We start from the raw sequence: 120,010 nt of genomic DNA, 5'->3' as shown, positions 1-120,010 counted from the left end.
TGGCAGTAAGTCCCATTAGTCTCAACGGAGCTGGCTTCTGCATTGACAAGTTGTGCTACAAGCGATCTTGGAAAGGTGTGCCTTTTTACTTTACTAGCTTCCAACTGCAATGGTATTTTGAAAAGAAATTTGTAGACCTATGATAGTTCAAAATAAGTGGAGGAAAGCACATATGGTGTTTAATCTTTTCTGTTGGGAACAGACCGCCCAAAAGGAGCAGCATCTGACATGGGCTTTATTAGGCAGAGTTAAGTCCACAGCCTAAGTGTTGCTGTGAAGCAAGCTAGGGAAGCAGCGTTAATGGACATGCAGCTTTACTTATTCCAGTCTCACAAGGAATTCTCAAAATCTGACAGACAACTTTTAGGAAGTAGAGGCTATTTAGCAACTTGTTCTTGCTATTGCTTTTTTTGTTTCGTTTTGAGAAAAGTATCTGTTCAGAAGATCTGTTTGTGCCTTATAAGGTGTCTGTGCACTTTTTATCCTTTTTAATGCTACTTTTAAAAATGGAGAGAGAAAAAGACCCTAATCGATGGTTGGTAGTTTTTATAGAATTTTATGTGTTCACCAAGAACTTTGCTCTTTTTTTATATTGGAGTGAAAATTTTATGTTTTAATTGAAACTTTGCTGCCGTCCTCCTCCCCATCTCCTCTTTGTATAAAAGCTTTTTAAAAAGTTTTGAGATTTCTGAAACTTCTTGATATTTTTCTGGTTCATGACAGTGATCTGTATATCACATTCTCAAACAAGCCAGATTTTAATCTCTCTGTAATAGAACTTTCAATGCAGATTCTTTGGGGAGGGAAGTTTGCACTTCTCTACATGTTAATACTCTCTAGCATTGTGATCTGTAGTGTGTGTGTATGTTTTTTATTTTGTTCTGTTTTACATTAATATAAAATTTTACCTGTTTTATGAAACAAATAAAATGTTGGCTTGTAAAATATTCCCACTGGCCTGAAGTGGAAAAAATGGTAAAAGCAGAGAGCATGTCTGTTATAGGCTTTAGAAGCAGCTCCTTGCAACCTGAAACTTCTTTGATGGCTCTTGCCCAGACCTTCAATAAACAGGGATTTGCTGCTTAAGTTTGCCTGCACCTGTAGTACCCTTTGTTGCCTGTGGTAAAAATCCAATCTATATGCAGGACTACCACTGGTTCTGTTGTTAAGGTGACTTGTTAAAAGTTGGGGTGAAAATGAGAACAAATCAAAAGATCAATGGATCCAGGCCAGCATTCAGATGACCATGCCTCATGACTTTTGCCTGTTCATGTGAGCTGTGGTTAAACCAGGAAGCCACAAATGAAACAGTTTACCATTTTTGTCCAAACTGGAACAATATGGTTACCTGCTTTAGACCAACCCAGCATCTGGGTTGAAGCTGATTTGAGATCCTTGATGTTTAGGAGACTTCCTAGTTTAACTACAGCTCGCACAAAGGGACCCCATACAGATTCAGTGGGCTCATTCATATCAGATCACTGTGTAAATTTTGCAAAGAAGTCAATGATCAACTTGTCACGTGGTGTTCATAGTTTGAATTACATTCTGTTAAAGGGCCTCTCTCTGCACACTAAGGTAATTTTGACCATGAATTACATACCAACTATAGAAACTAACCATAAGTATAAGAGTGACAGGTTTCCTTATGTCTTTACAAGCCTATGTTACTAGGCTAAGCCTTGCAAAGAAACGCTTTTTTTTTTTTGGATGAGAATTATCAGAATGAGGGATTGTTGTGGATCTGCCTACACAACCATCTGTTTTTGAACGAAATGGGATATGAATGACACACAGTAGCCTGCTAATAAACTGACTACTGGGAAATGTACACAGGCTGTACCTGAGAAGGTTGATAAGCAAAATGTTGGCTAGTGTTTAATATCTGAAATTTGTGAAGCAACCCATACTGCTTAGTGTTGCCAATGCAGAGTGAACCTCTTTTTCACTCTCCTCTCACACAAAAAGGTGTTATGTGCAAAGCCAGTATGGAAAATTAGCAGAGGTTAGCCCCAAAAGTGGATCAACTTAATCCAACACATCCTCCACAAACTCAATGTTTATTTACCATGTCCACTACGAGAGCTGAAAAGGCTATTCTGGTTCCACCACGGCAAAGTACACTAACAAGAGTAACTTTACCACTTGTATCACTACACTCTGCTCCTGCGCAAGAGTCCTAACTCCTCTACATATGACACAGACAGTGGGGCCACTGACACTAACAATATCAGAATGCAGGACAGCTAAATGGATAGTTCAGGGGTTTCCAAGACAGCTTCTCTTTTTTAAAAAAAGAAAAAAAGGCAAGCTATCAATTCAGCATCTTTGAACTCTAAAAGGAGTCATGGTCCCTTCCCTACCTGTAGCTGTTGGCAAATCCTCCCAGGCTTACGTTAAGCTAGGTTGTCACATCATTTTCCATTTCACTGTAGATAATTTGACAGATTCTGATGCTTGTGACATGGAAGGAAGGCAAGAGGCCCTGGAAGGTTACAAAAAGCATACAGTAGAGACAACTCCCAAACCTTTTTTGCTTGACATTCAGTCACTCCAATAACTGGGCACCGTCTCTTTGCATTAGCATATTTCTTGCAAAGAGTGAAGATACCAAGACTTAACTGTAACACCTTAGGCTAACTAATTACCTGAAGGTGCAAAAGGTTTTTAATTGATATTACTTTTCTGTCCTTCAGTTAATAAGTAATATTTATTTATTTAATAAAATTATATACCACTTGGTTGTAATAAAACCTCTAGGCAGTTTCCAAGAAACACTAAAGTTATCAATAAAAAGCAGTTAAAAACAACTGAAAAATCAGCAGACAAAAAACATCAACATTTAAGCAACCCTACCAGGACACGTAAACAATGTTTTAATCAGGCCCTGAAAGCAGGATACCATCTTAGATGCTAATGTCAGAGGAGATTGCTCATAAGAATGTAACACGAGTTCTGTGTACATTTGTGCTGCCTTATATCCCATTAACTGAAGCATAGAATTGCGACTCACATGGTCACCTCTGCCAAAATGAATTTTCACAAATTCGCCATGCTATCTATTACTGGGTTTATACACTTTTCAGACTTTAAGCTAATCATGGAAGGCTTCCACTTTAAGAGCAGCTATGTGTGGAAACAAGTAAGACGTGCGACTTGGACTTCCTGAACATATTTCAACAACTCTTGGGAGCAAATAAAAGACCAATGATGGGCAAGCAACCAGAAAAATTGTGTCTCTCTGCCACAACTAATGTAACTGAGAACACGGCTTGAAAAGCACAATACTTCCATCATTTCCATCCCACTGTGCTGTTGCTCATTCAGGTGGCCCTTCCAGGTCTTATTTTCTTAGAGAAACAAATAAACAATGGTAGTAAATCATCTAAAACCACTTCTAATGCAACCTGCTGGGTTATTTGGATACAAGCATGGCAGTTAATGCTGTCTGGAAATGGTGGATGCATTTGAATTTCAGTTTAATCATTATAACAGGTCAAAGTCCCAAGTTGCTGCCAAGAACCTTCTCTTTATCAGGGCTCCAGGGAATTCTGGGTGTGGTGTAATCTGCTCCATGTGCCTCTCCATTGGGAAGGAAGCCAGTGTTGAGACTTGATGGGTTTTTGGGTTATTAAAACTGTAAGGTTGGCTGCCACCCACAGTGCAGCTTGGACTACAGTGAACAGAACACAATGGCTCCCCATCAGTCAATTCAAGCCCAAGATACTTCCTTGCCATGTGCTTTGCTGTCTGTCAAGCCTAAGCACAATTTAGGAACAAGGCAAAAGTGAGAGACATTCAACCAAGTAAAATTTGCAACTGAAGTGCTAGGACAACTGAAGGTGGGGGTTGGTATGGGAAGCCATCCTGCAGTCAGTTGATAATACTAGCCCTCTGGTTTTCACCGTGACTTTCACCCCATATACTGCAATAAGCAGCTTTATCTCCTACAATATAAGATGGGTCTGGGCTGCCAAATGCCAAGTAGCACTGCCATTCCTTTGGCTCCTAACAGCACAAGGGCAGGATTGTTGAGAGTCAGGCACTCAATACGTAATTATAACCAAGCCTTAAGGCACATGCAAAACTACTCAGCTTTCTGCATTTCCATTTCTGCTACGTTGCTCCTGAGTAATTTATCAGGGACTAACTGAAGAGATCAAAGGCAGCAGCTGAAGACCAGAAATTCACTTCCACCGCTGCCTCTAGCTAACAGGTGCTACTCAACAGTTACAAGGCTTAATGCAATGGGGGAAACAAGATTTGGGTAATTGCATTAATAGCACCACATAGTGGTCATTTGAAGCTCAGAACTGCACTAAAGAAGGCTAGAAGCAGGTCATATCATAAACACAAAAGGGGCTCCTTATCTTTCCCTCCTGGAACTCAAAACAGTTGCTCCTTTCTTACTGCTGGTAAGTCCAGAACGTTAGGTCCTGGAGTGATGTACAACACAAAGTTATTCCCACTAAATGACTTAACTTCTCTTGGAAGCCGCACAAGCTTTTGATCTGTGCACAAATTTCTAAAGTAGTATATGAGAGACTTAGGTTTTCTTTCAAACAAGCATGTAATTTAATAGCTCAGCAACAACAGGTGGACTACTCCATGGGATTGCAAATATAGCTAGCAATATAGCTAGGAGGATGACTATGAGGAGCTGGGTGAATAGGCCCCTGAATTCAGCTCCCTGTTCTTGAGGTTGGCCTGGAGCAAAGATACTGGATGCCACTGTTGCAGGAACATCTAGACTCCAGCTATAGGCCTTATGACAACCCTCCCTACTGCTTGCCTTCCTGCAAAATGATATTAAGTGGCACAACATTCTTTTTCTGTTCTACACTGCATTGTTTATTGGGCAAATAAACTGGAAAATCTATCTACATACATACACAGGTGCAAGTGAGAAATGCAGCAAAATGTTGCAGTGTAAAGATGCTCCATTCTCCTTTTCTCCCTGCCCATACCCAAAAGCAGCACATCAACACTCCAGGCCCAGTTAGATGCCCCGTCTTTATTGGGTGATTCTGAGTTCTACCCCCTCCCACACACAATGGATGGGATTCGGCTAATAAGTACTGTCAGCTCAAGTCTTGCATGAGGGATTCTGTTGGCACACACTGGCTCAGAAGGGACGTTTGCCATAGCACAACATTGAATTCTACCCTATAGCAATCCCCCCCCCCAGAAAGGGGTGGGGTATTTTGGCAAACCTTCATATGATCACAGCACTGGCACAATAGATTGACTTGCCATCTCCACCTAGCTGTAGAAACATCCTTGCCCCTCACTGCTGCGCTCTGAGGAAGGGGCCCGGAGTGAGACCTTGAAGCTGAGAAATGGCCTCCACTGCTTTGACCATGACAATGCCTCACGCTAAGGAAGGACCCTTGCCTCAGAATAAGGAGTGGTGTGCCCATAGTGGCGTATGGCAGGCCACTGATGCTCCAAGAAACTGCTGGAGCACCACCTGCTGCTTCCCTGCAGCAGCTGCACTCCATGCCTGGGTGTGGGGGAGCAGCCCAGGATAAGCTGGGGACAGCAGCAGGAGCGGGGGACCATTGCAGCTGAGCAGCAGCTGCAGACAGGCCAGCAGCTGCCCAGCCACTATACGCATGGCAGGCAGAGGTGGACGGTGCGGTTTGCTACCCCTGATGCTGTACACTGACCCCACATTCTCACTGAACTTCCCAGCAGTGTCACCACCCATGGATAATCCCATCCACGTGTATTACGAAGTTAGGAATGTTGTTGCATACTCACCCAGTTTGGACAAACACTTTTGGAGCTCTTTGCAGTCCAGTTGGGATCCTTTGACGCCATCCACGCATGTGACCGCTTCACAATTCCTCGCTGCAGGTAATTTATGAACAAAGAGGACCTTATGGGACACCACAGCTTACTACCTTTCATTGTGAAAACTTTTGGTGAAGGACTTTTTATTTTCGAACAAGCTTTATAGAAGGTTTAGCAAACCACTTGTATCCCCATTGCTGCTTGAGCATTCAAACTACTCCCAAATGTTAAAAGGTTACTGCAACAGGTCTAGCCTTGGCAGAAGCCCCCCCCCCCCACTCTGTGTGTGTTTAATAAATTCACGCTTGAAATAATGCATTATTCCCATTTCTCTAGCAGGTATGGCAGAGAAGGAAACAGTACAACCTTGGTAAAAACTTAGCTCCGGCAAGATTACACCAAGAGCAAGCAATACTCTTGCTTCTTTTGAGAGACAGATAGAGGCGACTTTCTAGGACTGTGAGGCATTTGTTCTGTTAAAACAGCATTTGACACGTCGGATAGACAGAAGGAAAAAAGCAAAAGTGTTGTAACAATTCTGCTTGAAACCAGTCAAGCTCATTTTTTTATTTCTTTTCCTAAAAAAAAACCCCAACAGCCGCCACCCTTTAATGTTGGAAGTATACATGATATTTTACACAGGCTACATCTATCATCCTCAGAAACCCTTCCCCCCCCACCCCAAATCCCACCCACGGTAAAGTACAGATTGATACAAGTTTACATAATACGAGACATTAAAACAGGCGTCTAATGTTTGCACAGGAAGGCAAGGCCATTTAGGCAGCCTCCCTCTGCCTCCAACATCCCAGTCAGAGGGCTGCAAAGCTGGCTTTGGTAAGCAAAAGGCTGAATATCCTTTATCCCCATAGTAAAGTTAGTTACCCTGGGATGTGATTTAGTGAGCTTGGTGGAAGGAAAACACAGTATGTGACTGTGGGCAAGTTTTACCTATGTGTCACAGGCAATAATTAGAATGATTCCCCCCCCCCCCAATTCAGCATAGACAGCTTTCCGCAGCCTGTGCCATTCCAGATGTTGTTGGATTACAACTCTCAACTTCCCTGACCAGTGACCTTGTTTGCTGGCTCTAATGGGAATTGGAGTCGTCCAAGCATTGGTTGTGGGAGGCTGGCCTAGGACAAAGTACTGAGGGAAGGCTTAGCTCACCAATGCTTCTCATGCCCAGCAAGTCAGGTCAGTATCATTGTCTGCATCCTGTGCAATAATAAAAAATGAGGCACAGAGGTGTGTGTGTCATGGGCTGCTTTCAGACACAGCACTATCAGTCCAGGGCCCCTTCTGTGAAGGTTTTGCCAAGGATAGAGAGGGGTGTGGAAGGAGAGCCCTGGGACTCGTGAGGAGGAAGCACCTCAAGATCTAGCAAAATGGGAACAAGAAAGGCCCTTGGGACGGAGACTGGGGTGGGTGGGGGAATGAGTCAAGTTGCTTCTCTTCATAGTAATTTTTTTTGGTATAAAGCAGTGTATTTTGGCATCGTGTTGTAGTGTTTACTACCACACATATAATCGAACAGAGAAGAGGGAAAAAGCAAATTCTTTACCTATCTGATGACATCACTAGAGCAGTTATCATAGGTTCAGAGCTGGGAGATGCAAGCACAAAAAGTGAATAATAAAATTTCATCTCCCATATGGCACAAAGGATACCTTGCTTACTGGCCATGCAAAGATGAGTGAGACCTATCTAACATAGAGATAACAAACGTGGTATCTTCCAGACATTGTCAGACTACAACTCCCATCAACCCTGATCATTGGTTTAGCCGATTTATTAATTAATTTTGGAATATTGATAACTTCTAAATGTTACAAAATACCATAACAGTATACAACAACAACAACAACAAAACAACAACAACAAAAGTAAAAATACAGTTAAAAAAATAAAATACTGCAGTGAACATACAGGTACATAGAGGATAAGGTGATGTCTCAGATACCCTGGTACCAAGTTGTTTAGGGCTTTATACTCTTAACAGTAAAATCTTAAATTTGGTCCTGTAAAGCATTTTGCCATCCAGTGCAGTTCTCTCCAGAAGGCAACCTGGCCATAAGCTGTGACTCCACATTCTGCATTCGTTGCAGCTTCCCAACCAAACACAAGCTCTACACAGAGCACACTGCAGCAATTCCATTGCAAGGGGACCACTGCATGGGCCACTGGAGCTAAGCTATCCCTGTCCAGAAACAGCCATAGCTGGCACACCAGCCAAAACTACCAAGCATTCCAAGGTACTGGAGCCCCCCGTGACAACAATGGATCAAGCAGCACTCTCAGACTACATACCTGTCCCTTCAGAGGAAGTGCAACCCCACCCACAGCAGGTAACTGACCTCTATCCTGGACAGTAGGTGCACACACACACACAGGGCCCTGAGTCTTACCAGGATTCAGCTCCAGTTTATCAACCCACCACTAAGTCCAGACACTGGCTCTGGGCTTGCGCACCATACCTGACTCAAATGCCAAAGAGAAAGAGTTGGGTGACATCAGTTTATCAATGGCAGTTAGCTCCAAATATTCTAATGGCCTCACCCAAAGGCTTCATATAGGCATTAAACAGAACTGGGGACAAGATGGGACCTCTTAACATAACTGCCGGGAAGCCAAAAGGCAATCTTCCAGTGCTAGTCTCTGAAACAGGCTCTGAAGTAGGAACGGACCACCGAAGAACATGCCCCCAGGTTCCATCTCTAAGAGGCAGTCCAAGAACACCATAGCGGATGGTATCAAAAGTCACAGAGATCAAGAAAGAGTAACATAGTCACACTCCCCCTATCCTTCTCTAGACAATGGTAGTTTATCAGGGCAACCAAGGCTGATCTGTCTCCAAACCAAGCCAGAATCCAGACTAGAATGGATCTAGATAATCTGCATCCTCAAAGGATGCTTGAAGCTGGTGATGGGAGTTGTAGCCCAACAACATTTAGGGTACCATGTTGGCTACTGCTGATCTAAGGGATGGACAGAAGAAACACTACAGCACTAAAAGGACAGTGCCTGTATCTAAGCTGGGACCAAAGCAACATGTCTTTAGGGAAAATGACATGTGAACTTCAAGTGCTGATTTTCAGAAAGCAAAGTTAGGAGATGGACTCCTTAATCCTCAATTTTTTTAAAAATAACCATTATATAGGAAGATTTATGACAGTATGCAGATTTAACTTAAGCCAGCCTTCCTCGAACTGGTATCCTCCAGGTGTCGAGTTGCATGTTCTCACCACCCCTAACTATTAGCCCTACTGGCTGGGGCTCATGTGATGGGGATTGTGGTTCAACATCTGGAAGGCACTAGATTGGGGAAGGTTGGCTTAAATTAAATCTGTATACTACCTGATTAAAGCAGGTAAGTGATGTTCAGCCCATGGGAGACTGAACTAGGCAGACTCACACCAATAATACACACATGGGAAATCATTGACCCTCTCTTGGTCAATGCAAACATGGTTTGTTTGTTTTTTACTGTTAGATCAGCAGTGAATCTATCCAGGTTTATATTTCTGAAAATAAAACCACTGATCCATTGCAGCAATGGTAAGATTGAGAGCAGGAGGCATTGCTCACTTGGCTTTTTCACACCCTGGAGATGAATACACATACACATGTATTAAATGAAAGGGGGGCAACGTATGTGAAGACATATATATTTCTAAACGCACATTTTATATTTCTTTCTCTGATGCCTCATGACCACTGCTCCAAAATATACATATGTCGTATTAAGCACATTGTGCTCTGAACCCAGCCCTCCTCCCATGGCATCACAGAAAATTGCCATGGTCCATAGTTAAAGAGGCCAGAATCAGACACATGCCTTCCCACTCAGATAAGTTAGAACAGCCCCAAGAACTATTGTTTTAGCCTCGCTGCATAACATCCACATTCCCCCTCTCCACCCTACAAATCAACACGGGTGAGAAACATGCTTTTTGGAAAGGGTAAGGAATAGAAATGGGTAAGGAATAGATAAAGTGGGGAGGGGTACAGCAAAACCTCCGCCCCTTGTGAAATCTAGATGCTACTTCCAGGTTGGGAAGCCTTGCAGTATAAATTATTAGCACCTACTGGAGGGCTACCATCCTGGCAGCTGTCATCTACCAGACCTGAGGAATCATGATAGGACAGCACTAGAGATCTACTTGCGTACAGGCGTGAATGCAGCTGTGCAATCTGTCCCTGAAGAGGCAGCACTTTGTTCTGCTAGCAGTCCTCCTGCCAGGAGGTCTTGGGAGTTATTTGAAACCTTACAGCGGAACAGTATGGATAACCTAATATAATATCTGCTTTATTTACTAAAAGGAGACTATAATACTGGGAGGGGAGCCTATACAAAGAGGTCAGCACAACAGACATCAAAAGAGGCATTAATGTGGGACCTACAGTGGCAGAAGGATTGCTCAAATATGGGGCAAAAGATACTTATACAAGGCTAGAAAGAATCTCTTAGCAGCTACTTGGACAGGCCTTTCCACCTAGGCATATCCTAGAACATCAAATTACTTATTCAGAGGCATATTAGCATCTGAATAACAGCAAAATGTGGCACGTGGTATTTAACAAGGGAACTCAGCACAAACAGTGGCTTTTCAATTTCTCATTTCCATTCATTGGTTAGCGGGACTCACTTCCATTTCCTCACCAAGCTGAAAACAAATCATCTCCCAGGTTTTTACATTCTAACGTGTGTGCGGGCCTTTTGTTTGCTACTGTGTGTTCCAGAACTTGAGAGACAATTTTAAAGAACACTTTTTTTAATCAGCCAGCCCTGTGAGGGGCAGGTGGACCTAAGCCACATGGAGGGTGGGGAAGGGATTAATTGTGTGTGTCTCTGTGAATTAACCTATTAAAAAGTATTTAGGGAATGAGCTGCCAAGAGTAGCAACAGTAGCAAAGCTACACTAATAGGAAGGCCTGTTTCCCTTGCTATTCTTTCTTGGAAATGACACAAGTTGGAATGTATGGTATCCCAGATACTTAAAAAAATAATAATAGAGCCAGCCTTATGAAAAACTATAAATAAACTAATTAAATATTTTGATACTAAAATGGGGAATGTTGAGCTGCTGCTTAATCTGAAGACAAATGGAGGGGCTTATGGCTTTTTTCTGAGATAATTGGAAGGAATCCAGCCTTCCCAACATGGCGCTCCAGCAAGGACCTTGCAGAACCACCAGCCGCTGCTGTTCTTCTCTCGGACTTCAAACAAGGTCCCTTCTTTAAAGCTGCTGGTTTCTTCATCGCCATCAAAATCTGCCACAGCCACATAGAGGGCTTCTCTGGAGACGTCTGAACTGGTGATGGGGACGGATCCTCTCTCCCTCTCCACAGGCTTGGGGATTCCTTTTGGGCCTAGGCCGCTTTTCGCTTTGGTATCATCTTGGCACGGAGCTGGCAGGAAACCTTTGGCTTTTGGTGGAACCAGCATCGGCCTGCCAGGCACAGAGGCAGCTCTCAGTTCAGGCACTTCCCTCTGTGGAGCTTTATTTTCTGGAGAGGGGGCAAACAAAGATGCAGGCGACGGTGTGGAGGCTTTCTTGGGAGGCGGCGGCCTCCTGGGTGGTACCACAGGCCGCTGAGGTGGTTCCCTGGAAGCTGGAAAGCTACCCTTGGAATCAGCCTCACTCAGCTTTGCGGAGCCAAAAGGAACTTTGGATGAAGCAGCCTCCTTGAAGACTTGGCTGTCTGGTCTGGATGGAGGCCTCATCTCCACAGCTGGCCTTTCCTGAGACCGGACAGAAGATTCCACAGGAAGTGCGTTGTTACTGAAGGCACTCTCGCCAGCCGTGGGGTCCTGATCAGAAGGCTTCTCTTGCGCTTTGGCAGGCCTGAGTTTGCTCCTCAGGTTGCAAATGTCTAGTTTGTCATCTCCCTGAGGGGGATCTGTCCTAGGGGCTGCTGCTGGCTTGGGTCTGACCTGAGGCTTTGATTTCAGGAAAGGGTTCGGGGTCCCGAGCTCAGGCTTGTCCTCCGGGGGCTCAACTTTTGGCTTGGCAGGCTTAACAGTGGGCCGAAGGTTCGGCTTCTTCACCTCTTTGGGAGACACCTTGTGCCCACACTCTAGCCCCATTTCGTTTTTCAGCTGGAACAGTTTCCCCTTCTCTGTTTTGAGCTCTTGCTTCCTGTTGTCCCTTGGAGGAACAGCCTGCTTGGGAGGAATCGCAGGCAAAATCATGCCAGGAGGCTTTGGAGGTGGCCTCTGTTCCAACCGCTGCCTTTCTATCAACTCCTCTTCAGATTTAATTATGGATTCCTTCCTTGGAGGGAGGCTCGGCTTCTCTTCGGCATCCCGATCACAAATCTCCTCGTACCCCATGGAGAGAGATGCATCGCTGCTCTCTGGCAGGGCACCCTTGGAAACCTCCTTCGCTTTCCATTTCCCTGCACTGTCTATGTCATTGGGTGGTGCTTCAGGCAGAGGCCTGGATGGCCCAAAGGCTTCTCCATTAGAGCTGCTCTCTGCCACACTGTCACCAAGCCGGAGCTGCACCATTTCATTCGGCAGTGGTGCCAAGAAGTTAGGTCTAGATGCGTTGCTAGTTTTCTTGTACTTGTCAATGAAAGTAGCTGGTGCCCAGCCTTCCTTCTCCTCTATCTGGATGTACCACCAACCACTCAGGTTCTTCTCAATGACCTGCGGAAGGAAAGAGAAACACCATGCCTTAGGTCTCTTGCCGCACCAGTAGCTTCAACTGCTCACACCAAAGCTGAGGGGGTTACTTAAGAACAGAGGTGGCTAACCCCCAGCCCAAGGGTGAAGCCATGCCCCAGCAATTTCTTTTCTGCCTCCCTCCCAATTCTAGGAGCAAAGGTGGTGGTGGAAATTAAGGAAGAGCTTCCACTTTCAAAACCATTTTTTTAAATTGCCATGGAGTCTCATTTCAGCCTTGAATCTTTTGGCATTTCCTCTCATAGTTAAGGAACTGCAGAAAGCTGTAGCTTCCTTATATTGCTCTTTAAACTTCTTATATTGTCCTAACCTTGGCCCTTCACTCTGCTTAACAGAATCTTCTGTTATTGAATTTATCTAACTGTCTGAAGGCGAGAATCATTTCACAAAGGACATTTCGTAGGTGTACAAGTTATTTTGTGTTTGTGCACACCTACAAATGTAATATGTGGATGCCATGCATGCATCTGTTGCAAGGGGAGTCATAGATTGGCTGCAACTCCTTGTTGAGTTAACACTCAGTAACACAACTGGGCTTGTCTCAGTGTAATGTATGAAATGGCTGAGGCCCTTGTGCAATACAAAATATAATCATGTACTTCTAGCTAGTTTGCACTATTAAATGGGAATCACTCTCTTGTACCGGTGCATCCACCCATGCATATGTATTCAGAGCATCAAAAGTAGCAGACCACATTTCAAGTCAGCTCTCTTCTCCAAGCAAACGTGGACACACACAGCACAAGAATCCAATTGGCCAAGAAAACTACTTGGCCACTAGGTGTCAGCAATGAGCCATAGATGAGGTACCACCAGCAAGATACTAAACTCCAAATTTTTAAAGGCTGATACAGCTAATTAACATCCCCATTTCTAAATGCGTGCGCGCACACACACACATAGTGTAGTTGTGTGTGTGTGTTTTATGGAGCAAATCACTTCAAGAATCTTTTTTCTTGTTGTATCAATAAAAATCTTTTTTTTAAAAAAGATTCTTGAATATAGTGGTTGCATATATAAAATAAATAAAAATATTTTTAAAATGTAATTTTAATTGGGGATAGGAAAAGAAAAAGTGGGAGATAAATGCAATATATAAATAAATAGTAAGCAGTATGCAAATATTTAAAGCTGATAAGGCAAAAATCTGACGAAGGAAAAAGTGAAAGTTCAGGGTGAGCAGGCAGCTGGAGGAGATCAGTGCCTGCATTACCAGAAGTTGAAAGATGGTTGCAGTTTCAGCACACATTCCATTCATGGTGGAGAAACAGAGAATACCTCCTTTTTATACTTCTACCTTCTCCCAGTGAAAGGGGCTGCTATGCATGTGTGGAGGGAGGATGGAAAGGTGAGCTGTTCCACACACCTTTTAAAACGGAATACGAACATACCAGTCAGACTAGAAGACAGCACACCAGGGAGGATTATCCTTCCTTACTCACCGATAGAAGGACAGAAAGTTGACCCTCATCCCCAGTGCTTTTTTCTCGGGCGGATGCAGGAGCACGCATACCCCTAAACATTTTGTGAATCTTTGTACTTTTGTCCATTTACTGTATTTATTTTCCCCGATTTGAACTATAAAATGGTGATTTTCTTGAGTCAAAATGGGAGTACTCCTAAACTTTTTTTTTTTTAGGGAAAATAGCACTGCTCATCCCTGTCAACCATCAGCATAAAGCAACTGTATCAGACAACTACTGCAAACACAAAGGATTTAGCATGCGGACCCGTGGAAAGCCCCAAAGGGCATGGAGAAGAGCAGGGCGGATGCAGCCTCACCTCTACTTTCATTCCTGCTTGGAAGCTGATGCCGTCCGGGATAGTAGTCTGGAAGTCAGCAATAGTGTAATACTCCTCTTCCACTTGCGGGGGCACAGGGGGCTTAGGCAGGTTGAGGCCACGGGGCTGTTGCAGAAACAACACACATCAGCCTACTTCTGTCCGAAGACGACAAGGGACAATATACCCCACTGCCCTCCAAATTAGCCCACAAGGAAGGTAGCATTTGGCTGGCAGGTTCATGTGGCTTCACTGATTTTACAGTTACTGCAGACAAGCTCATCTTTCAAGAGAGGCCACACGGGATTAAAGATGCTGGAGATGTTTAGCAGGTCTGGGCCTGGAAACGAACTTCCAGACGTCATACTGCTTGCCTCAAAGGGGAGGAGAGCCTTAGAAGCTCATGAATTCTTGTGCAGCTCAGATTAAAATTCAGCTCTGCAGAGAAGTATTCCCAGCTTCAGCCCTGCTTTGAATGGCTGCTCCTGGGAAAACTATCGCTGAAGAAGCAAAACCCCCTCACTTTCCCCCAAGGGATCTTCTTACCCTAAGAGTTCCCTCTGTGGGGTTTTATTTTCAACTCTCTGTAGACTCTTTTATCAGTGAATATAGTCACTTTCTAATACTATGTTATAAAAGGAATGACTTGGAAAATGGGCCAAGTTTGCTTTAAAAAACAAAATCTATTTCAGGAACATCTATACAGACATATCTCAACTGCTGACCCTGCTAGCTTTGTGTGCTCCAGGGCCTCATGGGGAAGGCAACGTTTCCTCGGTCAATCCCTGAACTTGAGGGGAAAGTTATATGCATAGAGAAACAAATGCATAAAGCTTATAAGCAAAGCTTTCCTTAGTCCATGCTCCCATGATGGATTAAGAATATATACTCTATATGCATGCAGTGTACAGTAGTACCTTGGGTTACATATGCTACAGGTTACAGATTCCATTAACCCAGAAATATTACCTCGGGTTAAGAACTTTGCTTCAGGATGAGAACAGAAATTGTGCTCTGGTGGCACGGCAGCAGCGGGAGGCCCCATTAGCTAAAGCACTGCTTCAGGTTAAGAACAGTTTCAGGTTAAGAACAGACCTCCGGAACGAGTTAAGTACTTAACCTGAGGTAACACTGTACATTGTCACATATGGTAGGTAAGTAGTCTTATTTCCAGAGCACCTGTGCTATGGAAACTGCCACAACTGAAGTATATTTTGTGGGTGGCTGCTGGCCATAAACACAACAGAAAAGGCCTGTGCAGCTACTTCAAAACAGAATGGTATATACTCATTCGTAAGGCAAGAGTCCCTTGACAGAAGAAAGCAGATCTGGGGGGGGGGGGTTAAGCCTCACTCCTGCACCAGCTATATAAGGTAGAACCACTGCACATGTGGATCACAAGGATGAATATTTGGGAAGCTTCTCATGCAATGAATTTTGTGCCTGGGTTCAGTTGCACAAGGCATGCATGTAGAAAGAACTATTTCCCCCTTTATATATTGCGGCAATGGCCTGATCCTTACCAGAGCATTATTTTATCACTTCCATATTCATCCATTCATTAAGAAGCAAGTTACATACACGGACATGTTTGCACATGGGAATCTCTGCCAAAATGCAAAATGCAGCAAGACAAGCTGTGTCCCTTTCTACCACCACCGGTCTAGCTTATTTTTGTTCTGTGTATTTAATAATGCACCAGAACTCCCCAGCTTAAAGCAACTGTGGCCAATACTTACTATTGTGAGATCTCGACGAGGAGGGGGTCTCTGTCTCATCTTTGGTGATTCTGCCAAGAAAATATTTCATTGTGATTAAAGGATATCAAAACATGCTTCAAAAAGTGATACTTAAGAAGAACTAACAAGACCCCACCAGTCCAGTCTGAGGGGGAAAAGAGCAAGAGGGAAAGAGAGACTGTGTGGGTACATGTATTATAGAGATGGGGTGGGGGGTGGGTAGGTTCTTCACACCCAAACCTACACTAAAATCCTGAACAGCATTCCCCCCTAGATGCATAATGTCCAAACAACTGCCACCAAGTTTGAGATATGCTTCATTGGAATAGCAGCAGAAGTAGAATGCAATACAAACATACACTAGAAAGGATTCCAAAATTTACCGTCAGATTTGCTGAACTGACCTAAATAACCCCAGTTCTACCAATTATAATTCTCAAGAAGCCACAAAACTCAAGAGCCATGAAGACCTTCCTGCACCACACCAGGCTAGCATGTCCTACAAAGAACCCAAAACTATTGTTCATTCTTCCCAACTTACTTCGCCTAAGGTCCACATTTGGCAATGGGCGACCATCAAACCTTCCATCTCTTTGGTTGTTCGGCCCATCCTTGTCTCGGCCTGCCGAGTTCTGCTGCCGGGAGATTCCATCCAGGTCTAGTGCATAGGAGTGGGCGGAAGTGGCAGATCCCAGTTTTGGAGCAAGCATGTCACCACTCCCCTTTTTCAGGTATGATGCTGGGGCCCAGCCCTCCTGACCCTGATACCTGCAGCAATATGAATAGTCAAATTATTTAGACTTCTGTCTCGTTCTTATCACGGCTACAGCCAGCCTGATTCATAGCAGTTCTTGAGAGGCACAAAAAGGGTTCTGAATCAACATTCTGAGAAATCAGACTGATCAATCCAGATCCCCCCCCCCCCATTTCATTCTTCCGTTATCTGAGAGATACACTCTTGAGTATCTTTCAAGACCCCATACCTTCACAATTATGAATGTTTGCTTATTGTTGATTAAACTAATTTATCTCCCATTTTTCCATAGATGCCCAAGGTGGCTGTACCTCATTGGGGGGAAAGGCTATATACTGGCAGTATGCTGTGCTGTAATAACCAGTCTCCAGATGTGGAATGGATTATGGCATACAGGGACAGCAAGACTAATCTGGAACACAGGAGTCTCCAACCCATTATGGGTGCATCACGGGCACAGAGAAAGACCCTCTGATCATTTGTTACCTGAAATGCACTGGACTATTCTAATGTAGTGAGTCCAGAATCCTTTCTGCTTATTTTGAAGCAGCATGACAAATGTCACAGAGTCTAGTGGGCCTGACTAAGGGCCACATCGCATATTGAAAAATTGACAGGTACATGTTTGTAGACCATACATATCAGCTGTGTCCTTCAAATGCAAGGATGAGGGAACCTGTGGTCCTCCAGATGTTGCTAGCCTGCAATTCCCATAATCCTTGACCACTGGCCATGAGGCTGGTGAGAGATGGATGTTAAGAGCATCTGGAGGGGCCAAAGACTGCCCCACCTCTGCTATATTGTGTAGAGGCAAACTGTGTACTCTCACCATGTGGACACCTGGGGCTGGGCGGAATTTTTCAGCCTACACCCCCTTCTGGGAAACCACAGAGCAGCAAATGCGAAATTTGCTGTTTGTACACTAGATTAGTTTTTACACATTCACACATCCCTCTCCATCCAGGCACATTCTAGCCAGGCAAAAAACACACTCAAGGAGGGCACAAAGCAGGACTGGTGAGGGCTGTGTGACCTTGGAAAAACCCTGAGGGCCTCATTTGGCCCCTGGACCTGAGGTTCCCCATCCCTAATGCATACACTGCATATACATAGAGATCTAGGGCCAATCACATTTCTCTGTGGCACATAAACACAATGTAAAAAAGAAGTTATAACAGGAAACAACACTGGGGCATGTGGTAATAACAGGTGCATCTACTTTTCTGTCACATGCAAAGCAGTCTAACTCTTGGTGTTTCCAGTTCTTATACAAAGGTCGCTACTTTTCCAGTGTGCCATTTGTCTTCTTTTCTTACATCAAAACCATTAAAAGAAGAGAAACCCAAAACAAAACAATAGCCCTAAACCTTTACCGTGACTCAGAAACCACATCCACCAAGGACATCTGCCAGAGAGGAGGGACTGGTGCCAGCCACAGGAAAATGCCACCTTAGTGGCCAGAGGCAAAGATGCTAGGATCAGATGACGCCAGCTGCTGCGCCTTTAATAGACTAGAGATTCTTTGAAGCAAATTTCCTCAGTTTAAAATGTCAACACACATTCTTTTTTCCTGGTGTAGTGGTTGCCAATGCTGCAGGTTCATTGGAAGGTTACGGAAATCAAAGCCTGCTTTCTGCTTTACCTCGACACACACTTTGTCAGTGGCAGCCCAGTGTCAAGACTTACAACTAATGTAGCCAGAAGAGACCTCTAGTTGACCAACCAAGGGTTAGAGCATAGTCATCAAGACGTTCTTTTTTTGTGCTTAGTTTGCCCATTATTTCTGCTTTAGTTCTGTTATGGCCCTGATCAATATGGCTGTAGTTGCCTTGTAAACAGGGTGTTGTATTTTTGCCCCATCTGATTAACACATACATTTTCAACCATTTTCTATTGCAAATGTGAACCATATTTTAGCTGTCCCGTTACAAGGCTGGTGGATACAGCAGATTCTCAAGTGGTGAACAAAGCTGTACTAAACACTTCAAAAATCTATAGCCAGAATTTTTTTTTATTAAAGAAAACAAACCAAAAACAAACAGCAGCCTCTTTAGGCAATACAGATGCAAAAATCTGATGGATGGTTGACTTGTTCAACAGCAAACAGAGTGGACAGTTGAGAGAGATGCTTTGATTGAGGAGCAAGAAATATACCAGGCAAAAAGAACAGAAAGATGGGAGACCTCCCCCCTTAATTTAAGGATGCTGGAGGATTTCACTCATCAGTCTGCAGTTTCATTATGTTGGAGTCAGAAATGTAGAAATGGGTCTCTTACGAAAAGTAGGTACTAAAATAACACACTTTTTTTGCATCTAATGAACCAACCTGTGCACCATCCAGCACTTTCAGTTGCAGTCATTGTGACAATCCTGTGTGTGTTGGTTTGGTTTAAAGCAGAGACTGTGTGATAAACACATTTTACCACTAAAAGGAAGTAAGTGCCCTTAACTGTAACAACAACTGCAGCAGCATGCAGTTTAAGCCAATAAAGGAGCATGGTTCAGGGCATTCTCTACAACCTCTTTCCCCAACTCAACCGTTCGAGTACCTTTCCCCCTATGCATTACAGCATCTTTAAAGGCTTTTTTGATAGCTAAAGAACCCACCTCTTTGCACCCACCATTTTGTGATATGAAAATGTAGCTTCAGTGGCACATCATGCCTCGTTACCTTTTGGATAGTTTCCTTCACATGTTTCCGAAACCCACAAATGTGTTGGTGGGACCACCTTATATACCAAAATGTGCCAATGAGATTTTCAGGGTATCTCATTGTCCCGAGGCAATATGCCATCTGTTCATAATGCAAGAAGCAATTCCTTTCAACATTAAAGTATTGCCTCTGTGTCTCCACTCCTCTTCCTCAAAGAGCTTGTGTTATCTAATTTTTATCTCCTAGAAAGAGAGCAGAATGCCACAAAATGCATTCCTCTACATCAGTCATTGCTGGAGCTTTGTGTGTCTTAACCTGATCTCTCCTTCTGTCCCTTCCTGGATGGAAGCTACCCTCTCCTAAGGGTGCTTTGCAAGAGACAGAGATAAGCATCATTGGGTTTTAGTACACAAGACTGCAGTAATAAATAAATAAATAAAAGTAGCTTGCCCCTTATATTCAGGCATGCCTGCCTCCCACTGGTTCGTCTTCATTAACCCCGAATGAAAGGTACCTGATCTTCCACCATCCTTCCAGGTTTTTCTGGATCACCTCCACAACAGCCCCTTTGTCCAGGTTCATTTCATCTTGGTCCCGAGCAGTGTAGGGGTAAATGACCATATACTTCTCCTCTGTTGGGAGCAAAATAGAAGAGAAGAAAACAAAACTTGTTAGAAGTCCGTGTTTGTTTAAGTCTTGCACTCTGAACTGGATTACATGGCTTGGGAAGTTTGGCAATCGGGTGCATCACACACCAGGGTCGAGAGCCTATCCACCTGACACAAGCTTCCAAAAATCTACTCACATAACTTGTAATACCCTCCTGCAAGTCTAATGAACCCTATCAGCCCCTGCCTGGTGCGTGACAACCTCTCTGTTTTTCCAATTGAAGACAGGCAGCTGTAATAGGTGGTCAGTGGAAATGAGGTGGGCTGCGTACACCAGGCTTGTCAGGGGTGGGGTGCTGCACAGGCCTGTTCTAAAAAGAATCTGCTTCTCCATTTGCCCTAAGTGTCCGATACCAAACACCTTAAGCATCAGTTCCGATGTTGTTTCAGCAGCTTTATCTGGGTGCACAAGTGTTCATTTGAGTGCTCCACTCACATGAGCGCTATAACACCAGAGACTCACAGATAGCTTCTCCTGTGCAATTAAAGAGACCATGCTCCTCCCGTGTTATAGCACTCAAGGAACCACACCACTCCAATAAGCAGCTATTTCACAGCTCTTGCAATAACTCCACTGGTTCCAAGATTGTATCCCATTCGTTTCCTCTGTTTCTCCTCGCCTGGGGTCATGCTGCCACTGTCGAGCTCTCTTGTAAAAACAGTGTGCTTACTTGACCTCTGCCCCTGTTATCATGACAACCATTCCCTATCTCTTACATCACAGATAGACAAGGTGGTAGCTTCCAAATGTTGTCGGACTGCAGCAACTCTCCTAATCCCTGACCATTGGATACGCTGGCTAAGCCTGACGGGAGTTGGGAGGCCAAGCACATCGGAAAGGCTACAGGTTAGCTGCCACTGCCTTCCATCCTCCCTAGTACCAGACTGTGGGTAAAGTTATGGGGGAATGCGCATTATGCCAACACCAGAGCCATAAGGCTTGTAACCAATTTCCAGTGACGATCCAAAGGAAAAGGAAGTAACAGCTAGCTAAGACTAGGCGGAAGAACTTGGTATCACTAAAAACATAATCACGACAACTCTACAGAAAGAGAAGCAAGAAATCCAAGCACACACACACCACCTGCATTACTGACAAGTAACAAACAATGCTTTTGTGGCCTGCTTTCCCTATGCACAGCTGCCAAAGTGATGCCAGCTAGTCTGCCTCAGCAAGACTGCCATTGGCATTCAATACTCATCTGCAGCCTCCATTTCTAGAAATGCCTCATGCAGAGCCAGGAATCAGTTTCACAGCTAGTTTAATGATATCTCTGGCAGGAAGAGCTGAAACAACATGCACAGTCCTTTCCACTTACAGAACTGCAGTATATGAGCTCATCCACACTTCAGTTTGAGTTGCCACATTCTCCAGGAAAAGCCACTCTTTACTGCTGATTCGGAGCAGGTTTTTCGTGGACTTATATTTCCTTCCATTCAGTTGCAAAGTGCAGGTTTTCCCGGGGAAGTGGTGGGGCAAGCAGAAAACCACTCAGACCCATGCTTTCTGGGCATGGGACAAGCAAAGTGTGGACAAGCACTTGGTTAGACTAACATAACCTTGAACTGCCAACTTCACGATGAGGTACTTCAGTAGATGTATGTGTCCACTTGAAATGTTTAGCCATAAAATGTGTTCCAAGTGCCTGAGCACACAACCAACATGCTCCACACTGTACTTCCTGACAAATCAGAAGCACATCAGCAGAGCATCAAACAGATGTCATGGCATCAGGATGCAACAGGAATTATAAGGAACACAGCCAAAGCATGAAAATTCTGAGATGTGGCCAATTACATCCAGCAGGTCTGTGCCAGTCTTTGTTTTCCTTCTAGATTTAAGATAAGCTAGAAACACTGTGCAAGAAGCAAATATCTGAGTCAACTAAGGGCAACCAGACAAGACATTAAATGTATCTTCATATTTAACATGCTAGTGTGTGCTTATTAATTGCATCAGCCAGACGTGTTTGTGTGTGTGTGTGTGTGTGTGTGTGTGTGTGTGTGTGTGTGATAATTTATAGGCTCACAGCAGTTATGGAGGGAGAATTTAAACTTTGCACGCACATATCCTTGCAGTCTTGAGGAAATTCCTCTTTTGAAAGGTGGTATTTGCTTTGGGAGAGAAATGTCTCCTAGAACAAATACTGGCTTCTGAGATTTTCCTTAAGACCATAACAGGGGAAACAAAGAAAAAAATTCTCTCACCATGCCAGCTGTGAGCCCAGTAATTATCAGCCCACCCAATGCAATTTGCATTTTTTAGCACTTGCAAGTTGAATGTAAAGGAGCATTTAACATCCTCTCTAGTCTGGCACAGAAGAGCAGAACTCCTAAATCATGAGGCATTGACACAGTAAGTACCAGAAGCAGGAGAAAGAGGGGTGGGTGGGGGTTTAACATATATGACCAGCAATGCACACAAGGAAATACAAAGGGTGGATTCCCAGTGAATAAGTAATATATTACATGCAACAACGCATGCAAACACCACAATGGGCAGCACATGCAGAAACGGGAAGTAGACAAATGTCCAAAGCACAAATGGAGGTCAATAAAAGCAATCTCCACAGCATCCACCTTGACCCCATCCACTGGTGTACAAGTCCCCAAGAGTCCGACGGCGGCCCACGTGCCTGGGAAGAGACCAGTATCTCCATGGGACTGGGAGGAGCATGTTGGGGAAGCAGGAGAGGGACAAAACAGGGTGTAAGGAGGCAGCTCTTCACTCCTTGGAAGTATCAGCCTTGTTTAATAGAGCAGACAATTCCACAACCAGACAATGCACCTTGATCCCTCCATAGCTCATATGAAAGACTTGGATGCTTTGCTTAACAAAGGCGTCATATTAAAAATGAGAAGTATCTGCACCTTCTAAAAAAGGAAGGAACGAAGAAATCACAACAAACTCAAGAAGTTTCTCAAAAAGCGTTGTGCACTTTTGACACTTTAGACCTGTTTTGTTGATGTCTGTCTCTGCATTTCCCATTCCATCACAAGAAGCCACCATGGGGAGGACCTAGTAAAAATGTCCCAGGAGCACCTGCTGTTGCCGCATTGTTGAAAATAAGTGCATGTGAACTTGAGCAGAAAGGGGAAGAGAAACCACCGTGGAGTCCATGTAAACCACTTGGGACTTTCCAGTGTGGACAGCCATAGCAAATATTACTCATGTGCAATGCAATAGGATAACAGCAGCTGTCATAAAAAAAAATAACCCAACAAAGCACCCATTTAGGGGTCTTAATTCAGAATGTGTGCTCTTCATATCAAAGGCTGGTGTGGCTTGTGGCTCAAAGCTGGAGGAAAAGTTGGATACTGAAGGCTGGGAAAGGCTCAAGTGAGCTCATTAGCACCACCTTCTCTGTCAGTGATATCCAGTTCATGGGAGCTTGCTAGAGAGGAGAGATACTAGGACTTTTTAAAATGCAAACCAAACTGGAGTTTTTGCTCCCTGGACAACAGCCTGAAAAATTTAGCTGGACTAGAGCAGTCCAAATAAAAAACCCAGGAATTATTGGGGACCTTCTCTTAAGCCATTTTCTCACCTTCTTCAGGTTGCATTGAAAATTCATCCTGGGCTCCATCCTGAACTTCTAAGCACGTAGCTGGGACCCATCCTTGTTCATCTGATGTGCTCACAAACCACCAGCCTAAAGGGAAAGGAAAATAGCATTAGCTGAAAAGCCACATTAAGTTCTCACTTTGGAACTGAATCCATTCCATCCATTCCAGCTGTGGAGAAACAGCTGGGTGGGACAAGAGAAGGAGAACACTTTCTCAGTGGCTGGACCAAGATAATGTATTACCTTACACTGTGAAGTGCAATTGTCTCCCTCCTTCATGGCTTTCCACTAGTTACTGAATATCTTTTTAATCTGTCAACGTTCTATTTCACGAAGCAATGATTTTTTTTTTAAAAAAGAACTTACTATTTTGGAAATGTTTTCATAAAATTGTACTTTCATCTGTTGTAAGATCCTGGAATTCTGTGTTTACACTAAAATACATGTTCTAACCCACAAATAAATAAAACCAACCTCCAAGGAATTGGCTCTTCTTTTATTTTAGGCTATGGGAGAAAACGTTCTCAGAGTTATCACATCTCAGCTGCTCCCACACTACAGACACTTAATTTTTAGAAGGTCACACAGTGTTTGAATATTTTTTTATTAAAATGATCACATATTTTAAAATCATTGACATAATCATAGCTATACCCTATACTGCTTCCCAATCGCAAACGTTACATCAAATTGGCAGGATGTCCTTAAACGCGAAATCACTTGGTCTATATAAAAAGAGCTCAGTTCTTCTGGAAAGTCTCCAATAAGCTTATAAAGTTTTATGTCACCTGCTAGAAAGTAGATCAGCACTGGAAGAGCCTTCAGAAAGGGGAGAAGGGATATTCTTTAGCCTGTCAGGAGCAGGGGAGATTGGCATTATTTTGCCTCCTCCACAATATTGTCTTCAGGTAGTAGTTTTTGTTATATGAAAATGGAAGCCATTTGTTTTCAGGGGTGAAGAGACACCATCTTAACCTGCTGCTGATTCTGGAGAGTAAAACAGTCAACAACCCTCTCAACTAGGTCCTAGACAGCAGCCCATAATGTTCCACAGAACCCAATGGAAGCTGCAGAGAAACAAGCAAGACTGTGTTTGCATAGCTCTGCCTTAAGACTTTCTTAGTCGCACTAAGCATAAGACAATGTTTGGGGAGAATGACAGAACGTTGGGAGTTGACTTTTACACATAGATAATTTTATTTCTTTATCATTCTCTTTATGTTGTTGAGCTCGGACAATAAACCCAGCTTAATTAATACAGTAATTCAATTTATTGTGCACTTGTCTTTTTATGTGAATTCAGAATTCATTAAAAAAACCCTATTCTGAATGGTAACACAAGGTATTCAGGGAATAACTATGAAATGATTTGACCTCTATATGACATTGAAGCAAATCAAGATGGTAATTTATAGAAAGCTATTCAATAAGAGAATAATGTGAAGTTTAAAATTATCCATAAAAATTCAGCACAGTGTGCTTTGAAACAGCAACAACGTTGGTGTCACTGCTTCACAATGGATGGCTGGTGGATAGAAATTGAGCAGCAAGTAATTTGCTTCATTGTGCTGAAAAAAACAAATCGCCTACTAGTATAATCCTGTAGTAGAAGTTTCTCTGTTGTCAAAATGCAAGTCCAAAGCTATTTTTCAAGGCGACTTCTTATTTTACTTAAATAAGGAAGGCAAAAGTATTGTATATATTATTTCCTTGGGTGGGGAAAGAAAGACATTAATTTAATTCTAAGCATAGCTCCTTCTACAATGGGTCATGTTACTAAATAAACTAAGATAATTGTAAGAAGGTGAGCACATTACTTTCCCATCAAAAAAGCTGGACTGGCAACTAAGAATGGCATGGTCCTTTTATTAATGTAATATGGCGACTCTGAAATGGGAGCTTTGTGCCTGTGTAACTTGTTGCCAAGGACAATACCACCTAAAGCATATAGCTGAGTGATTTGTGTATCAGAGGCTGCAATAGAAGCCCTTAAACCTTGGCATTTATTGCATGTAGATGTTAGTCATCACAAGCTGATACATGCATGACCCTCCTATATAGATAGATGCCAGCCTGCTTAAATGTCCCATCCACCTCCACAAAACAGGCACTGGGCTTCAGATCTCATTTGAAACCTACAAGGAACAGGAGATCCTGTTTACAAGCTCTTTTCATAGAATCATTGAATTGTAGATTTGGAACCCCGAGGGTCATCTAGTCCAACCCCTTGCAAAGCAGGAATCTCAGCTAGATTGCATATGACGGGTAAAGGTAAAAGGAAGGATGCAGGTGGCGCTGTGGTCTAAACCACTGAGCCTCTTGGGCTTGCTGATTGGAAGGTCGGCATTTCAAATATGCACGACGGGGTGAGCTCCCGTTGCTCTGTCCCAGCTTCTGCTAACTTAGCAGTTTGAAAGCACACCAGTGCAAGTAGATAAATAGGTACCACTGCAGCGGGAAGGTAAACAGCGTTTCCACCTAACAATTATTTTGTCCAGTACACTTTTTACCAGTTTCTCTGCAAGAATATAAAGGGGGGCTTTGTCAAAAGCTTTACTGAAATCTCAAGGCATGTATCTAATTTAAAGCTTCCACTGAGCTCTCCTTACCAGATTCATTCTTCTCAATTATGTCCACCACTTGGCCAGCACACAAGCTAATCTCAGAGCTTTCTTGCTTCTGGTAATCTGCCACCACCACATACTGCTCCAGGACCATGGGATCTGCAGATGCCAAATCTCCACCTGTGTCATAGGGAACAAGACAAACACTTGGTCTCCACATGTGCCACAGACTATAATGTGCTTTTCTCGTGACAACACCTTAAGAGCCCAATGTGAGCTTTAAGAGGCTAGGTCAGGGGTCTGCAACCTTTAAGACAAAAAGAGCCACTTGGACCCGTTTCCAAAGAAAAAAACAACTGGGAGCCGCAAAACTAACGCACGCACCGCCCCCATGCGACGTCACAGCCAGTACAGCGCCCACCACAGTGCGCCTCCTCCCCTCGCTAGTATCCGCCCCGGAGCCGTGGCAAAGGTGTAAAAGAGCCACATGTGGCTCTGGAGCCGCGGGTTGCAGACCCCTGGGCAAGGTGATGGAGAGATGGAAACAGGTGACAACTGAGATTGGTGCGGATAGGTCCTTCTTGATACTTGATACCATTGTCGCATACTCTGAGCTATAGAAGCAATTACTTTACCAAAGATACCATCCCCCCCCCCCACCCTATGAATGTCTAGTAAACTTAAAATGTGATGGCACCAGGCATCTCTGGGGAAAGCATTCCATAAACAGGGAGCTGCCACTGAGAAGACTCATTCTCATGCCACCACCCTCCACATCCTCCCTCAGAGGAGAGCATAGAGATGGGTATCAGATGCCCATGTTGATTCATATGAGAAGTGGTCCTTGCGATATTTGGGTACAAACAGCACAATACTTTATAGACCAAAACCAGCACTTTGAATTGGAAACTAATTGGTAGCCAATGTAGTCACATCAGGGCATGCAAGGAAAGTGACTGGGTATTGTAGTCAAAATAAGATGTAGGAAGAATTACTTTGAGAGCAGAGTCCTGAGCAAAGTCTTCGGCAAAAATTCCACTAACTCAAAACTTTGTAGGATTAGGCTACAGTATATGGTTTTTGGGGCAAAAATCTGATTACGCTAATAAACTTGCAAGACCTCACTCTTAACTTGGTTGTTAAAAAATGATGAAATGTTTAAGAAGGAGGGTGGTAATTCAAAAGCCTTTTTCAAATCTATGTTGCAATTAGGATATTTCCAATTAAGCACAGCTAGCCTATCTAGAGAGCTTAATTTCAACTGGTGGTGGTGGTGGTGGTGAAATCTATATTCATTGGAAGGGAGAATAACTCTCCCCTTACATTAGGGTATTGCATGGCTCTTTGCCAAAGATGACTATCTGGAGTCATTTCCTGTGGTCACTCCATCTGGCCCAGCAAGAACTCAAGCTTTGTACTTCCGGAGGATGTGGTTTTGGGCTACAAGGACCACAGACCTCAAGAATTCAGCTGCTCTTTGCAGTTTAACACATGGCTCTTCCTTTGTATTCCAGATCATCATCCTGGCTGCTGTTTATAGGGCAGATGCAGAGGAGATAAAGGAAAGGAAAAGAAACGAAAAAAGGAAAACCTGTAAGGCCCAGAAAATGTTTTCAGCTTATCCATGCAAAGAAAGAAGCTACGGGAAAATAAACTCTTTAAGAAATCTGTGGTTTGCTTAAAAATAAAACAAATAAATTCAGAGCCACTAAGGGGCAGCAGTGTTTACTCACAAAGATAAATGTATCCGAAACCGAATGTTAGAGAGAGAGAGAGAGAGAGAGAGAGAGAGAGAGAGAGAGAGAGAAGTGCAACGAAACATGCTCCCTTAGAGGACCATTTCTTATGGCCATCAAACCCTTCTGTTTCTGTGCAATGTCACATGCACCAAGGAGGAACTTTAATCCCATACACTCTAAGTAACAGCCCAATTTTATGCATGTTTCCTTAGAAGTAAATCCCACTGAGTTCAAGGGGACTTGCTCTCTCATAAAAGTACCCAAGACTGCAGTCTCAGGGGCAATGCTATTCTTGACTGCAAAGACCATAAGTCACTTTTGCTTTTAACATGTTCCAGCGCCATTCCTTTCACCTATGAAATATTTCTGTTCAGAAGACACGAAGTAAACTGATCACACACTGATTCTTGTTCTTATGTGTTTTATTTTACACCACATTTACTATCTGGTTAACCTACATGCACGCAAATTCTTTTTTAAGTTTGACGCCCCATCTTAACAGCAAAGGGGGAAAACATTTAATTAGATGGTGCTTGATGGTGGGAGAGTTAGAAATCACTTTTTCTTCTAAACCTTTGATCTCTTTTCATAGTTTGGGTGCATTTCCTATATAACTTGTCCACTTGTCCTCTTAACAAATAATGTTTTGCTGATAAAGGGGAGCTGCAAAAGTTTCTTCCCCCCTCTATACTTTAGGCCAGTGATGGCCAAACTTGGCCCTCCAGCTGTTTTGGGACTACAACTCCCATCATCCCTAGCTAACAGGACCAGTGGTCAGGGATGATGGGAATTGTAGTCCCAAAACAGCTGGAGGGCCAAGTTTGGCCATTACTGCTTTAGGCAAAAGAACCAAGCTCACATGTCCTTTCACACAAAAATCCTTTCCTGACCCCCCCCCCAAGCAACCAAGGTGAAAGGGACGTGGGTGGCGCTGTGGGTTAAACCACAGAGCCTAGGACCGGCTGATCAGAAGGTCGGTGGTTCGAATCCCCGCGATGGGGTGAGCTCCCATTGCTCGGTCCCAGCTCCTGCCAACCTAGCAGTTCGAAGGCACATCAAAGTGCAAGTAGATAAATAGGTACCACTCTGGTGGGAAGGTGAATGGCATTTCCGTGCGCTGTTCTGGTTCACCAGAAGCGGCTTAGTCATGCTGGCCACATGACCTGGAAGCTGTACGCCGGCTCCCTCAGTCAATAAAGCGAGATGAGCGCCGCAACCCCAGAGACGACCACAACTGGACCTAATGGTCAGGGGTCCCTTTACTCTTTACCTTTAATCTAGGTGAAAGTTTCTCAGTTGTTACTACTGTAAAGCAACTGGGAGTGTGAAACCTTGCAGTTCTACAGTAAGTCACTCAAAGACCTGCATGCAAATCCCAATCAAGTTCTGGACTTATGACCCAGAACCCTGATACTTCTTTGGCTTGTAGATTTAAAGGCAACACTTAAAAGGTATCATTTAGAAAGCCAAGACTTCCATAATTAGTTCCCACTTGCACCTTCATCACAGAGGAAATTTGAGGCGAGTATTTAAAAACCCACGTTGATTGAAGCAGAGCTTTCCCATGGAACACTTTTTATTGGTTCTCTGGGCTCCTGAAGATAGCTAAGCACTCTCATGTAATAAAAGCCGGACAATCAGAAAAACCAGAGAGCCCAAAGCCCTCAGAAGTTTCTGAAATGACCTAAAGGGGGCCTCAACCATTTCAAGGGTTAAAGAAAACTGAGCAACAGGAATCCTGGAGGGCAGTGAAAATAGTCAATACTCAAATGAGGGCAACAAAGCTAGTTTTAGCAAAATGGACTGGTTTGACTGGAGAAAACAGACGGGAAACTCCACAATGAAAACTGCAGCAGAGAAAGACATGGCAGCCTTGCACAGCCAAAGGATCAAAGGATTTTGGCAAGGTTGTAGCAGCTTTTAGTTTATTGGATTCTAAGCTTGCCAAACAATTCAATTTCTAGGAAAGTCAGTTTTGTATGAGACTTGAAAAAAGAACAGGCCCACTGTAAGGAATAAAAGGGCATTTTCTACTATGTTAGATCCAAACCAACTTCCCTCAACATTCCAGGTGAGCAATGCAAAGCCCTACTTAGTACTAATTAAAGCTCCCAAAACAGTGAAGTGTATTGGAATATGTTGTCATGAAGAAACAAATATAACTTTGAGAAAATAATGCACTGTAGGACTGTAGGTCCCATCTCCTGTCTGAGGCGAACTACCCTCTGACTAGACCCAAGCACAGAGTGACTTGGCCATAGTAGGAAAACAACCACAGGATGAAGAGAAAGGAACCCTTTTCCGGACCCCAACCCCCCTATATAATTACTCATAGTGTTCTTGGGCTATTTGCAGCTTCAACAGGCACCTCTGGCACCTCCAAACTACCTATTAAAACAGCAACACAATGCAGTAAACAGCACTGAGCGGAAAAAGTGAGGATTATTTTCAGCAGTTCCCTCTCAGGACAATTATTCTCAACCACTAAGCTGTGAGGCTGCGTTAACAGAAAAAGTGGCCATCTTGGGGCAAACATGAGCTCTTAAAAGTAGCACTCCTTTTTTTAACCTCCTGAGAGAAGGTAACAGGAGCCAGGATTGCCGTTTGATCACAATTCACAACAGATGGGACTTTCATATCACCCAACAACCTCAGTGATGACAGATCACACTTATGGTTGGAAATCACCAAAGGATTAGATACCAAGCAATGAACATGCCTGTGTGAAGTAGACTCAATGTGACCAAGAAACAAATGGATTCTATGAACAAATATTGGACTTGAGAATGCTATATAGATCTGTGAATTGGTGACCTGTCACCAGAAGAGACATACATACAACATATTTTGCTCTGCAAGAACCTCATGACTGAGGCATGATTACAGCTAGAGAATGGATCTACTTAAAATTGCAAATCTAGGTTTTGAGCTTCCTCACATTAGCCTTGTTTGTAAGATTGCCTGTTAAGTCATGGATCCAGACCAATTTCTCATCTACTCCAAAGACAACAACAAAGTTATAGGCCACTTAAGATTCCTTAATATGCTCAGTTATTTGATCTCATGCTCCGCAGAAGGCCGAGCTGTAGGCTGGGCAAAAATTTATGCCCTCTTTTGACTTCTGAAACCAGCTTTGATCCCCCCTCACACAAACACTCACACATCCTTTCATACCCAAAGAATGAGACAAGTTATGAATGATCATAGAATCCTATGAGGCTTCCACTGCAGCTCATATTTATTGATAAGCTTTGCCAGACTGTGGAGATGTACTTTAACTCCTGTTGATCAATACATAATCACCTGACACGTCCATTTAGGCCAAGTGGGCTGCCAAGAACAACTACCCAGCAGAACAAGATTTTAAAAACAGCCTTCCAATTACTTACAAAGAGCTTTAAAAAATAAAAATAAATTAATAGCCACCCTAGTACATGCATACTAGCTAAATTAAGGACAAGTATATATGCACAATGAGCTGGATGGGTGAGTGTGGAATTGTCACTTAAAATTTAGATGCCAACACAACCTTTCACAACTAAGCACCTAAACTTTCCCTTCAAAGCGGCAAATCTAGACAGAATTTTGCAAGATTCCAGATTCCATTAAAAAGAGGGCAAAGGGTAGGATTGACACATCTTTTAAATATCAGTATTTGCATCTAAATGTTGATCAATGGCAATTTGCATATATTTAAATGAACATGGAAATGTGCAAAAGCTGTTCATTTGTGTCAGATGCGGCAATGCTGCCAATCACTCAACAATTCCAGTTTCCCCCTGCCATTAAAGCCACAGTGTAATTTATTCCCATCTATCACCCAAACCTTGAAACCACCACCAGCAAAGCAGTAGAGTTGCCACGTAGCGGGCTGCAAACCATCCTAGTTGGGTTTCATTTGCTTATCCTCAGTGCTATTCAATGGAGATTTTTTTAATGAACATCCCCTACCCACCCCAGCACTCCCCTACCCAACGGGAAGCAGCAACCTGACAAAGCAGTGGCAAGAGAGAGGAGCCTAGACTGCCCAAGAGGAACAGCACGTGTTGCCCAGCAGGGAGGAAACGTGAAAGCAAGGCCCAAGCAACAAGCTGCTGTTACTACCTCTCAGAAGGAAAGAAGCCGTTCTCTGGATAAGTCCTGATGGAGGAACAAAAATGGTGGAGAAAGGCAATGAGGACACAAAAAAGAATATAAATATACAGATGCAAAAGTAATGAAAGATTAACAACCGTGTGTTGTCTCCATTTGTCAAGATGAGGCAAGATAATCATAATAATGAACTCCTACTGCAAGTGCAGATCTTCATGTGGTCAAAAGGCACCACACAGATACAGATACAGATACAGATACAGACACACGCACACAGCAATCTGGGGAGAACTCGAAGTAAAAACCAAGAACAAACTTGAGCAAGCAGTAATCCTTTGGCAGATCACAGCAACATAGAATATGTGCCCAATCTTCTTGAGCGACATGTGACTACCTGAATAGGCTCCAATATAGGCTCCAATATCTCTACCTTCCTTTAATGTTGTGTGTGGGTGTATTTATAAACTAGAATATGCTCCATGGGATTAAGTTACTCAGGTTTGCAGAAACAAACTGACCGGTATTTCTGCACTGGGAATAAATAAACTTATTATAAAGTTCATTGTGTTTTCATGCCGGCAAAATTCAAAAGTACATAGTACTCCACTAAGGAAGCTGAAAGAAGCAGGCAGGTGTTTAGTTGCCCTGCAGGGTGGGGTTCCTGGTTTGGTGGTGTTTGGGAGTGCAATCAGCTAGCACTGAGTTTCAGAGCCAATGCAGAAGGATTTACATGTTCAAGCACAAACTGCTACTGGCAAGCAGGTGTGTGTGTGATTGTTACGCTCTTTTGACTAAAACGGAAGGATGAAGGATGAATCCATCGTAGATTATTGTTGGGAATACTGCCCTTGGAGGTCCTCTGTTTGCCGCAATCAGCTCCAGGCACCAAACAGCAAGCAGAAAAGGAAATTGGTCTTCTTTGACAAATGCAATAATGAATACAAAAGAAAACAGAACAGCTCAGAACAAAGCCTCCTGCTGATGTTTACAACGATGCCTGCCCAAGTTTCGGCTCAAAGCATTTTCTGAGCTCAAAGGAAGAGCCTTCTAAGAACACGTTTCATACATCTTGCTTCTAAACAGGTTACTATTTTTCCCTTTCTTTCATTTCTACTGTGCAAACTCTGTAGCCTCTCCTATTATTCACTGCCTACCTCAACCATCATTCAGCATACAGGCAAACTATATGTAGTGTAAACTGCAACTAGACTAGGTGTTGCAGTGAAAGATGGCAGACATGCACAGACAGGAGTCATAATCAGCTGTGCTGGGGAACAAGGTGGGAGTGACACAGCAGCACAGAATATAGCTGCTCCAAATGCCAAGTTAGTAAACAAGACTACTGATCACTCCTACTGACAGCTATTAGCATATAATTGTTCATCACATGTGCACTACACTTCAAGTGCCATGTTTAACCTGCCTTCATTGACCAAAGCCAACCGCAAAAATGGACAACGACATTTTGGCTAAACTGCAATCCTAGCTATAAACAGAACAGATGGTTACTGTGCCAATCTGCTCTCATACACTGCTACCCTGTAGAACAGGGTGGGGAACCTTTTAGGCTTCCTGGACCAGATCTGTAATGGGATCACCCTCACAGAAGTAGAAACAAAAGAGAGGGTGACAGAAGGACAAAAGTCAAAGAGAAACAGCACTTCCGTGACAGATTCGTCCAATCTCTTCCACCTCATCAAAGAGAAGTAGTATAATACAGGTGGCCTGTGGAAGCACGTGGTTCAGTCCAGCTGTCAATTGGTCACTGGGTGTGGTCAATTCCATTAGCTTTATAAAAGATCAAGAAAGGGAATAAAACAAGTATTTGCCTTACCAGATCTCTTTTTTCCAATTGGTTCCCTGAGAAAGAGAAAATAAACTTGATTAACAAGACAACGTAACAAACCCCGTCTATATGGCTGTACATAAGTTGTTGGCATAAAGAAGAGTCCAAACTTTGGATAGTTCTTGGTCCAGAATCTGCAACTGTATTTATTTTTCTTTTATACCACTTTACATTTTGAGAAATCCATAAGCTGTTTACACATCTCAACTATACATGATATAAATTGCACGTTAAAGTTGCTGCTAATGGTTTATTTATTTTTTATAAATTGTTTCATAAAATAAACACACCACTTGTTTGTAAATAGAAACCTCAAAACAGTTCCTGCAAATACAGTGTCTGTCCCTGAATCACCCCTTTGTTCCAAGAAATGAAAGCTGTGACAAAGATACCAGCCTTTTACCCAGCCAACATGTGCTTTTAATTTGACAAACGTGCAGCACTGACCCAATGCAGGGTTTGAAGGCAGACTCACAACACCAGCTAAAATGATAGCTGTCAACTAAGCTTTTCCCTCCTTTTAACATAAACTTCTCAGTAAAAGCCTAACTGCATACACTTGATAGAGAGGCCTCATATTGATCTGGCCGATCTAGCCATGACAGCTATTTCACACCAGCTGCTATGTAGTGGTTGCAATTCCCATACAAGATTCTTGGGACCACAAAAACAGCTCTAAGAACATGTAGCGCATTAAGATCAATCTTTCATTTTGTTACTATAGGGAGATTTACCTCCTGGTAAAAACCACCTGAAAGCGAGCCATGTAAGATGGTTTATTATATACCTGGTATCAACAGAACTGTGTCTAATGAAAAGTTTCCTTTCATTAGACTCATTTCATAGACTAGGCACCCCCAATCTTCGGCCTTCCAGATGTTTTGGACTACAATTCCCATCATCCCTGAACACTAGTCCTGCTAGCTAGGGATCATGGGAGTTGTAGGCCAAAACATCTGGAGGGCTGCAGGTTGGGGGTGCCTGTCATAAACTCATAGAATGGTAGAGGTGGAAGAGACCCAACACATCATCTAGTCCAACCACATGCAATGCAGGAATCACATTTGTGTAGTGCTAAACCAGGTTTAGCATTAAATTTAAACACGGGCAATGCATCTGCACCAAATCACAGAAAACATTTTTCTTATGCAAAATTATGTTAAGAGCACTGAAAACTGTGACCGTTCACAGGATGTGCTGCAGACTGCATTCCTCTTTCCAGGGATGCCAGCAACAGACTCTGGCGAGAAACAGCTGGCGCTCTCATAGCCTTAGAAACCAGACATAGGGGCCAAAGAGCAACTCAATAAAACATATGGATTCAAGTAAATTTCCTGGGTCTGAGGATTCTCCAATACAGACAGCAGCTCAGACAAGATGTAATAATGCTCAACCACAGCTTGATCAGCAAACATGATAGGAAAGGCAGAAGCCTAAAGGATAACTAGCCAATCATATGGAATCCACAGTATTACATACACAAGCAGGCATGAGCCTGGTTCCTAGGCATGTGAGCAAACTAAGGTTTACACAGTTTGTCATTTCGCCAGAATCTGGCCATGTACGTTTGCTGAGAACCAGAAAAGTAGGGGTGGTGGTAGTATGGGGTGTAGACGTCAGAGGCTCAGGCTTGCTTGTACACATAACACCAAATCAGTTTGGCATTACATCTAAACCCCATCAGAATCTCATGAAGCAGACAATCAGCAGAGGGGCAATAATAATCAAGACAGTATCAGCCTTAAGCATTTTCTTTACTTCTTGGGCACCAGGGGAGACAGAGATTCCAATGGGGACCCAACTGGGTTCTTCCTGTCTAGCATACAACTGCAGTGCCTTGAAAACGGTTGCTTTTCTTTCTTGTCTGCTAAATGTATTAACACATCACTTCCCATCTCTTTTCTGCTATGCTTCATGTCTGGATGAGGAGGGGGAAGGGAGCCTGCACTTTTATTTTCTTGCCAGGACCTTCTCAGGTTGACCAGATACACCTCTGAGAGCAGTAACTCAAGACAAGACAGGAAACTGCAGTCAGCTTGCAGCAACCTGCAGCTTCCTCCCCTCTGCCTATCACCCCACTCTGCAACAGGAGAAAACAATGTGGCATTGGCCCATAAACATACCTCTTAGAAAGGCTAACAAGTGAAAGAACATGGGGATGTTACATGTTTTAGGTCACAGTTCTGTTTTCCCAGTGGCGGAGGGGGATACTAATCAATCGGCCCTAAAATAATTACAGAACCCAGTCATTACCAAAAATGAGGACAATCTTGAAACAAAACCAGTGTTTGTCTTTGCATCTCATTCTAAGAAAAACAAGATCAACAAAGTGAATGCTCAAAACAGAAGGCAAGTCTTCATTTTTTCTCACCAAGCATGAGTACTAATGGGAGACTTTCAACACTTGCTCTGTACAGAAATCCTGGTACCATCTTTGGGCCTCTAGGAACAAACCCTAGGATGTTTAGAGAACAATTCTCATTAAAAAGGTGATGTCTTCCATAACAGGACACAAAACATCTGCAATCAAATTGAGCACTCAGAAACAATCTCTAGCACAATCTGTCTCATGAAGTTATTTCTGTGCAAAATATATACAGCCTGAGAAATAGGCTTAAAATTTTAATATAAAATATAAATTGTAGTCCATATTGTACCACTTCCAAAATGACGGAAGGTATTTGATATTGCTCATCACCAGCTTCAAATGTAGCACATGGAAGGGTCAATTTAAATTTGATGGCTGGGGATTACACAGAGGCCACTTAAAAATGGGTGCTTCAAGTTTCTGGAGTAGTATTTAGAAGTCTCTTATCCTGTGCCAAGATGTAGCTATGGCGCCCTGAAGAGAGGCTGCATATGCATGGGTGAGTGTGTGGTCATAATCTTTTACAGTTACACAAAGCACCGTAGAGAGAAAAATGAGTTTTGGCAACTTTCACACCAGCACCATCACATTTAAAACTGATCCTAAGTAAAATCCTCTTAATTGAAACTGATGCAAAAAATAGAGTTTGACCAGAAAGCTCACATCAGCTGAACTCTTTTTCTGACCCATCTTTCCTCCTGGCTCCCTTGCTTTGATTTACTGACAGTGCTGCAGGATGGCTGCAGGAAGCAATCAGTTACTACAAATACCGTTTCAGCCTTCACCTAGCTATGTGTCTCTAAGTATGCTATACAATAGCAAATTCATTCTATGAAATATGGCTCTTTTTATAGTCAAAATGACACCATTTGTGCACAAGAGGAAGCATTAGACTCAGCAGACTTTTCTTTGAGGAAGGAGGGAGCTTACAAAAAATCTGAAGGGGGGACCCTGCAAAACAGCCACCAGTAAGGACTGAGCCTGGCTCAGCAGGCAAATAAGGTCAGCTGACTCTGTGTATGTGTTTGTGTGTTTATTATTTATTTTAAAAATCTATACTCCCACTTTTCACCATCTAGGGCTCAAAATGTCTTATAATTATAAAAATAAACAAGCACAGGTGTAAACATTGGTATTCCACAGAATCAGGGAAGGCAAGCACAAAAGCCACGCTGGAGTGGTTCAAACATACACATAGAGGCAGCCTTGAAGAAAGATGGCAGAAAGAGGATTTTAAAACTGTATTGCTGACCTTCAAGGAATAGTCCAAAGGATTAGGCCAAAGGAATCTGAGAGTTTTAGATTGCTACCTTAATCAAAGCGTGGCTACTACTACATCCAGTTTTTCTAGGGCAGAAACTAAATAAAGATTACGTCAAGGAAAGTGGTTAAAGAACAAGCTAAGGCTTAAATCAGGTATGAAGGAGAATAACTCAGTCCTTTGAAGAGAGTTCATGAAAGATGTTGACAGTGTGAAGCAGCTGTGAAAAAGGCAAATTCCATGTTGGAACACTATGTCCCATTCTGGTCGCCTTGCCTCAAAAAGGATATTGTACAGCTGGAGAGGTTGAGAAAAGGGCAACCAAAAATGTTCAAGGAGATGGAGCAACTCCCCTATGTGAAAACACTGTAGAATTTGAGGCTTTTTAGTTTAGAGAAAAGGTGAGTAAAAGGAAACATGACAGAAATGTACACAACTATGTACAGTGTGAAGAAAATGGATAGGGAGAAGTTTTGCTCCCTCTTTCGTAATATTAGAATGCAAGGCCATCCAACGCAGCTGAATGCTGGAAGATTCAGGACATACAAAAGAAGGCACTTCTTCACGCAGTGCAGAGTTAACTATGGAATTCGCTCTTCCCACAAGACTTAGTGATGGCCACCAGCTTGGATAGCTTTAACAAAGGGACGAGACAAATTAATTCACTGTGTATCTTTTGAGTTTAAATTCTGTGGATGTTTGAAATTCTGAACATCCATTCCAGAGGTAAGGCTCTGATGCTGTATAATCAAAGTGCAGGCTTCACACACAGTCCCCAGAGGCCTCCTATTGAGTGATCCTGCAGATCTATAGATAAGGCACCAAAAATTAGATAAGCCACTAGAAATGTTTGTCAAGCACATTCCACCACAGATCTGTAGCTGCAGACAAAAACCTTGCATCTCCTTCTCCCTGCCATGGTGTAACTCACAGTGTATTATATTTATAGTGTTCCTTTTAAGAGGAATGGCTCTGCCCTCGTTAACATTACTGGAACACAGATGACAAGGATGTACACAGGTCTCTAAGACAAGTTACTGGAAAGAACAAGAAGCTAGCAAAGAGCGTAATCTGTCCTGTCTGTTGCTTCTCTCTGGTAGAGTACAGCAGATTGTTCTTAATAGCCACTTAGGAGTCTGTGCATGGAAAGCTCAAGGCTCTCAGCATGAGAACTGTTAGCAGCTAAATCCCTTGACTCAGCAATGGCTTTTTTGTCGCACACATCAGACTTTCACAGCTTCACTGCTGCGCTCCTTTATGCCACTAGTGGGGAGAAGGGGAAGGCTATTTCAACTTGAGAAAAGGAAAGAATACAAAGAGGCTTTCAGTTCCTGCATGTCCTGGGACTTTCACAGATCCATCCAAGCAGCCTTACTGCATTCCTAAACCAGTAAGTTTCAACGGTGGTTACTAGATGCCCAGTCTTGCCTTCCCACTTTGTCCATGCAACCTTGGACCCAATTAGATGAGACCAGTCCTAAGCAACATGGCTAATGGCAAAGGATGATGAGAGCTGGAGTCCACTGTCATCAGGAGTCCCGTGGGTTCCCCATCCATGCTCTAGCCCACAAAGGCTTACACAACTATAAATATGTTTGCCTAAAGTACTAACTGGAGCCTTTTTTTACTTTTCTTTTTTTGAACAACAGTCTTTGACTAGGTTCACAGGTTATACCAAGCCAAACCATGGTTTGGCACTAATGCACAAGCATATAAGTTCTTGGAGAGAAGAGGTCTGTTCTTGATTTACAGCCCATGGTTTGTCTAGAGAAGACAAACCATGGTTTAGCTCCAAGTAGGACAGCAGCAGCACACACAGTGCAGAACTGCAGGGCCAGCTGTGATCTTCTGTCCAGGAACATGTGCATTCCTGCTAAGCAATGGTTTTGACTTAGTGATATGTGAACACTGAGCCTGTACATGTAATCCTCTGGAACTAATGTAATTGGAAACTTTAATGAAATCAGGCTACAATCCTGAATGCATAAATGAAGCAGGAAGAATAATCTGTTAGGTGGAGGAGTTTTTAATATGAACAAACCATTATCAGAAAGATTGCTATATTTGGCTTTCAACATGATAATGTGTGCTTCACCTCACCACATATTTGCTACTTTATGATAAGGCATCTTCCTTTTACTGCAAGACCTGGCTCCAATTCAAGGTCCCATAGAAAGTGTTTATCTCGCCCATGAGTTATGACATCCGACCAAGCCCCAGATGCAGCACTACAATTCACCTAATTGTGGGTTTCATCGTGTGATTGGTAGGTTTGCAGCATATCAAGTGGTGCAGCACTGGGAGAACTGTTCATACCAGTCCCTCCAGAGGAGAGAGTCAAGGACTTTTATTAATTAACATTTTGAATTGTAGCTAATAAATATCCACCGAGTATTCCAGCTGGGCCATGAAACACAACAGAGATGTCCTTGAGACACAACAGCAGCTTGCTGCTGGCAGCCGAGAGGAATCTATTAAGCCACTCAGAACGGCAAGTCCTCTCTTTCTTATTATCCTTCTAGCAAAAGGCCAAAGGAAACAGCAAAGGGCTCACTCCATTCAGAGAATCACTACACAAGGATGCATAAATTAAGCCTCACTCTGATTTAATTATCAGGCACAAGAACACAAATATTGTTGTTTATTATATTTATCCATCCTAGCTGCTCAGATGTATAAAAGATTTATCTGTGAATGTGTGACAAGAGGTTTCTGTGAGTACCAATTAGCTTATCTTAAATTTAAGATTATTATTACAGCAAGAGGATAAGAAGACAAAGAAGGAAGTACAATTACCTCTCCCCCCCCCCCCGCAAAAAAAAATGTGCCTAAGTTTGTAATTCAGGCAACATTTTCCATTCCATCTATAAAGGTGAACAGCTTTTCTCCAAATAAGCAAAAAGGACATTTTCTTTTAAAAATCGACTTATTCAAACTACCACAAGTGCCCCCCCCCCGCAACTTTTGCAAAAGAACTATTCAATTTCTACTTCATTGTAATTCAGCTTCCTGGTCAATTTCAGAAGAAATTCCACATAGGAGACATTGAATGGGCTTTGAAGTGTTTCAATAAGGAGGACTATTTGGAGGGTTTTCTGTTGAAGGGAGAGGTGGTCTTGGTTTCCCCCACACAAGGACATTCGGAGTTGCAGCAGCACCTCTGAATATTGGACTTGTAGATTTTTTGCATATTATTAGTATTAAAATGGAATGAATAAAACAGCATATAGTAAGGCAGGTCATATGGAATCAAAGAGAAGGTTAATGCAGGAAGGTTCAAAGATCCAGTCCCCAAATATGAGTAGGTAGACAGATGTCAGAAAACTGTAAAGGAAGGAACAACTTGGGCTAGTGCAAGTATTTATCTGCATGTGGGATCTAAAAGAAATTGCACATACAGTAGAGAAATCTAGCACATACAAACTCCATGGTCAGAAGCAAGACTGCATACACTCGAGACTTGGTCTTGTTCGTGCAGTAAAAATGAAGTCTGGGCAGGCTCTGAACAAATGCCTCTTCAAAATCTAACCCCTTCTGTCTACAGTATAGAGCACTGAGGTTCTATAAAGGTCTTAACAAAAGCCCCCAGCATACATCCACTTTCAGAATGATGAAGAAGCTATGCATGATGCAGGCCTGTCTTCAACTTACGTCTTTCATTGCATTAGTTGATGAATTAGCAAAGGGACATAGGGTTAATGGGCAAAGACATCTTAAATGCAGGAAGGATGGAAACACAGGCTGACAGCATGTTATTAGTTAATGGGTACTTGCACCAATCTAATCAACTAACTGGCAGTCATAAAAGAAACTATGACAAGCCAAGATGTCAAGAGAAATCAAAGAGGAAAAGCAATAACAATATGCGCCCAAAGGCAAATGGAAACATAAAGCCTGCCTGTATTGAAAGAGAACAACCCTTTGCCACCAACTTGGGTGCTGAAAGACTCCATGTTCTAACACAGATAAGGACAGAACTCTCTCTTCTCATTCCTCCGAAATACACATTTCTCCATGTCAACTTGCACAATCTATATCTTTGCATAATTAAGTGCTCTAGTGTCATACAAAGACAGAAATGAGATAGTGGTTGGTGTCTTATGCTCTGAATCCTCAACAAAAGTGCTTCTGGCCTCAAGCAGCTCATAGTCACAAGACCATGTTGCATCATGCAGGGAAAAAAGAGAGAGATTGCTGATGTTCCTTGTTTTGGGTGGAAAACAAACATGTGGTTACTGTTTGTCAGAATAAATTGCTCAAGAAACTGGCAACAGGAAAACAGATTTTGCTTGGGGTTGCTCCTAAATTTTAGAAAACCACTACAGGCTGTTAGGCAACCTCCATTGCTCTGGGTGGAGAAAGGCATCTCTGACAGCTTACTGTGCATTTCTGTAAAGTTACAGTATATGGTTGTGTGTAATTAAGTCCTATCAGGTGAAATAAGTCACATCAGCCATATGGCTCTACTCTGAGTATGACTCAGATGGATATATCCTATGATGTTTACTATCCGACTATGAAAGTTCAAAGGCCGGTGATACTGAACAGAACAGATACGGATAATCCTTTGTATGCCTGTAAAAATCAGTTTTCTTTATTCTTAGCAGCTAAAATTATCTAGTGTATGATGTATGATGTATTCTATTCTGTATTTTATTTTGTTGTAAACCAGTTGAATCTAGGATTATAGGTGATTCACAAATATTTTACATAAATAATAAATAATTAGGATGATGAAACTGACACACATGATTACGGTGAGGGAAGGCAGGCAGCAAGATAATCACTTACTGAATAAGGGAGTCTGCCCTTTATTGGGCTGTAGTACAGGACTCAATTAAATGCATTTTGGTACGGGGGAATATAGAAGGAATGCATCTTGGCTCACACAACTTTGTTAATAGCTATAACAGAATTTCTAGCACACAGCAGTTTCACTATCATATTATGTGTCAAAAGTTTCCAGTTACACTTAGAAAATTTCTAGGCAAGCTCTTAAAAGTTCCAGCTATGCTTTAAATTGTATTTAATCATGATAGTTACAATCCATATATATTGGTTGTATGCACATAACCACATCTTATGATTTTGTATTTATATTTCATAGTAAAAGTTCAATTTTAAAAATGTGGGCAAGTAAATGAAGGGAGCGAAACCAGCGGGGATCAGCGTTGGGGAACTGGATCTCGCCAGCAAGTCAGTATACCTGAAGGAGCGTCTCCACCCCCATCGTTCTGCCCGGACACTGAGGTCCAGCGCCGAGGGCCTTCTGGCGGTTCCCTCATTACGAGAAGCAAAGCTACAGGGAACCAGGCAGAGGGCCTTCTCGGTAGTGGCACCCGCCTTGTGGAACGCCCTCCCATCAGATGTCAAAGCGATAAATAACTACCTGACATTCAGAAGACATCTTAAGGCAGCCCTGTTCAGGGAAGTTTTTAATCTGTGATATTTTAGTGTATTTCTGGTTTTTATGGAAGCCGCCCAGAGTGGCTGGGGAAACCCAGCCAGATGGGCGGGGTACAAATAATAAATTATTATTATATTATTATTATTATTATTATTTTTACCTCCCCCACCTCTCACAGGCCAAGTATGACAGGGGGTTGGAGCTACATGTCAATCACCTGATCTCACCATTATGCCAGGTGGTACTTTTTGCTTGCATGGATCTTGTGGATCACTTCTCAATGGGATCATACTCAATGGGCTCAGCAGGACTGGCAATCAGCTGACCATTGGGTCCTGCAAAGCCTTACGCACAGTGTTTTGCATACAGCTTTGCAAGTGACCCTGATTGGCAGATGGCCAGTACCAATAAACCCCTGTTCAGCTCAGCCAGGTCTTAACCTGCCCTATACATGACATCATATATTATGTAAGGTGTACTTCAGGTTTCCATGGCTTGGCTGAAATGGCCTGGAAGGCCAAATGGGGAGTCCTGGCAAGTCTAGGCTCACATGTTGGAGGTTCCCCACCCCTGAATTTGGTTAGAGTTGGATGCTGATAATGCCAAGGTTGCAAGTTTGATACCCATATGGAACAGCTGCATATTCCTGTATTGCAGGGGCTGGACTAGATGATCCTCAAGGTCCCTTCCAACTCAGTATGCAACATAGGCTGCATGTTTCTTTGACCTTCTAGTTTTCCCATTTTTTTTCATTATTAACTTATCTTCGAGCTGCTTCATTCATTCTTTAATAGTGTTTTTTTAAAAAATCTGATATCCGTACTATATGTTCACTGATGTCATGTGACCGCATACCTGATGTGTGAGGTTTCTGTACTCTGGAAAATATGAAACACAAATGCTGCTGTCTTTTTTTCATTGGCTGCATATGTCTCTCTCTCTCTCTAACATTTCTGAAATGCAGCTGTGTAAGCTACTTATAACAAACTTACTCTTTGGGGGGATTTAAGTCTTCTGGTCTTGTCTCAAAGAACTGAAGAACTTCATCGCACTGAGAGATATATGGTGGCAGCTGAATCAGAGCCTGAAAAACAAAACAAGACACGCATTTGGAAAATGAAGAGCTGGTTTGCCAATTGTTAAGTGTGTGAACATGAGACAATTTGTGCCTAGCCCAGCTAGAAAATCCAGGCACATTCTCTATCCACTGTGATACTCCATTGCAAAAGTTTTCCTGGAACTTTAATTTCCAAGTACAGATTCTGATTTTATTATTATTATTAAATAAGTAAATCAGTACAATCCCTGCTTAGAGCCATTCAACAGATATAAAAAAGAAAAGAAAAGCCAGCAGCAGTGTCCTAGCACTTTTTGCAACTAAAGCACTGGATTTTATGCATAATGTTATTTAGCACAATAAATCTACATTAATTTCTCATGCATTGCTTAGAGCTTGCATTTCTATTTCTATGGAGACACTGCATTTTCCAAGTAAAGTTCTTTGTGATCACAATTACTATTGCACATACTGTGAAGAGCCTTGTGATGTAAGTTTTATGGACCACTGCTGGATATTTTTGTGATGGGATGAAAGAGAACTGGCATAACTCTAATATTTCCCATTCCTGAACAATGAAAAATTATTTAGAGATTGCATGCTTTTTAATACCGCAACTGATACTCAGCAATTGTACGGGGCTTAAGAATGTTTAAAGCATTTTGCAGCCACGATCTTGTAGCCATCCTTACTGACCTGCTTTACGGGATTCTTGTGTTGTGTCCCTGTTTCTGAGATGAGGGGCAGGGGCTGAGGATGGCCCACCTAAGCCCCCAGCAGAGGCGAGATTCAAACTTTCTGAGTTTGATCCAGAGCTCAGTCAATTCCTGAACTAAGCTGCTTAATTTATTTTAACACTGTTTGGAGATTGTGGCCTTTCTACCATCCCACTGTTCTTGAGTGCAAAGCCAACCAGTTCGATGGGGAACTGATCACACTGTTGTTTACCCTACCTTAAACACCACCACCTATCACTTGGCATCTGATGGCATGAAGAGACCTTGAGTGGTCCATAATGTTGGTTTCCGTGCTATAGCAACTGATCAGTTTCTATCAGCCTTCGTACATCTGGTGCCCTCCAGATGCTGTTGGACTGCAAGCTCCATCCTCCTTGACCACTAGCCATGCTGGTTGGGACTGATAGGAGTTGGGGGCCCCACCATTTCTGGAGGGCTACAGGTTGCAGAAGTCTGGTTTATATTATCTGCAATGCCATTAACTGCTTGCTAAAAATCAGAAGACCATTTACAGAGCATCTCTCCAACAAACAAACAAAACATCAAACAGTATATCAGTGCCTCAAAATTAATTCCAATGCTTTGGAAGGAAGCTAGTGTTTCATCTTAATGTTCTTAAATATCCCAAGGGTCCACCACCAAGCCACTGTCACATCCAACTGAAATCCGGACCTCTTCAGAACTTCCATAAACAGCATGTCAATCCTGCTAAATGACATTAGCCTCTCACTCTCTGCCATTTCCCCACCTTCCAAAAAGTAGGTCTGGTTTTCAAAACTGGATGTTAACAGCATAGTTCCAGGGTTTATATGGTCACTTTCAACAATTCTTTTTCCTAACCAAATTTTGAAAATATAGGTAGGGGGAGTAGCTTTAATAAAACACACTATGAGAATATGATTCTTGTTAGAGACACATGCAAGTCACAGCAGAAGTGGCCCTGTTCATTTACTACTCAGGACAGCATATTGCTTCCATAACAGAAGAGGGGCTTCATATTCAGAAAAACCTTTCCCAATTTTTGTGTGGCGTAAGACACAATTTGGAAAGCCGTTGTTACCTAGATGCACCTTGTATTTTCCCCTCACTCAGAAAAGGCTCCTGCAGCCTAATGGATTCTGGAGGTGAGATTTCGGCTAACAGGCAATAACTTAATTGTCTCTGCAGGAACTTGAGGGGACAGTACTTGGAATATCAGTGTTTCTTTTGGACCAGAGCCCAGAACACTTACTTTCCCCTTCTGTCTACAGGTGTTGGATAAATCAGGGAAATGATGCAGAGCAAGATCTGCAAAATGTTTAAGTATTCAACCTAAGAGTTTGCAGACTGAAATTAGAGAACTGAAGGTTTTACTATAGACAACATGATCTCTGATTTATTTTTATTTTTGTCAAAATGAAGTTCCTCAGCATTTCACCATTCTTCATCAACAACAGGTGACCAAATGATCCTCTGCTTATTATTCACCACAAGTTGTTATTTCTGCTTTGACACAAATTATTCCCATGTCTGGTGGTCTATCAACAAACTGATCCATTTTTTGTGCCTTGATATACTATCCTCAATACTTCATCTCTCATTCTTCAATCTATGCTCCCCAAGAAAAAGTGACCTACTAAGTACCAAGGGTTCGTAAGAATCCTGACAAACAGCAACTACTTTTTATATTGTGATCATTTGGGCTGCACAGTATTTTCATATTCACATAATATTGTATTCTCTTCCTCTTAACGGCTCAAGGGACTTGCATGATATTCACATTTAAAGTGTTTCACATTTAACATGCTTACATAACCACGCTGCAAACCATTGTTAAAATTACTTTTTACAAATCCAACCTGCCTCTCTTATCAATAAATGTGATATGAAGCAGTGAGTAAGATAATTTAAAATAAAACATTTTGCTTAATCTTCACCAGGATACACAAATACTTGTAATTTTAAAACTCTGAAATCAGTTCTTTGATCTCAAGAAATACCTGCTCTCCCAAATTTATCAACAACTCCTCATGTAAGGAGGGGTTCAGTTCATGTAAAACTTTGGGAAATATGAAATGGCTGCTCTCTTCTTGCTTTGCAAAGTTATAGAGCAAGAGTCCAATCCAAGATGGTTACCTCATAAGGAGCAGGCTAATTAAACATCTTCCCAAAGTTGTGATGTATCTAAAACTGCTGTGGCCTTTTGGGGGTGGTATACACCCCTCCTTGGGCTTCAACATTTACCACGTAAGAAATACTGATGAAACTGGGGGCAGTTTGTAAAAATATCCATAATTTATTGTTTGGGCAGAACTCCAAAACCACAGTACCTAATGTGATCAGTATTATAGCAGTTTTATTTTGTCAGTTTGTAGTAGCTTCTGTTCACTGCAGAATGTAATGAACAGTTTGCATTCATATCATAGCTACTATGACTATTTGTACTTTTTTGTTAGCTTTAACCAAAAGGTTAGAATGGATCAGTACCCCTTGGTTATGGAGCTGACAAATTTAGACAAGGCTATTATGGTGTCTATTTCCTTTTCTCCTATGAGATCATACAATATCTGGCAAAGTAAAGGAAGGGGCATACAATGCTGGGAAAGATGAAGAACAGACAGGTGTTGGGATACATATCTATTCCTCTTCTAAGTTTGATGACAGCGTTCCGAGGCATGAATTTTGTACAATGAACAGAAACAACGGTAGGCGTTCATGTTACTGATGTGGGAGTTAGGCTGCCGCTCCCTAAATTCCTCAGCACCCGCTCAGAAGATTGATGGTTTGGGAAGTGCCACGGCCTTTGTGATGTGTGTGGTAAGATAGCCAAATGTTTTGTTCCTTATGAGGTAATTACCTAAGCAAAGAATCCTGGACTATGATCCTGTGGCCCAAATGGAAGAGAGTCTTTTACTTGTCTTCCTGCCCCACACTTGCCTTTTTAAGGATTTTATTGGGTTGGTGTATATCACCAACATTTTATCTGTATGCTGCTATACTGTAGTTAAAACCATGCTCCTGGCAGCTTGCAATATTAAAAGGTTTACAAAATTTATTTATTGTCATGAATAAATAAAACACATCAAAAGGTACACAACCAAACTGAACAACTGCCACATAAATCATGAAGAATAATAAGATCTAAAAATGAAGATACAAAATAACAACAACAACAATAGCAACAAAATCCCACCAGCAAAAACTGTTAAACAATACAGTGGTATACCAGGTTAATAACTTAATTCGTTCTGGAGGTCCATTCTTAACCTTCAACTGTTCTTAGCCTGAGGTACCATTTTAGCTAATGGGGCCTCCCGCTGTTGCTGCCGCTCGATTTCCGTTCTCATCCTGAAGCAAAGTTCTTAACCCGAGGTACTATTTCTGGGTTAGCGGAGTCTGTAACCCAAGGTACCACTGTATGCAGCTTTAGTCACCGGATTTCATTCTTACTGGGACGAATGTTGTTTGCAGTTAGCGATACTGCTAGTTCTCTTTGTTTAAAGGTAAAGGTACCCCTGCCCGTACGGGCCAGTCGTGTCCGACTCTAGGGTTGCGCGCTCATCTCGCATAAGAGGCCGGGAGCCGGCGCTGTCCGAAGACTGCTCTGGTGAGCCAGCACCAGCACCGCACACGGAAACGCTGTTTACCTTCCCGCTAGAAGGCGGTACCTATTTATCTACTTGCACTTAGGGGTGCTTTCGAACTGCTAGGTGGGCAGCAGCTGGGACCGAACGACGGGAGCTCACCCCGCCGCGGGGATTCGAACCGCCGACCTTACGATCAGCAAGTCCTAGGCATTGAGGTTTTACCCACAGCGCCACCCGCGTCCCTTCTCTTTGTTTAGTGAAGTTATTTTTGTGTGTTTTATGGTTTTCAATTTAGTACTCATTATATACTGTGGATCCACATGTTAGAAGTCATCTTGAGGGGGCTGACCTTAAAACGTAGCCTGCAAATATTTCAGATAGATCAATAATTGTAGCAGCCAGTGTTTCCACGCTGGCCACAGAGGAGGGAAATCTTCCTCACAGCCAGCATGGAAGTGCAGTGGACTAGTGTCTTAACAGGTGGGAATTGCTTTCTGTCAAATAGGCTGGTGTAGCAGGCAAAGGACTGAGGAGTGAGCTTCCCTTTTTCTGCAGCCAGCATGCAAAACAAACAGGCTGGTGGAGGAGAAAGAAAGAAACAAAGAACCATACAGTCTCAACCAGCGCACTCACACATACCTCCATAGAACTCCTGGTAACAGCTGACCTGTGTAAGAGGTGTGTGCCACCCATATATATGAGAGTGATTTTGTGTGTATTAAAAAACCAAAGCAAGTGCCCTGATCACCTGAACCCACCCATGTTTTCTCCTGCTCCAGAGGCTAGGACACAAACCAATGGATTCAAGTTACAAGAAAGGAGATTCCAACTAAACATCAGGAATAACTTTTTGACAATGAGTTGTTCAACTGACTCCCAAGAGAGCTGCTGAACTCTTCTCCTTTTGAGGTTTGTAAGCAGAGGTTGAATGGCTATCTGTCATGTATAATCTAACTGAGATTCCTGCACTGCAGGGGCTGGACTAGATGACCCTCAGGGTCCCGCGCAACTCTACATTTCTATGATTCTGAAAGATTGTACTGGGAAATGATGCTTTCCCCTCCTTTCCCAAGCAAGCAAAGAAGAGAAGTGGAGTGATTGTTGCTTATGCAGCTTCTGAAAAGGATGTGGTCGCAATTAATTCTTGTAACGCTCAGCATTTGCTGTATATCCACAAACCACAGTCATCTCTGTGATTTATTTATCTGTGCTCAGTTGGAATACAATTTTCCTCCCCGTGGTGGTTTCCCTTACGAAAAGCATGGAAAAACAGCAGCAGATAAGTTGTACTGCTAGAGTGGTGTCCATATCATGGCAAGCCAGGCTTCCTTGTGTGAACCTACTCCACACCCATCCTTCCCTGTTAGCAAATACAGAGTTAAATGTCAGCTGTTGGAAGGCCAAGAGTGCAGTCTTGGTTACCTGGTTATCATTTACTAAAAGAAAGAAATACTAAGGCGGTTAGATCACATCTACAACATTATAGATGATAGAAAGTCAAACGGATTTGTTAAATTTAATGTCATCAATAGCATTGTTTTGTAGGAGCCAGCGGCTGCCTCATCACTTATGGACTTCCTTCCTCTTTAAAAGCAAATGTGTGTGTACACAGGTGTGCCTATTTGGACATATTTTAACCTATTCCGTGACAAGAGGAACAAGCATATCAGAAGCTGAATGAATGAAAATTGTATATACACATACATGTATTTCACACACATTTTACTACAGATTATAAGAGCAACCCCAACACAAAAAACACACATATTATAAAACAAAACAAGCACACACACACAATTTCAAAGAGACTTGCCCAGATTGTAGGAAGATAATATCGTAATTATTTAATGCATTTCTAACTTCAAAAGGTTAAAAACCTAGAGAATTCAATATAAAAAACAGTTGCAATATAATTTTGATTAGTGATATCATATAAATTGAATGACCACTGGGGTATCTTCCCCAGAAATATGGGGCAATGCACACTGTGCTTTTTTCTGGCTTAAGCATCCCTATGACCAACACCACCACTCCCCTTCTGCCGAATCCAATGCAGACTTTTGACTTTTCCATCCCATCAGCCCCTAGTATCAAAAACAAATTGCTTTTTATACATGGCAAGTCCTACCAATTCCATCCCTGCAGAACTGTGCCATTTCTTTATGTTTTTAATTGAAAATATTTATATGTGTTCCTGAACTAGCATGCACATGTGTACAGTGGTGCCCCGCAAGACGAATGCCTCGCAAGACGAAAAACTCGCTAGACGAAAGAGTTTTCCGTTTTTTGAGTCGTTCCGCAAGACGAATTTCCCTATGGGCTTGCTTCGCAAGACGAAACGTCTTGTGAGTTCTTGCGAGTTTGTTTCCTTTTTCTTAAAGCCGCTAAGCCGTTAATAGCCGCTAAGCCGTTAATAGCCGCTAAGCCGCTAATAGCCGTGCTTCGCAAGACGAAAAAACCGCAAGACGACGAGACTCGCAGAACGGATTAATTTCGTCTTGCGAGGCACCACTGTACACCCCTGTTCCATAGGTCCTTCTTACTTCCTTCCATACTAAACTGAGAAGCATCTCTTTTCTAATGACTAGTACACGGGTAGGCAAACTAAGGCCTGGCGGTCGGATCCGGCCCAATCGCCTTCTAAATTCAGCCCAAGGATGGTCCAGGAATCAGCGTGCTTTTACCTGAATAGAAAGTGTCCTTTTATTTAAAATGCATGCCTGGGTTATTTATGGGGCATAAGAAGGAATTCGTTTGTTTGTTCATTCTTCCCCCCCCCCCTTCAAAATACAGTCCAGCCCCCCACAAGGTCTGAGGGACAGTGGACTGGTCCCCTGCTGAAAAAAGTTTGCTGACCCCCAGACTAGTATAATGGGACTGAAGGAGGCAGTCTGAATAATATTCAAGTGAGATTCCATTTGAACTAAGCTATTTCAAAAGGGGAGTAGGATAACCTAACACACTTTGAAACCATTAAAGGCAGTTGCTTTCATTTGACCAACAAAGCCATCATCTTCAAGCTACAATGAGAGCAGTTGTCACTTGGCATGAAAAGGAATTTTTCCAAATAACAAACAACAACAACATTTATTATTTATCTTAATGAGAGCTGCTTTTTTCTGATGGGACTCAATGGTACGCTGGAAGGCAGGCCACTGGGTGGATGTGAAGAGTAGACAGGGCAAGGTGGGGGGAGAGACTGAAGAAGTGAGAGGGGGGCACAAAGTGGGGCTTCAATTAATTGAGGGGGGACAGGAAAGAGAAAGGGGGGGTCATGGTGAGTACCAGCACCTTCTTTTCCTAGACAAAAGCACTGTTATTAAGCATTTATGTAGTGCATTGTAAATGTCCAAAGTGCTTCCTTATGTCAGCAAAACTACTCTGTGGGTAAGTCTGCAGAGTAAGAAACATTCAAGGTCATCGTTGATGAGTTCTTACTCAAGTGAAAATGCATTAAGACAAACTATGGTAGCATATAATAAGACAAAACAGAAAAGGTGACTTACTGTGTATCCTGGTGCCCTCCGGATGTTTGGGACTACAGCACCCCAACAGCCCCTGCCAGCATGACCATGAGTATGATGGGAATTGTAGTCCAAAACACCTGGAGGTCACTAGAGCAGGGAAGGCTGCTGTACTGGAACCAGCTGCAAGCAATGTATCTCAACAATCAGCACAAAACTTGGAAGAAAACACCGCTCACCTTGCAGTACTCATCAATGGGTATAAGACGCTTGATAGCAACATCGCGAATGTGGCTTCGGCGGAAGAGGATCTTGCCTACGGAAGGAGAGACAAGAACAATGCAAGTTACTGCTTGTTTGGGTAATCCTCTGGTTCATTAGAACCTCACTTCTCAAAGAACTCCTTGATTGCTATCTTTATTCAGCGGCTCAAGCACAGACATATCCCATAAGGGCATTCAGACACATGGCAAAGCAAATGTTACACTGGAGGAAGCAAATCACGTTAACATAATCCCATGGAAATAATTTCATTCATAGCTGTGATTTTAGATTGTTGGCCATTCATTCCATCAGGGACTGTGGAAACTCTAAAAATATAAATTAGTTCTTTTTTCAAGTTCACAGTGTTATTTGTTGAATGCTTCTTCCCTGTTGGAACATTGCCCAGTTGATTTCAACAGAAATTAGTTATGACTAAGGAACAGGGTGTGTGTGTCTATCAGACAGGATAGAAATGCAAACCGATGAATTTTTATTTATTTATTAAAAAAAAACCTTTTCAACTACACCTTTCTTAAAAAAAATAATACTATTAATGTTGCTCAAAAACTAACAATTTATTTTAAAAAACCAATAAGAAATAAAACAGCAGTTAGCAGCAATCAAGATAAACAAACAAAAGAGAGAGAAGGGAAGGAAGCCTAATCTGTTGACTCATACTACAGAGCAAACCTGTTTGCAGCAGGTACAGCAGAGTTATATTGGAGTTTCCTGCAGCAAACCCAAGGTGAAAACCACAGCTATGTATTCCTTAAAATACCCCTGTAGATATGTGTGTAAGCCTTGATTGTATGTGTATCAGTGATTTACAGTTTTTGCCACAGATATACCAAGATGCTCCCTGCAACAAGTGCACCTGTCCCTTATAACAAGTAAAACTGCTTTGTCTGGACGTTCCTGCTGGAACAAAAAGGCAATGGTGATTCCAGTCCATAAAAGCTTGCTCAATTTTCTTTTCTGCCTTTTTGGATAGGTGACCACAAAACTGTCATGCTTGTAAGGTGAGAATGTACCGTATTTTTCTCTCTATAACACTCACATTTTTTCTCCTAAAAAGTAAGGGGAAATGTCTGTGCGTGTTATTGAGCGAATGTGTGGTCCTTGGAGCTGACTGGCCCGAGTGCAGGGGCAAAAATCAGATCGAGAGTCACGGAGGAGAGGAGGCTGCTGCTTTCCTGCATTCTGCCTCAGGGTCTTACTGCCCACCCTCTTTTGTTTTCGGTTGCTGTGTTTGCTCAAACGCAACAAAGAGGAGGGAAACCCCCTGTCCTCCTGGCAAGCAGAGGGGAAAGGAAAGGATCGCGTCCTTCCTTCTAATTCCTTCCTAGTCACACTGCGCGCAGGCTCCAGCCCACCCGGCTCAGCATTCTAGGGACTCACAGGCAGCCAGAAAACATGCAGGTGGGGGAGAGAGGGGGGGTGGGGGGGTGGGGGGAAACTTTTGCCTTCCTTTCCTCCCTTCCGTTAAACCCCTCTCTTGCATTGTTAGCCAGCTGCTTCTCTGTACACCCCTCTCGTGCTCCTTGTCCCTTCTGTGTTTTTCCTTCCCTCCCCACTTAAAACGTGGTTACAAAGCATGGATCCACATGGATCCTCAGGATCTTTGCATTGGGTCACCCCAAATTCACCATCAGATCACATAGCATGTCCATGGCTACAGCCTGAACCAAAAAAACCACGCCCCACTGTTTCCTGGGGCCACAATGGTGCCAAAACGTGGTTACAAAGCAACAGATCCACATGGATTCTCAGGATTTTTGCACTGGGCTACCCCAAACTCACCGTCAAATCACATGTCTGCGGCCACAGCATGAAGCACAAAAATGATACATCCACTGTTTCATTCAGAATTTTTTTTTCTTGTTTTCCTCCTCTAAAAACTATGTGCGTGTTATGGTCAGGTGCGTGTTATAGAGCGAAACATACGGGATATCCTTTTTTTTTTTTTAATGATATTTATTGAAGTTTCACATAATATACAAAAAACCAAAAACAACTTTCCAGAGAAAATATAAAGAGAAAAAAAGAAAAGACAGAAGAAAAAAGACAAAAATTAGAAAAGAAAAAAGAACATTCCTCATTTACAATCCTAATTTTCAGTAACTTTTTTCCGCGACTTCCCCTCGCCTCCCTTTCTTGTATTCCATGTCCAAGTATTAGTTCAACAAGTTCTTATCCCTAATTTTTTAACCCTGATTTATTAATTATACTTAATACAATTTATGTATCAAATTTTAACTTATAGACATTGGTCATTATGCTTAAAGACTTTTTCTAAGATCGACCCAGTTTCCCTTCCACGGATTCCCCATCTTTGTATTGATAACAAAGCAAAAAAGAAGAAACATTAGAAAAAATCAAAATATATTTGTACACCCTTCGGATTCCCAGACCCCACCCTCCCTTTCCCGGTTTCAATCCCTAAACCATTGTCCATTAGTCCATCTGGTATCAGCCTGGATTCCTCACATCAGAGGCTCTTAATTCTCTCTCAGTTCCTATCTGCCGGTTTTTTTGATAGTCCTTTGTATTAACCACCAAATCTCAGAAGGGCTCTGTCCCAAAAATGTCCATGTTCCTTCCAGCGGGGCCTCCATTTTTAAAGGAGGGACTCAGAACTTGTTTCTTAATCCTTTTAGGTCCAAATGTCCCAAAATCTTCAGATCTCCACAAAAGGAGGTCTTTCCATTCCTCCTTCCTCAATTCAAACCAAATTTTCATCACCCAGTCCTTTTTTTCTTTTATATCCATCTTGTCAGGCCTCCGGCTCTCCTTTGCCTTCTGTAGCATTTCAGCCCCTCCTTCCTGCTGCTCCTGTTCAACCAATATCTCTTTCTCCACTTCCTCAAGTTTCTGAAGTTTCCTTTCTTGTTCAGCTGGCTGGACTGTAGACAAAACATGACTTTGCTCTACCAATTTTCTCACGAGAAAGGCAACCTCATCCAGATCAGCTAGTATTTTCCGGCCTATTTCCATTCTTGTAGTGTCCCTGAACCCCCTCTAGAGGGATTCTGGTTATTAAGTATTCCTTACACTTCCAGCCCAACAGTCCAGTTAACTTGTTTCAATTTCTTCTTTATTTTCAACAATTTATCACTATATTGTAGCGAATATAACCAGCAAAGACATCAGAAACAAAGTTCTCTGTTTTTCCCCACTTTGACAGCTAATTTGACAGCTGTCAAAGTCTTCTATGTCCCCTCAGCAGGCTCCTCTCGCGGATCACTCCCGGGTCTCAGGGGCGGGCACTTTGGCTCTCAAAGTTAGCTCTTATCCTCCAGCACGATTACTTATACTGTCAATCCGTGTAGTTAATAGTTTAGTCCAATAAAAAGGAGATATTCTCTCGACCTTAATTATTTAGTCCTTGCTTCAGATTGTTTACAAGGCAGGGAAGACAGACTTCCTTTTTGCGTTTTCCCCGATCGTGCCAGATTCAATAAAATTTTTCCTTTTAGAAGTCCCATTTCCGTATTACTCACGGGTTGTTGCTTTTAGTCCGAATGTTCCCAGGAAAAAGTCAGCGCTCTCCGTCCAGGCATGCGGCTTCACTCAGCAGGGGAAGCAGAGGACTCTCAGCACCATGCTGCTCCCCGTCCCCCGTTCCGGAACCTTTAAAAAGGCTCCTTCGCAGGTCGGGGGGGCGCAAATGGTGCCCGCCGAGTCACCAGGTCCACAGGCTTCCGCGCCTGTGGTTTTTTAGGGTCCCCGCGTCGCCGCCGCGGCAGGACCCGACCCCTGCTAAGCCGATTCCCTCCGGAGCTTGGAGGGAATCCGCCATTCGGCGATGGCGCTAACCCGGAAGTCTCCATACGGGATATACTTTGAGATGGAAGTAAAATGGGAGCTGTTCCTCCAGTGTGAGTGGCATTGAACTAAGAAAGCCAACACTCCTTTTCATGTACACATGCACTGTTTGTACTCCAAGAGAGAGGACCAACGGAAACATTCAAAGATGCTTACTATAGACAGGTCCTGCCCTAAGTGGGACAGCTGCCTCAGGAGGACAGAGCTCGGAGTGCCATGTGGCCTGCTACACTAGCCTGCTGTCTTCAGCTGCAGTAGAAGAAACTGTCCTTTCATCAGTATTGGAATTCCACCAGTCCAGCTGGCTTCTGTATGTGCCTTGGGGAAGGGTGCCATATTGTCCTCCATCTCAGGCAGCAAAGTATCTTGAGCCAGCCCTGGCTGAAATAACTCTGTCCTTATCCATTTGAGCTCATGTTTATGTCAAACTCTTGACTAGTAAGAGTTATCACAGGTGGAGGGGCAGATAGCTAGCCTAGAATCTATTTGCCCAATGAGCTAGCTTTGCAAATTCAAAGAAGAAATTATGATAGTCAAGTGTTTTCAAATTAATGATGGTCTGTTTGCCTACTGAAGTTGCATAGCACCATGCACGACTGTACCCCAATTGGATCTGATGACTCCTGAATGTTTGACCCACCCCAGGGAGGGAAGAATCTGTGTACAGAGCCTGAATGACAACTGCACAGTAGTTCAGCAAACGAGTAACTTTTCAAAAAATATGATGTAGTAGAAAAGGCGTTCACAACTTTTTCTTCCAAGTTCAACAGCCCATATGAAGTTTCCCACCATCATAGCTGCAGTTCTGAAGCAAGGAACATGGAAATTTGAATCAATCTGTCAGCAAGTCAAGCAAGATTGTGAAGAAGTCCTTCATGGAAAAGTTTAAGATGCTGGCTCCTTTTTTATATCCACAATGGAACAAATTTCATTATCTTGGGGGTGGGGCCCTTGTTTTATTGACAATAATTTTGGTCCAAATTCTCTGTGGCCACAAATTATAAAATGTAATGTGCCACTACATCAACTAAAATCATCATGGAATTTTCATTATATTTTTCCAGTTGGTAGAAACTGGATATTCCAGTAACTAGGGTCAGCAGTGCTTCTTTCTATATTTAGAACTCAGACAGCAATTGGGTTGGCGTCTCTCCAAGATTCACTCAGTCACCAGAGTTGAAAGAAAAATTGTAACTCACATTTTCTTATTGATGTGCACATAAAACATGCAAGCAATCAGAGTAAATGGCCAGTTAATCTCTCTAGCCATTTGCACAAGCAATCACAGTAATGCATGTTCATTTCTTCAACACATCCATGAACATTATGGCTTTTCTATTTGATCCAGAGATATTGCATTCTTTTAAACTTTTGTGGGGTTTTTTAAGGCAGCAGACAATAGAGTAGGAAAAGCACAAGTGCTCTATGAGGACTCACAGAAAGCAGAACACAGCTCTCACATTTTCAGCTGGTGAAAGACACACCGCTATGCTTCCTGTACCAATTAATCTGGTCTGATACAGTTTAAACAACATTAGTGCCACATTTTTATTACTGTATGTGGGGCTAATTAATGAGAATGGATCGTGACAAGACAAAGATCTTGTGGTTGAGTGGTCCCCAGGTACAGGACCTGGGTTATTTATCTTTTCTGTATGGAGTTCCACTCTCTCTGTAGAAAAAGGCATGCACTTTGGGTGTGCTCCTGGAACCATCTCAGCCATCAAGAGGTCCAGGTGATGATTTCTGTGGCTCATAACGCCTACTACCAACTTCGGCTGGCACAACAAATATTCCCTTTCCCATATAGTACCAGGTGCACAACCTGCGGCCCTCCAGATGTTTCTGGACTACAACTTCCATCAGCCCCAGCCAGCATAGCCAGTGATCAGGGATGGTGGGAGGTGTGGTCCAACAACATCTGGAGGGCCACAGGTTGTGCACCCCTGCTGTACAGGAATAGTTTGTCTATTGTGGCCTACGCATTGGCAACCTCGCAATTAGGCTACGGCACTGCATTATATGTGGGACGATCCTTGCACCTGCTCCAGAGGTTGCAGCCTGTGCAAAATTCAGCACTAGAGTGCTGAGTGAGGTAACTTACTGTAAACATGTGTCATTTGCGTTAAAGAAAGAGAAAAGTACCAGCTGCCAGTTAGTCATTTGTTACTGACTTTTAAAGCCAAAACAATTTAGGACCACTTTCCCTTGTACAGACCCAGACAAACTGTACACCCTTTAGAGAAGGCTCTGATGGCCAGACTATTATATAGTGTCACAATGTGATAGAACAAAAGCAGGTTCTTTCAGAATCTAGAACACTACAGTGGTACCTTGGGTTACAGACACTTCAGGTTACAGACTCCGCTAACCCAGAAGTAGTACCTTGGGTTAAGAATTTTGCTTCAGGAGAACAGAAATTGTACTCTAGCGGCGCGGCAGCAGCAGGAAGCCCCATAGGCTAAAGTGGTGCTTAAGGTTAAGAACAGTTCCAGGTTAAGAACAGACCTCCAGAACGAATTAAGTTCTTAACCAGAAGTACCACTGTATTTGGGATGCTTCCACTGTGGTAGGTTTTAAATGCCTGTGAAAAACATACGGTACTCATTTCTTCAGGCTTTCTTTGTCTCTATTTTCTGATCACACAGCTAGAACATTTCTGTAGTAATTTTCCACGAAATATTTTACCGGGTTACTAATGCATTTTGATATTATGTATTTATTTATTGCTCGTGATACCATACTTTATGCAAACAGTTTAGAGATTTTGTTGTATTAAGTGGCATACGTCAAACAAACAAGGGATTTCCAGTAACGTCAAGATTTGTTTATAGTCTAGTTATAAGCAAGCCTTTAATATAGCCTTGCAAATATGAATATTACTAATTTCCTAGAAATATTTAAAAACATTCTAATCAATTTATGTATATAGAGAGCAGTTGTGTGTTTTAACCTGATAAATTAAATAAAGGTATATAGCTGAGTTAGTAAGAAGCCAGCTAGTCATAAATATACACAAAATTTCTCCTCTACTTGACTGCTAGGGGAAGTGACAGATACAGGAACTCTGCCAGCATCTTAAGATGTAGAAATGCTACTGCTCCTTCTCCCTCCACTCCAAGGAGCAGACATTTTATTTATATACAATGCCCTGCCCTATTCTGAAGTCTCAGGGCAGTTACACTTTAAAAAAATCACCACAGTAGCCTTCTCCCCTTTGCAGCAGTTTCCTTTGCAAAGGGAAACCATTAATGTCCCACACACAAAACCTTCCAAGAGACATAAATATTAAAGAAGCAATCTTGAAAGAGGCAGGCACCCTCCAATTATTCAGGCCACATTTTTATGACATGAACTGACCCCATACTTTTTTTTAAAAAAAAGAATGTATTTCTGCACAATTTAGCCATTTACTTTCAGCACAACTCTGCAAGAAAGAAAACCATGAAACAGAAACATCAGCACTGTGTTTAGGAAAGAGTTCAAAGCCAAGTCCTTTAAAAGATACTCATACAAATATGCTTCCTTATTCCTTATGAGATTTGACTTGTTCTCGATTTTACATTAGACATCTGCAAGTATAATAGCTTCAGGTATAAAATGTTGTCTTTATTTCTAAAGTGGGCCATGCCAATGTGTGGAAATGTTGCTATTTAGGTTTGTGCTGTTCTGAAAATGGATTATAAGCACTTGCATTCCCACAACAGAGGATTTCCAAGGCAGCAATCCTGGTCAGTTGAAAAGAGCTGGACTAAGCATCCAAGCTTTGAACTAGGAGTGAAGGAGAGCACAGCAATGGCGAGGTTTGTAAATCTACCACAAATTGCATCATATGCCATATGTGAAGAACTTCTACATTAGAACAAACAACTTCAGTTTCTAGAGACAGACAAGGCAGATTGCAATCGCAACTCCTTTAATCATTTAGCCATTTATATTCCCTTCCTTGGACAGTTCCATGTATCAAAATGCCTGCTCAAGAGGCTTCTTATCTGAGCATTCAAAGGGCAGGGATAGAAAAGGTCTGTTTATTTGCTTTTTAAAACCTCTCTCTCAATCACAAAATAATGTATAGCTGTTTTAAAAGCCCGCTCCTTACAAACTCAACTATTAAATAATTTCAAGTTTGTCACCTTAAGAAACTGCAAGTTAGCCGCTTCCCAAAAGGCAATCATTTCAATTAGCTAAGTTGATTCGGTAGCCAATATGGCAAGCCCCAAATGTTGTTGAACCGGTGGCCCTCCATGTCACTGGAATACAGCTTCCATCAACCCTAATCACTGCTCATGTTGGCTAATGGGACTAATGGGAGATAGAATCAAACAATATCTGCAAGGTCCCCCAATCAGTACCGTGATTTAAAGGGTAGCCAAAGTACCACCACTCACATTTTTTTAATATTTAAAGCTCAAAGTATACATGGGTCGGAATGCAAACTATTTCCGGCGACTATAACAAAAATATCTGGGGTCATTTTAGACATTAGATAAATAGGTTGCATGCTACATAAAGGAAACCAGCAAAGCTATGTATGGGTACAATCCCCAATGAAGAGGTAAGGCTTCACATCCCAAGCGGGGAATGTCAAAGACACCAGAAAAATCTGCACAGGAATATCCAATTACATTAACTTCCTCAATCTCCTTGCTTACATCAATTCATTTGGTTATTGCTTTTTCAACATCTGAGAGTATTAGGGAAAATCCTACATGGCAACAATATAAGGCTAAACTCTAGAAGCAGAGAAAGAAGTTCAGCTGAAAAGAGTCAAGGCAGACTTTCTGCTAGGTAATTTCCACCCCACATCACTGGGGTTTCTGTCAGATGTTGGATGGTGAGTCCCATCCCTCTTTGTACCTGTACAGCACTCAGGGTGGGCAGGATTCAGTTGGCTACACCTTTTTTTAGGAAGCAATGTTATCTTTTGGCAGAACCTGCATTCTTTGCAGAAAGTGCACCCGCCATACCTTTGAATGTAATTACGTACTGTGACTATATTTCCTCACCATTCTCTTCCCATCCCACTTTTACTCTTTTGAAAGAAATACACTTTTCATCACCTCTCAAATTACACCCTGCCTGGTTTGGCCTCCAGTTCACTTTTAAACATATGGACATCATCTATTTCCAGGAGGAAAAATTAGAACCCTGGAATAGGCAGATATGCAATGCGGCTACAGCTTCAAAGAGTGCTTGCCACAAGAGTGGCACAGCAGCCTACTGTCAACATCAAATTAAATGGCCTTGTGAGCGCTGGTTACAGGGACACATCCTTCCGAGAGAATGCAATACAATTTTAAATGTATGCCAGGGGCTGCATGGTTGTGACACAGCATAAGGTGGATTGGCAAACAAAATCAAAGTTAATTGGGTCCAGACAGTCCAGGCAGCAAACGAAAGGCTGTACTAATAATTCTACTCACTATTCTATTATGCTGAGGTGATGTACTGCAGTGGCTAAGAGACAGCACTATGAACCAAGAAGTCCAAAGATTGAAACTTATCACGTCATGCACATGAGAGTTAAGTGCCTCACTCTGACAGTAATGGCTCAGATTCAACTTTTCACTGGTCTTGGGGAGGGGGGTGCATCTGAACTCTACTTGAAGCTATGCCTAAGCAAAATAAGAACACAAGTACATGCCCCCCCCCAAATTGCCATGATTCTACAGGGAGTGTTCAAGAAATCTGATGGAAAAAAGGCTAACAGGATCTCAAGCAGCGCAGCATGGGAGGGAGGCAGAAAGCAGATAACAATCTAACTTCAACATTTTTATCCTGTTAAATCTTCTCCTTTGGAAGTCCGCCATGGTCTTCAGCTTAAGCTTCCACAAAAGCAATTTCACAGCCAAAGTTAAAAACTTTGGCTTTGGGCAAAGTTTTGTTTCCATACAGTTCTATCCAGCCCCTTCAAGGAAACACTGGTGGGAACAGCCTCTAGATCACCATGGATATAGGGAGTTTGGAAAACTTAGTTCTGCTTATAAAAGCTGCTTCCTGAAAGATTTGGCAGACACTACACATAGCTAATCTAGAGGAGCTCATTTGTTGTTTCAGCTCTCTTTCTTTCTTGGGGTCTCCCTCTTTCAATTTCCCCGCCAACCCACCTTTCATCTGTAGAGCATTCTGCACAGTTGCTTGGACATTCAAAAGAGGGCATAGCCTCTTGTTCCACCACAGCTTGTGAGCAGAGTTCTGTATTTTGCAAGTTCATGACGTAAAAATAAACTATACATACCTACGACCATTTTAGGCTGAAGTAGGTTTGAGGTCCTGGTTAGGAAACAGATGTTAAACTACAACAGTTGTTTAATTAAACCAGGATGTAAGTACCAAGAATGGGAAGAATCACAGGGAGAGGCGAGGAGGGAGTACATGGTCTCATCACTCATCTCCAGCTACTGAACTAAGGTTCAGAAAGCCAGAAATTGAGCATCTGAATCAGGACAGACACTATTAAAAATAAATAAATCTACAGCTTGATATAATTTGTCCTTCCTGTGTGGGCACCTTGCAAAGCCCTTTAGGAGCCACTTCACACTGCTCCTTTAAACCTCTGAAATCAGGGCACCTTAGAAAGTCTGCTCACTTTGGTTGCATGTGCCTTCCAGGGAGAGAGAAGAAATAAGCCTTTTTCAAACCCCTGAATGGAGCTTTGCAGAACACCACATAAGGGATTTTGACAAATGCGTGAGACAATCTACCTGTCAATCATGTGATGTCATGAAAGTATCATGAGACTGATGAGGTCAAACCTGATAAAGGTTCCCACCCCTGCCTTACATGATCAATATCCTATCATCATAATTTATTGGTCTGTGAAGTTTCCTGGTACTGTTAGGATGGATGTTAGCTTATTGTGTGACCTCCAGGTCTGCTGGAAATGTCAAATGATACTAAATCATCTCACCATCATTTCAAAAGGCTTGTCTACTATTTATTTGAACTTTGCTTAGCCCTAAAGCAGAGTGTAAATGGAGTGAGAATAATGATGCAAAAACTTCAGAGTATTTTACCTTGATTCATGTTTCCATGGATTTTTCAAGTAGTTTGCAGTTTTTTATTCTGGGCATCTGAGAGCTCCGAGCAAGAAATGGCATTAGATTGGTCAAAGGCTTGAAATACTACCTTCTGCATTTCCAAACAATGCCAGAGCCATCTGGGTATTAAAAGCAAACAAATAAACAAACACCTGTGGCATTAGAAAACATAACCCTCAACTAAAACCAACACATCAGGACTCTGCAGGTCTGAGCTGTTATGCACATGAACAGTTTTCATGATTCATGGAGAGAATTTTCCAATATTCCTAAAGAACTAAATATTGTTGAATGCCAACTGCGCAAGATACAATATTTCATTCCAAGTATTTCCAACTTTCCTCTAATCAAAGGAGGCTGTCTTGGATCTACATACTACAGAACCACCTCTGGAAGTAGCTAGAGGAAAACTCTATACAGTGGTACCTGGGTTTACAGACTTAATCCGTTCTGGAAGTCCGTTCTCAAACTGAAACCATTCTTAAACAGAAGCGCGCTTTCCCTAATGAGATCTCCTGCCGCCGGTGCCCTTCCACCATTCGGATTCTGTTCTTAGACCGAGGTAAAGTTCACAAACAGGACACTACTTTCGGTTTTGTGGAGTTCATAAACCAAATTGTTTGTAAACATGACTGTTCTTAAACTGAGGTACCACTGAACTCTTGCAACTTCAAGAAGATTTTGTAGCGCACATCTGAACAAGGTCAAACCCACTCTCTGATAAACTTCATTCTTATAGAAATGGTGAAACACCACACAAGAGAAGCCCCTTTTTATATCAGTGTTTAAGGCACAGCCCCCTACTATGTGTTGCTGGCTAAATAATAGTAGTGTCCTCATTCTCATAATGGTTGCTCAGTCTTTTAAAAATGCACATCTATAACATGAGCAGTGAGGAAAGGAACAGGGAATGATTTCCATTACAGAAACAGTTTTATGGTAGCATTTAGAGAACTTTTTCAAATCTGAATACCAGAGTCTTTCCTAATGGTTTCAGAGGTAATCCCACACAAAAAACTAAATATTCACTTTATAAAAAATAGAGGGAGAGAACTGATTGGGTGTTGCTATAAGAAACAAAACTAGAACCAATGGCATTTGTTCCCCACAGAAAAATATTTTGCATGCTGAATCAAAGATGCTTCCTTGGTTCCTATCAAAGGCCTCAAGTCTGAATGTGTTATAGTTTTGTGAAGAATGCTAGAGGCAGCTGGATGGGGAGGATCACTGGAAACATTTTTTTTCAGGCGACAGAAACCACAATGTATAATGTTACCAATCAGGGCTTCCCAGAAAGCAGCATATTTGAAACAGAAAGCAGGAGCCAAATACCCACACTGGTAATGAAATTCAAGCGCTAGTATGCTATTGTGAGTGGGATGCAGAAAAAGCAAATTATAAGGGTGTGGGCGTGTGTGTGTGTGACCATTTTAAAAAAGGCGGAACACAGATAGGACTAATTTCTCCGTAATATTAACCATTGGGCTACATGCTTAATATGCTACTCCTCTGGGCCAGAAGTCTCCCACCCCGTTCCCAAGCTTCTTCTTTGGGGAGAGTTGGAAGGGCATCCAACATAAACATTTCTGCTGTTCTGTTTCTCCTCTCTTGAATTTCCAAACCATTTGGTCTTGGAAACACAGGAGGGTTGCTCCAATGGCTTGAATAAGGAGAGATTTAGAATGCTGCAGGGACATGGCCATTGACAGGGGCCTGGATTTTGCTGCACCTCAGGGTTTGCTGCTGCCAGAGGAGCCAGGACAATCTTGGAGAGTTGTGCAGAGTCTGCAAGCCTGAGTTGGGCTTACTGATTTGGTAGGCGCAGATCTGGGAGCTTGATCTTCCCATGCCAAAGGTCCCCTGGCCCCTGGCTGACAAAGGCTGTGCTTGGCCAGGAAAGATCTGCATCCCGGTGGCGCAAAGCATTTGTGAGCCCGGGAAGCTGGTAAAACCTATGCAGCTGGGATTAAAATCCAAGCTAGAGAGTGATTCAGGATCTTGTTGTACAGCTTCCATTCCCTTTGGAACAGACTTTTAAAAGCTCCTCTGAGTTCAGCTTCAGATAACTTTACCATCTTCCCTGCTTTCCAGTGTAAAAATATTTCATAAAAAGAAAGGAACGGAAAGACATTCAGCAGGCAAAACACACCAGTCAGGACAACCTTTCTGGAAGCGAGCCTTCCTCTGCTTTCCAAAAATAGGTTGCAATGCTTCAGAAACAGAATGAAGCCGAAATGTAATTCCTGTTTTTCCAAGTCTCGGCTGCTGTCAGTTGGGCCTGGTACTATGCTCCCTGTCCCCCACCCCACCCCCCATCCCACTCTGCTGGCATGAAAAATTGCACAGCAAACTTTTTCTTCTTTGCATCCAAGCCAGAGTTAGGCTTGTTTTGCTGATACCACAATTTATGGAACAGCTGGAACCAGAATGCACCTCCTGGAAGAAGCCATGGTGGTTGCTAAATTGCAATTATACCCACATATACAAAAGGCACTCAGGTGCAAAATCAAATCTTTTAAAGGGCTTTACTAGACGTATGAGCCCAAAAGACTCCCTCCACCTTCAGCAGCAGAAAAATGGTTGAAATTTGTGGTGCTATAATGAAATCATGAAGTAGCAATTTTGGGGTTCCCATTCACTTGCTCTCTCCTAAACCTAAACACCTCACTGTGACCATCTCTTTAAAAGCTTCTGTGTTTTCAGTGCCAGATGTAGCAAAATTTCCTTTGCTGACCTCCTGCTAAATCATCTCCAGTATCAGCAAGGAAGAGGACAAGGGGAATTGGAGGATATAGGTATTGCAAAAAAGGAGTTAGGAAACTACAATTGGGAATGCAGAAAATATATTTAAGGAATTTTTTACACTGCTTTTCAGAGCAAAGGCTTCCAAAAGGCAACTTACAAAAGTGACTGTAAGCATAATGAAATTTAAACACATAAGTAAGAACACACCAATGTTAAACTCAAAACAACAATTTCAAAAACACAGCATGCAACATCTCAGTAACAGGTGAACTAAAACATCCATTTAAAAAAACAGAGCTATGCATACCATTTCCAGGGGAAAGCTCCAAATATGTGGGGCCACTACTCAGAAGACCCTCACCATGACAATGAACCTGAGAGCAGGTCCTCTGGCACTGATCTAACGTGCCAAACATTTAGGATTTTAAAAGGTCAGTGCTGTAAACTGAGTCCAGAAATGAATATGCCACTATTGTTACTAATATTGCATCAGCATAAGCAGATGCATTCTGTACTAGTTTAAGATGTGCATCAGAATAAAGGCTGTGAAGCAAAGAGGGGTTTACACCAAAACAGCCTCCCTTCGCTAAGCTTATCAGCAGTCACTTAAAGACACACACAACTCCCTCTGTGAATTAACGGGAAGGCTTCCTTTTGAACGACAGATGCAGAACAGCATCCATCCACCAGCCTGCTAAAATGTGCACTTTTTCTGGGTAAAAAAAAAGTGTGCTATTCTTCTGCATGTTTCAAGAGTGAAAAAAATGAGGAGGCAGCTGTGCTACTGGGTGTAGCCATGCCTGGCTTTGGGATGACTTTTTATCCTGTAGGTTAAACACATGGCTGTGTGATTCGTGTGCTAGCTGCTTCAGATTTATGCTCCTGCTGCCCATGTACAAGCCTTGGGTGACACTCTAGTGGTTACACACAGATGTTAAAAGCATATGGGGGATAAGATGGTACCTCTGCAGCATCTTAAAGGCCATGAGATGGAAGTCCCACAACACCACCTTCTGAACTGGTCCCTCAAGAAAGAATCAAAGCCACCATAACACTGAGTCTCCAAGTCTCAAGCAAGAGAGATGGACCAAAGTGATATAATGGTCATGAAAGTTGCTGAAAACTCCAGGAAAACCAACAAGGGTTAACGCCCCATCTACTATTCCCTGATTCAAGTCACCCACCAGTATGACCAAAGTTGTTTCAACCCCAAGGCCACACCAGAGACAAGACTGAAGCAGATGCAATCAATCAGTATCATCCAATACTTTTAAAGATCTGTAAGGCACAAGCGCTGCCCTGGAAAAGAGCTGTTAATCTCCAAAGGGAAAAAGCCAGAATTAGTCTCCTTCTCTCCCCCCCCCCCAGCATACATATTTAAAAAAGCTTGTCAAAGTGATTCCACTGAATGAAATACAGTGGGAAGCCTTTAGCTAAAGGAGTAGCATGGAGGAGCTATTGCTGTTTTTAAAAATAAAAATGGTATGGACATGAGGAGTGTGTATCTCTCAGAAGTTGAGCCAGTAGCAGGCACTAGGCAAATATGTCCTTCACACACTCACAATTACATTCCAGGCTGAACTTAGAACAGTTGGCTAAATTGGCAGGGGCAGGAGGGGTAAGCAACAGCAAACTGCAATTTGGATTGAGGGGAAAGAAACAGATCCACAACAGAAGTGACATATTGATAAAATATCTGAATCCTCAGCAAAAAGTCCTAATGATACAAAAACCACTGCGTATAACCTACACACAAAATGAAACAAATAAATTGCAGGAGAGGTCCAAAAGGAAAAGCTATCCTTCCAACAGTAAACACCTCGGGTGATTTTAAAACTGCAGCAATCAGCTATTCGAACATATCCTCAGTTCCTTTGCCAGCAATTGGCTATAGCATTTGGCATGTCAGCTCTAGGGCTCCCCTCCGTACTTCTCCAGGCATTTTCAGAGACCACATTAGTGTTCAGATTCCACAAAGCAGTAGAACAAGGTATTAAAGAAAAGTCCACATGTGTGCCACTATTCCTTTAAGATGATTATGGTGGTGATAATGATGATGATCATCATCATCAACCTCATCCACCCATCTGAGTGGATTGCCCCAGCCACTCTGGGCAGCTTCCAACAAAATATTAAAAACACAATAAAACACCAACCATTAAAAACTTCCCTGAACAACTGTGGGTACTGAACCCATAAGTTTATGTTTGAAGTATATTGTTAGTGTCTTGAGGTGTCCTGTTATAGAAAGGGGAGAAGGGGCAGCAAAGGAGAGGCAACATCTCAATGGATAGATCTGTATTGTTCACCTTACAAACCTGGCAGAAAGGGTATGATTCTTTGCTTAGGGTCCTTCTGTCCTCCTTCCATTGGGAATTTGTCCAACATTTGCATCTTTAAAAAAAAGGGGAGAGAGAAAATTAAAAGAACAGCAAAAGGAACACCTAACAAATGCAAAAAAAATCCCACATTTTTTAAAAAAGAGAGAGTGAGAGAGAGAGAGAAATTAGGGAAAGTACACACAATATAATTTAACATTAACTGTCATTATTTGACAATGACAGCCAAGGAAGAAAGCCAAGCATGAGATTGGGGAGGGAGGGGATTCCACAAGAGGGCAGAATAATGTTGCTGTTTTGGAAAAGTTTTGGAGTTGATAACAAGCTCCCCCATGATGTTGGTAATGTGGGTTACGTTTCTTTGATTTCACAAAGGGTTCAACAAAAAGGCTCCCTTGAGTAGCCATAATGACTAGTTAGGTGGCCTCTAGAGAGTAAGACTAGCCCAAGGCTTCCTCATCACAGTAACACTAGAGAGTGGGAGGGATAGTTCTCCTACCCCTGCTTTAAAGATGACCAGAAACCTGTTATTTGTTTAAGCTCTGCACTTGATGGGTGCCAGAAGAGCATCAAAACAAACCTTCACCTGTCCTCTTCAGCTCCAAGGTGAAGAAAGAAAGCAGATACGGTAACTATTTGTCATGCCTGCTGGGTGGCAGCAGTGGGGTTCAGGCTGATCAAGAGGGGGCAGAGACACAGCAAGGTGGGCATGCCTCTACTTCTGACTGTTTCAGCAATGCTTCAGCTTGTCTCTTGACTTCAAGAGGCAAGTGTTTAATGGGTATGACACAAGGTTTGAGACCCCACCTACTGCGTTGAGGGTATGTCCTGGAGACAACACATTTCTGGCTGGCCACCAAGATTACCCAAAATTTATCAACCCCTGATCTCACACAACGATGAATTCAAATTTGCAAGATTCTTATTTGCACCTTCTGATGCTCATGCCAACAGAATCAAATCCTTCAAAACTTTTCAGAGGAGTTATACATCCCAGGAGATTCAAGTTTTCAACATGAGGGTGGGGTGGGGGTGGGCATGGCTCAATGGCAAAGTGTATGTTCTGTGTGCAAAAGGTCCCAGGCTCAGTCCCCCAGTATTTCTGCATAGCAGGACTGGGAGAGGCAGAAATGCTGGAGCGTCTGTGTCAGTGGACCACACTTCGCTAGATGGACTAGTGATCAGATTCAATTATTAAGCAAGTTTATTTCCAAACTGTTATGAGATGGCACCACAGTGAATCATCAAGCAAACTTGTAGTACAGTCAATACATCATGTTCTGAGAGGAGTAGAAGCAGAACACTAAACAAACGTAATAAGAATACGGCTTGTCAGGAGTTCACTTTGAACCTTTTGGGGGACAGCCAGACACATCCAAAGAACTCTGACCAAGACAAGACTCCTCTCATCTCAGACCCTGCCCTCCAATATTACTTGACATACTTGGCAGGGTCTATGTTTGACAGATGCCAAATTTTCAGGATCTCTGTTCAAAAGCATCATTACTGAAATGTCAACTGCCTATGTATTCATATTGCTCCACAGGATAGGTTTCTAAGCATTTCACAAAAACAACAGAACTTCAATAAAATCATGATGCATCACAGGAAAAGCAAGAATTGGGGGGGGGGGGACGACACACCTCAAATTAAGAAAGTTTCCAATTTCTGCCAAATCAATGAAACAACGATCACTACTTGCGTTCTAGAGCTCATTAGGGAAGATACTAGGTCAACCTCCCAGGGCAGGGAGTCCACAAGAAGTGCATCATCATTGTTCTTTAAGTCTCCACAATTTTCAGCATGGCACCACTTCGTCTACAATGCATATTCACATATGTGCATCAAAAATACGGTGAACAATAGAACACAGGTATGTTTTGTATGTAATATATGTAATGTAATATTAAGTATATATTGTTTTGTAATGTATTGATATTTATAATAAAATGATAAAAAAACCACAGGTAGCCAAGAAGTTGGATTCCAATGGCCATCAGTCCCAGCCACTATGGGTAATGGTCAGGGATGTTCCAGTTGTGGCCCAGCAATATCTGGGGGGGACGGGCACCATTTTTACTATCCTTGCCCAAGAGCCATCGCTCAAGTTGTTTGGGACTATCATACAAATCTGGTCAGGCTCCTTTCCTTCCTCCAGTGCTGGGGTGGTAAACAAATCCTTCAATGGGTTAATCCAAAAACTTTAATTCATTGCAGAACTGTAGCTTTCTTTCATCCACAGTACACTGAAGCAAGCAGTGATTACCTCATTAATATCATTCTCTTCCTGGAAATCACCCAGACTGGTGACTTAACAGATGCTTGCCTCTGTCAATGATAAAATATGAATCACTGGCTGGACACTGAGGGAACTGCTGTCACCAGAAAGTGGCAGTGCCACAAGTCCACCCTTGCCAGCTCAGGGGGAAGAGCCCCTACTTGCAAAAAAAACAAACAACAACAACACCCCCCCACCTTCATCTAAGGTGTAAACACATTCAACAATTCTACAATTAATACCTTTTGGCAATGGTATCAGGCCAACACAGATCAAAACAAACTAGACTAAAAATGTGTAACAAGTGGAAAGTATGAAATGTACAATTAATACAGAGCAGAGAAAGGATATGAACTGCCCCCCCAACTCCAAATATTTGCTGACCCTCCATTCACTGTTCCAATAGTATGCACACTTTACAAAAAGCAAATTCCACCAATTCCCCTTAAAGTCATTCCTACATCCACTATTCCTCTGCTTCCCCTTCCTAAAGAAAGAAACCCTCGTTTCCAACTCTTTACACTTGGTAAACAACCCAGGCAGGTCAGCTCCTTCTACCTCTGCCCCTTCAGCCCCATTCTCATTAAAGTTGCATCGGGATGAATCAAGAAAACTGAAGTTGGGTTTCCAGTTTTTAAACTACTATGCTAGTCAAAAGCCTAGTGCTTGCTGATCAGAAGGTCAGCGGTTCGAATCCCCGTGACGGGGTGAGCTCCCGTTGTTCGGACCCAGCTCCTGCCCACCTAGCAGTTTGAAAGCACGTCAAGTGCAAGTAGATAAATAGGTACCACTCCGGCAGGAAGGTAAACGGCGTTTCCGTGCACTGCTCTGGTTCGCTAGAAGCGGCTTAGTCATGCTGGCTACATGACCCAGAAGCTGTCTGCGGACAAACGCTGGTTCCCTCAGCCTATAGAGCGAGATGAGCACCGCAACCCCAAAGTCTTCCGCGACTGGACCTAATGGTCAGGGGTTTACCTTTACTAGTCAAAAGCCAGCTATCCAACAGCACCTCAGAAAATGAGCCAGATTCTCTCACTCATTCATCCTCCATGATCTAGGGGCAGCAGCAAAGTGTAAAGCCCATCAGGTGCTTCAGAAGGAACATGCAGAGAATAATCCAGCATCTCATAGCCTTAAATTACAGCTGCCATCTTGAGGGCAAATGTCCAAAAAACAGAATCCACACTTATTTTTAGTATGTTTTCCCTCCTGCCCTCAAGGTGGAAGTGCAACGTGCCATGTAAACTGATGCATCTAACAGGTTACACTGGCCATGCCTGGATTATTCTGAAGCACTGCAAAACAGGATGCATGAAATGCTGAATGAGACATTCAGTTTTATGTAGAAGACACCATAGGGCTCCAAACAAAGACACTGATAGCATAACAAAAGTGGAAGGGCTCTAGTGCATTTTCCACAGGAATATATTTGAAACAGACATGCAAAGTATTTGTTTGCTTGCTTTTCTGATTAAAGAAGCCACCACCTAAACATTAAACATGCCATTTTCTAAAGACAATATACTCTCCCTGCTAGCTGTAGTTACTGCACGGGTTTTGGTGCTTGTAGCAAGCCCCTGTTGCTCAATTTTGCTGTAGAATTAAAGGATTATGCAACATTATCATCTGCTCACATTAAAATCGTGCTGGGCCATTTTATGGAGAAAGGATGTAAATGACTAACACACTTCCTGTATGGGAAGGCCATTAACATTTACAGCAGACACTGGGTGAGTGATGAACTATCGCTCATCACCACACTGCTCCTTTGCGTAGGGCAGAAAGGAGACATTAACATATCTCTTTAACTGAAGGGGCGACAATGATTTTGGGACGGGAAGTTCATGATTACATAACCACCACCAAGCTTTTCACCCTATATGACAATTTTCCTTCTTTCTGAACTGTGTTCCTTGCAACAGAAGATGGATAACAGACATTGGCTGCTGTGAATGACAGACCATCAACATGTAGCAGCACAGAGCTGGCTTTCTAAATTGGTGGTCCTGACATTTGGTCCTTACAAGGGAACAGGCTGAGGAATGGATTTTGGCCATTTTGATTCATCAGCACTCAGGAATTCCAATGCAGAAACAATCACATACTTGGTGATGGGTTGCACTGACTCTTTGCCTATGTAGACCATGACCACATGCCCATCACATGAAACAGGTAACCGTTAACAACAAGCAACAGGCATAAAAACATAGGGATAAGACAACCCAGGTTTATATATGCTGAAGAATAAGATCAGGGATCTTTAAAACTGGAGAACATTTCAATCCCTTTGCAGCAAAACAAAATGCCCCTACATTTCCACAAGAAGCTAAGAAATAATTTTGACTCAAGAGGCGTTTTCCAATTTCTAGTCTACTAACATCTGACCTAGTAACCGAGGGAAAACAAAATCCGCTCTTGCCAGCAGTTCATTTAGTTGTTTCTTTTCCCTTAACATAATTTCAAATCCTCCATTCCAGTTTCAGAGCTGCAAGACTGTGTCATCAAGGACAACCAAACAATCTGTGACCAAAAGCCTGGAAACCTCCAGACATCCAGCCTTGTTTCTTTATAACACAAAACACCTGTGGCGGCTATAGACAGCTGAGATACTGTTTTGCTTGGAGTGGATTATTAGCTTTTCTTCAGCCACAAGCTTATGTTTTAAACTGCTGAATGGGAAGAATGCTGCTCTCCCCACCCCCACCCACCTATCCGGTCCTGTGTGATGTGGCAGCCCACTGCTGGGACGCAGGCAGAGTTGACTCCATGTGGTCTGTCTGATTTACTCGCTTGCTCACTCATTCTTCAAATGAAGGGCGGGGGGAGGTCAGGGACCTTTTAAAGTCCTCTGCCGATTATTCTTATGTCCTTGGATTACTTAATGCACATAAGACTATTCACTAAATAAAAGCCCACAAGCTTGTTATAATGATACCATAAGGTGTAAGGTGATGTACTTGCTATCGAAGTGGCAACTCTTTAGTTGGCAACGATCACTCCCAAGGTTTTGCAACACGTTGCTCCCTGATTGTGCATTCACACGGCAAAATTTGCCTGAGTTTGAGCACTGAGAGCATGTGTGGACGTAGGAAATTGAAGAAATAATTTTAAAACTAGGGCTTCAGGTGTCAGTTAGCGACAAGCTGCGATAAGCACTGAAGAAGAGTGTGCTGGGATGAGACTGAATTTTATGAAAACCTATTTTCAATGTTCCTCTTCTATCAAAACTTTAGGACAAAGAAAGCTTAGAGCCAGCATTACACAGCTTTAGAAATTTACAGTAGTTCCTTCAGCAGACCAAGTGCAAGTGTGGAACCAAGTTCAAAGATAAAAGAAAGTCCTACCCACTGGTCATAACACAACAGGGAATGTGCCAGAGTCATAAATCAGAGTGATCACCATTTGAAAGGGTGCGTGGTCAGGCTTTGTAAGTAGCAGTAAAATGACAGGAAACCCTTTGTACAACAATCTATACCTTTCAGAGAATCAGAAAGCGGAAATGTGGTGTTAAGTATGAGTGTGGGATGCAAGCAAGTTTTCTTCAACCTTTTCCAAAATTTGTTGCTTAGATCCCTCAAAGAAGGAATGATAGGAGTTAGAGATCAACATCAGCTGCAGGGCAAAGTGTTCCCTGTTCCTGCTTTATAAATGCTGGTCACACGCAAACCTGTTTATTGAATTTTCATCCCTGTTTGCTTGCAGGAAGGTTATTTGACATTGAATCAACCAACTGCTAGCCCACACTTTTCTGTGCATTGCCTCATCACTTTCCTAAAATAATAATAATAATAATCAAAAAAATCAACAAGACTTTTTGCATAAGTCCAATTTATTTCTGGAGGCAAGTGTTGCCCCCAACAGTTCTTTACACTAGGCGAAGACACAGTATACAAAAGGGAAAGGCACCACAAAACACCAACCCATAAAAATTATGCAAAATTGATCACCAGCTCTTCCCATTTTGCTGGAAAGACTGTGAAAATAGGGGTAGATGCCACCCCATGTTGTGGGTTTGATCACAAATGCAAACTTTCTGGTTGCTTGTCTTTTAGGAAATACAAAACATGTACACAAGCTAGCCAGCCAGAAATGGTCCATCAGCTGGGAGTTACTGTACATATTTTCTAAAAATAAGATGGATCTGAGTATTACATGATTTATTGGCAACTTATTAGCATCAGCTCTTTTAACAACTACAAAGTTTTGGAGGAAACTGAAAGGGGTCACAAAGGAATGACAATAGGAAGTTCTGGAGAATTACATGGGTGGAAAAGTTAATGTACAAATCAGAATCACCAGTGAACAAAAGAAGATTGGCAGAGTCATATCAGATTGGTATGACTATTGCCTGTATTATATACTTTAATCTGGAATTCTTGATTTAAGATTGGAATGATATACAGTCGTACCTCAGCTCCTAAACGCCGTGGAAGTCAAATGTTCCAGATCCCAAACGACTGAAAACCAGAAGTGACTGTTCTAGTTTTCGAACATTCTTTTGGAAGCCAAACATCTGATGGGGCTTTCGCGGCTTCTGCTTGGCTGCAGGAGCTTCCTGCAGCCAATCAGAAGCCGCACTTTGGAAGTTGAATGTTTTGAATGTTGAATGGACTTCCGGAACAGATTCTGTTCGACTTCCAAGGTACGACAATATAGGAAAGCCTTTGTAGATCTAAAAGGCAACATGGAGGAAAGGCATAAGAATATACTGGACAGACAATTTTGCAACTAACTACATGCTCCATGTTTCTGAAGTTACATGTCTGTTATATTCTATGTATTTGTCTATATACATTTATTTATTTATTTATTTATTTATTTATTTATTTATTTATGCAAAAAGTATTCAGAATTTTCCAAAACTGCTTCTGGGGGGAGTATCATTAAAAAAAATAAAAAAAATAAAAACCAGAACCAGAAATCAAATGCTAGCTGGAGTCTTAAAGAATAGAAAATCAATTCACTAGTTCAAATAAAATGTAGGTTTTTTTTCTCCCCAGGTTCATTTTTATACATAAATAATACACATAAAAAGGATTGTTAAAGCCATGCACAAGGATATTGCTAATTGCTTCCGCCACCTAAAAGGCAATTGAAAACCCTATGCACTTACTTGGGAGTATAAGCACTACTTAACCAGTAGGACTTACGTTTAAGTAAATATGCATAGGATTGCACTGTTAATGACTAGACTGGTAGGAGCCTATAGGAGAACACGGAGCATCTCATACATCGATGAACAGTAGGTAAGGCAAGTCAAAAATAGAAGCTATAAAGGATGGCAACAGCATGAACACCGTAAGGAATTTCCTATGAAGTCACTGGAAACCTTATACATATAGCTATAAACTGCTCTAACTAGCTTAAGCATAAGAAAAATGTACAAAGACTGCAGCTGGAAACAGCAAAAAATAAATAGCATAAAGGCTGCCCCCAGAAATGCACTGGCAACACATTAAAGCCAACTTCAACTACTATACTGCACTGACCTCAGCTCTGACACCCACCCAATTAAATCTAATGAAAAGAGAAGTAAATCAGCCTGAAGCTGTTACAGTCCACAGTGGGGGTGGATGAGCAGTTGTGGTACAGCTTGGGTGAGGCTGCCTACTCCAACATGCAGAAAGCAAATGGCCTTGCAATGTCTCCTCTTCAGCACTCTCCTGCTCAAAAAAGGCCTTTCGTCTTTTGGCACTGCTTGCCGTTGCTCCCCTTGTCGTGCCTGCCGTGCATTCACCAACAGCAAGAAGTTGGGGCTCATCTACAACTTTGCCCCGAGCTTTTTAGGCACAGGTCTGTGCTTTAAAGCGCCGTGTCCAAGCACTTTTCCTACTTACTTGCTTTTTGCCCTGCCACTTTCCCTGCAAAAATCCGCTCTTTAGCACTGAATCGGAACAAAAGGCAATTATGGTTTTCTGCGAGTTCCCCAACCATGTCACTAGTTGAAACCACACAAAGACAATGAAGCCTGTCTGGTGAACAGTGAAGGAGTAGCCACCATTGCAGTCTCAGGAAACTAGTTTGAAAGTATATGTATATAAAATTTATATTGTAAATCCACGCTGCAAAGTTCTAACAGAAGTGGAAGAAAATAAGCTGGGAAGAGAGTTTCATCCTAATGAATGAAACCTCTAGTGTGCTGATAAAACAGTTCCGCTTTCTGTCATCTTTACTATTCTAACAGGTTCTTGGGAATTCATTTGAAACCCAGTTTATAGTTGCTTTGTGCTCTGAATGGGCTTATGATCCTTCTGCAGACTGCTACGGACCCCTCTCTCCCCTGGCTCTTACCATTCCCTGCCTTTGTTATCTGGGCTGAGAATGAGAATGCCAGGAGGGGGACTGCATAAAGTAGACCACAGGCACTACTCCCAGGAATGCTGAAGTCACTGGCTTGGGAAGCCCTGCCGGTTTAAAGAAAAAGGGTGGTGGGGTGGGTGGGTGGGGAGGAAGCTGTTCCCTTTGCCAACTATGTACGTGCAAAAAGAATGAAGAAAGGGCTTGTTTTGAGGGGGGTGGAGAGTAGACTGTTAACACGTCTCACCTACTCCTACCCCTACCATGAAGAGAATTGATGACTAGAAATTAAGCTGCCTTCGGGGGTTTTTTAGCAGGTTTTTTATACTATATTAGTAAAATAAACTCCCCAGTTAAGCTAACTGGGGAAAAGAGGAAAGAGAAGATTGAGGATGTAATCCTATAAACATCTATCTACAAGTAAGTCCCCCTGAGTTCAGAAGGACAGACAGATTATAAACCATGACAGATTATAAGCCCGGGGGCTGGATCCGGCCCAATCGCCTTCTCAATCCTGCCCGCAGACAGTCCAGGAATCAGAATGTTTTTACATGAGTAGAATGCATGCTTTTATTTAAAGTGCATCTCTGGATTATTTGTGGGGCAATACATAGTCCAGCCCCCCCCCCCAAGGTTGGAGGGACAGTGGACTGGCCCCCTGCCGAAAAAGTTTGCTGACCCCTGTATTTTTCAGACATAATGTATAGTAAATAATTTCTAGAATATAGGATTGTATCCAATTAAGTTGTCTTGCTAGTGTGTAAGGACTCCTGCCTGTACAATGGGGCATCTTCTCCCTGCACTGTCCCAAATTTATTCTGGGGCCTCCCCAACCCTCCATAGCAGATTGGGGGGGTCATAAGAAGAGGAAGTCCCATTGAGCCGATGGAAGTCCTTGTGCTAATGCAGTGACTTCATTGGTCATATATAGTTTTCACCACTTAGAATTACAATTAAGTGGCGTACAAATCTGTAACATAAAAGGAAAAAGTTACTAAAACTTTTAGAAGTTTTAGAATATTAATTTGTCATTTATTTATCAACAATAGCAAATGTTGGCTTATAAGTATAATTTAAATTTTATCAGTTTTTAAATGAGTGGCTTTGTCACATCAACTGAAATGTAAACTGCAAGAGGAAATTCTGTAGCCCTGTTCAGTACTAGCTTCATACCTGAAAGACTAAAGCTGAAACAGGAAAAAAGTTAGACATGCCTCTCTCCCCATCCCCCTCAGCAAATTGAGACTTTTTTCTTTATGGCCAAGAGCAGACATGCAGTTAGCTTCTGTTTTATGGAACTGGAGAGGAGACAGACAGGGTTTTTTAAAAAAACAATTTCTTTAGCAGAATCATCAAAAATGTCTGACTCCTTCAACTATACACCAGTACAGTATATAAAAGCCAGAGATAAAAGAACATTGTACAGACGGCAATTGCCAGAAGTATCCCAGACTTGCCACAAAAGGATATTAGGAACAGTTCAACTGAGGCAGGATGCCATTATTAGCAGACTGAAGTCTTGTAAGAAGGCAGGAATACCTCAAGTTATTTCTGAATGGGGACCCAAACTGCCAGATGCACACAAAGAATCATTGCAACCATTTTTTTTTTGTTGACCAACTAAACTCAAAACATGGATGGGCCGACAAAAAAATGGCAATAACTATTCTTTATAACAAAATGAAAGCTCCCATACCTTTTAGGCAAACATTACATAGCTGATAATGAGCTTTGCCTTTCCCTGTAGCTGGGCAATAAGAGACACAGCTGGGAACCAATTTAATGTAAGTAATAATTATATCTGAAAACACAAAATAACATGCTACTTGTTTCTAATTGGTACCCACCCCAATATAGTACTCTACTTCCTGAACAAAAAAAGCCCCTGAATCCAGGGAGAGAGCACATGCACTGTGTTAGGGTCCAAGCAAATTAAATAAAACCCAATTATAACCCTTGGTACTCACCTCCTATTCTACCTGTTGCAGTTCATAACTCACTCATGTTATCCAACTCTAATAGCAGGCTCATGAAAAGCAGCTAAAACCGCCAGAAAACACTTCTGTGCAGTTCCTTCTTGTGGAGCTATCTAACATGGTTAGAACAATTCCTATGTTGGTGCAGTGATCATGGAAGTGACCAGCAAGGTAAGAAGAGCCCTGCTGGATCAGGTCAAAGCCCAGCAGCGACCAGCCAGATGCCTCTGGAAAGCCCACAAGTAGGACATGAAAGCAGATCCAAGGTGGATCTTGTTCCCAGATTGGTCTGCTGACTAGAATAGACCTATGTACCTGAAGCTACCATTCCACAAATACCATTCATTCTACAAATACCCAACTGGCAACTGATGTCATCCAGATAGTACGTATGACAAAGTTTGAAGGGAGTTTGAAGGATATGATGCTATACTAATAATGCCTAAATCAGTGATCCCCAAACCTTCCCCCTTCCCACTGGCCACTTGAAGAATGCTAAGGCTAAGGTATTGGTGAATACTTAATGATTTATTTATTTTTTGCAATTGTAATGCACTATGCTGAGATGTTTTTAAATTGTATTTTTACAGACGTGCCACAGACCACCTGAGTGAACATGGAAAGCCCTTAAAATAACATGTTAAACCAAAAGGAATGTGTATGTATATATATATTTGTGGCTTTGTCCCAGTATCTCAAGTTGTTACAATTTTTTCTCCAGAAAGAAACATGAATTTCAATTAAAACAAGTGTGAGGATTGGTGGACAAACAAGATCCATGAGGACAGGTCAACGCTAAGAGCCTGGATATAGAGCAGGGGTCGGCAAGGTTTACCTCGCCTGGGCTGGTTCACTCCAGCGGAGATCCCTCTGTGGGCCAGAGCGCGTGCGCCCACAATTTCTACGTTTGCGCAGACACGATTTCCAGCGTCTGCACAGATGCGATTTTCGGAACCGCAGAAGCGAGTCCCCACGCCACGCTGTGCCGGTTTAGCGCAGTGCGCAGGGACTCGCCGAGTGAGCGACTCAGTTCCAGGGCGGCTCATGGGCCGGTTAAACAACCCCTGTGGGCTGCTTGTGGCCCATGGGCCTTAGGTTGCCAACCCCTGATACAGAGATCTGATTTCAGCTGTGCACGACATGTCCCCTTCTATACCTGGAAAAAGTGAAGCTCTTCTAATCAACATGCAGTGTCTGGAACACCTTCCAGCTGCAAATGAGCATGCGAGTTGAAATCTATAGAATAGGTAACAAATGCAAACACAAAACGGGGTAGTTACCAGGCATTAAAAACATCATACACAGGAAACATAATCAATATGCCCTGCATAATTAATCAAAGCAGACTACCATGGGTAAACTACTCTCTCTGGAAGAAAAAAATAGTGACAGAACGACAATGAAAGAAGATAAATAGTCTTCCAGTCTCACATGCTTCCTTTCCACAATCCTACTATAATCAATGAACCTTTTCTCACAAGGCTGAGCCCTATAGTCACGAATACCTAAACTATAAAATTCTGCACTTCTTCAACTGTGTCCCTGTTCAGTTGAGCAGAACCCAAATGAATGAGATTTCCAGAACTAGTCAACTTCTTAGGCATGTAGACTCCTTTTATCCTGGAAGTTTCTTCCTCAACACTAGCTGCTCCCAATAAATTGGGGGGGGGGGGCGCTTCACACATGCATGTTATATTATGTGATTGTTCAATAACATATGACTCACAGCTGAATTTGTAAACAGACCCCAATATAAAACACTGTGCGACTACTGTGGTATTTGATCTGTGATGTATCTGTGAATGAGCCAAGTTCTCATTGCAGTCCTCAAAGTGAACCAACTTTTTATTGTCTCACCACTCCACCTCTGTCAAATTACCATTCCTTCCTCATTTTCTAATTATTACACTGGTTCTTAGAGGCTCAATTACAACAGGGATGGAGGACCTCTGGTCTTCAGATGTTTGACTTCTAACTCCCATCCTCCCCAGCTAGCAATGCCAATTCTCAGATTAGGCTAATCTGTTACATCTAGGATTTCCTAATTATCTTATATTACAGTATCTCACTAAATATTCTTTAAATTTCTTCCAGTCTTCTTGTGTTTCTGGTCATGAATTCTTCCAGTCAGGTCAGCCAGCTCTGAAAAGTCAATCATCTTCATCTGCCATTCTTCTATTGTCGGTATTTCTTGCAATTTCCATTTTTTGGCTAATAAAAGTCTTGCTGCTGTAGTGGCATACAAAAACAGTCTAACATCCTTCTTGGGCAATTCCGGTCCTGTTATTCCAAGTAGAAAGGCTTCTGGTTTCTTAATAAATGTATTTTTCAACATTTTTTTTAATTCATTATAATTTTTCCCCCAGAAGTCTTTCACCTTGGGACACGTCCACCACATATGAAAAAAGTGCCTTCTTTCTCTTTACATTTCCAACATAAGTTATCATTAGTGTGGTAGATTTTTGCTAGTTTCACTGGGGTTAGGTACCATCTATACATCATTTTCATAATATTTTCTTTTAATACAGTACATGCTGTGAACTTAATCCCTTTCTTCCATAACCTCTCTCAATCTTCCATCATTATATTGTGACCCACATCTCTTGCCCAATCAACCATAACATATTTAATTTGTTCATCCTTTGTATGCCATTCCAACAATAAATAATACATTTTAGAGAGATTTTTAACATTTGTATCTATCAATTCCGTTTCCAATTTGGATTTTTCAGTTGCAAAACTATTTTTCTTATCAAGTTTATACAATTCATTAATCTGATGATATTGTAGCCATCCCCCCCAGTTTATCTGTAATTTGATCAAATGGTCTCAGTTTTAATCTATCCTTATTTTCCAACAGTAAATTCCCCCATTCTTGGACTGATCAAAACCATCAGGAAGAATCTTGGGTGCTGCTTATTTTCAATATTTTGCTCAATGGGTATTTGAGCTTTGACAGTTAAATTAGTCATCCAGGAAGAGACAGAGAACATAATCTCTAGAGCAAATTGTTACTTCCCACTCCCCCCCCCAGCAAAAGATAATAAGTACTTCTGTACTTTTACAGAAGTAACATCTTTTTCATCAGTCTAGCACCCACCTGGGTGGGTGGTCAGAACTGTCACAATCTGAACTTTGTTTTGCCGAAAAGGTGGGTTAAGAAAAAAGGAAAGGAAAAAGTACCTAGCTAAGCAGGCCAACAGTTCAGCCATTCTCTCAGCTTAAACCACAAAGACTCAGCTCTGTCACACATCTTTAGTTCCTCATGGAGGCTCTCTGCCAAAATGCTTAACTAGCCAAGCAGGCAGATGCTGGATTGAAGACTACTCCATGCAGCAGCAAATCTTTTGAACATGCAAGGGTCATGGGAAACAAATCACGGTATGAATCCAAAAATTGTAGGAAAGCTAAAATAAAAGGGATAGTTGAAAAACAGTAAGCTGTCTGTTCTTCCTAACTGATAATGGCCATGGATTCAGCTAGCACACTTAATCATGTAATTTTTAAATTTATATCCCGTTCTACCATTTACATGCTCAAGATGTCCAACAAAATTACACTTATACCACGAAAAGTTATTATATCATATGAAAAACAAAAACGGATCACATCTTGACATGCCATGTTAACCCAACGTAAAAACTGATCATGGATGTTCTGCTAAGGCCAAAAGTATCATAGCTTTGCCCCTCACATCATAGCCGCCACCTTGCAAGCTTCATTTTATCGTCAGGAAGCTTAACAACTTTCGAATACAACAGCAAGAAGAAGATAAACGTGCTGAAGTTTAGGAACAAACAGGGGAGAGTCAGTATGTATATTGTAGTCAGTAGCACCCTTTACATTCATCAGTGCTACCCTCTCATTTCATGGAGCCTAGTGTCCTAAGCAAACTCCACATTTTACCCAGGAATTGGGGTCAGAAGTGGAATTAGATGCTGAACCTGGGCCCTTTAAACCAGTGCTGCCACTGCTTCATTTCAACTAACTCCTGAAGAAGCAGAAGGCACCTGGCAACCCAGTGTTTACTCTGGGACAAAAGAGGACCATTTCTCCCTTTGGCAACTATCTCTCCCCATTCCTCTTTAATTATCTTCATTCTACAGTAGTTTAAATAAAGTGGAATGGCAACTACAGGATCAGCAACGTATTTGAAAATGATCCAGAGCAGATACCTATGAAAACATTTCAAAGTGTGTAATAAGCCACAGGAATTCAAACTGAGCCTGTGGAGAGGAACAAAGCTCTGTGTTTTCTCTAATTTCTTTCCCCTTGATCTATGGCCTCAGTAAAAGACAGTTATTACCTTTGGCATCACCAGGTAGCACAAAAAGTATCATGCTCTGTTACTAACGGTAGAATACAAACACTATTACCGGTAGTTGTCAAATAAGCATCCCATATATCACAGTATTACAGCCACTGCCATTAACTGCTAGTGATGAAAAGGATTTCCAAGTTACAGAGCTTTAAAAACGCTGTGCACATATAAATCTTCTAATTCAAGCCTAGTAAATTAGCAGCATTTAACTTGTATATATTTCAAGCAATTCCAATATGCAGATTATTAATATGCTCTCATGCATCTTCCTAAGAACCACAGCATTCTTGTGCCTGAGAATTAAATTTGTACACTTAAGCAATACTGTAAAAGACTTGATGCGGTTCTAGAAATGGGAAGGGAAGATTGCTGGAACCAATTTGATGGAAACTCATCATGTTTTCCTTTCTCCAACATGTTTATTTAGCTGCCCCCATACTACCAAGTCACTGGAACGCATGAATCAGAAGCATCATGTACAATACGGTGTCCCCATATTTCTTAAAAGATTCTCAGTCAATGCAAGGCTGTATCTCAGAGGCGGCCATCATTCGCACAAACTTGAATAAACCAAAGAAAAGCAGGCAAGCCTGCACTGCTGGCGGGTTGAAGTACCCAAGGAAGAGATATGATTAAGCAAGCATGTGCACGGACCATATTCTGCAACCTAAGGCTCATCAGTGGTAAGCCCATGAGAAGGATGCAAAAGGAAGGCTACTGGAATAATACACAACTCCCCAGATAAGGCAAAATGGGATCTAGTTTCCAGTTTTAAATGGACTGGGTTTCCCTGGAATCAAGGTGAAGACCAAATGTTAAAAGTGCTGTTCTAGATTTAGCACAGGCTTAGAAAGCACTGTATATTACAGTATTGCATGCTACTTGGAAAATGGTGATACAACTATGCATGTGTGTGTTTGTTCATCAAATCAAACTTGAAGTAAAATTTCAGGTTTGCTGTTCTGCCACAGGATAGAGAGAGAGTGAGAGTGAGAGTGAGAGTGAGAGTGAGAGTGAGAGTGAGTGAGTGTGTGTGAGAGAGAGGGGGGGGTTTCCCCTCTGCATCCCCTTCATGAGCTTAGTGGAGATCAATCTACAACATTATAGGAGCTTGTTAGCAAAAGGTATTCTCTGTTACAGTCTATTTCTTTTAGATTATCCGCTTTGTAAAGGAACTGTATTCAGAAACAAAAAACACCTTTCTGTGTAAGGTCTCACAACATCCCCTGGCTCTCAGGCCATAGCAGCTACTCACACTTCACAGAGAAAAGACAGGAGCTTTGTTGTGTTACCCTAGCATTCAGTCAACCACAGGTTCTTTTCACTTGCAAACATCAGAGTGTACACATGCATGCATGTGCACAAACACACCCCTTCACAGGGAAGTCTTAGTTTGATTTTAGACCTCCAATGGTCTGCCATGCTAAGAAAAAATACAGGGAGAATATTGCTCATCTCAAATATTTTGTAATATTTGTGTAAATATAATAGTATTATCTTCCACTGTGCATATTTCACACATTTCTAGTGATCTTCACGCATTCAGAGTAATTCCCTTAGGTGCACCAAACAGACAACTTTAAACTTTTACAAAGAAAAAGGTCCATTAATTGGTTAAAGATTCCCGTTTGGGTATGGTATAACGGATTTCACTAACAGTAAGTCCTTGGCTAACAAAAGCTGTGTGTCTTTTTCCTTCTTTCAAGTTCTTGGCACAGCACTGTACCCACATGACACACCACACAAAACTTCAGTTCTGGCATCAGTGCACAGAATAAATGGGTTGCTAGGATCAGCAAAAAATGAGCACTGCAGAGTGCATAAGGCAATTAATAATTTCCCTGAAAGCCTCACATTTTTCACTCCATATAGATCCAGTCATCAGACATGTCATGGGAGCTACAGAGAGATATTTATACTCCTTTTATTTAGACACTGAATCATAGAATTGTAGAGTTGGAAGGGACCCTGCGGATCATCTAGTCCAACCCTCTGCAATGTAGTAATCTCAACTACATTGTACATGACAGATGGCCATCCAACCTCTGCTTAAAAACCTCCAAAAAAGAGGGTGTTTTTTTTATGAAGCCACACTGATTCTTTAGAGTCCTCCCATACTCTTCCTGTTGGAATAGTCTGCATTTCGCCTTCAATATGTCACCTTTAAAAAACTCCCATCTACCTTGGATTCCCTTCTCTTTGAATATTTCTGACCATGTGATCTCACCCAGCACCTCCTTAAGCTTTTTGAAATCAGCCTTCTTAAAGTCCAGAGTGCGTGTCCAACTACACTCAGATTTCCCTTGCCTCTGAATCATTAAACCAAGAAGGACATGATCACTTCCTTCCAAGGTTCCCATGCTTAGTATACCCACTGAGATCAGTAAAAAAGTTTTTTATTGCACATTCCCTTGAAACAAATGTAATAAGTATCTCTGTGCCATTTACTCTCACAGAACAGGTGAGCTAAGAAAATGAAATGCAGCAGCTACTTCTATTGTCCTTCCTCACTGTGCACACAAAGGAATTGAGCTTGCTACTAAAATAGGTGCTGTAGAATAACTCCTATGCGATTTTATTACTTAGATTTAATGGTACTTGTTTCAACAGGTCACAATTCACACATGTGCACAGGGCCAAAAACAAATCAAACTTTTCATCTGACAGCTGATAAAGATAAGGAATAAAAGAAGAAGAAATTAATTCCCAGTAATGTTAATGTTTAATGTAACTCACTGTGTTTTGGAACTGAACAAAATTGACAAATATAAAAGACCATTATATCAAACAAAACAATAAACATGGCTGGTGCTACATTTTTAAAAAGAGTGTGAATAACTTGGCACCTTTTAAAAACTTAAGCAAATCTTTTTAGCTTGCCATTGCTATTTCTGTAATTTGTGTTTAAGATTATTGACCATTTTCTTCTTTGACACGTTATTCTGAAAATATTTGCTTAAGAGAATGCAAAGTTACATATAACAAAAAGTAGTTTCAGTTGTGTGTAGTTTTGTTTATGTGCTCTGTTATGTTTGATAAGTAGTTTATCTTCCTTGCATTTTGTTTTTGTTTCAGTACCTCTAGCCTGTTTTGTTTACTCTGCTTAGTTTTTGAGAAGGATTGATCTGATTAGTCAATAAAGTCAGCAAAGAATCTCAGATTTATTTTTAAAACCATAGTCCCTTTTGCAAGTGGCATTTAGAATACAACCAGGTAGCCACCCTCAAGCACAAATTGTAGCATAACAGCTTATGGTTCAGCCACAGGTTTTGAACCAGACTGTGGTGAGAAGAGACAGACTCTTTGGAAATTAAGTCAAATAAACCAAGCTACACCTCCAGACCCAGCCAATCCCTGCCCATGGTTAATGGACCTCCAGTAGGTAAGGGATGATGTGATATTGGTGTCTCTTATCGTGGTCTGAGACAGCAACTATAGAACATGAGACAGGTTTTTGCTGCCAGATGCCACTAGCAGTAGACTAGTTGGACTTCTTTCCTGTAGCTTTTAATTAAGTGGCAGTGGGGTTTTAGAACATTAGCTCACACTTCAGGTTTCTTCAACTTAGAACCAGGGAGGGACAATTAAATATTACTGTAGCAGTGTAGATCTGAAGGGCTTCTATATGCAAACATATCATACATCACTCCCCCAGAGAGTGAAGGAGGAGAGGAAATACTATCTCACTCTTGGAAGCCAAAAGCCTATTTTTTAAAAAGTTGCCCTATCTTCAGGTTCACAGCATGTGTTTCAAAATAAGTATTTTTTCCAGTGCACACCCACCTTAGGTGATGGTGAGCTTCCACCGCATCACTCTCAGAATTGGGAAACAAACAAACAAACAGACAGACACCGCCTTCTCTTGGATATGTTCACAAAAGACTACTTCGTCAATGAAGTCACACAGAGAGAGAGACATTATGCTGCATTTTCCTTTAAAGGACAATTGGGAACCAAAACTACATATTCAGAATTTTCATGAATATGGGCTTCCTGGCACTTGGAAATTGCACTTTTTGACTTCTGTCCACATAAAAAAAAATCTACATACAAAAACAAGGCAGGATCCTTCTAACCTAGACTTTTCCCTGACATGTTAGCATTAAAAAGATGCAGAAACTTGTTTTTGTGTGGGATTGTCCAAACAGGCAGTCCACACAAGCATTTGGAAGATGCTGCTGCAGATGTTAGGGCTCTGGAGTCCTGCCCACATGTTAAGTGTTTTGCTACTGATTTATCTCCAACCAAGGCAATAAACTTGTTCATTTTGAGCCTACCTCTCCAAATGGTTTGGGTTCAAGGTTTGGGAACCCCAAGGGTTCAACCGTCTTTTGCACAAATAATACACACCCATGCCCACTGAACTGCTCTCCCTCTTCCAAACGCTTGCCCTACAAATGCTGGTGCAATTATACAACGACGTGTTCCCGTTTTTTGAAAGTGCTTTCACACGTAAAAGGTTTTGAAGCTTATGTTGTTATGAATGCAAAAAGGGTACCAGTGACTAAGGCTACGGGCTGTAGACATTCAGTGAGCCTACTCTGAGTAAGACTTGGTTGGCGACAACTCTATATTTCCCCCCCCCACACACACACCAGTGCTTTTTTCTGGGAAAATAGGTGCCAGTGCTCACCATGAAATTGTTACAGAAGTGTGGCACTTGCTTTAACAACAACAACAAAGAGGTGCCAGTACTGTGTACCCTTGAGTACCCCCTGGGGGAAAAAGCACTGCCCACCACACATTTTATGCAAACACAGACAATCCATGCCCAGTAATCCATGCCCAGGCATGTTTAGCCTGGAGAAGAGGAGGTTAAGGGGTGATATGTTAGCCATGTTCAAATATATAAAAGGATGTCACACAGAGGAGGGAGCAAGGTTATTTTCTGCTGCTCCAGAGAAGCGGACACGGAGCAATGGTTCCAAACTACAAGAAAAAAGATTCCACCTAAACATTAGGAAGAACTTCCTGACAGTAAGAGCTGTTCGACAGTGGAATTTGCTGCCAAGGAGTGTGGTGGAGTCTCTTTCTTTGGAGGTCTTTAAGCAGAGGCTTGACAACCATATGTCAGGAGTGCTCTGATGGTGTTTCCTGCTTGGCAGGGGGTTGGACTTGATGGCCCTTGTGGTCTCTTCCAACTCTATGATTCTATGATTCTATGATTCTATGTGTTGAAAGCTGGATCTCTGCTTCTTTTAAATCTTCAGTTTAGGTAGTAGTAAATTGAGTAATAGTAATGGAGCTGTTATGATCTTGGATTTAAAAAGAAGTTCCCCAAAGCTATGTACTTTTGATGTGTTTCTCTTATGTGCAAATTGCTTAGTGCTGCTTTAGCAGCCTGGCACAGTTTTTTTATGGAGGTATTTCTCAAGTAAATTTCCAAAAGTAAGAATCAGATGGGATACCATTCGCAGCAGATAGTTAGTGTGTCTGTCTGTTTAAGCCAATTCCAAACCTGGCTGGCCTACTTTGGCACCAGAGCATTTGGTAGAATGAGCTCTCTGCTAGCTGCCAATGCAGGAAAGCTATTAATGGATCAAGACCAAGGAGCCAGCTTTCAACTAGAGTGTAATACATCATTATTATGTACGTATTAGGGAGAATTCGGGGAAAAGATTTCTAAGATACTGCAGCTCCAAAGTGACTGGAATAAGCATATTTATGACTATTCCCCCTGCCCCTTTAAGATTTCTTATTTAGAAGATTACCTGCTTTATAGAACTTGCATTGCTACCATACTGGGAAGTAAATTACTAATATTGGGGTTCACCTACTTCACTACTGTCTTTAAGCATTATGCATCCTCTTAAAATCTGAATAAATAAGTAACAAAACAGCATTTATAAATGAGGCACGGGTACTGCTAGCAGTACCACAAGATAATATCCCTGCTGCAAAGGGATTTTTTTGTAATGACTTCTTAAATAATTAGTATTACAGACTATCAAGCATTTGAGCTACTGTATCAAAATGATAACAGTAAACTCTTAGGCTAGAATAGCAAGTGTCGAGTCTACAAGAGATCCAGTGTGAAAGGTTTTTTATTGTTTTGTCGGGGTGTGTGTGTGCTATATGATTTTGTTTATATGCTGAAAACAACGAGGTCACAGAGGCCTCATAGCCAAACTATGGTTACCATAAACAAGCAAGAATGCTGGTTCCCAGAAAGACATTTGTGGCTGTTTTACTGCTCCCCTAGTCCCTCTACTGCTGTGTTGGGAGGTAAGCTTAGTGTTTTGACCCCCACATCTGCTCTGGAGGGTTCACCCAACTCTCCAGAGCAGGGTTTTGGTATGTGAGGGCACTGTGGGGGCAGCTGAGAGGATAAAAAGGGGACAGTGTGGGGTAAATCTGTTCCACAAGCAGGCAGACACTGCTGGAAATCATCCCTGACATTTATACTGAGGGGCAATATAAACAGATGAGAAAAAGGTGAGTTGTGCTCATAAACCTTCCCATTGGGTGGAGGCAGACTTGAGAGCATCTTCCAACCAGAGTCAAATGGGAGTTTATACTGAGCAGTGCAGTGTGAAGTAAGAGAGATAAGGATAGGGAGAGACATCTCACTGCATCCAACCCCAGTGTCAATACTATGGTCATTGGAAGGGACGCACGCCTACAGTCAAAGAGAGAAGGATCAATTATGGGGCTTTCCTCTAGTTATTTCAGGTGGTATACCAACAGCAATGACTGTAGTCAATATTATACAAGTAACATTAAGCTGTTAGAGCATGTCTATACAGTCTCACAAAATATGAATTACTTGTCAGGATGTAACTCAAGGTGTGGACAAGAAGGTAAGAGTACGAAACAATCCCACCACCCTAATTCATACAAGTAAGGAAAAGAAAACCCACTATGAATCAGATCAATGTTCCCCACCTGCACTCCCAAATTTAGTAGCAGTTATGGTAGACAGGACATACAGCTGGCAGCTCTAAATGGGGGGCAACTGAGCCCTCTAATCAATTTTTAGCTGCAGGTGAAGAAGAGGGAATTAAATTAAATTTTATACTCTAGACCTATGTTCAATATGGTTTTCCTTTTCCAAAAAAATAAAAACAAAAACCCCACCCACAACAAAGCAGTGAACGACCAAAGGAAATCTTCAGCATAATGGGAGGCAGCCTCTTGGTGCACATTACAATTTCTTCTCATGCCATGTATAAAGTTTCCACCATATCTGCCAAATGGATCAGTGGCCAAAATAACTTTGGCACATTGCATGCCCAACCCCATTTTGATGGCAAAAGCACTTTGCTTCCAGGGTGGTGACACGTACATCGTATCGCCTGGCACAGCACAACATGAGCTAATAGGAAAAAGGTCTGTTCTATGAGAACCATTCCTCCATCTGAAACAACCTAGGAGAGAATAGCAAGTCCAGGATTTACAACACGTTGATCCGGATTTTTTTTCTAAAACAAGAAATTATGGCTCACTAGTATAAGGCAGTATGAAATGGGGGGGGGGGAGGTATGAAAAGGAGAAAGAGGCCAGAAACCAAAAGAGCAAATACAGAGCAAACAGGATTCATGAAAGTACAAGTATCATAAAAAAATGATTTTGATTTCCATTGGAATTGAAGTACAATTCAGCAAGTTTGTTCCATTCAGGCCACTGATTACAATCTCAGCTATTTATCAAGTCTTCAGTGACCACAAAGCAACATTCATTGCCCCACCCCATTTTGTTTCAACAAGAACAACCATTTGAGGTAAGTTAGGCTGAGAGATAGTGACGAAATCAAAGTCTCTCAGTGAGCATGATAACTGACATCAGGAATCACAAGACAGGGAAACCAGTAGGAGAACACTTCAATCTCCCAGGACTTTCTATACAAGATATCAAAGTAGCTGTTTTATTACAAAAGAATTTCAGAAATTGACTGGAAAGAGAAGCTGCTGAATTGCAACTTACTACCAAACTTAAAACCATGGAGAGACCTGGTCTGAATAGAGACATTGGATTCTTATCTCATTATACATGATAAAACTATTTTTAGCCATCTCACCCCTTGCTTTTTCCTGTAAGACAATTGCAGTCCTTAACAGTCGTCAACAGGTTTACCACACCTATCAGCCAATCACCCATTCCCATCACCCTTCTGAGTAATACCCCACCCCACCCTCTCAATATATATAAGGGTCTGGTGATTTCTGTTTCAGTGTATCTGAAGAAGTGTGTATGCACACGAAAGCTCATACCAATAACAAACTTAGTTGGTCTCTAAGATGCTACTGGAAGGAATTTTTTTTGTTTTGTTTTGACTACGGCAGACCAACATGACTACCTACCTGTAACATGATAATTGAGGATTTGAACGTGGTCTTCTGATGCCTAGTCTAACACACTAGCCACTATACCTCTCTAATGCCTATGAGTCAAGTCCTTTGAAACTTAATTGTGTTTAAGTGATCTGAAAGTGCTCTCTGTGATGTAATTGCTGGTGGCCCATTCATATTACAGTACAGCAAACATAATGAAGAAACCACCGATAACAATTGCAGCACTTATCTGTTCTATTATATAAAAGGTACCCCTGCCCGTACGGGCCAGTCGTGTCCGACTCTAGGGTTGTGCGCCCATCTCACTTAAGAGGCCGGGGGCCAGCGCTGTCCGGAGACACTTCCCGGTCACGTGGCCAGCGTGACAAAGCTGCATCTGGCAAGCCAGCGCAGCGCACGGAAACGCTGTTTACCTTCCCGCCAGTAAGCGGTCTCTATTTATCTACTTGCACCCGGGGGTGCTTTCAAACTGCTAGGTTGGCAGGCGCTGGGACCAAGCAACGGGAGCGCGCCCCGCTGGGGGGATTCGAACCGCCGACCTTTCGACTGGCAAGTCCTAGGCACTGAGGCTTTTACCCACAGCACCACCCGCGTCCCTTTGTTCTATTATATAGGTAAACAAAAATAAATGGCTGATGAAGAACCTTCCCAAGCTGAGATCTTGCAAGTACACCTTCTCTCCTTCACCCAGTCTCAAAGGATCTTGAGTCATCCAATAGATTTTTAGCCTCTGAACAGTTGTATTTCATCAATTTTGTAAACCACCTTTGCAGACTCCAGGTGAAAAAAAAAGTTGTTGCAAGGCACTTGATCAAACCAGTCCTTAGGTCAAGAAACTCCTCTCATCTATACAGCCAAGTTTGTGTTCTGGCTCATAAAGCACAGCTAGTGCCCTTGGCTCATCTCCCTTTGGAAAACACACTCTTCATCTTATGTCCAGAACTAGATAGGAATATTCTGTATGGCTGTTGCCACCAACTTTCAGATCAAATCAGACCTTCCATGAGGCCTAGGCAATATATCAATAGATCGTCCAGGACCAGTATGAGGAGTAGATCGCGATGTTGGCTTCACTCAGAGGTATATCACTGGTGAAATCACCACAGCTCCTGAGTCCCTCTGCTAGTGACTTCCCCCAGCAAGCGTTACTAGCAGAGCGACTCAAGAGCAGTGGCAGTTTCACAAGCGATATATCGCTAAGTGAAGCCGCCATCCCACTCTGCCCTCATACTGCACAGAGGGACAAAAAAGCTCCATCAGCGAGGCACCAATACAGCTTGCTCCTCCCTCTGCATCTTTAAACTGCTCAGCGGTTGCCATTTCCCTCAGCTGAGCAGTTAAAGGATCCTCCAGCCTGGCACTGGCTCCCACGCAAGCAGGGGGAACACCGGGAATGGCTCAGCTAAGGATCGGGAGCCCTCCCATGCCCCAGCTGAGCCGTACAAACAAGCTGTGTTGTCCCAGCCTGCTAGGCACTGGGGTGAAACTGCCTCAGCTCCCGCGGTGAGACCTGTGGCAATTTCACCTGGTGCCTTGCAGGCTGAGGCCAATGCAGCTTGGTTTTTCAACATTGTGGTATATCGCCAGACCACGATGTTGGGCTGGTGATATACCACAATGCTGATATCGGCCAGCCCTACCCTCCATTGTGGTTTTGTCTACCCTTAGCAGCATCCGAACCACCCTCCTTGAAAATTAACTTACTACATATGATAATAACAAAACCACTGGGCAAAAGTAGGAGAGAGAGAGAAAGTTATGCATTAAAATTGGAACTGGGTATCACATTTGTGCTGCAGAAAATCAAGAAAACTCTGTAATATAATGTATTCTCTTTCCAGAAACCTGCAATGCATTATGCTGCCAATAATGCTGTGCAACGAATTAATTCTCTTTCTACATTCCATGGTGTGCATTACTGGCAAAATAATTCATTAAGGTCATTGTTCACGGAGAAACTGGAGAAAGGAGCTGAATGAAGGGGTTTGTATCAAAATAGGAATCCTAACCACTGGATACTAAACCCACCAGACTCACAAAAACTTTGTGACCACCAGTTTACCAGAAACAGATTCAATTCATAATGAGCAGGAGCTAAATGAAATGTCACTTTAAAAGATGGCCCCAAACACACACTCTGCATGTTCTAAGTAACCACATCAGACTACGGCCTGAAACATTTGGTAGTAACAAACACCCTAATTCAGCATGCTAGGCATTTAGACACTATTAAGCTAATTTCCAAACTCTGAAGCACCAGAAATAAAGCATCACCAATTCAACACAATTTTGGGAAAAATTAATTCCTCATTCTACAATCATTCAAGGCAGCAAAGCAACATCTGAAGCAGTAGTGGGTATGAAAACTAACACTTTCCAAACAACTGGCTCCCCCCCCCTTTTTTTTTTACCTAAAGCTACTTCAAGGCATATAGGAAAAAGACAAAGGTGCAAAATTCACATATACATTATGAAGACATGAGCATCTTGCAACTTTTAGAAATGTGATTTAAACTGGAGCTTGAAGACAAATGGGGCGAACTTTCAGGTCAAAATCTAACACGCAAGGGATTAAAATAAGATAATTCCTGATAAAATAAAAAAGTGAGCCTTTGCCCAACTGTACAGATCCACCACACCTCCACAGCAAGTCTACTAGCCACCTTCCTTGTTTATCAAACACAGCTCCATCCCTGTCTTAACTGTTAGACACAAGTGACTCCACTGGACACAGAAGGCCCATGGAACGCATGAAGGAAAGACTGAGGGAATCCAGACTACATCTAGGTTTCCTTAAGAGCAGGCCAAAATGCATCAGTTGTGACTTTGCACGTGAATCTTATGCCCAACCCATGTAACTCAAGTCGAGAAGCACTTGGGCTTAACTTAGGGTTTATATGAAGCTTCAGAGAAAGCAAGTTCTCCTCCACAACGAAGCAGTTGCAGTTTTAAAGGCCACATTCACATGCTGAGCATGGAAGACCCAGAGCAACTCTAGCAAAGTTGTGAAGTAGCTTCTTTGCTGCTGCTTCTCTCATTTATTTCCTACACGTCTAATCTCCTTTTTGGCCAAACTGACTTTCAAAGCAGCTGGCAACATTAAAATCAATCCATAATACCAAGTAAAACCTCCAATAAAGGCAGCAGTCAAAAATAAAACTCAAACACACAAAAAGGAAACAGGAGCAATAAAACATAACCCGGTTCCAGTAAAACTTTGAAGTCAAATATCTGCAGTGAACATCAAAACATGTCTTTAAAAAGCATTTCTGAAGAGGAAGATCTTAACTTTAGTTATCTGGCAGCCTCCTTGCATTTGGGAACACGCCCCCCAACCCCCAAGCTCGCCATCTTCTGTACAGTGGTACCTCGGGTTAAGTACTTAATTCGTTCCGGAGGTCCGTACTTAACCTGAAACTGTTCTTAACCTGAAGCACCACTTTAGCTAATGGGGCCTCCTGCCGCCGCCGTGCCGAGCACAATTTCTGTTCTCATCCTGAAGCAAAGTTACCTTAACCTGAAACACTATTTCAGGGTTAGCAGAGTCTGTAACCTGAAACGTATTTACCCAAGGTACCACTGTACTCGGGAGGTTGTAGACTCTCTTTCCTTGTAGGTTTTTCAGCAGAGGTTGAATAGCCATAATGGATGCTTTAACTAAGATTCCTGAATTGCAGCGGATTGGACTTGATGACCCTTGGGGTCTCCTACAACTCTACAATTCTATGATACTATCCTGCCCCAGCATGTCTGGAACCAAGAGGGTGGTTCTCAGAAAGAAGGAAAGGTGTGACATGGATCAACATTAATGCTGGCACTTCCAATAAGCATGCAAAACCATAGGAGACGAACCAGCCGCAGGGCTTCACAATCCATTCAAGGCAGCTGTCATGTAAAAGTGTAAAACTGTCACTTGACCAAAATACTCTGCACCATCCCAAACACAGGTCAGACAATAGGTTATAGCCCTCCAGAACAGGAACCCCAGAATACGGCAAAAACACAGCAATAATCTTACCTGCAGGTCAAAGAACTTGCTGTACCGTCGGTAAATTGCTTCAGTGGTGCCATTGGACCAGGTGACTTTAATAATGTATACCTGTGGGGAAGAAGAAAGACACTTTAGGGAACTCGGATCACATCAAAATGCTGTTACGATGCTTCCATAGTCCATTAAAGAGATACTTTAATTAATCCTTAGAAGATTATCATTGTCTGGGCAGCTATTCAGAAAGGGCAGTAGCTGGGGGTGGTTTCTTTGCATCATTTATATGCAAACTTTTTTTGTATTGAAAGGGTCCGTTTTAATGAAAGCCCTTTTTACTCACCTTTCTTGCCATTTTTAAAGATTTATCTGTAATCCCCATAACTGTGATTTTCAAAATTAACCCACAAGAAGCCCAAGTGAGGTCAGAAAGCATTAACTGTCATTCACGCATTCCTCATATGTAGAGCTGCTGTGTTTTAACTGAGAACCAGGACCACACATTTAACCCTGCTTCCTAAAACAACCATGCATTGTCTACAATAGTCTGTAAGTGAAAACTCAATGCATGAGCTGCTTCACGCATGAAGCTGCTCTGCACAATCAGGCCACCCAGCTGCGCAGGTGTCCCAGCTGCATGGAGCCCCTCTAAAAGCAAGCAGAACCTTGCAGGCTCCTTGTTTCTTTCCAGGCAACCGCACACAATGCAATTTTGTTCCAGGAAAACAGATGTGCTCTCAGGGACAGAGCTAAAAGGCACAGCCCCACTTTACAGTCAATGCACAGTTGGCGCACAATTGTGTGAACAGGGCTTCCAGTTTGGCTGCATAATGATGCAATAGAACAAATAAGAGCCAGCTATGTGATAACATCTGTAACAGCTAGGGGAACACTTCCTGGCTTCACTGTGGACTGAGTTTTTAAAAAATTGGTGCTCAGCAGCAACTGCAGGGAGTAATGTACAATCACTGCTATAGGGTGGGGTGGGGCGAACGCTTCATTCACGCTCCCCTGGAACCTTCAGGGTTGTGCTGCTGGGAAACATTTTGGTTTGATCTTCCTAATGGATGCTCAAAGTAAATGAAGCCCCACAATGAAGAACCCTCACGCAGGCAAAATTAATGTATCTGACGTTGTTTCACAACTGTTTGTTTGCCTGTTTAACACATTTCTATACAGCTTAATCATTCCCATTTCTAAGTAGTTGCTTTCATCGATATCTATGACTAGCAGTTTGATATCTTTCATATACATTGTCTGTAGCCACAAATTTGAGTCTTTGGAAAGGGACAAGAGCACACCTCGCTTCATTATCATCTAAATTTGGCTTCCGGTCCCTGCACACAGACTTAAGTAAATTTATCACCAACACTACAATCCCAAAGGCCCAAGTGCAATGGCGGCACAGAGCGGACAGGGATTAAAAGCATCAGGAATACGCTCCCTGTGAATGTTCTTCAGAGTTAGCTAATTCCCACCCACTTGCAGAATTTACTGCCCTGGGAAAACTGGTAAATATTTAGAGATCGCAGGCTGTTAGTCTTGGCTGTTGGCCATGCCAAACAACAGCCATATCTTCTCCTGGGGTTCTGCTGCTGTCACTGCTTTCCTCTGTTTGCTCATCTCTTGGGAAAAAGAGCATGTTGCATCCAATATTTGTTGTGTCTAAGAATCTGAAACCACTTTACTCAGCCTTGCTAGCTACTTAGGGGTGGACTGACTTGGGGCAACAACGTTTTCCCCACAGTACCATGAATTCACATCCCTGAGAAATAAAAAGTTCCAGTGCCACAAGGCTTGGTTTCCCAGGCATGAGAGCGCCTTAAAACAAACACTATAAAAGGCACCTTATTTTATATAGAGAAGCAGAATGTAAGTTGAGAGTAAGCAAGGGCCTCAGCAATACAGATTCATAAGACAGTAATGGGCAGCCTCAAACCCTCCAGATGCTGTTGCACTAAAACTCCCATAAGCCCTAATCATTGGCCATGTTGGCTAGGACTGATTTGAACTGTAGTCTAATCTTTAGGGCCACAGATTCCCCAGCCCTGGTCTAAAGAGAACATGGACAACCCATCCTCAAAGCTATCCCCACTTTCTGCTAGCTCCTGCCAGAAACTTTCCTCTTTCCACCTCTTCCAAACCGCAAACAGCAGCTTCTCCTCCTCTCCAAACACACAGACACACACACACACACACACACACACACACACACACCTGTCATCCACTCCCTTCAGTTAACAAGAAATCACCCTCTCCAAGTCCTGATGGTCACAGGGAAGTTCCTGATGATCTGGAAGCCATCTCCTAATTATTAGCCTCCATGGCAACAAAGAAACATCAACCCCTGAAGAACTGGTCCAGCTTAGCCCCAATCCTTTACAACCCTAGCAAAGATACCATTTCGAAAACCCCAAATAGGAAGTCAAAATTGTCGCTTTTGCAAGATGGATGTGTATTTCTCTCTCACACACACACTTTTCTCTCCCCCACCCTCCAGTATTGTATTGCAATCTCTTACTTTCCCAGGTTTTGTTTAACTACTCTGAGCTTTAAATAAAATCAGTCCCCTGTAAGTAGTTTCCACAAATCTGATTAAAGTCTCATGAGAATAGGCTTGAAATACAGGCAGCATAAAGAAGGGAAAGCAACAAAGATATACAGGCTTTTCCAGCCCCAGTAGAAGGCTCTCTCTCTCTCTAGGCAGGCTGCCAAAAGTGATCCATTACTGAAATGCTATAGAATGCTTAGCAAGCCAGAACTTCTGGGGGCCAAAGACCTAAATGATGTCATGCTGGCTGCTTTGCGGCAAGCCCTTTTGGTGAACCAAGTGCATCTTGGGAGTCCTCTAGAGGAAATGGAACACTTTATTAGCCAGAGATTGCCTCTGCATGCTTGATCATACTGCAGAAGGGGATTGTGTGTCTGATTTCCACATCCCAGGAAGACGTTAAGAAAGAAGGGGAACTTTCCCAGCAACCTTTTAACTAATCATTCCATGATCAGTATGACTCATGCACACTGAAATCGTGGATTGGCCCACACACTCACCATTTTGATAATTTCATATGCATAGTGGGACACTGGAGCTGAATGAGGTAACTAGCCACCTGCTCAAAGCAGAATCCAATGCACGACAAGAACACACATACTTCACACCACAAATTTCACCATACTCATGTCCTGCTTATGGGCTTCCCATAAGCATTTCATTGGTTACTGTGGAAACAGAAGGCTAAACTAGACAGGCATTTGTCTGATCCAGCCGGGCTTTTCTTACATCTAAAGGAAGGCTCCCCTGTTGAAAACCCAATGTCCTAACTTCAGATCACCATACCAGCTATGACTTCTAGGTAGAAGGAAAAATCAACTGGCTAATTTGTAGGGCTTGCTTATCAGTAAGAATTGGAAATTTGGTAAAAACTATTCCCCCCCCCCCCCGCTTTTTGGGTCAAGTATCCACTATAGAGATGAGTATTCTCGTCACAAAACATTCTCCTTTCTACCCACACCCATTTATATGGATGGGAAAATGCTGAGGAAGTGACCATAGCAAAAGGTCAAAATAGAACAAAGGTACTCCATAAAGTTTTCTTCAAATGGACAACTTAAGTCTGAGCTGTACCAAATATTGACCTGTGATCCAAAGAACTGGGCAACAAGTTCTACAGGCCTAAGGGAGCTTCAGGGCCCCATTTCCTTAAGGGCAGTATCCTGTCCCATGTTACATGGCAGTTGGCTTCTTTAAATGGAGGGGAGCAATAAGGCATGGATTAAACAAATGCATTTTACTGGGTACAGGTGATCCCTGGGAGACACATCTGAAGTAGCCCTTCAGATTGCAGTCACCATCTATTCTTAAACAGTTTTATATCGAGCTTGAGTTGGTGTAGTAATAATAATTTATTTCATACACTATGGACAAATGTTTCTGACTCCCAAATGTTGACCAATGCTAAGAACAAAATAATTTACCACCACCAATTATGATGCTGAAAAAATTGGGGATTGGGCTGGATTTTGTGCATGGAAGTTCTAGTCTTCAAAAGAAAGTCTTGGGCTCATCATTCTTTATCTCTTGAACCTAGTAAAAAGCAAAGTAAGGTAAAGGTAAAGGTACCCCTGTCCGTACGGGCCAGTCGTGTCCGACTCTAGGGTTGCACACTCATCTCACTCAAGAGGCCGGGAGCCGGCGCCATCCGAAGACACTTCCGGGTCACGTGGCCAGCGTGATGAAGCTGCAGCTGGCGAGCCAGCACCAGTGCAGCACACGGAAACACCGTTTACCTTCCCGCTATAAAGCGGTACCTATTTATCTACTTGCACTTAAGAGTGCTTTCGAACTGCTAGGTGGGCAGGAGCTGGGACTGAACGACGGGAGCTCACCCCGCCACGGGGATTCGAACCGCCGACCATACGATCAGCAAGTCCTAGACACTGAGGTTTTATCGACAGCGCCACCCGCGTCCCTAAAAAAAAAAAAAATCTGAACTCTACCCACCTGTGCCCTAAATGGCTTGGGACCACATTACCTCAGAAACTGCTCCCATAAGAATCTGCCTGGCACTTGGAGGCCCTGCTCTTACACTGGTGCCTTATGTGAATAATATGAAAATTAAAATGTGGTACGTTCTACATGTATATTTCAAGGGGGGGGGGATCACTTTCAACAACATAAAATGCTACTAGGATTGATCTCCAACATAGATGGGAGGTGCTGTCTCTTGCTAATTATGTGTTTAATTTGTGGTTTTATATATATAATATGCCTGTGCGTTATATTACAAACATTTAAAACATGACGGGCATTTAACCAAGTTGGGTTTTAAGAAGTCTTTGTATTGTCAAGCTTAACCCCTGACTAATTAAAACCTTGCTGCATATGGAGAAGGAAAATATTCTTCTGGGTGATAAGTCCTGGCTCAAAAGAATATTGTTCCTCACAGATACCTCCTTGTATGATCTCATCTATATAATACAATTCCCTCCCAATCTTCCATGTCCCTTCACTAGCTGTAGCAACCACATATTGAAGGAAACAGGACTGGAAAAAAATAGCCAAAAGGAAAACTGCCAAGAGTGACAAGCTGCTAGAGAAATGCAAATGGTATCTGTCCAACTGTAACAGAGCTGTCAGAGAGAGGGGAAAAAACCCCTCAAAGCAACTGAATAGGGAGAAATAAAACCCAGTGAGTCACAACCCCCATCTCCACTCTTGAAGCCACATGATTCTTTCAATATGAACTTGCACCAGAAGTCAGGGGGAATTTACCAAGTTCATCAGATGTGGCATCACTTAGCATTATCAACAGGGGAACCAAGTGCCAGAACCTTCTAGCAAGAGCAGAGCTGGTGGTCTTGAGACAAACCAGGCGGTAAGAGGAAGACACACCACAGGAGTCCAACAGGACTAGAGTCTAACCAAAGTTTACATTGAGGGGGTATTGTTTTCTTCTTCAAATACTTTCAGTTTATTGGCAACCACATCCTGCAAAACAAGTACATTTTAAGTGTGCACAAGTGGGTTTAGAAAATAAAATTTGACTTTATCAGTGACTGGGGGATAAATGCAGGGCAAGCCATGGAAATTGTGGATCAGGGATCCCATGTTTCATTTGGAATACAACCCCTCCATTTTCTGCCTATTTAGAGATAGGAAAGCCAGAAGAGTAATGCTCCATCTGTACTCACATTTCTGAATTTTCATGGTAGCAGCTTTGCGGCATGTTTCAGGACCAGATGTAAGTTTACACAATGCCAGTACTGTTAGATAAGGCACCAGGCCACATCTCATACCTTCCTATACTACCAAATGATAATCCGATGCCTGGCATGGCTCAGCATTGAACAACTGCCTAAATCACCCAAAGTCGACATTACAAAGCACCTATTGGGGGGTGTCTTCAACTCACCTTACAGTCATCGACCTAAACAAAAGAGGATATCATGTAAGCAATTTCTGCACATGCACCAATTCATGAGCCAATATGCCTTCAGATGAGTGCTAACACACAAGTCCAGCCACTTGTAATTCATATAGTGCAGTGGTTTGGTTGTACGTTGCAGGAAATACCAATGTATTTCAATGTAATAGAATCAGCAATGTTGTGCTGACCAGTCACTGCCCCCAACTAAAAAGCTGCAGCTTGGAGAAGTGCATGCATAATCTTACCAAAGGAGTGCTTTATCTGTCCTCATATTTTAAAAATAAAGATTTCAATCACTTACTTTTCTCATCCATCATTCATTACTGGTCTGGCATCACTAGCAAACTCCATTACTAAGACATCCATCAAGAGCTTATTTCCAATGCATTCATCTACTTGCTAGCATTATTAGAAGAAAAACTGTTAACAACTACAAAAAGATGTAACCCTTTGTCAGCTGTAGAAGAGAAAAATGTTCTTAACAATTCCCAATAACACTGGAAGTCTAGCATTGCCAATCTTCTAGTCCAATCACACCAACATATGTCACTTTGCACTGGCTCCTAGCTCATCTCTAAATTCAGAGCCAGATTAGCACCTCCATTTTGTAAGTTGTGGAGCAGTATGTTGTGGTATCTATACTTCTTTTAACAGTATTCCTGAACCCTGGCCCCATGTAAGGGTTCCTATAGAAAAGGAACCAGCTTACTGATATTTTTGTAAAGAAGAAAGTGTTGTGTGCTTTATTTACTGTGTTTGAGAGGATTAAGGGCACAGACATAGGATAACAGGCCTTGTACTCTTAACACACACCCTTTCCCTTCAAGTCTCAGCAGTTGCATGCACACTGCAAACAAGTGCAATAGTCCTCTTTTTGAGGTTGCCACTGAGAAATCCAGGGATTAATCTAGATCAGTTGGAGCCATGATACTAATTCAGGAGTGAGGAACCTTTGGCTCTCCAGATGTTTCTAAACTAAAACTGCCATCAGCGCTGGCAAGCACGGCCAATGGCCAGGGATTATAAGAGTTGTCATTTGGCAACATCTAGAGGACCAAAGGTTTCCCACACCTGTACTAAATAGTTCACTTTTGCCTTCCTCCTCCTCCTCCTCCTCCTCCTCCTCCTCCTCCACCACACTTACACTCCTCCCAGACTCAATCAATATCTGTCTTCAGACTGTTAGGCAACCCAAGGCAAAAGTTCAAATCCCTAAACACAAAGCTGACCCATTGCCCAAACAGGTGTTGACCCATTCATCAACCATGAGATGAGAGAAAAGGTTAAGTTCATTATGAAACACAGATTGGATATCATAACTCCACTAACTAGATGCAACAAGCTCATTTGAAGCAGGTTTCTCCAAAGCTGAGGGGATGTGGGGAGGAGGAAGAAACAAAAGTTACATGCAACTCTGCACTCTGTTACAGCCGCCACAGAGATAAGTGAGGGCAGAAGCAGATTCTTAAACATCAGATCTTCTGAGCACTCAATAAATGAGTAGCAGAAGTTACTCAAGGCCACACTTTCCTCAGCCTTTTCTCAGAGAACCAGTCTCCCCATTAGTGCCCCACAGCTGAAAATACAACTTTCCATAGAATTAAGTTAAGTGCAATTGTCTGTCTGTCTAGGGGCGGGCGGGGTGGGGGGAATGCACAGGTCATTTCTAGGTCAGACTATGACACTCTGAAAGTAGGGAGTTTTCCAAACTCATGAATAGTAAGAAACTGCCTTCAGGGAAGAGAAAGACAGGTCTGTGCTCAAAGTAGTTGAGGAGGCCTAACAGGCCTATTTACGGTTGGCTCCAACCTCACAGAAAGAGCCTTGTAGGTAGCCAACAGCAAGATGACTCAGCCTCTCCACTTATTGTGTAAAAATAGGTTTGGAGTGTATATAATTAACTGTCTTTGGGAATCTGTCTTGTTCTTATGTACAGATTCAGGGGCAAACACTGTTCTCTTTCACTTCAACGTTAATCTAGTTCACAGGGTTTCAGAAACAGAGACATGATTTTCTTTAAAATGTGTTTATTCCTCCAACGAATTGAAGGCAGCAGCTTACAACATTTGTCCTTCTTCCGCTTTTTAGCCAAGCAACTCCCCAGTGTGGTAGTTTTGGCTGAGAGACAGTGTGCCTGGCAATGGCCACACAGTGAGCTTCATGGCCGAAAGGTTAGTGCAACTACATTGTCCAACTGGGCAGAGATGGTTACAGGCTGCCTGTGTGTACAAACTGGTCTATCATCCTCCATGTGGTCACCGTATGCATGTACAACTGTCCATGATCGAAGGGGGGGGGAGAGAGAGGGAGAGAGAGAGAGAGAGAGAGAGAGAGAGAGAGAGAGAGAATGGCCTTGCGATTCTTTCCCATTCCAAGCTTTCTCTGAACAATTCTAATTATTGTGCTCTGGAATCACTGGAATGTCACCAGTGAATAAACAGTGCATGTACCAAAGTAGGAAGATCTCATTGCAGGTGACCTCTTAATTCACAGACAAAGCCTCTTAGATAAGAATATGTTTGGAGATGTCTTCTATCTGTAGGTAGATGGTATAATCACATCAATTTAAATGTGTGTGGGGTGGGTGTGGGTGTGAAGGTTTCAAAGTCTCAGAAACAAAACACCATAGGATTCCAGAGACAAAAGAAGACTCCTAAAATTGCCCTTTATTTTCACACCTGCCCTTCAAAAGATGGAAATACATGGCAAGCTGAAAAACTACGGATTCCAAAGGAAATCTCATCCTGTATTTTCATCCACTGGGACGAGTGGAAAGCATATGTGAACATTTAAAAATAGGGTGAAAGACTCCTAGCTCAGGTAGAAGATAATGAACAAAGGTCTAGTCTTGGTGTGTAAAGGTCAGCAGCAGCCAATTTCAAATCAAGCACAACACAATATATTCCTGCAAAGGTTGTCAGAGCTGAATTACAGAATCATAAGTTCATTCTCTTTTCAAGGGCCAAAAACTTTTAACTGTTAAAAGAATCATCCAAGGAATCAAATGAGAGCAAACATATTTGTGGTGGATATTTTCCATTGCTGGAAGAAGAGGAAGGCTCACAGTTGCCAAGAGGGAAGGCAGCCTTTAATCCTTCACTTAGAGCAGTACTGTAATTTGAAGAGGAATTATGACATCACCAACCATTTTCATGCTACTCCAAAAGGGAGAAGTCAGTATTTTTTCCATCATAAATAGCTGGAGGAAGGGCAAGACAGAAAAAAGATCTGTGTAAATAACAATGAGCCTCAGGCCTAGTTCACACAATATATTCTTGCTCCGTGCTAACAGTCCCAGGTATGCAGTCAAAGAGCTGAACTTGTCTGAAGGAACTCATTGGATATATATGGCCAGCAGAAATCTTTGGACAGATCTACATGCTATATAAATATAGGCTCTAGAGCCACCATATCATCATTATCCTTATTTGCCTTGTAATACTAATAGGGGGGGGGGAGGTATTTGCAGGTGAGAACCAGCACAGAAATATGCTTAACCCTTTCCGCGTACATCAGTTCTCCTCTGCAAATGGTTCTCTCTCTCTCTCTCTCTCCACACACACACACACACACTTTTAGTACATTGCCCCCCCCCCAGCAGTGCTGCCCAATTGGAATCAACACTGATTAAGATTTTTTTTATAATTAAAAAAAAAGTGAGGAAGAAATTTACAGGGCAGAATTCCTATTCCCACCCCAATTTTCCCATCGCAAGTGCTGTTTGAATACACACATTGGCTAGCATGAAGTGTATTTCCCATCTTAATAGTTGCTTCTAAAATCCAAAATCACAATTAACCACGCTGGAGCAGATGGAAACCAAATGCTTGACTAGATGGATATTTTGGTCTGATCCAAGAGGGCAGTTTGTGTGCAAGCTGATTTTTCATAACACACAATCCCAAGTATGCAGGTTACACACAGCAAATGCACTCAGTGGAGACCCACAAATTTGGTTTGGGCCTTGGTAGTCAAGCAAAGATTGGTTGTCAGGACCTTCCCCTTAAGAACAATCCGGTGCATTTTCGCACAGGAGTCCCATTGTGTTCACTGGTGCTTACTCCCATAGGGGATTGAAACACAAGTTCCAGACCTCACACTGCATCTTACTGGGAGGTTAGGTACAAGCCCCTTTTCCTCCTCCACCTCCAAAATTTTCAGAGCTGGGAAAGGGGACCAAGGAATTAATCTACTCAAAGGAAGGAGGGAGTGCAAATTACAGAGCTGGTTTCTGCAGTAGCAACCATGGCATTTGAACTGAGCAAGATACAAACAACTGCCCAACCCTACAGTCAGCTAGAAAGCAGGACTGCCTCATTTAAACAACAACAAGTCGTTAGGGCATGACAGCGTTTTTCAACCAGTGTGCTGTGGCACCCTGGGGTGCCTTGAATGATGATCAAGGGTGCCATGGGCCACACTAGCCTCCATCCCTCTTTCCTTCCCTCCCTGCTATGATGCCCTCTCTTGTCTCTGCCTCCCAAAGGCTTGCACAGCTGTTTGTTGCAGCAGCCCTGGCTATAAGCTCCGTAGGTGAATGGTGCCTCTGGAAGACACCTCTCTTTGGGGCGGGGGTCAGCTCAGAGACAAGGGACGGCTGCCCTGAAGACTCCCAAGGAAAGGGGAGAGAACACTCCACAAGGGAGGGTGTTCAAAAAAGGGTGAGAGGCTGTCAGCTCTGCAGGCAAGGGGTGACATAACTGGGCTCCTGAGCCCCACAGGGGTGCCACAGAAAGAATGTAATTGGTTAAGGGAGCCGTGGACTCAAAAAGGTTGAAAACTTCTGGGGTATGATAATCAAATCGTATGTCTATCTGAACTGAAGAGCTATGCCAAACTGATTCACTTCGCCTATCCTTCATTACAGGCAACAATTTCTCGTTGATTTTCCTTCTGATTTAAAGGATTGTCTTTTCCCAAATGACTCACTTTTTCTCTTATGTGTAAGAGCCTACCATCTTTCTCCCCTTTGATTATGCATTTTCTCCATACTATGATGTCCCAGACAGAACTAGAACACAGCTAAGAACGTCTCTATCTGTAGTCACTGGCAGATCCTTCTAAAGATTAAAAAAACCTATTCCAGTCAACTCAGGAATGTATTTCAAAGGATGAATGTGGCCAGCACTATAGCATCATTTGGTGCAAAGGCAGCATTCCGTTTTAAGAAACAAAACAAATTATCCATAGTGAAGAGTAAAAGCAAGACCTAACTCTGTCCCAGTCTAATAAGATACATAACGTAATGTCATGTTATAAGCAAGGTATTTTAAAAAGCAAGCATTATAAAAAGCAGCAGCAATCTAGTAGAAGAGGCTTTTAAATGTGTTTGTGGAAGGGGGTATTCCTTTGTTGTATTTGTTTTAATTATTTCCCGGTGTTTATACCTTGTATTTTTATCCTGTGAACCACCCTGAGATCTTGTGAGGAAGGGTGGTATACAAATCTAATTAATTAATTAATAATAATCATCAATAGGGATGCGGGTGGCGCTGTGGGTAAAACCTCAGCGCCTAGAACTTGCCGATTGCATGGTCGGCGGTTCAAATTCCCACGGCGGAGTGCGCTCCCGTCGTTCGGTCCCAGCGCCTGCCAACCTTCGGAAGCACCTCCGGGTGCAAGTAGATAAATAGGGACCGCTTACCAGCGGGAAGGTAAACGGCGTTCCGTGTGCTGCGCTGGCTCGCCAGATGCAGCTTGTCACGCTGGCCACGTGACCCGGAAGTGTCTACAGACAGCGCTGGCTCCCGGCCTATAGAATGAGATGAGCGCACAACCCTAGAGTCTGGCAAGACTGGCCCATACGGGCAGGGGTACCTTTACCTTTAATCATCAATATTTTTAAGTAAGTAGAATCTCATCTCCAACTAGAGTTCTAAAGCCAGTTCTAAAGCACATGTCTGCAACTGCATTTTGGCTGAAATCCTAAACATATTTAACAAGGAGTAAACTCTACTGGACACAATAGAGTTTATTGGCATAGGATTGTACTGTAGATCATCCCCACCACTTGTTTCCTTTGTTGATCTTCCTCTCCCCACCCGCTTCCCTGTGTTGCCTTCTCCACTATCAAAATTCGGTAGATTGTCACTGTGATGCAGTGGTTAGCGCAGCCCTCCCCAACCTGGTGCCCTCCAAAGGTTTTTGGACTGTAAATCCCCATCACTCCTGACTACTGGCTGTGCTGGCTAGCACTAATGGGAGTTGGGAGTCAAACAACATCTGGAGAGAACCAAGTTGGAGCTCAGAGACCAGGTTCAAATTCTTTCTCAGTAGCTGATTGAGTGGCCTCTGCCAAGCCCATCTCTCTCTCTGCCTGCCTAGCCTAACTCACAATTACATTGTGGTGATAAAAATGGGGAACCCTGTACACCACCTTAAGCTCCTTTGGAGAAAAGTGGGATATAAATGCAATAAAATAAAAGGTCAGATTGTTATGACATTCTAAAGCAAAGCCTATACTAGTGACAATTGTTGCTGAGAACAGTATAAATAAATGAAAACTATCACAGTATCATAGTTTTTTTATCTCAAAATGGCAGGGAAGGGATCATTACATCATTAGAGGTAGGTACAATTAAAGATTGCTGCACCAATTTGTACAGTATAAGAGGATATGGAATTAAAAGACCTGCATTTTCTACTCATGTTTCATCCTATGCTACCATTCACTCCTTGTTCTCCTCTGCATCCTCCTGGCTGCCTCCTACTTAACTCCCTTTTTCATTATTCTCAGAAACAATCAGGTTCCCATATGTGAAGCACAACCTTCCATCTCTGCTGTTTCTATTTGCACAGTCTCATCCCTCCGGCTCCTAATATGTTTATGCGTATGTGTGTGTATTGTGAATGAATTAAACATTGCCATAGATTCTTTAACAGAGTTGCCAGTCAACTCTTTGGGTAGAGACTGTGTTCCTTCGCAATCTATAATGCACGAAATATTTGTGTTAAGGATTCAGCACAGAACAGGCAGGATATTAAAAGTGGGAGAACAGACCCTGCAAGAAGGGGAGGTGTTTGCTATTCAGCAGGCATACCCCAGTTTAGTGGAAATGACAAGCTGCAGCACCCAACCTGCCAGTCACCAGCCCCAACGGATACACACTCCAAACAGAATCTGACAGTTCTGACACATTGCAGCCAGGTTCCCACAGCCTTACAATGCCTGTAAAGCACAGCGGGCACAAAAGCAGGGAGTACCAGAGGTCTTCTCGCCTGGGGTAGATCGAAATCTGAGCAAACTTCTCACACACCCTACAGATGCACTTCTAGGCTGCTGAACACAAATCTGGCAGGAAAGCCACTACTTTCCTTTCTGAGAAAGAAGAAACCCATGTAGATTTCTCTGCCAGGAGAGCAGCTGCTCTCCAGATCCCCTCCAGCAGTTTAAATTTCCAAGCAAACCATTAAAAGCAAACGCCAAGGGAGACTTATGCCTGCCCATCCCACGATGGGACCCGTCCAGAGCACTGGCCAGAGATTTAAAGTGAGGGGCTGGTCAACATGCACAATCCTGCCTTTGTAATGTCAACGCTGGTGAAAGAAAAGAAAGAGCCAGGCGGCAAGAACTTCCTGCCTGGCTTGCTAGGAAGTTGCAGTGTGTGCACAGACAGACTATTCCAGCTACAACATGCACTCACAGTGGATCCAGGAGGGAATGGAAGAGACCGCACAGAAGCGGCTGCGGGGAGGCGACCCCATCGCCTCTCTGCTAGCTAGGGAGCTGCAGCCAACGCCCCCCCCCCAAAAAAAAACACACGCAGGGGGAAGATGCCCGTGCGAAATCCCAGCAAAGCAGCTGTATCAAGGGCAGCAGATCTGTCCCAGCATGTGAGGAAAATGAACGGCTGTAGTCCCACAACATCTGGGGACCCAAGGTTGAGAAACACTGGGATAGAGGATTTCAAGGCGCTCTCAGCAATTCTCCCCACCCGACCGCGGGTTACACTTACACACAAACACACATGCCATGCTCACTCACATAGTGTTTGTTGGGAATTCGCCGCTTCTGCACGTCCAGCACCTTCACCTCCAAGATACTCTTCCGGGGCATAGCGCTGGTCCTCTGCAACCCGAACCCCAGAAGCAAGTAACAAAATAAAGCGGGAGGGGGGAGGGAAGGAGTGTAAATCTTGGAGACGGGTAGAGGGGAAGATAAGACGAAAGAAACCCCTCCTCCGGGAGGGTCGGCGCAGCCAACGCTCCAGACCCAAAGCGCAGAAACTTTTAAACACAGCTGTTGCAGAGATTACGCTGCTAAGGGATAGGCGAGCCTGAGCCCCACAGCACCCTCCGCGCCTGCCTGTGTCCCCCCCCCTTTCCCCTTCTTGCTTCTGCTTCCTCTTCCTCCTCCTCCTCCTCCCCCCCAGCTCTACCCCCTTCGCTCTTTCCCTGGCCAGAGTTTGCAGATGCAGGAGGGCTCCTCCCAGCCCATCCCTGCCAAAGCAGCCTATCCCACTCAGGCGCAGGCGGTGTGGTTATGGCGCTCTCTGATCCAGCCCCGCTCCCCGGGCTTCTTAAAGGGCCACGACCACCGTGCGGCTCGCCAGCGCTTTCAGGCCAAACACGCAGAAGCGCCTCTCCGCGCCATGCCTTTCGCTTGCGCCGCTGAGAATGGGGGGGGGGGGGCGGAGGGGGGTGGAAGCAAAGGCGCAACTTTTCAGCTGTGGCCGAAAGACCGGTGGGAAGTTGGAGCTGGGCGGCAAAGCCACACGCTCCTGCCCACTGCCAGTAACACAACCAACCCGCGCACGAGCCTTGCCTTTCTTTCACGTCACCCATAACCAAGAACAGCAAGGGGGAAATAGAGGGATTAGATTAATATGAGGAGCGAGTCTTTTCCACACAATCCCAAGGACCATTTTAACCTCCATTTGACCCCCCAACTCGCCCGCCTCTCTCTCTCTCCCTTTGTGAAGTGAAGGAAGAGAGCTCGAAAGCAGCCGAGGTCAAACGCAGGCGTCGCCTTTTTCTCAGAAGAGGAAAAGGCACCGATTAATCCTCGTCTGAATCTGGAATTGCCACACTTTGAAACGCTCCTTGTCGCGACAGGAGGCGGCGCAATTGGTTTCCGAGGGAGGCCGAAGGTCGCCTTTCGAGCCGTCGTCGCATAAAGCACTTTGAGCTCCTTTTCCACAACTCTCCCTCAGTCTCTCCTATGGAGTAAATATCCCCTTGCAAAACTTCGCCCCCTCTCCTGTCCCCCCCCCGGCTTCAACTTTACACGCTTGTCCCGCCCCCATAAAGGGGGCGCGTGGGTCTTGAGGGGTGGATTCAGCAATCCCACCCGCCATTGTGCACTCACCTAGGGGATCGTGTTGGGATCTGTAGGGAGAGGGTGCGTGAGGCCTTGGGAGATTAAAAAGCATGGCCCCGAAACATAAGCCAGCTTCCTCAGCTGCTGTGCAATACAAGAGGACAACGACTGGTTCCAACGCTGGATCTAGACGCATCAAAAGAAGCGTTTCAGTTTAAAGCGGCATAAATTTAAACGGGGAAAACAGGTAGAGAAAAAACGGAGCTCCGCGTCGCCATCTGGTGGCACAATGTTATACCGCACATACAACGCATATAAATCGCTTTTTCTTTACCCAGTCTAGCTGAGTCTTGGCTGTGCTGAACTGCTTGAGAGTGTGGCATGTCTGTCTGCACCTTGGCAGGCAATTTAGGCTGCAGTGAATCTAGCAGCTATGTCATCAAGGTTGGGGGGGGGGAATCTGTGAGGCTGTGGCAACAAGTGCTCAAATAACTGAAGGGAATGAGCCAGGAGCCGGACAAGATTTTGGTGAAGACTGAGAAGGCGATAAACTTCCTGCTTGAAGATATGAACTGTAAATGCATACCTACTGATGGCTTCACTTTGTGACAGAAGGCTCTCAGCCTCTAGGTACTCTCCCAGCCTTTTGCTGAGGATGGGCAGCCTGGGAAGGTGTTCAAAGCCAGCCCCAGTTGACTTCAAAACTTTAAGATCCACTTTGACCCGGAAAATGTGCACACAACTGATGCTGCTGCACTGGCAGACAAAGAAGATCAGCTAAGATCATGTACAGAAGTCAAAGATGAGGATGATGGACAGGATATGCCAGCAAGCTGGAATCTGCATCAATTTGCTCTCCCAAGCACATGAAAACACATGAATGAATTGATTGCTGACTTTCATCCTTCTATTGAATAGAGCCTCAAAATCGCAAGCGGCTTTACAGACACTTTGAGACCTTATCCAGAAATGCTCCAGCTGTGAGACAAGTGGCAGTTGCCAATCACCATGTTTCTCAGAACAAAAACAACCAGCAGCAAATCAGTTCACACAATCAACTTCTGAAGCTTAACCAAGGCTAACCATGTCATCTGCAAATCTCTATCGATTTCCAAAGCCTGTCTGATCATCTCCTGGAGCAATACCATGCTTGGAAGAGGATGACGACGACGACGACAACAACAACAACAACAACAACAACAACAACAACAACAACAACAACAACAACAACTATACCACACAGTCGTCATGCACCAGTTTTTGTGTGGCATTTTCTGTTTTTCAGAGGGTTGTTTTGACTACACGCAATTTTGGCTTTATGCACTATCCCTGGAATGTAATCCCCACATAAATTGCAGGTTACCTGTACCCTCCACTAAGGGACTTGCCTGTGACACACAGGATGGCAACTAGTCACTACCCCTTGAAGCCTGCAACAAATAATAAGAGTCTGTATCTACATGGTTCCTTCATATATTATAGATTAACAGTGTTCACTCAGCTCCACATAGTGTATGAGGCAGCTGTTTGTATCTTTCATGCAAGTTGTAAACTCACTAGGGACGTGCTGCTTCACTACAGGCCAAATAAAGTAATATACAGAGCCATGGAGGGGTGATTGGCCGCCCCCGGAATATTCCAGCACCTCCGTCTGAACAGTCTGTTTCCATTAAAAGGTCTGTGGGCCTGTGACTTTAAAAATTTAGTATTAAGCACAGCTGAAACCAAAGAGGGTGGGTCCTGAAAAAAATGCACCTCAGGTGTCAAAAAGCTGGGGTGTAAATAAGTGCATCTTTAGCATTCCCTGAAAGCTGTCCAGTGAAGGTCGCAGACACACCCCTGTAGGAAGGAGTGCTGTGGGAATGCTTAGTTACATTTTAAAGTGAATTCAGATTTAGTGCTAGCACATCACTGACTTTCAGATTAATTGGATTCTCTTATAAACATCTCATCTGTGTCCTTGGCAGCAGCTGAAACACATCACCCTTTCTTCAGCAGCAACAGCACTCAGTGCAGAACAGTATAATTTAATATACAGCAAGTCATATCTCTATAACCTCTGTAGTTGCAGAGATTTAGTTCTGTTAGCATCCATTGGCACCAAGTAGTGTAATTGCTATTACCTCTATGAGTTGCTTTTGTACCAGTTTGGGGCCATTGGAAGGACTTGTGATCCAAGTGGTTTTTTTAAGAGCATTTGCAAATTACATTCCTACCAAGGGTCTGGTACCACTTGTATGGCATGTTATAAAGTGTTAGGAAAGCCTTTGGTCAGAACTTTGCACAGCCTCCAATAACACATGGATAAAAATGGAGGAAGCAGCAATTGCATTGCTTGGGGGACCATGTAAAGGCCACTGCACATCTGCATTGTAACAGGTTGGAAAGAAGGGTGGGAAAAGAGCCTTGTGGTGTGGTGTAGTATGAGGCACTGTGGCTGCATCATCTCTTAATGCCCTAGATGATTTTACAAAGTATAAGCAATGCAATAAACTTGACTTGAATTGTCCTTGAACTGTAACATTTGTACCAGCTTCAGTTTTAAAAGGACAGCTTTAAATTCTGGCAGACAGCCCTAAGGACTGTTATGTGTTTAACCCTGCCTGTCGCCTACACAACAACTGGAGAAAACTGGAGACACTCCCTATGTCAAGTAGAACTGCTATCCATTCTGGAATTTCAAATTTCAGTGCTAGCAAGTTTGGTGTTAGGGAGAAATGTTTTTCCCAGCTCATACATAGGATGTACCGTAATTAATGGCATCTCTAATTTTAATTGGTCCAAGGAGTGCACGTGCGCACACACACACACACACACACACACAAAATCAAGGTGGGGCTCTGGGGATTTACAAAAAAACTAGGCCCCAGTTTTTGTGTTCAGTCTACCTGATGTCTGAATAGGAGACAGATGGCCTACTCTTGAGATCTGGAGAGGTGAGAGAAGCCAATCAGAGTACCTTGTACTTTCTGAAATGGCCTCAGCTGGGGATAGGGAACCTGGTGCCCCTCCACAGGTTGTTGGGCCACAGCTCCCATTAGCTCCAGTCCACATGGGCAATTGTACTGGGGATTATGGAAATTTAGTCCAGCAATATCTGGAAGCCCAGAGTCCTCACCCTGGCCTAAAGCAACACTGCAATCAGTACTTTATTTGGATGCAAATGCAAGGGAATTTAACAGCAGACCCCCTGAGCATGTTTACTCAGAGGTAAATCCCATGGATTTCAATGAAATTTACTTCTTAGTAAGTGTGCATAACATTGCAGCATAAATGAAGCAAAAAGGAAGAGAACCTATTTTACAGTCATCATCATCTCCAGATGAGAACCTGGCAACTCTATCAGCCAATAACGCTGTACCATAAATTCCTGTGTCCTACACAACTCTTTCTGCAGGATGCGGGAGACCTAACAAAGGAAAAATATGGTTTCACTAAAACATGGAAGACATACATTTGAACTTTCATTCTCACTTGCTTAGCTAAGAATTAAGGATGCAGTATGCAGTACTTTGTTCTTATTAAACAAAATATGCACCATTTTGTTCAATGTATTTTTAATTAGTTTTCCCAACTTTCATACCACCTGCACACTCATCCATAACTATATCCTTTCAACACAGGGTATTCATTAATTAATTAAACAAACATGTTAATTGCACCTAGGTAAAAGCTTCTGAAGTGTAAAATAACTATAGACACTGGGTATTTAGTCGCATTTCTGCCATTATGAAGAAATCACTGTTTTTAACATTTGTTTCTATGAAACCTGACCAGTTTTGCAACAGCTTTTGGAGAATCCACAACATCCTTAGGCAGCTTATTCCAGTAGGGAATAAGCGTTAAGAACAAAAGCGTAAGATCAATCTACCTCTCTCTCTCTCTAGTTTAATACCACACAAACTCACTCACACATGCCTTTAGCCTTCGTTTGGTGACCAACATGTAGTCAGCAGTCCCTTGGTTTGTTTTACTATTAATTGAGATTAATAATGTTTATCCTCACAGCAGCTTGTTAAAATAAATTCCCCTTGCATATCTCTGTCCTCCATCACAAAGCCACTCCAGTGTACCACTTACAAGAAAACTGGCGTGAGGCCAAGATAAAGCCAAAGATCAATGGGAAAGCACTTAAGCATCAGAATCCCTCACAGTGCTGATTAATCTGGATGAAATTTTATTTGTTAGAAGGACTGTCTTCCAACAGGGGTGGAAGCATCCGTGTGTATTAGTACCATCATATGCCTCAAGTATTTATGTTAACAAGCACCTAGACTCCAGGGTATATGGTACAGGAATTAGGATGTTCCCACTGCCTGTCAAAATTCATGTGCATTCGTTTTTTGTTTTGCATGAAAATTGCTTAATACTAATGTAGTGTTGTTGTATGGGCAGGGGAGGGGGCAAAAACATAGCTCTTTCAAAAAAGGTTTTGGGTATAATCTTTTGTTTTATGGCTCGCTCAATTCTGCTCCAGTTTTGACTGCTGCTGTTGTTATTCTTATATAGTAATCTTGGGCGTCTTATGACTGTTAGCAAAAGTAGGTGAGATATGTTGCTTTTAAATATTGTATGTTTTCAGCTTTGTTTGCTGCCCTGGAAAATAAGGTGGGAGATAAACAAATAAATAAACAATCCACTTTACTTGCCTGTTATTGTATTGATAATAGTTTCGCAAGATATTTCTATCATACGGTTACCAGATTTTTTTTCAATGAATCCGGGGACATTTTTCAACTTCAATGGATTTTGTATGGGGACTGATTTGTAAATCTAGGGACTGTCCCCGGGAAATGGGGATGTCTGGTAACCTTATTCTATCACTGTTGAAAGAAAAGTGCTCCTGGATGACTGTTATTTCATAAAGAACAAGGCAACAGGGGCTGCAGAATGATGACCCTTTGCAGTAAATCAAGGTACTGTGCCCAACCATAACCCCATACCTGAGAAAAAGCTAATCTAAGATAACTTGTGAGACTGGCTTTAATATTCTCAAGTTGTCATAAAATCTCAGCTTATATTATCTAGTCAGAGGCTTCCTAGACACTTAAAAAACAGCAACCAACCTTAGTTGGTTTTCCATTAAAGTGCCCTCATATGCAAGTGATTGTAAAAGCCTGTCATAGGGACTACACTTCAGCTACACGTGTACCTTGTGATTTTCTGGTAACATCAGTCGGTCTCTTTCTTTAGCATTATTCCACACTCTACCCCCTCATAGAGAGGAAAACTCTGGCCCTCCTGTTCTTGTTGGGCTGCCTTTGTCAACTGTCCCAACCACCATGGGGATTGGCTAAGCATGATGGGAGCTTTAGTCCAACGAAATCCAGTGGGTCACAGGTTCCCCAGCTCTGCCCCACTGAGCAAAGCAAGCCTATGGAGATAGTTCTTTTCCACCAGCTCTCAGAGAGAGAATAGTATGAGAAATGGGGAAAGGGCATCAATTGCCATTTTTGAAAGGAAGCAAAGCTGAGTTTTGAATCACCTCAAATCACCTCATCAGACAGGTATGGACATAGTTATCATTCAGGAAATCCTCAAATTAGGAGCTAAATTCTAATTTCAGAATACACATTCCAGATTCTTAGGCAGACAAACCTAGTCATTTCTGCCATCTGCTTTTTTTTTTTTTTTTTTTTTTTTAACACACACAAACTCCTGTTTGGGGTTGCTGGTGTTTTTTCCTCTGTGTAACAAGGTTAACAACAAAGTAAAGCTTAAACTTGCTTAGGTCTTAATGGACTTGCTTGAATTCTTTTCTTCACCAAGTCCTTTTGAATAATCCTCATTTCTATTTCCCCTCACCTTTATTTCCCTTTTCCTTTTGGGTGTCCACTGTGCTTAAATAACAGCTTTGTGTGGCTCAGTTCACACCACCACTGGGAATCTTTCCAGAATCTTTAAACTGGAAAGTTGCAATGCCCTTGCTGCTGACTTCATAATGCTGGCCTCTGAAGGAATGGGGTGATGTCATAGTTAAAGTGCTAGGATACCAACATTTAACATTCCTGCAGCAATACAACTGGTCAATCCTTTTGCTAGTTCCTGCTCATATCTTCACATCAAACTGCCCTATCTCAACAAATTCCTCAAAAGATTAAAAAACAACAAACCCTTAAAACACACCATTTATTGATGATGTTTACCATAAGTATAAATCAGATTATTACAGGAACATCTCTCAAAACTTTAAGTCGAGCCCAATGTTTTAATGTGGTGCCCTCTAATGGACACATTGAAGAAATGCACATTATAAGGCTGCAGCAATTAAATATGTAATTCAGTAAAGGCTAACACTGAAGGGGGCAGAACTGGTCTAATAGAATCATAGAATTGTAGAGTTAGAAGCAACCCTGAGGCTCATTGACTGCAACCCCCTGCAGTGCAGGAATCAAGACTCTTATTCCTGCATTCTTATTAGCAATGCCATAAACTGGGATGCACAGTTAGAAAGCGCTTTTACATCTTATTTCCAATAGCAGTTAGCTCATGGCTTAAGGCATTTAAAAATGCAACTTTATACAAAAGGATCAAGAGTGCTCACACCAGAAAAAAAATTAATTTGCATCTCCTGTGATCTCTGAAGTCACTCTTTGTTATTATTACACTGTGGAAGAAACTTGGGACTGATTATCAGTGGTGTAGTGGAGCAGGAATGAAATGCTGCTACTTACTTCACAGCAGGAACAATGGTATTTCCTTGGTGCTATTTACCCATCCCTCTGCTCGACGCCCAATAAATAAGCTTTCACCAGAGAGAAACCACCCCATACGCTAAGCCAGGGGTCAGCAACCTTTTTCAGCCATGGGCTTGTCTACTGTACTCAGACCATGTGGTGGGCTGGACTAAATTTGGGGGGGGGGAATAAATGAACGAATTCCCACGCCCCACAAATAACCCAGAGATGCATTTTAAATAAAAGGACACCTTCTACTCATGTAAAAGCACGCTGATTCCGTACCGTCCGCAGGCCGGATTGAGAAGGCGATTGGGCCGCATCCGGCCCCCGGGCCTTAGTTTGCCTATCCCTGCACTAAGCAAAGGAAGAGGCAAGTCACCTTAGCATGCATGGCTACGGGTTTAACTGCTTCTTCAATTTTGAGCAATTCCAAAATCTATTATTACCACCCAAAATGCCACAAAATAGGAAGCAAGCTTTTGAGTCCAGGGAGTGTAGTTAAAGGACTAGTCACAAAGGGTGCCTGAACTTCAGAATCTTCCATTGCGTCATTGAACAGGGTGCTACAAGTTTCCACAAAGAATGGCAACAGAGGGTTATGGAGTGAAAGCCCTTACCTTTTGTTTGTTTGTTAATGGTGCATCTCATATTCAGCAAGCCACCAAACTATGCTTTAATTTCAGAGGTAAAGAGAAGCCACCTCTACCAGCTGATTTCAAAATGGATGCAGGTGTGCCCAGGTTGTTTTCCCCAGTGAGATTCTCCATCAGCTGCTCTCACAAAGCCCTGGTAATTCAATCAGGTGCTTAAGATTCTGTTTGGGGGGAACTGGATTTGTGGGGGGGGGGCAGCAAGGAGAAAGGTGCTGCTAAAGAAATGCTACAAATAGCCTGAGTGTTCTGCACACCTTGTTTTTAATAGCAGCCTGATTAGCAATAGAATATTAAAATCAACTTAATTATTCCCTTCCATCAGGTCTGGAATTCTAATACTATTATGGAAAGAGATTCTCCCTGCTTCATTTTTTAAGCTGTTGCTCTCAGCCCACCCATAAACTTGGGCCTACTAAATGATGTATTATAATCCTCTGTTCCCCAGTTAAGGCCCCCCCACCCCCGGAAAAACCGTTTTACTGTTTTCTTCTACTTAGTCTATAGATGGGAGTTAATAGTTAGACTACTGGAGAATTGTGTTGTCTTTTATTTCTAGTACATATCGCATCAAAACATCTGCCTACCTTTAAAAGATTACTGTCTAAAACTGGTGGCCATACACCTCCTTTTAAACACCAGATTTTAGGCTCCAGGAATATACATTGACTACTTATGCATCAGGAAAGAATTAGACGTGTGACCTAAAGCCAGTTTCTGCCAGTAGGTGCATCATGCATATTTTGCTCTGGGCAAGGGAACAGTATAAAATAGTCAAAATTCAGAGAAGTCTGCACATGCAGCAAACAGAATGATCACCGAGTTGTGTTCAACACATCACAGCATTGCTCTAGCTCTGTTGCCAGGATATTTAGTCTCCTCCCATGACTATCCCACAACAGCCAGAGCTTTAAGCCAGCCCATAATGACTTGCTGTTGTATCAAGCTATATGACAAGATAGTTTAATATCTGACTTGCTCTCATGTACTGGATTCTACCCGTATACTGGCTTTCAGCGTATCAGTTGGAAAGACTTCCACCCTGATTGGATCTTCTTTTCATTTTCTCTCTGCACAGAAATAGGATACATCTGCTGCCATCTGTTCCTGTTGCCCCAGACATAAACCTCCCACCTCTCTACATGTACATATCAGTTTAAGAGACCACACATTTAATGGGCTTTATTTAGCCCATAGAAACTTACACCACTTGTTAGCCTTACGTTACAAGAAGACTTTTTATTGGTTACAGAAAACACCTTCTGGAATTTGTCACCTGGAAATGCCACATTTTCCTGCATGGTGGTGGCATAGCAGAATAACTATCTGGGCCAATTCTTGTGCTTGTAAGCATGTGCATAGGTGCCTCACCACACACTCATGGGCCCATCGCTCAACATCCAAAAAAGAAGAAGAGGAGTTTGGATTTGATATCCCGCTTTATCACTACCCGAAGGAGTCTCAAAGCGGCTAACATTCTCCTTTTCCTTCCTCCCCCACAACAAACACTCTGTGAGGTGAGTGGGGCTGAGAGACTTCAAAGAAGTGTGACTGGCCCAAGGTCACCCAGCAGCTGCATGTGGAGGAACGGAGACGCGAACCCGGTTCACCAGATCATGAGTCCACCGCTCTGAACCACTACACCACACTGGCTCCCAAAGTGCTGCACCAACAAGCACCCAACAACCCCTCTGCAGGGCCACAAATCCAACTTAATGGTGTAACGTTGGAAAATGTCAACCACCTTTCCTACCTTGGCAGTTATCTTTCCACAAGGGCAAACAATGATGCCAAAATCCAGCATTGCCCAGAGCATGGATCAGAGCTGGTGACCTCTGACAGATCATACAACAGCTAGCCAGCCCAACAACAAATGGTTTTGCTCACGTGTGTGTATATGGGGGGTGGGGGCGGCGGCGGAGAGAGACGACACTTGATTGACTGTCTCTTTTTTATCTCACTTGGTTTCCTCAAGCTCCAGGAAGAGGACTGGAGCTCAAAAACAGAGAGAAACTGTGGGTATCTGGAGCCGAAAATGTAAAATAGCACAATATGTGAATCTGTGTCTTCTGCACCATGTAATATGTAATGGAAGAAACTGTAATTTACCATTTCCATGTATTTCAGTACATGTGTGCATTTTAAGTACCATTTTCTTAAATGTAATGTCTCCTAGAACAACTGGTTCCTACTTATAATAAACAATGTTTACTAAACTTCAGGGCTAGTCATGACAACATCTGTGCTTGCTGATCAATTACAATCTACTTGAGGGCCATGACAACAGCATCTATTTGTTTCTTTGACCTCAAAAGCACAATATTCAACACAATATTCCCTCTGTATGTGCAGAATTTTAAAAACGATGTCATGTAATTCCCAG

General features: G+C 42.7%; 1 protein-coding gene and 1 long non-coding RNA gene across 6 annotated transcripts; both read right to left on the bottom strand.

Annotated features, from left to right (window-relative positions):
- Positions 1-2,299: 2,299 nt before the first annotated feature.
- On the bottom strand, positions 2,300-6,029 carry LOC309336473. Its single transcript, XR_014154043.1, has 2 exons — positions 5,764-6,029; positions 2,300-4,796 (listed from the first exon to the last, which is right to left on the bottom strand). It is a non-coding gene; the product is annotated as an uncharacterized lncRNA (long non-coding RNA).
- A 292-nt stretch (positions 6,030-6,321) lies between these two features.
- On the bottom strand, positions 6,322-110,364 carry SH3PXD2B (SH3 and PX domains 2B). 5 transcript variants are annotated; one of them, XM_081852051.1, is made up of 14 exons: positions 110,346-110,364; positions 95,145-95,225; positions 67,943-68,018; positions 51,990-52,066; positions 43,919-44,010; positions 33,879-33,904; positions 32,057-32,092; positions 26,259-26,393; positions 23,632-23,736; positions 19,930-20,047; positions 16,550-16,776; positions 16,009-16,058; positions 14,270-14,395; positions 6,322-12,451 (listed from the first exon to the last, which is right to left on the bottom strand). In XM_081852051.1, the coding sequence occupies exons 3-14, from the start codon at positions 68,016-68,018 to the stop codon at positions 10,913-10,915; spliced, it is 2,607 nt and encodes an 868-aa protein (XP_081708177.1). In that variant the 5' UTR covers positions 95,145-95,225; positions 110,346-110,364; the 3' UTR covers positions 6,322-10,912. The 5 variants fall into 5 exon arrangements, with proteins under 5 accessions (XP_081708177.1, XP_081708174.1, XP_081708176.1 ...); XM_081852048.1 differs by lacking the exon at positions 110,346-110,364 and adding an exon at positions 109,023-109,627; XM_081852050.1 differs by lacking the exons at positions 32,057-32,092; positions 110,346-110,364 and adding an exon at positions 109,023-109,626.
- Positions 110,365-120,010: the final 9,646 nt, after the last annotated feature.

The sequence above is a fragment of the Podarcis erhardii genome, assembly GCF_964252035.2.
Source record: "Podarcis erhardii genome assembly, chromosome: 2".
NCBI lineage: Eukaryota > Metazoa > Chordata > Lepidosauria > Squamata > Lacertidae > Podarcis > Podarcis erhardii.
Note: the sequence above shows the minus strand (reverse complement) of the source record. Positions and strands in the feature narration are given on the sequence as shown.

Bases quoted from the DNA above. Each gene is read 5' to 3' on its own strand.
- SH3PXD2B (XM_081852048.1), bottom strand. From the start codon at position 109,094: ATGCCCCGGAAGAGTATCTTGGAGGTGAAGGTGCTGGACGTGCAGAAG. The intron at 20,048-23,631 runs GTGAGAAAATGG...TGCTCCCAACAG, and splicing joins TTCAATGCAACCTGAAGAAG to AGGAGAAGTATATGGTCATT. The intron at 14,396-16,008 runs GTAAGTATTGGC...TTTCTGCAACAG, and splicing joins CTCGTCGAGATCTCACAATA to CCCCGTGGCCTCAACCTGCC.